The following is a 144,179-nucleotide window of genomic DNA, read 5'->3' on the forward strand; positions in this document are numbered from 1 at the left end:
CTAGGTGGCGACCTTGGTCCGGTGCGGCTCGCTTACCTCGGACTTGCCTGAAGCCGAACTACAAGCAGGATCAGCACAGTGAGAGTGCTGCGAGCGCGCAGGACTGAGACTGACGCAGTGCATTGCACTCCCATGCTGGAGAGTTCAGGAGCGCTTTCTGCAGTTAGTTAAGGTGTTGCTTTTTCTAAACCCCAAACACACACACACACACACACACACACACACACACAGATTGTATCTTGTAGCTCAGAGTCACTGTGAGTTGGACAAATGTGCGCTATGATCCCCAGTCTCATGCGTCTGAACTGTAGTGACCACTGTTTGGTGTGTGCAGAGGTGTGTGAGTGTGTGTGTGTTGGGGGGCTAGTTAATGATTATTTGCCCCCCTCGCTTCTCTCCCCACCCCCAGTTCTTCTCGTTTCCTATATGGATTGACGGAGTCCGCGTCAGAGCGCACGGAGTGGACCCGCCTCCTGGCTGTGGAGCGCTCGGTGCGTTTCTCTTCCCCCTCTGTCCGCTTCAGACCCATATTCCACTGGGAGAGAGAGAGGAGAGAGAGCGAGGGAGTGAGTGAGAGTGTGTGTGTGTGTGTGAGAGAGAGAGAGACAGCAGGACCTGGGAGAAGAGCACCGAAAGAAAAAGAGGAGAGGGGAAAAAACGCAGCACCGACACAAATGGCACTCATGGCAGGGATTTTGTTCACGGCCACTTTTCTTATTTCTGGGATTTCTACATCTGTTTCTTCGACACGGATATATCCCCCAAATGAAGGTAAGGTCGCTGGGAGGAAAATGAACTGCGGCGGGACTTCATCCCCGCTCCCCCGCGTCTGTGCGGCTTTTGCGCCGCTTAGGCTCACTTCGCCGAGCCTCAGTAGTTGCGAGTGCGTGGAGCCGCGACGAGTTGGGTCACCTTTACGCACTCAGCGGCTTCTGCAGAGCTTTTATGCGAGCGAAACTGGAATGAGAAGTGCCTGACCGAGCGCGCATCGGTTGTTTTGGAGTCGGACTTGGATCGTGCCAGCTGCGGAAAGCCTGGGAGTACTGATACTTTTGCCCCCCCTCCCCTCCACCAATACGTGCTGTTTTCTGTAGGACAGTGAAGGAGACATCTGCCTCCCCCCCCCCAAAAAAAAATTAATAAATAAAATTTAAGAAAAGCACTTCGAGCAAACGTGTGTCGAAAAAGAGAAACGAAATGAATATACGAGTCAGTTTGGAGACTCGCAAACCACACATCCGACTGACAAAGCAGCTCTTAATCCATCATTTTCAGAAGCATCCGCAGCGATGTCCCCTGCTGTCACTTCGTCATTTAGGGAAGAAAAATCCGAATAAATTCTAAAAGTTTAGCTTTCCTGCCTGGCGCATCGCATTGACGCCGACACAACAAAACATTTATCGTCGATTCATTCAAGATTTTTTGCAAGTGTTAAAATGGGAACTATTTAAATGAAGTGTGGTGTATCACATACAAAACATGCGCTGAGGTTTTCGGGGCTGGAGCCTGCTCGGGTCCCGGAGCGCAGCGTGTTAGGTCCGCTACAGATGAGGCTCTAACCCACTTTCTACTGTAAACACTAATAAAATCAATACTTTATTTTATTAAAGACGAGCACATTAGTTGCACGTCTGTCCTCTGTCGGGCTGTTTGGTGTGCGTCTGTCCTGCTCGGCAGAGCAAAGCTGTCCGACACAACAAGTCCACAGTTAGAAACCCCGAGCGCCGTTTAGTTGGGACTTAAAGAACAAATTAAAATTTAAAATCAGTCTTCAGTGTGCACAATCATTTATTTCATGTGCTTACGTTCTCGGATTTTTATTTATTTATTTATTTACATTACATGCAGCTGATTAAGCTTTTTCCCCTCAATGAGAATTTAAAAGAACCGCAAATATAATGTCAATTTGATCTCTTTAAATTATAAATATATGCGTGAATTTTTCTTGTGCGTGATGTTTTACTTTTTTGGAGAAAATATTGTGTTCGGTTTTTTGTCTGTCACTGTGTTTCCCCCCCTTTTATAAAATGCTTTTATTTTCGACAAAGTTTACGCACGAGGATTCAGTCAAACACGCGTAAAGACGACGGTGAACAACCGATAAAATCACGATGTGAAAGGCTCCGGGGGAAACGCGTTTGTCGTTGATAGAAGATCCCTTTGCTTAACGAAAATCAATCAAACGACGTCCCCTAGGCACAGCCGGGAATTACGCAGAACAAAGCCTTCACATGTACATCTTTTGTAACACTTGCTGGCCCACAGTTTTTACTCCTGAACCATCATCATGAGAAGATTTCCTCGACAACATAAATCGCTTTAAAGCTTTGTGTGTGTGTTTGCTTTAATCATGAAAAAAATAGGAAGCCATTTCTCTTCCTCAGAGTGTAAGGCCTAATTGGATTATATGCCAGTGCTGATGTTGTATGGACAGTCTGAGGCTGCATGCTCACTTCTTTCATTCTTGTTTTCCAGTCACGTTATTGGACTCCAGAGCTGTACAGGGGGAGCTGGGATGGGTCTCCAACCCGACAGAAGGAGGGGTAAGTGCTGCAAAGAAGTGTTCCCTTGTTAGGACGCATGGTCCCCTATTGGGAAAAAATAGAGAGATGATATCCATTGTTGGCAGGAGCTGTGGAGTGATCCGCCAAATAGATACACAGCCCCCTTTGATAAGATTCTGTCCTGGAGAGCATTTTATGGGAATATCTTTGTTGTTGTATTGTGTGTGGGTGTTTGTGTTCATCAGCGCTCAGGATTAGATCATTTCACAAAAAATTGAATAAATTCACATTTTTATCTTATATAGAGGCCACCTGTAACCCACCTCGAGACCCACATCAGGTTCAGGAAGCCGCTTTGAGAACCATGGGGTGTGTAAGCACCCCAATAACCTCGCAAGCCCCGTTCCTTTTTCTCCTCTGTTCCCCTCCTCTCCAACCACTCTGTAATGGTCAGATGCGGGGACCGATACTCCAGCGGGCGTCGGGTTTCCTGAATAGACCGTGGATTGAATCGGCCTTTGTGGAGAAACTTTATATCCCTTTCCACCATTGAGTCGAAGCGAAAGCGAGAGGGAGAGGGAGAGGAACTTGGCAGCTGAGAGAGGGTCCTCTGGAATGGATGAATGAGGGGGGAAAGTGCAGTGGGGTTCAGCTCTTGCCTGCAGTATGACCAGCTACAAAGCAACGGGGAATAGGATCGGCAAAATGTGTGATCTCTGGTGGTTCTAATTGGGCTACAGTGGCTCTGGTACGAGAAAGAACAGGGGCCACAGAGGGCCCCACGATGGCCACAAGTGTTAGATTTTAGTTAAACGTAAGGCACATGCAGTGCCTTAACCGAAATGTGACTGTATAATAACAGGTAAACATGTATTCAGATGCATGCTGGGAACTAACCCTCACCCTAACTGGCCTTTCATAAATGAAAAAGTAGGTTTTGATATTTTAGATAAAATATTCATTTTTTGTCCTCTGATTGTGCAAACTTGGGAAAAAAAACATTTTCAAAGGCCAATAAATAAATAAATTTTAAAATCACAAATTGTCAAAGCTTAGAGGTCAGGGTCACTCAAACGACAGAGGGTTAATGATCGTCAGCCAGAAGTCAGTTCTTCCAGTTGTCCTGCTTGCACAAATGTGATGAAGACCACAATTAAGCCTTTTAATGTTTTATGAAAATGAATACAAATTAGCAACCGCCATGTCAGCTAATGAATATGAACCCAGGGGAGCAGGATCTCATCTTGTGCATCTGTTGCGGGCTCTGTTGTCGGCCTCTCTAAATGAACTTGATCGGTGCTGCGCTCCGGTCCTCCCCTCAGCCATTTTATCACAAACAAGTGATTGACAGGGTCCCAGCAGCCGCGCAAAGCCTGCATTCACCCTCTCATTATGACCAATTGGCCTTATTCTCCCTCTTTCTTGCTATCGGCGGGGGGAAAGGTGCGGCGTTATCTCAGCAGTGCTTGATTTCCACAACAAAAGGGGGGCTGAAGCCAGAGAGCAGGAGGGAAATGATAGACATTTTTCTAAATCCTACAGCCACAGCTATGTTTAGCATTATCCCACCACTCTGCTTTGGGGAAATAAGGCTTTAATCTAGATTGTTTATGATAAGGCATCAAGTAAAATCTGGCAGCCTGACTCACATGTTTCACTTTGACTGTTATGTTTTTTTCTTTTTTGTGCAGTTTTCTAAATGGCTGAAACGACAGCGGCCAAAAGCTTGTCTGCTCTTGTTTACAGCTCAGCTCAGTCAAAGGCTCTATTTAAAACACACGGTGGAAAAAAAAAAATAACAGAGGCAGTGGGTTGCTCCGAGGCTCTCGAGAAATACTTGCGTTTCCTCAACGGTGCCGTGTCGAGAGAGGAACTTTATCACGAGTTAAACAAACATTCTCCCTGGGTAAAAAATAAGCCAGACCACACCGGGTAATCTGTGCACCCCACGCGCAAGCTCATACTGACATCAGTGCCAATCATGTATGCAGATGTAAAGCAGGCGCACATTCGATCATTAGCAATCTTCTAATGCCTAGGTGTGTGTTTGTGTGTGTGAGATGAAGATTTTGTATACAGCTCACCAAGTAATTGAACTGTAGGCATTGCTGAGCCAAAGACCTAATCACATATTTCCTTCATAGTGGAGGAGAAGCAATAAATATTAATATCTTTGCACAACTCTATTAGGTGTCATTCATAAAATATGCATTAATTTAAGCCATCGATGAACTGCTCTGCTTGGCTAAACTAACAAAATGCTCTTTTGCGCTATATTGCTTGGCATAAACTGGCACCGTGTAATATGTACTTAGTTGCATAATTAGGTACATACTGCAGATTGGCAGTTAGGAGAGCTTTTATGTCTGCCATTTTCTAGATGTTCTTAATGTTGAACAAATTTTCTTTACAGGTTCCTTTTAGCTGCTGTTTGGAAAATACCATTTTCACAAGCAGATTTAAAGTTTAAACTCTCAACATCCACCCAGTCATCAGGGAACCACTTAGGGTTAGGTTGCTGAACAAGCACAGTTTAAACTGGAAGATATAACTTTTCCAATTAGCTCTTCAATGCATTTGGTCCTCTGCTGAACACTTTTCATTTGGGAAAGCTGCATACAGGAAAATTCCATATAAAGGGGTAGATGTGAAACCAGCCCCAAACCAGTCACTGGTGACCTGGTGGAGACGAATAAAGTTTAAGAATTTCCCTCTGGGATTAATAAAGTCTCTCTGATTCTCTGATTCTGATTTTAACATTTTATTATTTGTTTCCTTTCCCCAGTGGGAGGAAGTGAGTATTATGGATGAAAAGAACATCCCCATTCGGACGTACCAGGTGTGCAATGTCATGGAACCCAATCAAAACAACTGGCTCCGCACTGACTGGATCCCCAGAGGAGGTGCCCAGCGAGTCTACATTGAGATTAAGTTCACTCTGCGAGACTGCAATAGTCTCCCGGGTGTCATGGGAACCTGCAAGGAAACCTTCAACCTTTACTACTATGAGTCCAACAACGACAAAGAGCGCTACATCCGAGAGAACCAGTTCGGCAAGATCGATACCATCGCCGCAGATGAGAGCTTCACTCAGGTGGACATTGGCGATCGTATCATGAAGTTGAATACAGAAGTCCGGGATGTGGGAGCCCTGACCCGCAAGGGTTTCTATTTGGCTTTCCAGGATGTTGGGGCTTGCATTGCGCTTGTTTCTGTCAGGGTCTTCTATAAGAAATGTCCTTTAGCCGTGCGCAATTTGGCCCAGTTTCCAGATACTATCACTGGAGCTGATACTTCTTCGCTTGTGGAAGTTCGTGGTTCATGCGTGGATAACTCGGAGGAGAAGGAGGTGCCCAAGATGTACTGCGGGGCAGACGGCGAGTGGTTGGTGCCCATTGGGAACTGTCTGTGCAACCCTGGATACGAGGAGCGCAATTCAGAATGTCAAGGTAAGCAACTGATATTCGTCTATGGCATTTTTTTTGGCTCCTTTCTCGATTTATAGACCACCGTCCCCCCCTCTCCTCCAGTCCGGCCCACCCTTACAATATCCTGTCTCTGTCTCTTTGTCTTTATCTCGTGTGTTTTGTTCTCTTTGTTCTTCTCTCTCCGTTGGATGTTTTTATCTCCTTGCTCCCCAGCTCTCTACAGCCTTCTCTCCAGTGTTTAGTTGGGTGATAGAAGCGGAGATGACTGTAAATGGAGTAATTAGTGGGCCCACTGGGAGGTGTTGTGCAGTGGGATGCATCCCAGGAGAATTGGTGACACGGAGAGAGGAGACTAGTGCCCCAACTGGTTTGCACTAACGCTGTGTCTTTCACCCCCCCTAACTGTTCTTTCTCTTATTCCCAATAGAGCCCCAAGCTGTGGAAAAGAGATAGACAGCTTTAGAGGAAGAGAAGGAGAGAGAAAAGGGTTTATAATTCCAAGCAGGTATGAGAGGAGTAAAAATACACAGCTGGGAGATGGGGCTGAAATAGTTCTATTTGGTAGGAGAGGAATAGCCCTTTGTGGACAATTATTCTACTCTTGGCTTGCCGTGATCCTATACCAGGCAGTTTGATGAGGTTTTAAGGTCAGCGCAGAGTGCCTCCCCCTTCAGACTTTTTAAAATCACAATCATGATAGAGCTTGAAGCCTGTTGGTGAATTTAAAATGATCCTAGGAATGCCAATCAAAAACCCGCCAATAGATCCTTTCAAATTTCTGTCGTTTTCCAAGCTCTTCATAAATGGCATTTTTGATTGCCTCTGACCCACTTTAACTCTCTTGTTTCATAGCACCAGTGGTCTGTGGCGTATGGTATACAGTACTGTGAGGTTAATAACATCTAGTAGGATTCAGCAGCTGTTTTGCTGATCAGTCTTTTGCCAAGCTGGGGGCACACTTGTAAGCTGGCCAGATGAGCGGATGCCAGTTCTGCCATGAAAGTTTATTGGTAAACCCCGGTCGTCACCACCCACCAACATCACACAGAAAGCAGTGGGCCACAGCAGTGAGGGGTCAGAGGCTGGGCACGGGTGATTAACAGGGGGACGGACTACTACACCTCTCCTAATTTACGAGGCAGCCTTTATCTCGGAGGACTAATTGCATGACAAACAGGTCTGGTGATTTAGGGCTACCACTGGCTGCTCGGGGGTGGGGGAAAGGCAAAGGGGTTCAAGTAGTCACAGATGGAGGTTTGTGTGTGTAGTTCAGAGTTTATTTGTTGAGCGCACTGTATGATCAGTAAGAATTCTCCTGGAGTGTTGCCACCTCCTCTGGGTTCAGATGGCTCCAGCCAGGTTTCTATATCCAGAGTCAGTTTTAGAAAAGCAGAGAGAGAGAAATCTGCAATCAGTTTACCACAACAACCTCTTATGACTCAGTATGAGAAACCTGATCTCATATTGTATACCATAACTTCCATTTTGTTGCATCATTGGAAATGACTTCTTATATCTTCCCTTTAATTCTCGTTGAGATAAATAGCTGTTATAGTCATCATAGAAGGCAATAAAGGACTTGGAAGCTTTGATTTTATGTGACTAATGCAGTATTGTAGTGTTTGCCAGCTTGGCACCGGCACTGTTGCTCAAGCCAATATATCCATTTAGTCCCCATATCACTGCATCTGCTTGAGCTTGTTTAAGTTTACAGTGCCAGTACGCCTACTCCATTCACTTTTAGCTACAGTTCTACTCTCTTTCTAAATCTCACTTTCAGCTGGATAACATGTGTTGGCTTTATTTTGAGTGTGGGTCAGGGACTCGTGGGTTAAAAGGTGCTGGTCCTCAAGTGCACAGATGAGCTGGTTAATATTTCCCCATGTGACAGGCTCTGGGGGGGAGGGCCTCCGCTTTTCTATGCCCGTGTTGACAATCAGACTTAGGCAGAGGTTTGGGGTTTCTTTGGGGGTTTCTTTGTGGTGAGGGTGAATATAATGGAAACATGAGTTTAGGTGTGATTTTTTTTTTTTCAGTATTGTTTTGCTGTATTGAAAACATGTATGAGAGTGTCAGCCTATGAGGTGGTTTGATAAAGTTCAAACTGTTTTTCTTTAAAAGGTTTTCTTTGGTGCAGTTGTGTGAGTGGTGTGTGTGTGTGTGCTTGTCCTGTGTACGTGCAGGGTTACAAGGGCACCCTGGCCCCTGGTTCCCAGCCCAGGATGAATGGGCTCCCCTCCATCATTGTTTGGGGCAGCAGCGGAGCCGTCTGAGACTGGTGATGTTTGAGGGGGAGAAGGATTTAGAGGGGGAGCTGACAGGGGATGTAGGACTTGTATTCTCTACCCCTGGCAGAGGTCAGAGGTCATCCCCTTCCGCATCCATCTTACTGCAGTGTATGACAGGGTTGGGGATCCAGGATTGATTAAGATGTCAGGGTTTTGACAGCTGTGCTAGGGGGAGTGTGTATGGGTGTCTGTGCCTTAGGTGGACCTAGGGTGACTAGGGTGTATAGCCAGGGCCAAGGCAAGAGGGACAACCGGGGCACTGTGGGCCAAGGGGCCCCCTGATCTAAGGAGAGGGGACTGTCTGTTTGTGTTTGGGATCTCGTTCCCTGTTAACCACCTCGCCTACTCTGTGGGTAGGGCACGGGGGTCAGCTTGTTGTCTCACTCTTCATCTGGTGAGGGGGTCCCTGCTGTTGGAAGTGCGGGAGTGCCTCTGAGGTAATGCAAGGAAGAGATTGCATTACTTCATGCATTACCGCATTACCATGTATATCATTATGGGGAAATGATAATTGCCCGCTTTTTTCTTGGTTAGAAGATTGATCGAAATAAAGTTTTTGGAAGCAGGTTTTTCATGACTTTTTCCTGACAATCAAATTTTAAGTTGCTTCTGTTGGCATGAGTGTTTGTTGGGGATGAGTAGCTTGTTTGAGGTGTGAAGTTGACAGATGCTTCTGACACTGCAGAATGCTTGCACATAGTTAAGCTGTGAAGCGGTCACACGTAACCGCCTCTAATCACACCCTTTATTTTTTGTATTTAGGTTTAAATACAAAAATTTAATACCGCCCCAAAATCCTGCTTGGACGCACCTTGCATGTGACATCACACGGAGCCAAAAGTAGGAAAAACTGTCTGAAACAGAGAGTTTCAAGCAGCCTAAAGTCTGAGCTTTTTGCTCATGAGGATTACTTGTTCTTACACTGATCTCATTATTTAGTATTACTATAGGGTCTTTACCATACAACATAAAGCAACTTGAGGCAATTGCTGTGGTGATTTTGCGCTATGTAAATCAAATTGAATTGGATCAAATTGAATAATCGAAACTTGTGCCATGTTTAATATGAGCATCCACTTATGTAACGGTATATAAAAGACAGAAAATAAGCAAATGCATTGTAAAGTCCACTTTAAATTCCATCTGTGCATTTGTGTTCTCTTTAAATCCCGCTTGTGCACATGTGTGTGTGTTCAGGACCCGATTGTGATGTCAGTGTGCGATCAGTGCATTTTTGCCTCAGCAGTCTTTGCTGAGCTGGAAACTCTCATTGGTATTGGATTAAGAGGTTTTACGGATGAAGTTTCTCTCCTGTGCTCCATTCATTATATGTGTGTGTGTGTGTGTGTGTGTGTGTGTGTGTGTGTGTATCTAGGTCTCCCATTCTCTCCCTTCCTCTGTTGACAGTGTTAAATATGCGCTTGGGAGCATCATTCTAAATTCACCACGTAATTCTATTTAGCCCGCCGGTCCCCGATGGCTTTAAATCCACAAACTCAGTCCCTTGTTCCCTCCCCCCACCACCACTCCTCCAACCCCTGTTTTGCTCCCTTTCTTCCTTCTCTTCTACATATACACAAATTAAGCATTTGCATCTTCCTTTTGGTTGTCTTTTTTTTTTTCTGTTCCATGTCTTCTGTCTCTTCAGATTTCCTGTTGCTTCACCGGCTATTCACAAGCGTTCCTCCTCTTTTCATATGTCTCTTTCTCCTTTCATAGCCCTCCATTTTTACTGCCGAGTTTCTGTAAGCAATTTTCACCCATTCACGCTGTCTTTTTTTCCTCCTTTTCTCTTCTTCTTTTACCCCCCCCTTTCTTCTCTCTGCTCCGGCCGTCGGGGTGGTTAGTGTTTGTCAGCCTGTCTCTGGTGGCAGCAGCAGGAAGTGGGCTGAATAATGAGATTACCTTCGCTGTGGGGAGGGAGGCGGCACACCAAATATCATCACCCGTCACTCTCCCAGTGAACACACATGCGCGAGTGACACCCGAGAGCGTGCGCACAAAACCCAGTCATCTACATCTTGGGATAAACATTTGCCACACGTATGCTCGTGCAAACAAACTCTATATATCCAGGCAAATGCATGGAAATAGATGAAGCGGTGAGACGCATGCACACGCGCACTCACAATCTTTAGTTTTGCTTTCGTGCGCACACAGACCCGCACTCCGAGCAGAGTGCAGCAGAATGGAGGTGAATGTACTCATCACTCTCGCTGCCACCAGAGAGGCTCATTTTGTGCCGCTGAATAGAGACGAGGAACGGAGGCTATTACCAACGGAGAGCAGCAAAGAACAACAGATACAGAAAGAGAGGACAAAATGTCTCACGGGGAATCCTCCACCTCCTCCTCCCTCCTTCCTCGTTCCTGCTGAAATAATTGCTTAAAGGATTTTTAAATATTCTGCTGTTGTTTTCTTCTGATTAAAAAAAAGAAAAAAAAGAAGCAGTCCTCTCAGCTCACACAAATCTTCCCTCGACTTGAATGGGAAGGAGAGGAGGGAGGTGGGGAGGGGATGCTGGTGGTAATACAGCCATCATTAGTCGAGGTGCTGAAATGCTTTTCCTGCTCAGGCGGCCGTCCTGCCTCTGTGTTTGTTCCCTTCATGGCTTGACACTCATCACCCTTCTCTGTTTCTTCTCATCGTGCCCTGTTTAAGGCGGGAAGCCACCGGTGATCGAGCATGACCCGGGCTGATAGCTGCAGTACTCCCACAGTGCCAGCTACACCTCAGGGTGTATGACTATGCTGCTACAAGTATCCATGTTTATCCATGTTTTTCCTTCTTTTTTTTTTCTTTTTCTATGAAACTTAAGCTCCTCTGTCACAATTTACAGTTGGGCCTCATTTCTGTTTCTAACACCGGCTGAAAGAGAGATCTAGTAACTGTATTTAAAATGAGCTAAAGGACTCAATAAATCACCAAGACTGTTTTCTGAAAAAATTATTTAAAGACGTACTAAATATTGTTGTCATTGGAATCAGATTGATATAAGTGTTTTGAATAGATTTAAATCGAGCGCATCACTAGGTCAAGCAATTCAAACTCCATTCAGTTTTATTTATATAGTACCAAATCAAAACAACACTTACCTCAAGGGCTTTATACTATAAGTATCGACCCTACAATTATACAGAGAAAACCCCAACAATCAGTTGAGTCCCTTTGAGCAAGCACTTGGTGACAGTGGGAGGGAAAAACTCCCTTTTAACAGGAAGAAATCTCCCACCAGAAACAGGCTCAGAAAGTGGTGGACTTCTGCTGCGACCACGTGAGTGTGAGGGGAGGGAGACAGGACAAAGACACACTGTGGAAGAGAGCCAGAGATTAATAATAACTAATGATCAAATGCAGAGCGGTGTATAAATACTAAGGTGAAAAAAGTTGAGAGAAGAAGAAACACTCAGTGCATTATGGGAAGCCCCCAGGAGTCTATTACTAAGGGAGGATTCAGGGTCACCTGATCCAGCCCCAACTATAAGTTTTATCAAAAGGAAAGTAGCTAACGGGGGGCAGATCTGCTGATCTCAGTGCTAACCCACATCAGCTGATTGCTCAATACATTCTACACATATCTTTGGCCAGACTCTTTACCACTCTTTATCCTGCTTTAGCCTCCTGCTGCACATCTGCAAGCAGATTCACAATCCACTTCTTCCTGTCATGCTGCTTCAATCAGTGTCATATCTGTTATCGTCAGGGCTCGCTCTGTTCTGTGCTTTTTGTCTTGCTGCCGCTCTCCCATGACAGAGCAATCCTGCCAAAGACAAGTTACTACAGATGGAAATCTTTCTTTGATTACAGTGGGTCTGAGTGAAAAAGCAACAAGTGTCAAATCAGTTCCATTCGATGCTTTGTTTAGGTTTTTCATTAGGTAGTTTAGCCATACTGAAAAAAGATGACAGGTGTTGTTTTAGCTAAATTAGTTAGGGAAATTTGGAGACTTCTGTTTTTGGTTGGACACTGTGGTACAAGGTGGCAACGAATGATCCACAGAGTACAGAATATACCATTGCTTCCCTATTAAGGCCACAAATCTCTAACACTGTACAGCAACTGTTGATGAACTTGGACCTGCTTTAAACTTTTTAATAATCCTTTTTTTGTAATGATCTGCTTTTTCAACCTATAACGGAGCATTTAAGCCTTCAGCTCATTTTAATGTCATTGAATTACATTGGATATTGTGAAGACACTACTTTTCTTAAGTACACTATGTTTGTAACAGCGCAGCTTACATGGTTGTCAGCTGGCATTAGCAACATATGGGCCATGAGGATGATAACATTTCTCCTCTCCTCTCCTCTCCTCTCCTCTCCTCTCCTCTTTGAAAAGCATCCTCTCTTTGAAGCCCGCGATGGGAAGAGGGAGCGATTAAAGCAGTCAGCAAGCAAATTAGCATGTCAAAAGGCCCTGAATCAATACCCCAGCTCTCTACCAACACAACCCTGCAGTCCTTTCACCCCCACCCCTCCACCCCCCCATGCATCTCTGCCATTCCCCCATTCCTCAGGCTGTTCCCCTTCTTCTCCCTCCTTTTTTCCTGCACACTCTCCCTCTTGCTCCTTTGCCCTTTTCTTTCTCCTTCGCTCACTTTTCAGATTTTCCTTCCCCCCCCCAAAAAAAAAGCCCTGTTCTCTCCCCGAGCTGGCAGGCAGACGGAGAGAAGAGGCGGCGTTTGTGGAGGGAGATGGACGGATGTATAGGCAGAGAAAGGCCGACGGAGAGGGAGAAGTGGACAGCCATCAAGTGGGCATGGGTGAACTGTTTTGGAGAGAGAGTGAGAGAGAGAGAGAGAGAGAGTGGTTATGAAAGAGAACGAGGGCCTCTGCCACCTTCTTTGTGCTTGAAAGAGAGGCAGAGCGGACCTCACTCGCCAAGAACAGCAGAGGAGATCCGAGATGAGGAGACAGGGAGGGAGAAAAGGAGGCAAAAAACACGGGAGGGAGTGAAGTGGAAAGAGATTTAGTTCCAGTCTGGCAACCTTGCCTTTCTTTTTTTTCTTTTTCTTTTTTTTGCACTTCATCTGTCGGTTCACCATCGCACAGAAATCTCTTTGATCTGGGGCAGTGTGTTAGTGATCACCAGCGCAGACGGATGCGGAGTAAATGTGTGTGTGTCTGAACCGTTATCTGGCCCGTGTTTATTCAGTGCATCTGTCTCAGCGGGCGTATCACATGCTGTATCAGAAACTTCTATTAACATCCCGAATCGCAGCGCGCGATCTCTGCATGCAGACAAAGCAGCTCAGCAGCCCCTCAGATGGACGGCCGGCTCTCCTTCAGTATCTGACAATGGGAGGCTGATTGCAAACACCTTGAAATGTTTTATCTCTCCCTCTCTCTTTCTCCTGCTGATTTCCATCTTAAGATCCCCCCTTTCCCCCCACACACACAATCCAGCACCATCCAATAGTATCTAGGTGGTCTTTTTCTTCTCTTTCGTCATCATCCTTTTTTTTTCCTCAGAGGGCAAAGAGTTCAGTGGCCAAATCAAAGGCAGCTCCGTAGCAATCAGTTAGGGGTTATGACAAAAAGCCTTGCAATAAAGGGCCGCTGTGTAATCTGATGGGCCCTGAGACTGGATGCAGTGCCCATTCTAATGAGCCGAGATCCCCCTTTTCTAATCACAGCGTAGGAGGAAGTGGCACAGTGCTTCATTCTCCCTGGAAAAACACACACACACACACTTAGAATGTGTGATTAGAATAAAAGACTACATGCAGATTGTTGCAAGGAAAACAGATTAAAGATGTGAAGTGGGAGGAAGTATTCTGGGCATCCAAAGCCTCCTTCATCTTAGACAATGGAAGATGAGTTTGGAGATCTTCAAAAGCCTAAACTGACATTACGCTCGCCTGCGTGTGAATCGGCGCTTCAGCGGAGGAGTCGGTGCATTAGGGTATGGCTTGTTTTTTGATAAAGAGAAAGTTTAAACAGAGAAGCTGGTTACAACTTACAGGTTGCATTTACAACACAGGCTTAAGTGCAGAAATTAAGACATGTAGGGCCAACAATAAGTAGTAAAGTTTATTTTTTAAAAACTTAAAACCGACAGTTCTAACAGAATTCAGCTCTAGCATGTTGTTTTCCTGCCTGTTAAAACCATAGTAAATGTAAAACTGCTCTGTTGAGTACCGCCTCTGTTCTAATAATGGTTGAAGCTCATATGTAGTGCCATATTTAGAGCTATCCACATTGCCACACCAATGGACCGTAGCTACATCTGTACTGTAGATGATGAACAAGGAGAGTATTCTCTTTGCCTTTACACTGCAGTCAGTCCCTGCAAGGTCTGCGGCTGAAAAATGAAGAAATACACAAGTGTCAAATACTTGTAATGGCACTCAAGGCTGGCTAAAAATGCAAGTCATTGTTGGAAGCTTCCCATCTTTACACCGGAAATGAACATGTTTTCAACTCAGTACAAAAATAAGAAGGCTTAAAAGTTATGCAAGATTAATGGTGGTGACATAAGTAGCTGTGAGCTCTCTGCTATACCTCACGTTTACTAGTTTGAGTAACTGAACAGAATCTTTGTGCTGCTGGTGCTTTTTGGTGCATGTGTTGTAATAGTTATTATATGGGGTATGGGATAATAACCAAAAACTATGTGGTTATTTGTGTAAACAGGCTGTCTATGAAGTCAGATTTTTTTTTGTGGGAAAATTCGGAATATATATGTTTCTGTTAGCAGGTGACTGTGTCTGTGCAGCCTATGGATGTCCTCTTTTTTAACAGAGATCAGCATGATTGGTCTCCTCTTTCCCCCTCCTTGATCCTGGTTGTGTTGAATGTTTCTTCCTGTTAAAAAGGAGTTTTCCCTTCCCACTGTTTGCAAGTGTTTCCTCATAGGGGGTCATCTGGCCATCTTATTGGGGTTTTCTCTGTATTTCTCTGTAAGGCTTTACCTTACAATATAGACCAAATATAGACCATTGACCAAATACCAAACTTTCAGATTGTTAGTCCACAAACCAGTCGGTCATGTCCACGCCCATTATTTTTGTACAGTTGATGCTTCTGGTGAAAAAACAGCCCACTACAATAGCCCCTGTGCTGTGTCCTCAAGGTCTGCACAGCTTACTGTCTGTTAGCTGTAGCTTTATATTTCTATTCAATGTGTGACAAAGATTTCTCAAAAGAAAAGCAAAGCTCTCTTTCTTACCTTTGTTAACACGTTTGTTGCAGTCTATTTGCTGATTTCACCCCCAGAATTTTGAGAACAGGTGGCTGACCCATTGCTGAGATGGGTATGCACACAAAAAAGGCAACGTACATGTGTATCAAACACACCATGGGGTTGCCTCTGAGGTGTAACCTCTGTGCAGGAGAGCTGAAATGTAATTTGGGGATGTGGAACTCTCGCTGCGCCGGTGGACCCAAAGTTGCTGATCTCCAGCCAGAGGCGGAGGTATGTCCGTGGCAGGGCACATCTCTGGGATTAGAAACCTTGATCCTTCCTGATATGTGGCGAGTTTTCAAATACTGCTAGAAGGGGAAAGAAAAAAAAGTGACATGTTCCCTTGAAGACTTGTATCACGGGGGTATGGGTGAGGAAGAAAAAAAGAGGAAGGGAGAGAAAACGAGACAGACAGATAGGATCAAGCTTAAGAGAAAAGACAGCGATTGAAATCAAACGAGGGCACCAAAAAAGTGACTTTGTTTGACAGAATGAATGTGTGTGTGTGTAAGACAATAAAAGAAAAAGCAAGATAAATTGATTCCTGTCTAGTGGCCTGATAAATGGCTGGAGATGCGAAAGGTGAAGTGGGGAGGGGGTATGGGTGGTGATCACTCTTTGAACAAGCGTAGTGTAGTCATGTCATGACCTCTGGCAGCTGCGGTAGATATTACAGTCAATATCAGCTATGTCTATTGTAGAGTTGATTCACCTGATCTTGAACCGTTTTCATTGGGCCTACAGGGAGCATGAGTGGACTGACCCTTTAAAGAGTGCATTGAGATGGAAAGACACCAGAGCTATCCTCCTCGTTAAAGAAAACCAGCTTCTACTGTGTTTAAAAAAAAAAGAAAGAAAAAAAATTAAAACCAAAGCTATATGTCCTGATATGTTGTTTTTACATTAGTATTGGGTTTTAGTGTGCTGAAATCATAGACTGTATATAGTAAGAGACAGATCGAGCCACCAAGGCATTTCTTCATTTTTGGATTCTGCTTTTGAAGCCTCAGCTTAAGCATTTCGGCTGCCACCATGGTGGGATTTTCTTTTCGAGCATTCTTCCATTGGCGCCTGTGAGGATTGGTTCAGTTTAGGAACCAGCCTCAAGTGGCCACATTAGGAATTGCAGGTTTTGGCACGTACAGTTCTTGGCTTGAATTTTCAGGCCTGGAGGTTGGAGCTTGATTATTGACCGCATTAAGTGGGAGAATAAAGGAGGTTATGAGCGCTTTTCTTTGCTTTCACAATCAGCAAAGCTGGTAAGTGCAGAACGTCAACTTAAGAGGTGATAAATCGCAACGATAAGAAGAGATAAGGAAAGGCAGAGAGAGCTGTAGATATGCTTGTGTTGGAAGAATGTAAAGAGTTAGAGGAATGCGAAAAACAAGACACAGAAACTCGACTGCGGTGGTGCCCACACACTTACTTCAAAGCACGCTGTGCATTTTACCTCATATCCCTTTGTTTGCCCCCCCCAATATCATCATTGTGCATGTGTGTCTGCTGTCACATCAAAGCTAAAGGCTAAAACACATTAGCAGAGTAACCTTGTCAGAGCAGCAGCCATTAACCCGAGGCTCCTGTTACAGACCCTGCACACCCTTCACCCCACACACACCCTCTCCACTCTGCCCACAAGGCTAGGTTTAAATAGTCTGGGGTTAAGCAAGGTAGCGTATGCATCCAGCTGTTGGACACACATATACGCTGCCAGCTTAGGAGTGTGCACACATCATGTCAAGGCATGCAGCATGAACAGGAGTCAACACAGTTTCAAACTGGGGAGAGGCTCAAGATGGGAGGTGTCATTTCTATGATGGCAGTGACCTCGTTTCTGTTTCGAGAGGAGAGAGAGACAGAGAGAGGGGGAAAGTGGTCTGGAGCGGGTGAAGCCTGAGTGACTCCAGGCGAGGTCAAAGGGCAGGGCAGGGACAGTCGCGGTGGAGACCAGCAGGCCGTCACTGGGCTGACATGAGCTGTTGAAGAGCGAGTGACCCGGAACAGTTTTTATGTAACCTGCGTGTGTGTGCGTGTATGCGTGCACTCACAAATACACACACATCCAGAGCATAAAATCGCATCGAAAACGTGTCCCCCAGTGCAGAGACACAATGGCAGCGCAGCATTCCCAGGGATACACACACACACACCTCATGTGCACACACATGCACAATAGAAGGTGTTTTGAGGCCCCAGACAGCCTGTCGTCTGGGAGCTACAAGTAGATTACCTAAACAAACAACCTAAAAATACCTCCCTTTTTCACCCATAAGTCGACCCTTTGCAACCTCTGCACCGAGCTGCTTCTGAGAAGCCGTCAAGGTTGATGTTAAACTCGCCCCCGAGACCGCAGACAACGAAGCAATTTAAGTTTTTGCATGTGCGAGCTTAAGCGCTGACAGATGTGCGCGCACTTTCATTTGACAAACTGTACGTCCCGTGTGCGTGTGGTGGAGCGTGTTTGATTTACGACAGGGTCGTGGTGGAGTCATCTAAACTTACATGTAAGCTCGGTGTAAATATTTTACGCGGTGAATTTGTCACTATGGAGTCGTTTTTAATGATCCAAGTGTAAGTTGGAGCCCTTTTTCTTCCGCTGTAACTAAAGATTAAATAAACCATGTGTTCCATTTGAAAAGACAACTAAAATTAATGTTGAAAATCCCCAGCTACAGGCAGTGGTTTAGCCATTCTGCTTTCGTGTTTATCTGGATATCAGAATACATGTGATGGAGGTTAAGGTTTATTTTTGCTTTGAGCTATCTGCAGAAATGTGGCAATTACATCATATTTGAACAATTTTCCAGCTGCAATGTTTCCACCTGAGGTCACACACCTGTGGAAACCAGGTCAGAGAGGGGGGATTTATGGGCTTTTTTTGAAAAAAACTTTAATTAATTTAATTTAAGCTTTGTTTAACCTGGATATAAGATGTTTAAGTTTCCCAGCAAAAGTGCCATGGACATGAGAGTGAACAGCGGTTACAGAACAACAACCACAAGAAGACATACACATTAGTCTTACACACATACATAAAACAAACAGTGCTCATCCAAATCCACATCACCTTAAATTCATTTATTGAGACCAGCTGCTTAAAGTTAGTTTCTTGTGCAGCTGGTTCCACACCGAGTTAGCAGATAGAGGGAACATTTAGAGATGCAAAATGATCAAAAACTAGTGCATTATTATATTAGTTAAAAATTACTCATATCTAGATCTTGAAGCACCTTTTAATAATTACTAAGGCTCTTGTGAATACCTTTTCTTTCTGCAACAGAACAACGGAAATAGTAAAAACACACAAAAGTTGACCCAACACAAAAGTGTTTTTAGGGTGACAGACCAGCCGCCGCATGTGAGAAGCTAACAGGAAAAGGTTAATAGCAAACATGTAGCTACAGTATTAGATGAATGATGCAATTAAAACACACATTACCTTACATCTCCCTCACAGCACCGGTGAATCCTCCAGCAGTTCGTCACATGTTTTGGTTTCTGTCGCTTCTGTCACAGCTGGTCTGTCACGTTAATGTGTCCCCAGAAACACTTCTGTTTTTTTCTTTTGTTTATTAATTTTTTTGTGCTTTTGCAACATTTTTTCTATATGTTGGTGTTTTCTTATGTGTCAGGGGCCACCCTACTACCCAGCAGTTGTTATAGTTTTGTATATTGTAATTAGTTTTTGGTTGTTTCATTTTGACTTTTTGCTTTTAATTTAGGCTAGTTTCAGTGAGTTACCAGAGTAGTTTTTTTTTGTTTGAGTTGAGTGTTTATTGTTTGAAAATGTTTAGTTTTAGTTTAGTTTTTATTAGTTTCAATCTTAGCTTTAGTCTTTATTAATTAATAATGTATGGAGGGCATGTGTCAGGGACAAGATTTAGGAAAATGATTCCAGGTATTAGAATAAAAACACAGAACCATTTGAAAAGAGCGGATTCACAGTCTTATAGTAATCCAGAGTCTCAATAAACACCACCATAAGAGCCTCAGCAGGCAGCTTTTAATATGTCTGTGGATTTATTTACTTATTTTTTTGGCAAAGTAGCAAACACTAGAAATTATGATATTTTTTCTATGCTTTCATTTAATTTAATTTTTTTTTAAATTCACAAAATTGTTTCAGTTAGTTTTCCTTTTTTGGTGAAAGTCTAATTTTTTATTATTATTTTAAATAACCAGCTAACTAACGAAAATGTTTTTTTCACATCTAGTTTTAGTTTTTAGTTTAGCTTTTGTTAATCGTGCTTCCCAGCCTCTGTGGTAATCAGCAGCAAGCAGTCAGTGTTACGAGAGAAAATGCATTAATCACAAAGGCACATTTTAAGTTTGTTATTGCATTAATCTTACCAAGTTTGCTTCGTAGTATGTGATGTATATATTTAGCTGACGCATAGCTAGATTATCCTTTGTTTAGCTGTCGTGATATTTTCTCCCATTTTGCGCAGAAAGCTCGTGATGTTGATGTATTTCCCAGTTTCAGAACGTATGTGTGACGTATTGTGCACTGTGCAAGAAAAAATGGATATGCGAGGGAACAAGCTGTGCATTGAGCATGTGTCACCTTGAGGCTGTGCAGTGATTTGTTGTGTATTTGTACTGCAATGTCACAAGTGGTTTACACTTGTTTACAGAATTGGCTACGAGGCCCCATTGAGACCGCTTCCCTATCGCTTCCTCTTCCTCTTCACCTATTCTTAGTGTGTGTTCTCCTCACACATACTCCCTTTTCCTGCCTCATTCTCCTTGACTCACCGCGAGCAGAATAGTTAAACTCCCCCAATTGTTTAGCAGCGTGTGCGCCCCTACGAGTGTCCCCTCACACAACAACATTAGCATACCCCCCCAACTCCCACCTATCTACCTATTTTTTTTTTTTTGTCATAACTGAATTGAAATGCAGCTCTTTTCATTGTAAACAATGTCAGGAAAGTGTGCTAAACACACACACATGCAGACACACACATATCCAACATGAGACACTAACCCCCCCCAGAGAACCTGAGGAAATTGGACCAAAACAATGCCATGATTGTGTTTGTTTACCTCCCCTGGTCCCTGCTGTGCTGCCGTACCGTGCTTAACCTGCTTACACAAAGCCTATTCAGCTGATATGTGCATCTTTGTGTGTATTTGCATGCATGCATGGCTCTGCAAAGTGAATCTGCATAGTCTAGAGGGCGTTTGAAGGGCTTTTGTATTCATACCTGAGGGTCTGCAGGTGCACAGAAGTTTGCACGCCTCTGTTTGTGTATGTTTCACTTGTCTTGTTTGCCTTGAATTATAGCCCGTTACCCACCTGCTGTGTGAATCTCAGGTCACAAAAGGTCCTTAGTCAGTTGGCATGATGCCCGGCTTTGGGTGGTGCCACCCTTGCCGACCTGGCATGGCCGCAAATGTGGAATCTGAGTGGCTCCCACCTAACGCAGCCAAGTCAAATAGTGTTTCACCAGACAAAGATGGATCTGTTTGCCTGCACCTCTTCCTCGTCTTTCCATCCTGTAGCTGTAGCTCTTCTCCATTCGCTTCAAAGTCCTAACAATTTCTGCTCTCCACCCTCCCCTCTTGAGGTGTTTTTTTTTTTGGAAGTGCCTCATTCTTTTCCTTACATGTACCTTCAGGACTCTCATTCTTTAAGCAATTGTATTGTACGTGAAGTTGGCTGGGTGGAATACTTTAGATTTCTGCGATATGACCATTGTACTAATATTCCTTCTTAAGGTGAACTTAGAGGAATTAGGGAGGAAGTTAGGGCCTACGTGTCAATATGAACGCTGAGACCCTGGTCTGCAGGAAGTCCTCAGAACAATATTGCAATTTCTTTTTACAATATGGCACCACACTGCGCTTTTAGCAAAAACGGCTCCATAATGAAGCAGGAAACTGTTCGTTAGTCTCTTGTAATATTTGAGCAGCAACCCCTTGGGATGAAAAATGAAGACAACATGTCACCACTTGAGCTTGGCTTCAAAAGCTGTGTTCACAACTGGTTTAGTTTCTTCCTTCATATCCACTATACATCATTTAACTGATGGATACCTCATTCAGTTAAATGCTGTTAAGACCCTTCCTGTCTGACATATGCACACAGTGAGCTGTTGTTGGTTGCTAGGCCTAACCTGTGGTACACGACCATCCAAGTAGTTTGTGCTTCTGTTCTGGTGAGTGATAAACTTAAACTAATTGTATTTTATTACTCTGTTATTTAGCACTGATTAGCAGACCAAAGCTAGCAGGAATTGGTAACTTAGCACTCCATGTGCTCCAAATTTCATGACTTTTGGCTCCAAAAAAACCAAACTCACCAAGGCTTCACTGGTTTTGCGGAGTCCAAAACCAATAGGTGGCGTCACTGTGGCTGCGTCCATATTTCATATCCAGTCTGCGGTATAGTCTATATTTGGGTGAACAGGGCTGTCAAAGGTCTTTTACAGTGTCTGCAAAAATTTAGTACTGACTTGTGTGGCTGCAGGTTAGAACATTTCAGATCTGATGTTGAATTTGGATGAAAGGCCAAGGCATCAGCACGAGGGAACAGTTTGTTTTATGGGCATAACCTCGGTTCTTGAGGCCTTCTTTTGTTATAATTCTCCTTTTTTACAACACGCTTTGCTCATCTGGTTCGTTGGCCAGTGCTCCTATATGTCAGGTACAGACATTTTAATTAGGGCAGCGTCTTGGGTGGTTCTTGGGTGATGGATTGGTGCGGCTGAAAATACAGTTATAAATCATCTGGCCTTTGACAGACAAACTGCTGGCAACCCTTGCGCTTGCTGGCACCGGCCGCCGGTAGCGAAGCGGCGGTGATTGTCAGCAAGGTTGGCTCGAGTCTTATTAACGTTGTTAGCCTCGATGGCTTTTGTTTGAAGCCTTCATTAACACCAGTGAGGATGTCGGCCCAGATGTCACTCCCAGACTTTTTCACTTTTGCATCTTAAAGGATGCTACAGCTAATATAGGACCTTTTTCCCCCTGCCAGGTCAAGGTCAAGATGTGTGTCGAGTGTATGTCATCAATCATGGTGATCAGTTTCGGTGGCCGTGTGTCCCTCATCCATCACGCTGATGTGTTTCGCTGGCCGTGTGGCTCTGCGTCGCTGTCAGGGCTGGAGGTAATTAATAACCCGGAGTGACAGAATTAATGAGTTAACCTGCTCCACTCTCCTGCTGTTCCAGTGACAGACGCTAACGGTCAGCAGCTAGTTAGCCCTGATAATATGCCACTGGCTCAGGTGTGTCGATATGGAGGCTATTTTGTTCTATACGTTCATGTTCATGTGGGGAATATACGTTCAGCTTGTGAGTGTATATTCCATAGCTAGGGGCCTAAAGAGAAACATTATTGGAATCGTAATCTTTTTTAGAAGGAGTCTCACCTGAACAACTTGCCTTCCACAGAGAGGATAAAAAAAGAGATTGAAAACACACAAAGGCAGGGGGATAAGGCAGAAAGGCAGTCTGAATAGAGATCGTTGGCTCCTCAAGGTGCAGGAGAAGGCGAGACTCTCCTTGCCCTCAGGTCCCGAAAGCCGATCGCTTGGTTTTTTGAAAGAGCGGCTTTGTGAGGATGCCTCCGACCGCTCCTCTGAAGAGCGCTCACTGTCTGTTATGACTAAAAAAGAGTGACCGAGTTTTCATCACCCATAGAAGATAAAGCACGGCTTTGAAAGCAGGGGGAAAGGCAGCAGTTTGAACTTAATTCTCCCTTTTTTTGATTACAAGAGAGGCAATTGTTCTGCCTGGGCAGGCCTGGTTATTGTGCGCCGTGCGCTGGGTGTTACATTCCCGGGGTTTTCGGATGCTTATTGTAGTGCAAGTTCGCTCTCATGCTTTCATTCCCTAGTGTATTGGTTACTTTGTTGTGTAGGCTGCAGAATAGCTTGCCTATCAGGCTTAGCATGCAGGTCACTCAAGGTGGGCTGTAGTAGGTGGGTGTGTGGGTAGATGTGGATTTATTTGGCGGCATCTATCGCTGTTCAAAGCCTGGTGTGTGGGTTGCTGCCACTCGGAGGAAAACTTAGCTGGGTTTTTTTGTAGTTGGCTCGCCTGTGGGTAGCTATCATTGTATCGTTAGCTTTTTCTGTGCTCCTATTTTTTACAGATGGACGCATCGATGGTCCCATTTCCCCCCCTCTCCATTAAACTAAATCAGCCAGCAGAGTCCCCGACTGCACAGACAAAACTACTCATTAACTCTTGCAACTCACTCCACTCTCCTTTTCTCCAAACGTGCTTTAGCTCAGAGACAACAGGGATGGGGCAGGGGAAAGAGTGACAAAGGGGGAAAAAAAGACTAAAGCTAGAGAGAAGGATTGAATGAGTGAAAGAGCTGCTGGGGTAGAAAAGGGGAAGAATGTGATGTCCCCGGTCTATGAGGGATTCCATTTTTTGCCTTTCTAGAATAGAACAGTAAGTCACCAGTCTCTTTGTCTGTCTTTGATCTCTCAGCTCAGGGATTTGGCACCTGACAAACCCCTCTCTGTCTCTGAAAGGAGGCTTGCTGAGAGAAAGCCTCCGAGAGCGGGAGACAGAAAGAGTAAAAAAAATTAAGGGAAAAAAGAGTTAGAGAGCATCGGGAGCGAAAAAAGAGACATATAAAAAAGATGGTGTGGGGGGAAAAATTGGGTTAGACTTTTGAGGGCTGCATGAGAGGATATGACGAGGGCGTCTCAGCTCAGATCCCATTAAAACTCAATACACATGTGTTCCTGTGCGCCTCTATTTGCGTCTGTATAGGTTTGCCACGGCTGGTCCGGACAGTGATAAATCCAGCAAGTCTTAAGGGAGATTCCTCTCTGAAGCCACGGTCTCTTGGACCACCCACTATTGTGGTCTCTTTCCTCACACACACACACACACACACACACACACACACACACACACACACACACACACACACGAAAGCTCCTAATAGGAAGCAAATTCCCCCAGCTTTACTTGGATATCAACCCCTCTTTTCTTCCAGTCATTCCCTTTGCAGGGCAGTCACTGCTATAAACAAGCCCTGATATGTTGACATCACATTTTCAAACACAAGTTCTGAAATCCTGAGTTTCAAACCACAGATGAAGATGCCAGAGCCTGTCTACGGCAAAACGGGGGGATTTGGAGTTCTGCAAAGAATTCTGGGACAGCCTGTGAGGGTCAGCTTGGGACAGCTTAATAATTGACGGGCAAAAAAAAAAAAACCCTCATCAACCGTGCACAGTTTGAGGTAGGCTGCTCTTAGACTGTCTTTAGACTTTTAAGAGGCTCAGACCCAAAGGCTGTGAAGCATGGGACTCAATTAACTCTCCCACCAGCTTTTAGCATTCGGGGGTTGGGTGGGGGGTACCTTCTCAAACAGCTGCTTGACCCCGCTCTCAGCTCCGGACACTTTCCTGGTCAGCGCACATGTACAAACCCTGACTTTGTGTTTTGTCACCTGAAGCGGTCACAACCTCTCGAACAAAACCCACAAACCCCAGTGTCCTGTTTCTAATGATGACACCGGGTGCTGAAAGGTTCCTTTAGAGACAGGGAGATAAGACAAAGTACCCCCCTACTAATCTCCTCACTTTTTTTTTTTTTGCTACTGTGAAGAAAAAGAAATGGAGGCTTCACGCACCCCTGCGGGCTACAGTCAATGAGGCCCTTAGCTTAGTGCTAGCGAGCAAAGTGACAGGGATTTAGAGCTGATTGAGGGAATGGGACTGGGCAAAGAATGGCTCAGCAGGTAGCAGCTAGCCTTGGCTCTGTTAACGCCACGCTATGCTAATCCAGCAGCTAGGGAGGAGAGTCTGCAGGCTAAATAGCCTGACTTTATTGCGCCTCCAAGACAGGGATTTCCCAGTATTTTAGAGGGTTTGTGGATTTCCTCTGCTGTTTGTGTGTGCAAGTGTGTCGGCCGGGTGGCGGAATATGTGTTTTCGTTGGAAGACCCGGCTTCCCTCTTGGTGCGGTGAACGTGGACAGGCTCTGATTTGATTTCTGGTGTGGGGAACTCAAGCAAAAGTTTGTTTATTCGACTATATGCAGGTTTCCTTGATGTATTTATGACTGTGCTGTTGAAATCCATATGCCTTTCAAAACGTACTTTGAGATCCGGGTTGTGCGTGAGCTTTTGAAGAAAAGGGGAGATTGCTTTACCCCTGCAGACTGTGAGTGTGTAATTATCTGACTTATATTGGGTATGAGTTTACCCATCTGTCTTCATTGGGGTTCTTTTTTTTAACACCATAACAATATAGACAGACACTCAAGTATTTCATTCTAACAAAACCCAAACCACAGCCCTCTGGCCTCCATACCATTTGTTGACCCACTGCCAAGCACACGGCTGTCTCACTGACTGACAGGTTATTCGGTCCAATCGGTGTTGCGACTGTCTGCGCCGCACCTCTCGGAGAATTGTTCTATTGTCCTCGTCTTTCTGGTTCAGTGCTCAGGGGCTGAAACGTAACCCTGCTAGGTTTCTCCGACCATTACAGAAATGGATAGAGGAAGGAGAAACTCCTTGAAAGACGAGCCCTCCAATCAAACTGTCACTCAAAGGAAAGGCGAGCAATGTCGCCAAAAGTAGGAAAAGTGTCACTTAGGTTACCATTTCAGGCTGTGAGGTGTGTGTGTGTGTGTGTCTGTGTGTGTGTCTGTGTTAGGCCCGGGCTCACAGCCTTGTGAGAGTGACAGAGCTCCCGGTGTGCCAAGTGTGGTGGCATTTGTTTGTTAAATGGTCTGAAATGCCATCGGCTCTGGTTTCATTGCAGCTCCACATCTTGCCAGCAGAGCATAGCCTAAATTTGTGAGAGAGACAAGAGGTAGTTATTTGATCTTCTCCTCTTTTTTTTTTTTTTGTGGTCGGAGGAAATAGCACTCTTTCCTCCAGCTCTGTTGTTTCTGGTAATGGAACGCAGGCTTATGAGAAAGGTGAAAAGGGAGAAAGCGCTGAAGTAGAAAAATTAAGACAAAGAGAGAGAGGAGGGGGGGATTGGTGAAAGGAGCAGGGGCCTCTCGGCAACATGTTGTTCTCTGTTGCTAATTGGGGGGAATTGGTGAAGCCCACAGCGCTCTGTTCTTCTCTTCAGAGGGATAAAATACAGGTAAATTTCAAGTTCAGTGATTAGATAATAATCCTTATTACTGAAACTTGTGTTGAGGAACCCACCGGCGAGTCTACTGATTTAGCCTTTGGGAACAAGAGGCTATTTTTATGGGCTTTAAATGTATCCAAGTGATATCTAGTAGTCCATTCATCGTTTATGAATATACAGATAAACCTGACATAATTTTAAAAGAGCTACACAGAGAGATGTTGCTGATGTTTTTAAGATTGCATTTCAGCAAATTCAATTCCTTTTTGGCACACACACTAAAAAAAGGTTGTTCAGCCTCAATAAATGTGACGCAATAATTTTGAGTAAGTTCCAACCGAAATATCTCAAATCAAATAATTAATCACTAAGGAAGATGTGCTTCAATCAAGTATATTTCATTTGGCTAGATTCCATTAGATTTTACAGTTAAAATTTTACACTGTACTTATGTAACAAAATTACATGGAAAAGTGGCACGTAATTAAATTAGTTAAAGTCAGCATTTCGGGCAGAGTGCAGACTGTTTACTTGCATGCATCCAAAGCCTTTTCAAGTGTGATCAAAAACTACAAAGTAGCTACACAACCAGAAACCCTCCAGTTCTAAAAATCGTGACCACTGCCTTCAGATTCTCCACATTTGTTTCCAGTTTACAGAGAGTACAAACCCCAGGCGACTGCATATATTAACTGTGGGTGTTTCTGCTTTGTTCACCCTCTTTGGTTTGGACTAAAATGTCTCAGTAACTATTGGATGTCTTGCCATAGCATTTGCTGCAATGTATTTGGTCCATTGCAGTCCATACAGTGGGTAAAGATTTTTTGGACTGTTGTAATAACTTTAGTCTTTCGCTGACTTTTAATCTTAATCTATAGATCTATAGATCGTAATCAGATCTAAATTTCTGTTCCATACTTTGATTTGTGAGCAAAAACCCTCCAATGACATTCCAATGAGTTTTAGCTGCAATTTCTGTGTGCAAGGACAGAAGCATACAGCTAAAACCACCACTAATTTATTAGTGGGCTGCTTTGGAGCCACAGCCTTCCTGCTTCTTCCAGAACTCTCCCCTCTAGTACAAAAGCATTTGAGTCATAAACATGTATTTCATATTGTCCAGATTTGCAATCCTAACCCGACTTCCTCTCTGTGTTTTTGCTATCTTTCAGCTTGTAAGATTGGTTACTACCGTGCTCTGGCCACCGATGGCGCCTGTTCCAAGTGTCCTCTTCACAGTTACTCTGTCAGAGAAGGCTCCACCTCCTGTGCCTGCGACAAGGGATACTTCCGCTCCGAAACAGACCCAGCATCCATGCCCTGCACCCGTAAGTACACCCACATGTAGCATAACGATACACAGCACTCAGTTATGTTACCAGTAGGCCGTGACAGGCTGTGGTTTGCAGTGATTTTCTAAACAGCCAAAGATAGCTGTAACCGAACACTGTTTTGGAAAGGAACCCCGACACACACACTGAGAGCGACCGCCTCCACCGAAACACGGGCATTGATTCTGGCTGTCGCTCGCTAAAACATGCATTGCCAGGCCCTCACACCCACACACACATGTACACGTACACGTATACACACACTGACAGATAATCATGCAAATCGTGCAAACATAAAGAAGGCGCCTGTTGGTTTAATAGGCGTCTTTTGATCTCAGGTGGTACTTAGTCATCGGTCACAGTGACATAGAACTAATGAGGGTAAAAACCGCTGCATCCCAGATTCAGTCTTCCAGACTGTGAACAGGAATCAAACTGTTTGGGGGAGGTGATGAAAAAGGAAAACAAGAGCAAGACGTATGTAAAATAAAGCGATGGGGAACAGGGGGATAAAGGGAAGAAAGCTAGAAGACAGCAATGAATCAAGCTACAGGAAGGTGTTCAGTGGTAAATTCATCTGTGTGTGTCTTCACTTTCCTCCTTCCGGTTGTATGAGTGAACTCCTAGTGAATCTGGTCCTTCCAAGCCTACCCCACTGACTCACCACGTCTGTGATAACAAATATTGCCAACAATCCTGCTGCCTAATGATACCTCTTGCCTTTTTTTAGACCTCGTTCCCACTCTGAGTCACAGAACTGGGAGTTCATAGTGGCAGAAATGCACACCAACATGGAGAAAACAGAAAAAGCCACATAACACCCGAATCCCTGCACTCCCATCTTACGGGAAAATAATAAGATTGATACGTTCGTTTGAGAGCCGTTTGTGTTATGAATGAGTAATTTTAGTGTCATGAAGTAATTTTAACAACGAAAACATCTGTTAAGGTGCTTAGCTCATAGTTGGCTCGCCTTTCTGTCAAGTTCCTGAGGAGTCATCACTCAGCAAATCAGCTCACTGAATCAGAGTGGATGAAGTACCCCCCCCCCCCCCCCCCCCCCCCCCCCCCAAACTAATTATTTCCCTCTAGCATAGTATCTATACAGGATCCAAAGCAATACTCCACTGTGAGCAATTTGTAAAATTGGAAATGTTCGACTTTGCTGCAAAGTGCTACAGAGTTTACACGTATTTTCCAACTGTCATTAAACATGAAAGCAGGAAAGTATTTACTCAGAGCAGCGAGTACAAAAGCTTTTATGCAGTGGCTGGATGTGTCACATAAAGTGGCAATAGAAAGGAGTGAAATGGGTATTTTATTTGAAGGACAGACAACAATGTAGAGCTTTAACAAAAAACTCCATTAAAGGGGACCTATTATGCCTTTCCTCTTTTTCTGAAGTACACGTACTGTTATAATGGTGGATGCTCATTAAACATGACCGAGGTTTCAAATAATCGGCTCGCCGTGTAAACACATAAATCCCTTGAGCCAAACCTCAGGCTTCAGACTGCTCCAAAAGGTCCGTGTGATGTCTCATAAGCAGATATCCCTAATATGGCTGTCAGCACAGAAGCTCCGCCCACCTGCCATGCTAATTTTTGATTCTGAGAAGCAGCCAATCAGAAGAAAGACACCTTAATGCTAGCACTTTCTAAATACACACATTAAGGATAAGTGTGCAAATTCTGACATGCAGTACACACATATGGAGTTACAAGCATTTGCAACAGCTTCTTTCAAACAGAGAATGAAGTGCACCAAAGCCCCCAGTATAAGAGAAATGACGGTTATTTTGAAATGTGAATGATACAAGGCTGTTCTAGTAAAGTCTAAATGTCTACTGGACATGTAAAATTTGTGCAAATATTTCATGCGTTAAAAATATTTTTCGGACTCATCTACTGTTAGTGACGTCATCCACGACCGTGGAATTCTGCTGGACAAGTTCGCTGCTTTTTTTTTTTTTCAGATCAAGCTCAATTTTTCCGGGGTTTTTTCCCCCCTCCCTTTTCTTGGGCAAAACATCAGTACCAGCTCGTCGTCGCATAATGTCGACTTTATTTTTTTCATAGTGAGGATAAATTACTCGCAAAAAACATAACACCTACAGTGTGTATATACGTTACATGAGAAATTGGCATCAAAAAAATTCTGAATTTCATTTCTTTTTTTGGCAATGAGCTTGATGCATAAAGGCCTTAAGGAAAATAAATACATTTTTTAAATCTTATGCTGTAGGCTGCTTTAGGCTGTTTGAGAGATTGATATTCGAGCAGGAATTGTGCTTGGATGCTTTTCATGCTGCAGGAGGACATGTAATGTTTTCACCAAACAAGCTCCACCTGGGTGTTCAGCTTCCTGTAATAGAAATTAAAGTTGAAAACAAGAAGAAGAAAAACAAGTGCAGTGCTGCTGATTATGAATCACTGAAAAAAACAAGATGGTTCAAAAACAAAGAATCTGTGCTGCAAAACATACTTTTGAAAAAAAACCCCAGCATTCCCTGCTGTTTATTCTTTAATACACTTACACCTGATTTGAATTCTTTTTCAATTGCAGTACTAAATATTGATAAATCCCCAAGTATTCATAAATGAAAATAACTGACTGCTAATCCACCCTCCCATCGCCTCACTGTTCAGCAACATCTCATATAAACTGCATTACTAGCCGTCTTTTAATGGACGAGCAGGGAGGTCATCCCCATTGTCTCGTTAGTCAGTACGGCATTTCACAACGGCTGCTGCAAGTAACAGCTGTCGAAGCTCATTACTCGACTGATTTTATAGGACCCTGCTTTGTCATTCCAGCTACATTCCTAACTTGGCGGTTAGGAACTGAACATTAGCCCGACTCTCTCAGGGACCTTTGCCCTGCCTCGTCAGCCGGTCAACATTTGATCTTTGAACTCTCACCCTGTCTGTCGACTGCTGTTTTCCTTCCCTGTACATTTTTTTTTTGTTTTTTGCACATCTCACCCACATGTTAGAGCTCTGTAATTACAGCTGTCACTCATACATCCCTACTCATCCACATTTTGTTTTCACTCTCTCCCTCTCTCTGTTTCTCTAAAAACCCACTCAGAGTCACGAACAGAGCGAATGAAGAAAAAAAAAGCCTCTTAAATTCATTTCCCAGTTTGCTTTGCTGAAGGTCAGGCTGGGAACGAGCCAGCATCTCTGGTAATTGGGGAGCATGTCTGTGTGTGTGTGTGTGTGTGTGTGCGCGTGTATGGGTTATTGAAAACACTTTTCCTCTCTCTTAGTTTGCAGTGTAGCAAAGCAACATTATGATTAAAACTGGATGTTGTAGTTTCATCACTTGCACGACTCCAGCTGTATTCTAGCTCTCAGTGCGCGCACCTTTTTCATTGGGCTGTTCTTTTGGTCAGCCATTAATGCACGCTGCATGTGAATGGAAACGTTGGTTACTAGTCCGATAGTCATCTTAGGAGATTTTATTTGCTGTAACATTTTTTTAGTCTTTTTCATAGTTTGTGATGCAGGTTTTAGCCGTGATTACTTTTTTTTACATTTTTATTTTTACAGAGATTTTTACAGAGATTTTTATGTTCTCAGCAGGGGTGCAACCAAGGTTTTGCCAGAGGGGGGACACTGGCCACTACTATGGCCACCTTAATGATGAATATTTTAAAACCGTAATGCCAAGTTTATCATGTTTGATACATGAGTTTTTGTGAGCTTTTGAGACCTCTTTATCATTAGTTAGATTTTGGGGGGGGTGATAAAACCTAAATTATTGCACAAAAATGCCAGATGTTGGCAAAAGTGATATAAACTAAAACTGATATATGCAAATTGATTAATTTATTTATTTATTTAAAAAAACAACTCCAGCTTCAAATAAGCAGAATTTTCTGGCAATTATTTCATGGTTCAGGCTTTACAGCCTTAAACAAGAATAATAATTTAATGGCATTATATTATATAATAATATATAGAGATATGTAGCACTCATGCCTTCATAAATAAATGATAAAAGAGATCAAAGTGACCAAAAAATTGATTATTTGGACCTCAGTTTTTGTACCACCCCAATCTATGTAATGGTGTCTAATAGTCTCAGCCTGGCCACCTCTATAAAAATGATCTTGCTCTGCAGCTGGAGCACTGAGATCCATACACACATACACTTCATTATTTTTTTAATAAAGTAATCAGGTAGAAAATATCACCGAACACAATTTAGTGTACAATATTAAAACTAGGTAAAATACCCATGTGAGTGGGTATAAATACACCCACACACAAAGCAGTAATGAGGACCAGCGACAGACACCCGTGGGAGCTGCTTGCTCTGCTTGTGTTCAGGTTATAAGGAGGGGTTGTTCTCCATTTTGGGGTTTCTGTTGGCCCTTGATGTGTTTTTCAGATTTTTCCCCAGTTTTCTTAGCGGTGGTTTTGTGGAGGAAGAAGGAGGGACGGAGTAAGGAATGAACGCAGACTGTGGAGGACTCAAGGGGGGCATTGAATGAATCCCAGTCGGATGGTAATAGCGGGGTCATTGCTCTGGCCAATTTAGCCCGGCTCTCTAACTCGGTCCTGCGCTACACTAGGCTAACAATTACTGATAGAAAGAGACAGACAGAGATAGGGGTGGAGAGGGTGGGAGCTTGCTGTGGGGAAAGATGGAGAATGGGAGTGGAGTAAAAATGAGAAAGACAGATTAAGGTGGGGAGGGGGGGAGTATGGAAGTGAAGGAGCAGCAGGAAATAAAGAAGTAATGCTCTGAGCAAATTGCTAGGCCATAAACGAACAGAAAGGGAGGGAAAAGAAATCACCAACTTTCTTTAGGAGAAACTTTCCAAGTGTCCCCCTGGATTCCTCCCATAAGGAGTGTGAATTTTGAGGCCATGTTGAGCTAACGTTGTATGAAGGTTGTGCGAGCGTTGAGCTCCCGTCTCCCCCTGCCGTTCTTTCTCCCAGGATTAATTACCGGGTGTCAGTCACAGCCGACGGCTCTCCCACGCTCCCTTGTTCCCAATGGTGCCTTCTGGGAGAGCGACAGGTACAGGCAAATGTAGTTTGCGTGCGTGTGTGTGTGTTTGTGTAGAATGCAAGGAAGAATACTGACATGGTGTTTAAGATTTAGATTTTATTTTTATATAAAAGCAAAGCTACATAGTGCAGTTGTTAGGTTTGTATTAGCAGAACAAAAAATTCTTTCTGGGATGATTATACACATTCCCTTGTCAATGGACATCCTGCCTCCTAAAGACCTTTACACACCAAGCTCACTGCGAAAAATTGCTACTTTTAGAAAAATCGAAATTCCAAACTTTTTGGATGCAAGCTTGTTTTATAACGTACACACCAAAATAACTGCATTTTTTCAAAAACTTTGTCCTACAAAAATGCACTACGAAAAAAATTGAGTTGACGTCAAGCAATGATGAGCTGGTACTGATGTTTCTACACAAGAAAAGAAAGAAACAGAGGTTCTGGCTTCATCCAATTCTCCCACGCAAACAGCAGCAGGGAGAATTTTATTGTTTGATCCAGGAGTTGAAACTGTATCCCGACTGCTTTTGTACACATATCGGGATGTCAGTGGGACAGTTTGAGCTCTTGCTGGCAGAGTTGGGACCACATCTGAGGAGACAGAGTAATCATTTCAGAGAGTCGATTGACCCGGAACAGCGTCTAATTGTGTGTCTGAGGTAAACCGGATTATTTTAATATTTGGATATTCAATGCTGCGAGTGCGCTTGTTGCTAAATGCAGTGGTCTGATTGGTCAGATCTGTTTGTTTGCATTCAAAAATCTGAAAAATCCAGCTTGGTTAGAAAAAAATAAATGCCACAAATTTGTTTAAAAAAGCAAAGTAAATACAAATGAGTTTGGATAATAAGATGATGTATATTTCTCAGTTTGTACATTTTTACCAGGGAGCTGATGTTGGGGTTTGAATCATGTTTGATGGATTAGTTCTGTCTAACACCCTTTCATCAGCGCAGTATATGTAATTGTTCAATACATACACAAGGGAAATATTTTTCCTTGCGAGTTTTTTTTAGCTGCCTCTTATATGAAAAGCTAAAGAAAACTCGGCTAAGATAAGGATGTCTAGTTTTATAGTAAGTGTTGAGGAAATAGAACTGCGTCTGCGTTTCCGTAACATTTCAATTATTAGTTTGACAGCTTAGCACTGCTGTACAAATGATCAGCCACCTTTGTACTGTTACGTTTATGACACCTGAAGTCGAGATAAGAGCCCAGTATCTCAGATAGCGTGTCAAGAATTGGTGTAAAGGTAGTAGGTGTGAGTTAAACCTAGCTCACTGACAAAGGCGGTATTGTAATAACACTTTGGGTGGGCACCTTAAATTAGAAATCCCATCTGTAACTTGTTCCCATTGTCTGGGCAGCAGACGTGGGGAATAAGGTGAAAGACCAAATGAGGAAAAGTGGGCGAGGAGATGAAAAGGCAGGGGCAAAGGAGGGTGGATGAGTCCTTTATCATGATTTTTAATGGGAATTTATTAATAGATTTTCGTGGAGGGCTACACTTGGTAAGGGAAGGCTGAGCGGTGGTGCTATTAGCGCAGTCCATTCTGCATCCTTTCATCTCAAAGCTCGTGTACTGTGCAGTTAAACAGATACCTCTCCTCACCAGCCATGCTCATTATTTGCCCTCCCTCCTTGTATCCAACCCTCCAGACCTGCTCCTTCCATACTAATCAGTTTTTTTCTTTTGCTTTCTGGGTGAACAGACGGTGTTTGTCTTCTCCATCTCCGTCCTCTCAGCCTCTGCCTCCTCTCAGCATTTGCGAATTTACCGCTATCTGCCAGAATAACGCTGGAGTCGTGTCCATACACGCGCAGCCAAGCGCCTGCCTAGCGCACAGTTACTCGTCTCCATTAATACGCCGACACTCAGAGCCCGCTTCTTCCTCCTCGGGCGACCGTGCGTGCACAGCCCCACACGCGGTCCTCCCTCCGCTGCTCTTGGTGTCTCTGTGAAATCATTCATTGCCATTCTCCTCCTCCAAAAATAACACTGATAATTAATTTCCGTTGTGAAATGATTCGTCTGCGGACTGACTAGCTTTCATATTTCACCCTGCATCGATCCCCCCAGCCAGCTCGCGTGCGCTTCATTAGTCAGAGGAAGAGAGAGAGTGGAGAGCAGTGAGACAGGGAAAACAGAGACATGGGGAGAGAGAAAGTGAGAGTTAAGTCAATTACCGCCGCTTATGTTTGAAAGCAACGCAAAAAAACACATTAATTACAATGGAGCTGACATGTAAATTGGGATTGATGTGCCGGGAAGTTTGTCACGTAGCTGCAGAGCTGCTTCCATATAAAACTACAGCGTGTGGCTTTTTATATCAAAGCAGGGACTAAATAACAGGCTACAAAGCAAACTTTGTTTAAAGTTATTCACTGGCTGCCATAAAGTCCCACTGTTAGCAGTGGGCTCAGGCATCCCACCACTTTCCAGCTGATTCGACAGGAATCTGAAAGAAAGTCTGTTGGCCTATTGGATTTCTGTTAGCATTCTGAATTAACTGAGGTGAAACTGGATCCTCCCATTCTGTAATGGACAGGACATTAAAAGGTAACTCAAGAAGCCTCAGCTCCCAATAAACGGAGAACACAGTCAATTACAAATTCACAACTTATGTATAGAAAGGATTAATTGCCACAGGTATTCATGAGGTTTGTGACAACTCTCAGCAGATCAGCAGTTAATTTCAGACCTTGATGTTTTTTTGCGGTGGGGTGAATATGATGACAGCCTGTTCCTTTAACGTGCTATTTTTACTGAAGTAAAACCTTGCAAGTTAAGTTTCACCTATTGTGCATTGTGTGTAGCTTAAATCTGTAGGCTTAGTCTGACTTATTAACTCAAGTTAATTCGTCATGTTTTACCAGTTGGCATAATTATAACATAAGATAATTAAGTTGTTCCAAGAATTCTTTTTTGTAGTGTTGTGAACATTAGTGGATGGATGCTGAACAGGCCTGTTTATATGTGTAAAAACAAAAAATGGTTAACGGGAACACTAGCTGAATGTGCTACGTTAAGCTCATTTAACAGTCTTTAAAAAGAGTCAGTAGTGGGGGTGGGGGTTGGGTTTGAGATTGTGTCCAACTTGCAATACATTGGCAGTAACCCTGCTGCTTTAAACCATACTAACCACCGCTGCTTTACATAGCTTATTAGCATAAGCAACATGAGCACACGGCTAATTAGCTTATAATTACTTACACACATTACTGAAGCTGTTTCTTAAACCTACAGATTGCTGTTTAAACCATTACAAAAATATGTTCTAAATAAAAGCTGGCTAAACTCAAGCTCAATTAAACTGCATATTTCACCACAAAGCACCGCTAACATATGAGTAGCTAACAGCTTAGCGGCTCAGTTACTGTAAAAGTGATAAGACAGAATCGTGAAAACGTGGCTGCTTGTATTATGGATTTCTTCTCAATTTCAGTAACCACAAGTCAATGTTATTGCAACTGTGTGCTTTTTTTAGCATTTGGCATGCTGCTTTTTACAACGCCAGTTCTCCTTCCTCTGCAGGCCCTCCGTCGGCGCCTGTGCATCTCATCTCCAATGTGAACGAAACCTCCGTAAACCTGGAGTGGAGCCCACCCCGGAGCTCTGGGGGTCGCCAGGACTTGACATACAACGTAGTGTGTAAGCGCTGCGGTTCTGATGGCCGGCGCTGTCAACCCTGTGGAAATGGAATCCACTTCAGCCCACAGCAGCTGAGCCTGAAGGGAACCAGGGTGTCCATCAACGAGCTACAGGCCCACACCAACTACACCTTCGAGGTGTGGGCGGTGAATGGAGTCTCACCTCAGAGCCCGGGGCCGGAGCAGGCCACGTCAGTGACCGTCACCACCAACCAGGCCGGTAAGATGATGGGAGGTGATTCAGCTGATTCTAACATGGTTTCCTGTGACCCCATAATCATTAAACATCTGTTTAATCACTTATTACCATATATTCCAAACCCTCCTTACACTAGCTTACTTTAGAGTGTTCAGAGGGGTCTTCTGGTTTTGCAGGAGATCACAAAACATACACTCTCACACTGTGTGAGAGTTTAGGTTACCAGAGACTGTGCTGGCTCATGTATGATACAGACGGGTTCATTTGACTGAATGCTTGAAAGTACTTTTTGGGGGACATGTCAAAAACATGTTTATTAAAGTTGTGAATAATTGGGGGGAAGGTTGGGTGATTACTGAGGAGGATGATGATGGATTTTCGGCAGAGGGAAATGATTTTATGCAATATTTCACTGGAGTTTTGCATAATTAGGCATAAGAAGCCAGGGCTGACGATGGGGGCACCGTGCTATATTTAGCACCCAAACTAATAAATTAGATGAGTGGTATTGATCTGGGGAGGATTCATTACAAATTCTGCTGGATTACATGTGCCTGGGTGCCTGTGTGTGTAATTATTGTCATAGAATACAACCACAGCCTCCCCTTCAGACCAGGAGAAGAGCCCTCCAGCCTCCATGCTGTATTCAAAGCCTCCCGTTGTTTCGTCATTTAGCCATTTTGTGACCAGTTGTTCTGCAAATGGATTTTACGACCCGGGTCTTTTCTCTTCATCCCTCCGTCTATACTCCGCTCATAGACGATCATTACCTTGGTCTGGTTTACTGCTCTGCTCTTGGGTGGCAAGCTAAGTGCCTTTTTGTGTCTTCTTTTATCGCTAATTTCCATCCCTGGGAAAAGCGAATATCTTCAATAGGGCTTGGACTGGCAATTTAAGGACACAGTGGCTTGATTTATCAGCCGGGGTCAGGAAGATAGAGATGAATGGATGTACTGCCTGTGGGAGAGCTGCGAGTACTGCCAGAAAGGCCTATGTGGGAGCTGTAATGCAGCACACCCTGGAGTCCGGGCTGAAGGCTCATAATAGCATGTCAGCGTGACCATGCTGATGCACAGTTGCACAAAAAATGCAGATTTTTTTTTTTTTTTACAGAGATGCAGTCCCAAACACACACACACACACACACACACACACACACACACACACACACACACACACAGAGCCCCCTAAGGTTGCTGGAGGCTAATGTGCTGACTTGAAGTTGTAAGATATAGATGATGTTGCCTTTGGCTCGTCACTGGTGCATGTTTCACAAATGTTCGCCAGGATTAGTTATATGAAGCTGCAGCTGGAAGCTCTATTATAGTGTGTGTGTGTGTGTGTGTGTGTGTGTGTGTGTGTGTGTGTGTATTTGCACATGTGCAGCACTAACTGCATGCATGGTGAGAAGTAAGAAAATGTTTTGCAGAGATGCTTGCATGAACGCAGATGATCAACATTTGCTTCTTAAACAATGTCCTCTGTGTGTCTGTGCGTGTATCTATGTGTGTGCGTGTCTCTTATAATTTGTGTGTGTGTGTGTGTTAAAAGAGAATAGCTCCAGACTGATTGGATTTCTTCCTGCTAATGCTCGGTAGGGGCTTTAGAAGCTCTGGTTTCAGCCGCTGGTAATCCAGCCAGTCATCTGTGGCTGTCCTTCTCTCTGTATCGCCTCCCCTCATCCAGACACAGAGGATTACACATTTATTATGATAGATTTATTAGGATTTATAAGTGCTGTGGAAAAGACACCCCCACCACCTCCCCGCCCCATAAAAGTTCAAATTTCGGCTAGGGAGGAAGAAGTGAGGTAGGCAGGTTGGAAAGGATCTGGATTTTTTTTTTTGTTCGGCACGAGAGGAAAGTGTAGGAAGGTGCAGTGGAGAAAAATGAATGCCGTCAGATAAAAATGAGCAGTCCCGCTTAATGTGCGTGTGTGTGTCTGTGACCAGGCATGTATTTATGCGCGTACAAGAAGGTCAGATTCCATGTGTCGCCACGAACAATTCCACTATCGTAAATCAGGCGGGGTGTAACCCTTTCACCCGGGCTACAGGAGGAAAGCGAGGGGAAACGGGGATGGGGAGGGTGAGATGTCCAAGCTTTGAACTGACCCCTGGCTGTAAATGGATGTTGTCTTCCCCTTTTATGAGATCAAGCACTCTATATGTCTATGTGTGATTGTGTGTGAGAGAGGGAGGGGGTTGGGGTCATTTATGTCTTGATACAAAATACTTCAGGTGGCTAAAAGTGAATTCATGCATAAGGATTGCGTGTGTGTGTGTGTGTGTGTGTGTGTGTGTGTGTGTGTGGGCACTTCCATCAGTGCATGTGTGTGAGTTTCCATCGCTCTGGCAACAAACCGGCCAGCATACATGTGGAAATGTGTTCTCGGGAGGTGGAGGCTGACTCTAGATAGGTGGAGGGGGCGAGGAGGGAATCATGTAAGCAGGAGCCATTTTCTCCCAACACCCTGAAAAATGGCTCCCTCCTCGACTATTTCTCCTTGGCGGCGAAGGCAAAGAAAAAAAAGAAAAGAAAAAAAGAGTGACTCAAATCTGGCAACCAGGCTCCAATCTGGCAACCACATGTGCAGCCCCTGTCTATTTTAATGTCAAACTGTAATCGGCCGCGTATTCGCGCAAATGCTCCACCGCAGATCCTCCTCGCTGTACAAATACTCCGTGATGAGCACGCACGCTCAACGAGCTGGAAAAGGAGAAAGAAGAAAATAAAAAATAAAAATCCGCTATTCTGCCGGGAAGGTTATTTTTCAAACCAAACCCTGAACTCTGTGTGCCTCTGCCAGGTTTTTACCGATTATAATTTATGCATGTGCGCAGTGATTGAGTTTTTTTTTTTTTTTGCTGTCTGAGCTGTGTGAGATAATGGGGCTAGGTGTGTGTTTTTCTATGTGAATTTCTATCTTTCTGTTTGTATAATGAGTTCCTTTGTGTTGCCGGGATGTGTATGTCTGTGTGTGTGTGTCTGTGTGTGTTGCAAAGCAGTTTTTTTCTGAGAGAGCACAATTCTGAAATAAGATCTGAATATTCATTGCGTCTAACACTTATTATTCCACCGGCGTGTTTAGCCCACGCGTTCAGAGGGGGGCGGTAAGAAATTACAGATCTGTCCCACATATTTAAATTCATCTACAGAGGTGCCAGCAAGTCTAGCACGCTGTGCCTCAGGTGAATGTTTCAATTTTAGGATCTCAAGTTTAGCTGTGCACGATTTGTCTGCACGCATTTGTGCACAGTTTTGTTTTGTTTTTTATTTTACCAGTTGTTTTTTGTTTTTTTGTTTTTTAAAGAGACCTAAATGGATCACTTCTTCTGCGTCTGAGCCGAGCTGCCTGGTGATGTCCATTAGAAGGGATCACTCAGAAAATCTGTCATCTTTATCCTCACATTAGTCGAGAGGAAAATAAAAACGCAACAGGAGCAGCAGAACACGATTAAATCGCCATATCTGTCATCTTCGGAGGGGAAGATGGATGTGTGGATTACCTCCAAGGAATGAAGGCCCGTGACCTCCTCGGGGGTTTTCCTTTCGGAGTCAGAGCATCCTCAGTCGGCCCCAGGAGGGCCTTCAAATTGGCTCTTGCTGCCGGCTAAGATTGATCGGAGGGCTACAAATGGCCGCCGTGTAATTGTTTAAGGGAGACGCAACACATTAGGCCAACAGGATGACACAACCTTGGGTTAATCTATTTACTAAGACATGTCTGCAATCCCATCCCTCTCCATCTCAGTCGACCCCCACCAGTCGCAAGCCCTCTGCCTCAACCCCCCCTCCCCATCTCCCCCTGTCGCTTCTTCACCCCAATGAAACTCAATCCCTTGGCTGGTGCTTGAATTCCAGGCCCGTTTGAACTCAATCCCCCAGCTAAAAGTGGGGTTTTGTTAGCATTAGCTTGTGGGCTAGGCTCCCTGGAGCCCCTGGTCAAAGTGATGAGAATGTATATAATGTCATAGATAATCCAATCATAATCGGTGGACTGTGAACCCCTCATTAATCATCCCCACTGTAATTTTTTAAAAGGCAGATGGTCTGGAACGAGTAAGGTTACAGTAATCAGCGAGGGGCAGAGGTCAAAGATCTGCTCCGTGTGGAGTCGTAAGAGCAGATGCCATAAAAAACACTGTGTTACCTGGGCGTTAGTGGGAATGTTTGTCTATGGTAGTGCTTTTGTTCTGGCTCTGTGGGCGAGGTTGTTGGGAGAATTATTTAACCCTCTGTGGTCTCGGTGCCCTGAGTCCTAACCCCAACGCCGTGCTATCAGAATATGTGACTTTTGGCTTTTGCAATCAGGGGCCAAAACCAAAATCAAGCATTTTAACTGACACAAATATCACAAAGTATTTGCATTTTTTCCCTCTACTTTACAGGAACTTTGCTGATGATAAATCTCTTTATTTTGGTCTTTTTGTCTGTGTTTATCTGTGGAGCTTTATTCTATCAGCTCGTGACTGAACTGCCATATCTCCCAAAACTCAGTCCTTACACGAGTTGTTCCTCTGTTTACAACCCTATCTCTCCTACACCTATGGATTTTCTCTTCGTAAAGTCGCGAGCGTGTATGACCCAATTTACGTGTTGTCACACTCCCCGGAGATAGAGGTTTGATTTGTGCAGCGGCGACACACTTGGAGGGAGGGGGCGAGCGTAAGCCATTATCTGTGCTTTAACCTTCACGTGTTAAAGGCGTCTGAACACAGATAGCACAGCTGCTTGAAATATGGCCTCATTATCAGCTGCTGCAGAAAAGGCTCGAGATAAGATCACTCTCTGGAGCTTTAATGAAAACCAATTGATTTGCTCTCTTAAAGACAAAAAAAATGCAAAGGTGTCGAGCCCATTTGATGTTATTCATATACTTTGCGGTTGAGAAAAGTGCCTGAGACGCTTGTGTCACGGGAGAGCTTGTATCGGTTTTATAGACGCCGACATTTAGTTCACGCTCCTTCTGTTAAATCAGCTGTGTGGCCGCACGGTTTCGCAAGACCCCTGATTCTGAATGAGAGCCAAGTTCAAAGAGAAGTGGAAGCGATTGCCTCGTGGCTTGTTTGACTTTCTCAGCAGGAGCAGGAGAAAGTGTGGGACAGAACAGACTCAACGTCTCCAAGGGTGAAAACAACAGCTAAACATTTTTTTTCTCTTCTGTTTCCTCTTTCTTTGATCGTCTCACCAGCTCCCTCTCCAGTGACTTCAATTCAGGCCAAGGATATCACAAGACACACCATTTCCCTGGCCTGGCAGCCACCGGAAAAAGCCAACGGGGTCATCCTGGAGTATGAGGTCAAGTACTATGAGAAGGTGAGGGACGGTGCGAGAGATTTCGTTTCTGCTGAACCGTCAAAGCAAAAGCAGCCTCTGAATAAGTTGTATTGTGTTCTTTTTTTCCCCCTGTCCCGCTGTAGGACCAGAATGAAAGAAGCTACCGCATCATAAAAACCTCATCAAGGAGCACCGACATCAAGGGCCTCACCCCCCTCACCTCCTATGTTTTCCATGTGCGGGCTCGCACAGCGGCCGGCTACGGAGAATTCAGCGGCCCGTTTGAGTTCATGACAAACTCGGGTGAGTTAAGTCACACTGCCTGTTCATCTTCGTCTTCTTCTCCCTGCAGAGCCGGGAGACGCCTGATTCCAGCTCCGCCACGGCAGTTTCTGAAAAATTCCTACAATGATAGCATCTCTTACGAGTTTGTCTCTTTCATTGGAGAGTCATTAATCAAAATTGCTGTTGTCTATAAAAGATAAATGATATTGTCCTCCGGCACCTGACTGGCAACTTGAATATCTTCCATTATTCACGTCTGAGTATCAGCCTCAGTAGACGTGCCAGCTGACGTTTAAACTGTATGAAGCTTTGAAGAATGGCACCATTTGTGGCGTTTTCAGTCAGAAGCTGCTGCTAGATACTTCTCACTGCTCGCCAGAACTCTTTAATTGAATCAGTTTCAAGCCAAAATAAATGTATTCATTTCTCTGCCAGAGTCTAAGGCACACAAACCCTGTGATAACTGCAGCAACAGCGCCTGTGTAGGTGGACTCTGATCACAATTTTCAGATTAGCCTCTCAAACCTCACTAACCCACTAGTGGGTTACTTACTACAGTGATACAGAGTGCAGCCAAAACTTGTTCAGACCCCGAGAAGTTTATTTGAAATTCTAGTGGAGATCCCACAGTTTCCAAAGATTTCCATTTGATACTGAGTAGCGACAAAAAAAAAAAAAACTTGGGAAAAGCTGTTACAAAATAAATCAAATTCTATAAGACAGAGTGGAATAACATGACCTTATAAAGCTCCTTTGAGGGGAAATGAATGAGGAAAACTGTGCAAGATGTAAATGAAAGTCTGTTTTTTCAGGAAGAATTTTACAAAGCAAAACAAAAAGAGATAAACTTTTCTCCATCCAGTGTTTCCTACTGACTAATGCCTGACTTGTGCTTCAACTGGAAATCTGCATAACCAGGAACCCCTCTTAACCCTGAGGCCACAACGTTCTACGTAACCTGACATGCAACTACACGAAACCTGCCTGCAACGACTCTCATTGGCGTGGAAGGTTTTGGTGCAGGGTTAAGAGGGGTCTCCAATCTCCAGTAACGATGCAGATTTCTCACTGAAGCGAAAATTTGGCATCAGACTGCATTTGTGGTGGTGAAAGGGGCACGAGTTGGGCACGTCTCTAACAATACATATCGTACATACTTTGTGACGATAAATAACTGAGTAGTAATCTCTCCAGTCTAACAGCACGGTACATAAACCAGCCGTCCACCTGCTAGAGCTTCTGTTTATGGTGGACTTGGCCTCTAAGATGATGGTCTGTGTGCCCAACGGGTGACACACAAAACAGTTGTTATGCACCCGAGTAGCTTGTAAGTAGTGGTAAACAGCACCATCACTCCAATAATAATATGTGGCCTATTATCTAATCTCAGCTTTCTGTATTTTCTTAGCATTCAGCTTTTGGTCCAGTGAATATATTTCCACATAATGTTTCCCGTTACTGATGACACAGAGGGCTAGAGAGATCCACTAGAAGCCCAGGTGTCCCTTTTGTAATGCAGATAGAGACAGCAGCGCATGATAATGACACGGTCAAGCACACATCCTAATGGGCTGTCATTGTCTCCCAATGAAGCATGCGAAACAGTGGACTTTATGATCAGAATAGTAAAATGGAGGGAGGGCGAGCAAACACTGCGTGGGGACAGGAGGAGGCGGAGGGATGAGAGGTATCGAGTTACTTTGACTTTGCTCTTTTTTTGTTGTTTCTCTCCAACCTTTTTTCTCTCCTCTCTCCAATAGTCCCAGCTCCCATTATCGGCGACGGGGCCAACTCCACGGTGTTGCTGGTGTCAGTGGTGGGCAGCGTGGTTCTCCTCATCATCCTCATCAGTGCTTTCGTCATCAGCCGACGGTGAGCTTCACCACCCGCCCCCGCCCTTCCATCTAACTCTGTCCCTTCTGCTTTCTGTCTATCTCTCTTTCTCGGCACACAGATGAGGGATGTCTTACTTAGTGCCGGGAAAAGTAGCTGTCAGGAAATGGAAGTCACTCAAAAGAGCACACACATACACACACACTAACACTCCCAGACAGCTAGTGCAACTCGCTCACGTCGGATGAGTGATGACTCGCCACACCGGAGATGTGATTGACAGCTCCGACAGCTGAAGAGATGCAATCAGCGACCCCTCGCTCCCTGTCCTCTGCATCCAGCCCGCTCCCTTCGCATAGTCCCACCCGCCTCCACTCCACCCCGTCCCTCTCCCACTATCTCTCAGCTAGTGGCTGTAATCCTGCCCGCTAGTTATTTTCTCCTGCTGCACCTTGCTGACCGCCGCGACAAGAATGAGAGAGCGAGAGGGAGAGCGACGGGAGGGTGGACAATGAGATAAGCGGGAAAAAGCGGGAGATAGAATAGAGCGAGGACGAGACAGAGAGGCATCAGGTGGATTTGCAGTGACCCAATCTCAGGGTGTTAACCAGCGAGCAGGACAAAGCACCGTCACACAGATGGGATTACATGCAGATGGGGCTGCCTCACCTCAGGGTGTAAAACCACACGCACTCTCTGCATGTGTGTGTTTGTGTGCGCTTCCATATGTGTTAGGGGTGCGAGTGCATACATCCTGTGGAAAAAAAATAAAGTTTTGTGTGTGTGTGGTGTGGCAGTGGGGGGAGGGGGGTGTCAATGGCTTGTGTGTTGATTCTTGAATTGACCAAATCACTGTTTGCATGTGTGTATTGGTGCTGTGAATGATAGGGAGTGAAGGGGGCTGTTGATTGTGTGTGTGTGTGTGTGTGTGTGTGTGTGTGTGTGCTCTCTTTTCCATGTGATTGCCTCTCTGCAGCCAAGCAGGTGGTTGTCTCAGGCTTTTTTATATGCATGTGACGGCCACTGTCATTGTGCTGCCGCGTTCATCCTGTGATTGTGGGGAGGGACTGTAATCACGTAGCCGTTTACCATCATTACACAGCCGTAGAAGAGGACAATGTCTCGCACATCTGGTCATTTCCACCACTGACCTTAACACGTCAATATAAGCACAGGTGTCAGGCAGCCTGAGGGATTCGCAGGGATTTAAGTGCATCTTCTCTAGAATTGATTTATAGCTTTTATATTCGTCCAGCTTCTCTGCTCCATGTTGTTATTATACGCTCGGTGCCCTTCAGAAAGCTTCGATGTTGGAAGATTTCTCACTTGAGTTTGATGCAAAAAATATATCAAAGTAAAACTGTTATCAGCAAACATCTAAACCAAAGTTCTATATTATTTATTTGGATTATTACCATTATTGTTGCACTGATACGTATTTTATGAAGTAATCATTTAGTTTTTGCATAAAAACAACTCAGAACTGTAATTATCTTTTGTAATTAAGACTGTATTATTACACAGTCTTAAAGGGTATCTGTACATATTTTTGCTATATTTACTTCTACAGGTGTGGATTATCATCTTTAAGCATAGTCAAAATCTCAGGTAACAGGGTCAGCAAATGAAAAAAGTAGTCCACGTGTGCAATATGTACCTAAAGATTAGGGTTTGGTTTCCAGCATTGTTTTTGTCCTACTCCTGTGCTAATCTGATGTCATTACGTCACCTCACGAGGATTTCTTTAGTAACTAGTCATCTGGAACCCTTCCTTTAATGGGGACACATGTTCATGGTGGCTGCATAGATTTATTCTGAAAGCTATAGATGAATTTCCCTGAAATATGGAGGAAGAGCTAAGATGTAACATCTTTTGTTTGAGGAAGCCTGGTGAGGGGCAGCCAATAAAACACACACACGCCCCTTTTTCCAGCCAACTGGGGGCAAAATATTTACTTTACAGACATACATGTGCCACGTGTAGGCAAGAAAATGAGCTTGCAAAAGGTTTTAACTATTTTTAAAGGTTTTATCATAACATGATATTTTAAATGATCTTTCTTGAGAGCTTGAAAAAAGAAGGCAAGTGGACTTGGGGAAAAAGACACATGAACTGGATGATTGAGAACCCACAGACAATTAAAATCTTTGTGATGAACATTGTTTAATTATATTAAAAAAGGAATATCCATATCTCATCTTATATATAAGATATAATTGTGTTCTAACTTTATGAGATTTGAAGCTTGATTCCCTGCCATGAGTGACCATTCTGCTTTTTTTGCCCCCTAGAAGGAGTAAATACAGCAAAGCCAAGCAGGACTCTGATGAAGAGAAGCACTTACATCAAGGTAACTCATAGTTAACACTCCGCCTACAGACCTTATAATTGTAAAACATTATTGCTGTCAGGTATGCTCGTGTGCATGGGCTCTAAACCACAAATGAAGCCCATAAAATGGGAGGAAAAACAAACTGTTTTGAAGTTAATGTACTTGCAACCCAACATGCTCCAAACGCCTCATTATCAAGTCATCAGCATTGTTATTTGTGTGCCACAAAAATTTCAAGTTAATGAGCTCCATCTTCATCGGAGGCAGCCATAGTGACATGAAAAGCGCTGGAGTCAGTGTGTGAAGCGAGGTATGGAGAGGAGGAGGAGAGGATCCATAGAGGAAGGCAGCGTAGCCTGCAGCACGATGGAAATAAAGAACAGATGGAGAGTAGTAGTCGGAATAAATTAACCTTCGCTTTTTTTTTTAACTTCCTTCTTTCTTTGCTTCCCTTTTTTGCAAACTTCTTTACCCAGGAGTGAGAATATATGTTGACCCCTTTACCTATGAGGACCCCAACCAGGCCGTCCGTGAGTTCGCCAAAGAGATTGATGCCTCCTGTATCAAGATTGAGAAAGTGATTGGTATTGGTGAGGAAAATTTTTTTTCTTACATTACATGCATGAAAACTAATTGGAAAAAGATGATATTTTGCATTTGTTTCATACAAACACACCTTTCTCTGTGATTTGTGGCCTCTTTGAGATTAAAATCCATTGTTTTCCCGGACTTTAACATGTGGCTTCTGGCTCTAGAGAGGTCAACAAGTTAAAAAAAAAATCAACAATGGCTAAATATGTTGTCCATGCTATTCCTTGGGCCAGAGAAAAGTCATCCAATGACAAAATAATAAAGAGAAAGAATCAATATCCATTTCCCCCTCTCTCTGCTCCAGTGGGTGAAGGGAGGAGGGGGAGTAAAGGATTAGAGACCCTGATCAATGTTTAAAGTGGAACCTTTCTAACCTACAGACACACACACACACATACAGACGTGTAGGCACACACTCTTTTTGATTTGATTTATAGTCTGTGGATCAGAGTGCTCGTGTATCAGTGCTTCACATTTTCATCTGTGGGTTTTTTTTGTTGTTGTTGCTGTTGTTTCAGGGGAATTTGGAGAGGTCTGCAGTGGACGCCTAAAGATGCCCGGCAAGAGGGAGATCTGCGTGGCCATAAAGACTCTGAAGGCCGGCTATACGGACAAGCAGAGGAGGGACTTCCTGTCTGAGGCCAGCATCATGGGCCAGTTCGACCACCCCAACATCATTCACCTGGAGGGCGTGGTCACCAAATGTATGTCAAGGTTTCATTTTTACAGAATGTGTTTCAAATGAGGGGAGGAAAGTGTTTTGCGCAGGTGAAATTGCTCTAGGAAATTGCAATAATGCTTAGCTCACACACATACAATTACTATTATATTCTAAAAGGGCAGTCATTTCTGCTGTCTCCCTCGAAAAATGTAACAATAAATCATCACAAACTGCAGTTCTGGGTGACTTTGGAGAAAGGTGAGCGTAGGGACAAGCCTGTTTTTACTCGCACGCCTGCGCAGTAGTGCGTATCTTAATGCTTCTGTGCAGACATTTTATAAAGATTTCACAATATTCTCAGATAAATGCATATTTTTGAGCAACGTCCGGACGTCCCATCCTGGCTTATCCCCAGGTGGGTTTCTGTCCAGATGGAAGGGGTCCAGCATTGCCGTGGAGGGGGAGGTGGTTGTAGAGGTAGCTGGGCAGTTGGGAGAGGGGTGGGTGGGGGAGTCTAATGGGCCCAGGAACAGGCCCTGTAGCACGGCACCAGACTCATTAATCATGGTGTCAGCTGTAAATGTGTTTGGGGTTAGGGAGTGATACCCTATCCCTCCTCTATCTGCTGCTGCATGGCCACAAAACACTGGCCAAATCTCCCTCCTCCTGCCCTCGGCGCTCTCTCCGTTTCTCCCCCTCTTTTACACCTTCCCCTGATGTTATTTGTTCGGCTATAGGTATGTGTGTGTGTGGGTGTGGGTGTGTGCTGTGTGTGTGGGTGTCTTGTCAGCACATGCCAACATCCGGTACCTTTGATTGCATGCATGTGTGCCTGAGTGTTACCATGTAGCCTCTGCTGGGGTTGGATGGATGAAGTGCCTTAATGTGTCGTGATACTGCTCAGCTCTATCTGTGCTAGATAAAACTGCCATTCTCACTGTAGTATACACTGCTTTTACACACACACACACTTATATATGTATATATATACCCACACACAAACATGCAGCCCAGCCGGGGCTGAAAGTGAACAGCAGCACAGGCAGAATTGCTTATCACCTATCACACCTCACACGGCGGGGAATGACCTCTCAGACCTCGCAGCGGCGGCGCGAGAACGACAGAGAAAAAAGGCGGACAGATGGACAGATGGAGGAAGGAAGAGAAACCAGAGACGAGCTGCTGCCAGGGAAGGTGCAAATAGAGATGCCGGACAGTTAGGAGCTGATGGATGAGAGGAAAGACAGGGCGACGCAGAGAGAGGGAAAGCAGAGGGTGCTCGAGCTACTCAACCGGAGTCTGAAAACAAAAAGACGGGGGGGAGGAATGAGCGACGCGGCGGTGACAAGAGAGCTGGCGTGAAAGGACGACGAACCAAACGCAAGAAGGGCGTCGGAAAACTCCCACTCCACCTCCTTCCACTCTTACTTTTGAGAGCTTGACACGAGGTTTGGGCAAATTAGTCCTTCACACTTGAGTGTGTCAGTGGAATCTATTAAAAATCCATTATTTGAATTGCGCCCCACTCTCCATTACAATCAAGTTAAAAGGAATTCTCAATCTGGCCTCAGTTTGCTGGCATGTCCAACAGAGCCAATTAAGGCTTATTAATTATGGAGGAACTCCAAATAGGGACTAAAATACATAAATGTGCAAAAATCTCTCGCTGAAGACTTGCTGGCTGTGGTCCACCATCTTGAAGGCTATATTTAATGTTTCTATCGCGTTGGTGTGTAATTAAAAATCGAGCATCCATTAAAGCTTGAAATCAGACGTGATGTGCTTAATGGGTGATTTACATGAAGTAAGAGCATGCTGATTTTTTTAAAAAAAGGTCCGCTTTTAAAACCCAGATCTTTGTTTGCTGCGAACGCCAGGGCCTCCGGAGGACATTTGCCCAACGTTCCCCCAATATTGTCCCCCCGACGCGTTTTTTTCCCCCTCTGCCATCTCCCTGTTTTGTTGGCAGGTGATAATCGGCCCACTGGTGGGTTTCTCGCCCAGAGTTCATTGCCAAAGGCGGCTGGGCGTATTCAGTAAACAAGGAATTAGCATGCAAATGGACTGGAAGGAAGAGGGCGGGGCTGGGAAGGCGAGAGTTTAAGGTCGCAGGTCAGACTCTCCTCAGACTTGATTGCAGAGCTGTCAATCACCAGCGGCCCTGGGGCAGAGGCACGCAACAAAGGGAACAAAGATGGCTGACAAAGACGGCCCCCTCTGCTCTCACACAACTTTAGCCGAACTTCCTCTTTTTAGGGCATTGCTGGAGTGCCCCGTAATTAATGGAGTGCCAATCACGCAGCGGGTAAGGCAGTGACTGACGGCCTCTTGGCACGGCCAGAGACCCGCAGCAGAGCAGAGGAACTTCACCTTCTCAGCGGGCTTCGGCAGCTCTCGGCATTCTGCTGGAGCACTCGAGAGGCTTCATACAAGCTCCCCTTAAGGCGGAGGCTTTAAGTCAGCAGTTTTCTATAAGGCTGTAAGCTTTTAAGTCCACCTTAACTGTGCCACTCAAAATGGAACACAAAGAGCGACGCTGTTCTAGGAGGCGAATGTGTGGCAGCACTTTTCAGCATGTGTTGTTGCCGTGGCTGGTTAGGCACCAGCTTGCTGCAGTTTTGGGACAAAAACAAGCGGGTCGCCCTTCCTTTCCCTTTTTTATCTCTCTTCTCCTCTGATATGCCCCTCCCTCCCTCCATCCTAAGAGACAAAGACAGACAGACAGAGACCCACCAGGGAATGTCCACCCTCCCCGCCGCCTGCCCCGGCTCAGATAAAGACGCAGACGCTCCCCCAAGAGAGACGGAGAGGGATGGGGTGAAAAAAGGCCAGAGAGGATTGGCAGGGTTCACGGAGGATAAAAACGAGGAGAGGGAATGAGCGGGGGAGGAGTGGGGGAAAAAAGAGAGCAACAGAGATGAGCTAGCAGGAGAGTGACAGATGCGTCGAAAGTTGGCAGAGGAGAAAGAGGGCAAAGGGACAGTGAGTGACAGAAATAGCGAGTTAGGGGGATTCTGGGTGGGTGACTGTGATGAGACTTTGGATAATACGCCCAGAGTCAGATCATATTTGCATAAACACAAGATGGTGTGTGTGTGTCTGTGTGTGTGTGTGGTGTTTTGTTTCAGTGGAGATGCCTTTGCACATTAAGGGAAAGAATGGGAACGTAAGGGCAACGGTAACACACAGCTAATTAAATCACTATGGGACAGAGATGGATGGCCTCACAGACACATACACACATGCATTTTCCCTGGAGAACCCCCTCCTGCTGCGTTGAGCTGTGATGTGCGTCGTTTACTTCTATAATCATCTGCCTTTCCTTCTCTCACTCTCCTTTCCACTCTCTCTCTCTCTCTTTCTAGGTAAACCGGTGATGATTATCACAGAGTACATGGAAAATGGATCCCTGGATGCGTTCCTGAGGGTCAGTCATGCGTTTCTGTCTCCACACACACACACACGTGTTCATGCGTGTTTGTGCATCGACGCTGATCCCATCTTATCTCTGTAAAGTCATCCACCAAATTTACAAGTGTCGGTTCACAAACATTCGCACTTTGTCCTTCCCATTTATCAGCTCACTTACAATGAGGTTGGAACAGGTGAAACTTTGTGTTTCTCAGGTTCACAGCACTACAGGTCCACTATACATCTTAACCAGCACAGTGCTAGTTAAAGGGAGATGTGAAATGGAGTGGACTTTTTATAGGTCTTTTCTAATCTTACCGATCTTTACGCTATAAAGTTAAACCTTAAGACTATTACTTATCACTATACCCTATGAGCTATTAGGAGTGACCCTTCAGAAGTGTCCCTATATTTACTTAGCAGAGGTTTTAGTCACAGTGTGGACATTTAACAGTAATAAGGATGATTTCTTTTTCTCCGCAGAAGAACGACGGTCGGTTCACTGTCATCCAGCTGGTTGGCATTCTGCGTGGCATCGCTTCTGGCATGAAGTACCTGTCAGACATGAGCTACGTCCACCGTGACCTGGCCGCTCGCAACATCCTGGTTAACAGCAACCTGGTGTGCAAGGTGTCCGACTTCGGCATGTCCCGAGTCCTGGAGGACGACCCCGAGGCCGCATACACTACCAGGGTGAGTGCAAGCGTGTTTGTGTGTTGGAGAGCATCTGTCTGACTGAGTCAGCGGGCTGTCTGTACCCTCACTTGTCGGCTTTCATTAATCAGCCCAGCTTTCAATTACAGGGAGGAAAGATCCCCATCCGCTGGACGGCCCCAGAGGCCATCGCTTATAGGAAGTTCACCTCGGCCAGTGACGTGTGGAGCTACGGCATCGTCATGTGGGAGGTGATGTCATACGGCGAGCGGCCATACTGGGACATGAGCAACCAAGATGTAAGTCAGAAGCAACGTAATCATATGCAGATAGTCATGAATAATGCACAGGGTGAATTAGTGTGAGATATTAAGGCTGGGTAATGTCAAACAACTTTATAAGAATGCTTCATCATTTTAACGTAGTTATACAATTACCTGCAGCTGTGATGAAACACCAGCAGAGTGTTCCTCTTCCTTATTGCACAGTGAGCTCACATGTGTGGTTCCACTAATTATGAAAAAGAAAAAAAAAAAGATAATGTATTGTGTAGGTGCGTAAAGTACAGTAATTAAGAAAAAAGTTATAAAAATGACAAAGTAATCAAACTGCCTGAAGTTTTTATAACACTTCTGCTCAGTCATAAAGTCTTACAGCCACATTTATCTGCTATCCAGGTGATCAAGGCCATTGATGAGGGCTATCGGCTGCCCCCGCCCATGGACTGCCCTGTGGCACTCCACCAACTCATGCTAGACTGCTGGCAGAGAGAGAGGGCCGACCGGCCAAAGTTTGGGCAAATAGTCAACATGTTGGACAAACTGATCCGCAACCCCAATACCCTGAAGAGGACCGGGGGAGAGACCACCGTCAGGTGAGACGGAGGAGAATGACGCAAGGGGCTGAAAAGAGGAAGAGGTTTCAGTTCTGTTTGTGCTTTGGAAAATGAACAATGACAGGAAATATCATAAGGTGATGGTTGATTTTAGGGATGAGTGTGTTTTCAGAGGATATTTTAATCTTAGCAATGAGCAGTCCCAATATTGGTCACACAGTCTCTGGCTTAAACAGTATCAGTCCATATGCATGAAAGCAGGAGAGTGAAAATAAAATAAAATAATAAGCAACATCCTAAAACAGTTTTCTTTGTCAGACTTCTAAGATTGCTCTGATTGCGTAATAGGAATTAATTATTAATAATCAGCTTGCTGCCTCATGGCTGTTAAGGTAAGATTGCTCTGGAATCCACTGAATGAGCTAATTAACATTATCAGGGAATATGACAATTATATAGGTTTATTACACTTAATTTAAAATAAATTGGCAATTGTGTTGTAGGAATTTCCCATTTAGTTTAATTAAACAGCCTGGAAATGTGCTAGTCACACATCCACTGCCACATTTGCAAAGTACAGCAAATTGTATAAAAGTAATACAAATACTGTGTGGATACTTCAATGGGTTATTTTCTGTTTGGGCTCTATGATGGTTCTCGAGGACCGGCCAGCTGCAGGAAAATGAGAGACGTATTTTGAGAGTGGGCCTGAGACAAGTTAGGATGCTCTGTGTGAGAGCAGAGTCCGAGAGTGAGGTGACTGCCTGCTGTAACACGTGCGTTCACCTGTCAACCTCGATATCACGTTGACATTCATAATTAATGCATCTGTATTTTATACTCTTCATCATCTGCGTCTCGTCTACATACAGTTCTGTATGAGAGCATCAAAATTTCCATAACACATAGTATTTGAGAAGCCACACCAACGTACTGACACGCACACACACAGCGTCCCACTCTGTCACCGCTATTTACATTCACTATTAAACATTATCTGCCAGCACCGTGTGGCTCTTTACAACGCAAACAACCTCCATAATGGCTTTCTCTGCAAACTAGCTTTAATGGTGCTTTACACACAGGAATCTAGGCGCTCTAACAGGGGGAGGAATTACAACGTTACACAGAGTTAAAAACAAACACGACCCTACATCTCCGACACCATTACTCTTGAGCAGCCAAACGTGTTAAGGATGACCTTTGTGTGTTTACAGACTCGACGCAGGCCGACGGGAGTCTGTTTGAGTTTAACGAGTGTGCGAGCGCACGCGAGCGGGTTGCGCGATCGCACACAGACGCACACTCCTAATAGGATACAGCGAGTGCAAGCGTGGAGTCTGTGTAGAGTAATTAGCAGAGCTGAATCCTATAACTGCAGCTCTACGGTTACAAAAAGGAAAGAAGAGTGTGTGTGTGTGTGTGTGTGTGTGTGTGTGTGTGTGTGGGAAGGTATCCCTGTGCATAATCTTTTCCACCTACTTAGAAGTGACGACTTAATAAAGAGCCTGACATCCAGTTCTCACAGCTCTACTCGACATCCTTTTTAAAAAGAAGAGAACGATAAAGAGGCAGAGAGTGCAAGACTCACCCAAGCGGGACAAGTGTGACTCAGACTCACCGGCCTCGTGTAAATGTTTCACGGCTGCTGCCACAGAAAGGGAGAAAGGCAGGGAAAAAAGAGGGAGGAAAAATATGCTGATGAATATCTGAATGTGAAGAGGGACTCCAAGCACACTGTAAAATTCACCGAAGTGTGCCCAGGTTGTGTGTTTTCCGTGAAATAAGGATTAACTAACTGTATCGGTGACACCAGAGGAGGAGCTGTGTTTGACTTGGCTCAGTTTTTGGGTGCAGCCTACAAAATAGGGACACCAAAAAATACAAAATTGCTAAGCTGACACATTTGCTGGTTCAATCAGGGAGGACAAGCTAGGGAGAAGTGTAGCTCGGTGCTTTTTACAGCTTGTAATTGTCACACATTTTTGACACTACGGCACAGAAGCATAGTTAAGAATTATGGAATAACTCCCGCAGTGTGGCCGTTGCTACAGTTGAGGTGAATCGGAGGTAATCAAAGATGGAGATGATTATACTTCAAGTCAAAAGCACTTAAACAACTGACTTTATCGTCTACATGCAAACAGCTGCATACACCCAGGATTTTGGCTATGAGCTGGATTGAAGTGCAACAGCTTTAAACACAACGAGATGTTTGATTTCATGAAATAACCTCGTCACTTTTCTCCACCTATTACAGGCCCACTACCACCCTGCTTGAGCCAGGGAGTCCCGAGGTGTCCGCGGCTGTGGGCACAGTGGAGGACTGGCTGCAGGCCATCGGCATGGAGAGATACTGCGACAACTTCACGGCCGCCGGCTACACAACTCCAGAGGCCGTGGTCCACATGACGCAAGAGTAAGCACTTTGTCCAAAATCATACTTTTACCATGCTCCAAGTGATTTTGAAGGACGAGAAGAATGAAATAGAAACTAAAGGAAATACCAAGCAGCGAAATAGGAAGGTTTTTGTAAAAGTAGGCAATTTTATGAATCATTTTTTTACTTTACAGATAACTTGACAGTTATACTATTATTCAGTTTATAATAGCTCACACAAACCATTAAAAAAAATCAGATGTTTCAAACTACGAATTTACAAAGAGGGTGCTGCACCACCTCCTTGTGATTGTTTTGGTTACTGGTGGGTCACAGGTCGCTCTTAGTTTCCATGGCAGATGGTGACTTGTTTGCAAACACCCACTAATCTACCACAGAGCAGTAGAAAAACCTGAAAAAGTGCAACGCAAACCGGAAACAGAGTAAGTTAAAGTTGTTTAAAAAGATGAAACATCTACTTTTAAGGTGAATGGTCTCCTCTTTCAGTTTGTGTCAGTTTGCCGACCAGTTTGCAAGTAGTTGGTGAGAATTTGCAGGCAAGTTGTTGATTTCCACACAAACTACCCATGACCGCAGGAATATCCTCACAACCAAAACAACTGCGAAGAGGTTTTAGGGCAGCGTTACAAAGCTGTTGGGGATAACAACAATTGCCAACTGGCTGTGGGAACTCGTGACACTGGGATCCTATTTACTAGAGATCTTAGGAGACATTATTAGTAACACCTGTGTTTATCTATTATTTTATAGCAAAACAGTGAAATCAGATTTTCTCATTAAACATTTTCAAAGAGAAATAAATTAAAACACCTTCATAAAGCTAAGCTTATAAAGCTAAGTTGAGCATAAGACGTGAAAACAAATAAAAAACAGCCAACCTGCTGTTTCCAAATGTAACAGCTTAGAAACATGTTGTATTCATACACAAACACTTGGTTTTACATCAGGCAAAAATAAGCTGATTCCCTGAAATAATTCTGGCAAACTCTGCTTTAAGAATTTACGCTAAAATAAGCTAAGCTAGTTTTCTAAAATAATTCAAGGAATTTAGCTACTATGTTTCCTCTGCTTCAGTTATATATGAACTAAAATAAACTAAATTAATCTAATCCAGTCACCTCAAATAATGTGAGCACACTGCTAGCGACTTAACTTTGCTTCAGATGTCAAGGATAAGTTAAGTTATGCTAAGCTAGTTACCTCAAATAATTGGAGCATGTTTTTGGCTGTTTCCCTCTGCTTAGGTTTTTAGTCAAGTTAAGCGGTTTCCCCAGTGTCTCTGCTTCATTTTTAGCACACAGTTTTTCTTATCCCCTTATTAAGGTATTCTGTGACACATTTAGAAAGGAAAACATGAGTTAAATTTGTCACTTCTTTATAATATCCACATTTTTCTTCTGCTAAGATTACACGATTAGAGTTGCCGTGTTGGCAAGTGAAATTCCTTATACAGCAGTTAAACTGTCAGACCAGTTTCCACTGGTAGGCTGTAAAATTCATCATGTGGATCAGGCCTCCGTGTGCGTGTTATTGTTGTCCTCGGTCCTAAAAGGCCTCTTCTCCCAATCCTTTTCAGGGACATGGCGCGCATCGGCATCTCCTCCGCAGCGCACCAGAACAAGATCCTGACCAGCGTCCAGGGAATGCTATCCCAAATGCAACAGATGCAAGGCAGAATGGTTCCCGTCTGAGAAGATTAAAACAAAGAAAAAAGGAAGCAAAACGACTTTGTTTCTTATGAAAAAAAAAACAAATAACAAAAAAGATTAAATATAAAAAAAAGAGACAAATCAACTATGAAGAAATAGTTTACCTCATCCATGCACTTTAAATTGGATCTAAAAGAAAAGAAGACATTGATGAAGAAGAGAAAAAGTGTTGCAAATCGCACTTTTTTTCAAAAATCATACCTTTACCTTGCCCTTTTAGTTGTTTTTGGAGAATGGGACACTTCTGTCTGCAGCATTTATGGATAGATGGAGGGGACGGCTGGAAAAGTGCTTCCGAGAGGCCAATCTGGAGTGCCTTTAATGGTCTGGAATGAAAAGCGGGGGAGGGGGATCGTACCTTTTCTTCCTCCTTTTGCAGAGAGTGTTATTTCTGGAACTTTCTCTCTGGAATAATCCACAGAGCATTTTTTTTTTTGATTTTCTGTGACTGTGTTTATTGTACATGAATTGTTTCTGTGGGACTCAGAGGCTGCCCCGGCCACCATTGTTCTCTCTCTCAGCTGGAACTGTTTGATATCTTCCAGAAAAAATGGACAATCCTAGCCGTCAGATATAAACAGTGAATCTCTGACAGGCTGGGGGTTGGATTCTTGGGGGGGGGGTGGGGTCAAGATGGCTGTGCAGGGAGGGCTTATTTTAAGGAGCTATTTGTGTTGCGTTTTTTTTGTTTTTTGCTCTGTTCTGGCCTGTTTTTTTCTCCCACAACGCTGTATTATGTTGCCCTCAGGACATTTCTGAGAATGTCTTTGATCTTCCAGAGGAGCCTTCCCACTCCCCTGTCTTCCCAAAAAAACAAAAACAAAAACAAAAAAAAACAGTCAAAAAAAAAATAAAAATCCCACCCTCCTACATCTTCGATAAACACAGTTTGGATTCTCCCATCCATCTCCCCATGCGGATCGAAGTCCCATCCCCATCACTACTGCAGGACCAACCAACTCTTCCACACCACTTTTGACGGACGCCCGTTTGGACCACATGAGTTGTTTTTTATAAGCGGAATGTGAGATGAAGAAATTTGCCAAGACGTTATCGGACACGGGGGGCAACAGGGATGCAGAAAGAGTCATCAGCATCAAGAAATATTCAAACAAAGAAAAAGAAAACGATGGAGGATCAAGGTGAGAGTTGACAGTCTTTTGTTTTCATTCTGTTACCAAAACTTTGCAAAGAAACAACTCTATTAAAGAAAAGAAAATATAGACATTGGATTAAAGCTCCCTTTATTATCGAAGTGTGCTTCTAATATAACCACAGAGTGCCTGTGAGAGTCATTAGATCCCCCTATCACTGGCCCCTCAGCTCTAGAAGCGGTGTTAATTAACAAGCAGGTTGCTCCACCTCAGGCAGCAAGAGCGGATCAATAGCCACTGGTCTGTGATCAGTCTGCGGGCCTGATGCCTCTGGCATATTAATGAGAAAAATTTATCAGCGGCTGACTCCCATTGAGCCTGACAGAGCCCAGCAGAGCTCCAAGGCACTTTCCAAGAGCGAAGAGAGGCGCTCTGGGGTGTTAACTTTCTTCTGAGCCAACACACCAGCACGTTGTCACGGTACCAGAGGGTCCTAATACAGGGTCTTAATTAATTTTGGCATATCAGATGCTACGTACTGCTCTCTTGTTGGTTAACCCTTGGCCAGACTTTTTTTTTTTAATAATTTGAGCGTCATAATTTATGCGCATAAATTAGCACTTGCCCACAAGGTAATAAAGCGAAGGTTAAGCTTACACAGTTCAAGGCTTAGTTTCATTTATTCAACACTGATTTATTGGACACAGCTACCACTTTAGTACTTGTAAAGCAGTATGGATGTGAAACAGCTGACTATCCTCATTGACAAGAGAGAAACTAGATGCCAAAAGTAATTGTTCATATTTTATGTAGGTATAGTGCCAGTTAAACCCCCAGATGCAAACCCCCGTCTGGTTCTGTGATGGAAGGTTGTTAACACAGTGGAAAGTAAGATGAACCAGATCTAGAAAATGAATGTTTACATGTAGGCGGTGTTAATATAAACTGGAATATAACTGCTCGAGTGGAGTAAAAAGTCCCTACTTTCTGAAAAAAGCCCAACTATCTAACGCTCTGTGCACTATTATGGAAATCCTAAACTTCTCAGTGTTATTTAAGTATACATTCAACTCAATTCAGTTCTATTTATGTATCACCTCAAGACACTTTGTATTGTGAGGCAAAGACCCTACAATAATTCCAATAAAGAGACATGTAATAAATATCTTTGTAGAGAATGTTTCAGTTGTCAGATTGGCTCAGTTAGGAGTGTTTTCATACTTGAGGCAAATCGATCAGTTTTAACATGCAAAAGATCCCCAGTTTGAGATTGTGAGGAGACAAGGATCCCTGGGAGGGTTGAGTCAGGAAGGGAATCTGGTGTAAACATCTGATTTATCTGCTGTGGTGACTCCTTGCAAACAAGTGAGCAGCAGAACCCTCACCAGCATTCTCTCAAAAACCCTGTTATTAAAAGTCGAGTGTTGGAACGTTTCGTTAATTCTCGCTGTGTTTTAATTAATTTTTGAATTTTTGTCTATGCAGGATTAGCCAAAGCTCAAGCCGGTGTAGTCGCATTGCTTGTTTTGTCTTAGCAACACACCAGAAGTGTATTTCTGGTTTTGTTACTGTATACGTGTCACTATATACGTGTTTTGTTACACAGGCAGTTGTTTTAAATTATAAGTGTTTCTTATTATATCAGCGTCTATCAGTTGTTATTAAAGCCCGTTAAAAAAAATAAAAAAAGATCTTTTTGAAATTGTGGTTAATGGTAAACGATCAATCACTTCTTGCCTGTGAAATGTTGACAACTTTACAAAGGAATTAAATCGTTGAGTTCTTGACGTGCGCCAATAAGTTGAGGGCATGTTTCATATATTGTGTGCGCAGAGTAACATGTGGCACGCAGAAGTTCGTACACTTCTTGCCTGGAAATCCATATTTCGCCCCCTCGGGCCGGCAGCTCGCAGACTCTGGACGCTCTGGCTTTGGCGCTCGGTTTTTGTTTAGCAGATGAGTCGAATGTTCCATGGAGCTGGAGCCGGAGAGCAGGGTTGTTGGTCAGAACTGGATGCCAAGCAGAAATTGTTTATGTTCTAAACCACCGTGACTGATGCAGCCTCTCATTCCCCCTCCTCCTTTTTTTTTTTTTCCTCTCTTCTCCCCAGCTGCTGCCGTCCATCACAAACAGGATCCCGTCCTCGCTCGCTCCCTCGCCACAACTGGATTTCTTCCCCGCTGTTCCTTCTTCGTCTTCCTCCTCCTGGCTACCCTTCCACTCCTCACCGACACAGAGATGACAAATGTATCCCCCCTCGAGCGTCCGGGACGTCCGCTGTCCGTCACAACATGTCAACTTGACAAACTCATGGCCGTCCATCGTCCGGCCCAGCGCTGGAATTACTCTGAATGAATTTAACAGCATCAAAAAGAGAACAAAGGAAGAATGTAAAATAATGGAGAAGCCCCTCTCCGGCTGATGATGATGATGATGATTATTTTTTCCTGAAAGTTTGGTTTTATTTTGTGATTTTTTGGTTTAATTATTGTTTCATTCTGTTTGCATGTAAAGTAACAAGAGTTTTATTTGAGCGAATGTGATGACGAGTGTGCACGTGGGTGTGTGCGTCTCTGTGAGTGGCAGCGTCTTTGAAGTACTATCAGTAAATGTGTCTGTTTTCATGCCACTGTGCAGGAGGAGGAGATAACAGAGTTGTATAGTTTTTGATATTAAAAAAAAACACAAAAAAGACTTCTTTTTTTTTGCTTTTTTGTGTTGTCTAAAAAGAAAAAAAAAAAGGAAAAACATTGTAAGGTGTGTCGGTCATGTTGTGCAAACTCTACTCAGCAACAGCATTTGTTAAAACAACTTTCATGGAATCCGACCCATTCCTGCTCCGGCAGCGACGACGGCTTGTGAATGGACACATGGAGACTACAGAGCTGCACGTGACTAACGGTCTCCCGGTGCGTACAATCGCATCAATCTGGAGCTCAGACTACCGCGAGCCCGTGACGAGTCGAGGAGGAAACGTTGGCACCGTCTTCTCGACGTGGATGTGGGGTGGGAGGGGAGGACAGATTCTAAATGACACACCTTTAAAGAAGCAAGTGACGTGAGGAATATGGTGTCTAAGGAGGGAGAACTGTTGATGTTTTTTTGTTTTGTTTTTTTTATTTTGTTGTTGCTTTTTTTTTTTTATATTCAGACCACACCATACAGTTACAGGTTTAATGATGGACTATATTTTGCTCATTTATCTCTTTAAACTATACTTATGTGAATGTTTTGAACTCGTAAGTGATGCTTCATGTAATACAAAAGAAACGCCTCCATCCTTAATACAGCTCTACTGTTTCCTTTTTTTTTTTTTAAGCAGTGTGTTTTCGGATGTTGGGGTTATCTGTGGACAAAAGGACCTGTTTGGAAATATGCAAGACATGCTGGGAAAGAGAAGGAAACTAGAATGTACTGTAAAATACTTTTTTCCTTTACTTAAATGTCAGATGATTTAAAAAGGAAAAAACCAACAAAAAAAAAAATCAACAACAAAAAGCAAGAGTTAATGTTTGTCATTGTATGCCTTCCGATGCCATATGATCTAGCCATGTAGATCTAACATTCTCTCAATCTTTTTTTGTACTTGTTTTTGGGAGGGAGGGAGGGGGGGCATGGTCATGATTTTTTTCAGTTTTTTTTCTTTTGCTTTGTTTTTGTTTTGGTCAATGAACTCTAGGTACATGTAACTTATGTCATTTATTTATGTCCTTTTATATCTAGTTTGTAAAATAATAGCCTAAAGTGAAGAAAAATAATGGGGTGCCAAAGTGCATTCTTATTAAAGTAGAAAGTACATGATGATCGTTGTGCCTCTCATTTATGTGTCCACGTACATGGCGTTCCCTTCATCTGTTGTTGGAGCTATTATGCCTGTAAAGGAGAGCTGATAACCTAGCTATCACACACGGAGCACCGCATTACATGATTGCGTGTAATAGATGGCTTATGTAACTGAAGGAACGGGCCAAGGTAGCACATCAAGCAGATTCTTAGCTGTGGCTCGTCTGTTGGCAGTTTGTTCGCTCTTCAGCACACGCTCAGCAGATATCATGACTCTGGACAACTCCTCTCGGGCCCAGAGGCAGCAGCAGGGGCTGCTCACTTGGCATACAGTATGTCTATTAATGTGTGTGTGTATGTGTGTTTAATCAGAACAACATCTGCTTCCTGCACTCATTTCCAGCAGCGATAAACCACTGATTGTCCTCAGTCTTTGATAAGGGTTGAGGGTGGTGGTGGGTACAGTTTCAGAAACGGAGCTTGTGTGAACGTCGAGCCAAATGGCGTTTTACACGTTCCTTGAGCCATCACCAGCGCAAGGCATGCGTACATTAAAGCCCTGAAGTTTGCAGTGGGAGATGGTTATCGGCCTCAAAGGGGAAAGTATGCCTCCTTTGGAGATTGTTGGCAAGCTTAAAGGGGGAACACGAAAGAAGATTAGTCAGACTTGGGTTGATAAATTTTCCCTGAAGCTCAGAATTCTTTTTTTCCTTTTTGATTTTGCATGTGTAAAGCATGCATTTAAACACTGGGAATATTTTTTGCATGTTAAGAGAAAGTCAGGTTTATCTATGTCATGGGAATTGACAGTAGATTCTTTTCTGGGAAACGGAGACCTGTACAAAATTCTAGGCCAGTGGATCCATGGAGATGTCAAACTATTTCACTGAAAGTCATTTTGAGAAATCCACAAGGGAACCTGAATATCTGTAGCAAATTTCATGGCAAGTTGTAAAACAGTTGTCAGGCTTCTGTGCTCGAAGTCAGAGGTATATGCCTGAGATGACCATATTAGGATATTCCTTCATGTTGACGTCAATGAGTAGAGAAGAGAAAAACAAGCTTTCAGAGCAGTTAGAAACCTGAGATTTTACCCCAAAAAGATTCCTTTTATGTACAAAACTTTGGTTTTGTATCTACCATTATAACAGTATATGTCAGAAAACAAGGAAAGGCATAAAAGGTTTACTTTAAGATTCACCATCAGGGGAGCGTGAATGTCTAACATTGTTGTCTAACATCTAACATTGTTGGCAAATTTCGGTCTGGATCAAAGTGATAAATCAGCTTAACTAAAATCAAGAAGGTGTGAAGCTAAAAAAAAACAAACCCAAACCCCCAAAAGGCAGGAAGTAAAACTAAGAAAACTTCTTGATGCAGCCCTAATTGAAAGAAAAAAAGGAGAACGGAGCAGAAGAAACTGAGTAACTGAGACACTGGGAGTGCAGAAATACTTGGCCGACTGCTGGAGTTGGCTAACCAAAGTCAGTTAAAAGTTCAGGTAATGGCCATTATTCAGCTGGAGTGCTGCCTTCCTCTTAACAAAATCAGTGCAATCCAACACCTCTGTCAGTAAAGATTCTCTTTTAGGGCCAGTTTCTCAGGGAGATACTGAAAAAGAGGTCTCCCAGGTACTTTAGCATGTAGCCCTTTTTATGGGTAGAAATAAAACACAGATGTTGGGGGGAAAAAAGACAATCCGATATTTGGGTCACTGTTGACTTTATCTACCAAATAATGAGAAGCTTTCCATCTCTAACAAATCTCTAAAGATTACTTGTAATGTGGGTTTCACAGGCTTGTTGGTTGGAATTTTCATCTTTTACTCCCAGTGTCAGTGCAGAAAACAATGTTTCTTTTAGTGAATAAGAACATGAATTAACAATCTTTCACCAGGGACATCTATACATCTATTATTCCCAAGAAACATTGTTTCAGGGGTAACATCCAGGGGCGTGGCATCAGAGGGCTCCCTAGTTAACAGACTTGGTATGGTGGTGCAATGGTGGTGCAGTGGTTATCACTATAACAAGGTTCTGTATGGATTGCAACCTTTCTGTGACTTACCGTGGGTTTCCTCTGGGTACTCCAGTTTCCTCCCACAGTTCAAAACAAGCATGCAAGTGGCAATTCTGTGTTGGCCGTGGGTGTGAGGTAGTTGAAGTGTGCAAAGCACTGGGTATGGCTTGCAGTCTAAAGCACTTTTTTAGTAAGACTAAAAAAGCCAATTCATTTCCATTGCAATATGTAAACTGTTATATCCAGACCTTCCAATTCTGCCTGTTGCTGGGTGCGTTGGTATAATATTTAATAATATATAATTGGGACGATTGTGGATCATGTGGTGAAGCTGGTTATCTACCAATTGAAAGGTTGGTGGATCAATCCCTGACTCGTCCAGCCTGCACACTCAAGTATCCTTGGAGCAAGTTGCCCCCGATGCTTGCATCAGGTGCTTTATGATCATGTGTGTGACTCAGTAAATGAGAATTGACATACAAAGCAAGAATTACAGTACAAAGTGCCTTCAGTGCTCAGTTGAGTAGAGTAAAACCAATCCATTTACCATTTAATAAAATTAATTTATAGCTCTTGCGCTAATTATAAATACAGAACATAGACTTCTAATTCATATGCCTACTATTCTCTAACCTACAGACAACTGACCAAGTATTAACCTCCTTAGCTGAAATATAAGGCCAGTGCGGAGGTGGAGCAGTTCCTCTAGTGACCACTTGAGGCTGGCTTCAAAATCAAATTCCTATAAGGTTCCCATGTTAAAATTCCCAAACAGACAGCATCTAGGCAGCTATAAGGTCTCACCTCCATTATTTTGATTTACAAAACTAGATCTTTTCACTTTGCATTATTGGTGCCTTGAACATTTCTAATAGATTATCTGACTACTAGCTTGATGTTTGGTACAGACCATGGTGGTAAGTAAAATTCTTCTATTTGATTTGTCCATTAGGGCAAATTATTTAATATATGAGTTGAATGAATGCTGCTTACTAACTAAGCTACTTTGTGTTAGCTGATAACTTAGCATAAGGTAACTTCTGGCTCTAACTAACATGGTGAGACCTAAAGCTTTAAGTCTTCATAATGTGACTTCCAAGGGTAGGGTAGGCCCTAGTCATTCTGTGCCAGCAGGTTACCCAGGTCTCCAGTAATTTGCACAGAAGACGTAGACTTGTTTGGAAACATTTGCCAACAATTTGCCAAAGGGATATGAAACTGTGAAAAAAGTAACACAAACCAGAACATGGGATAAATTGCCTTTAAATTTGAAGTTATCCCTTTTCAAATGTGTTGGTTGCAGCGGTAATGCAACCAGCTCTTAGTATGAAGACAAACGGTCTCTGTTTCCAGTTTACGCTGTGAGTAAATGGTGAGTGTTTATAGAGAAGTTGACTCTTTCATGCTAACTACAGGCAACCACAGTAATCTGTTAACACCCAAAGCAAGCACAAAGAGGTTTTTGATGCAACAAGTTAGTATGTCACCCTGGAAACAAATGTTGTCTATCCCTGCCGTAACCCCCTTATTTAATTTATCCCGAACACGACAGGAAAGTTAAGGTGAACATAAATTAAAGTTTATGGGAGATTTTTTTTTTTTTTTTATCTCTTCCTTCCTTCAACCTCTAGCTGAATCTGGTGCCTGAGGTGAGACGTTGACATTACATCTCCTAATGTTTATGTAGCTACTGTGGCTCTCTAGAACTCGCTAAATTTGTAACCAATTTTTAGGTAAATGTTTTGGGGTTTTTTTTACCCGACCATGCACATTCCTTCCCCGGCAAAGTGCCTCTGGCTACATCTCAATCAAGCCTCTCTTCAGTAACCCCTCTCACATGTATACCTGACAAAGGAGTCTAAAATGATGACCAAGTCAAGACATAACAAGCCTACCACTTCAGCCCTTCTTTTAGACACACACACACAATGCTACAAGCCTGAGAGCTTTTGTCATCCAATCTAATTAAGAAAGCCTTAGGTGAAGTGGCAGCCCTCAAACAGGCTTAACCCCCACTGTCACTGCAACCCCTTTTCATCGGTCACTTTGCTTCATAATTCAATTTTCTGATCTAAAAGATGAAACCCCTCCAGGCCCGTCCTCTAAGCCGCTCACAACGGGGCGCAACACACTGACAATATTACTCTGTCTTTTGTGTTGTCATTCTAAAGTGCATCCTTAGGTCTGAACAATATTATAATCCATAATCCAAACACTTCAATGTTAATCCCCAGCTGTGTCTGACTCAAGAGTTTTCTTTTCTTAACTTTCCAAGTGATCGTTTTTGTTTTTGTGAAGGGCGAATGAAGAGGCAAACCGAGTGTTTCTTTTATGGAGAGAGAAAAGAAACAAAACGAAACAGAAAAGCTGGGTGAAGAAAACAACAAGAACTGAAAGCTTCAGTGGGAAAATAGCCAGGCAGAGCCTCTCAAACGTCTGAGCATATTGATTGAGAGGCTTCCGGCACAGAGTTGACCTTGCGTCTGGTCCGCGAGATTTTACATCTCCGGGCTTTCGATGGACAACACACATGTAGCATTAGCTGTGAAGGGCCAAAAAATGTCTGTGCTGGAACAGAACATGAGCAAATTCTGGCAGCAGGACAGAGCGTATCTTAATTTAGCTACATTTGAAATCACTCTGTTCACAGTCAAATGTTGTGTGTGTGTGTGTGTGTGTGTGCGTATCCGTCAAACGTGGCTTTGGTTCGGAGAGACAGAAACTATCGCAGACAAACACCCGAGAACATGAAAAAGCACTTACGGGAGAAGCACCGTCTTTTCGTTGCAACCCCGCCTAAAGGCAGCGTTTTTTTCCTTTTCCTCCTGCAGAGCCTCCTGTGAGTAATGGAAATGAATGAGAGACGACTAAGAATCACAGAACAAAAACAAACACAAGAAAACAGAGCTTTGAGTTGGTATAACAAAAGAAACAGAGAGAAAAAGAAGATAAAGGGAAAAGTGAGCGAAGATTGATTGGTGACAACTTCGGGACAAAGCTAAGAAGACTGAGTCGAGAACTTTACAAGTAATTGGCAGCAGATCTCAGAACACTGATTCAAGGATGCTTGAAAACAATAAAAATAAATATCTAACAGATGTTAAATGTTCATTGAAGATTTTTCAAGGCAAATACAAGAGAAACTTCTGGTTTTTGTTGTAAGAGCAACTTAAAGAAACAAAAGGGTGGAATAAAAATGCATCGCTGAACCTATATCTCCAAATTTTACATATTTAGCTGTACTGATATCTATTTGGGTTCTTCTGGTGGCTTTGTCAGAGTGATGGATCGATGGTGGACCAGTCCTCAACTGCAGCTCAAAGTGAAATATCACACAGAGGTTCAACACTTACCTTTAGTGCCAACTGAAGACACACAATTGCCAGTACATCTATGAGATGTATTGGCGAAAAATGTGATGCCGGTGTTAACTGTTTCCATATGATGTCCAGTGACTTTAGTGATCCCCTGACAATTCCAGTGAAATCAAAAGCTTGAACTTTTGAGCTCAGAGTGAAATGTTTTCCCAATTATGGGAATGGATTTCCATGAACTGATCCACAGACTTTCCTTCTGGCATCAATAATCTTTTTTTTTCTTTTCTTTAACTGAAATATTATCACGACTGTTGAATGGATTGCGGAAAACTGTAGCGCAGAAATCAAAAATCCCTGGAAATGATTTTTAAAAATAAGCTTTGAAGACTTCCTGACCTTTCGTCTAGGTCTAGTTCCAGCATCAGGTGTAAATTTACTTAGTATTTTGGTTTATGACCAAAAAGCTCAAAATAGAGCTGCGCTTGGGCACAGACACTCTAGAATTGAACATCCACCAGATCGCCCTTGGTGTTGGAATGTAGCTGTTGGGGTAAGATTTAGTTGATTTCCACCCCTTTTTATACAGTTTTCTCCTTTTTGGAACACACAAAGGGGAAAGCATTTAGTAGAAGAACTACACTATCAAAATAAATGTTTTTCTGAGAATTTGTTAAAAAGGTGTACTCTAATAGTTTCTAAGAGTTTGGTAATTTAGTATGATGCTGAAAAAAAAACTGCTAATCACAGAATCACACAGCAAGATGAACTTGTCTTGATCTTGGTACCGTCCCTCTTTGCACTGCCAGTGACTAAACTAGCAGTTTATCCCTGCAGGACACAGAGGGACGGAAAGGAGATTTTGGGAAAAGGTGAATGAAGACTTTCGGAGGCTTCCACAGTTTAGGAACTCACTATTTATCACCTCATAAAGCATGGCTGTTTTCAGAAATGTCATGGCCCTGAACATCTGTCTGAGGGCGAAGACGTCAACACTGGAAGACACATTTGTATCAAAGCCAAACTATTTGCAAGTTGAAAAGGTGACCAGTCAACGACTGCACCTTCTTTTCTGGGAAAACAAAAGCTACGAGGCTACAGACGGTGAAGCAATAACATGAAGAGCCATTAAGTATGGAGCCTTTTCATCTTTCCCCACCTGCTTATTGTGGAACCCGTTTCTCTCCAGGAGCATAATCCTCACTGATTGTTGGTCTTCTGGGAGAACGAGAAGCTTTATCAGCCCCACCAGACTAATCTCACCTCCAGGCCAGAGGTTGCTGGAGGGTGGCTTGTTCCCAAATGAAGCCAGAGGAAGGTCACCTACTTGACCACCGAGTGGCTTCTTATCCAGAGCTGCTGGCCACACGGATAGACTGACCCCACCTGATAGGCTAACCTTTGACCTCCCTGAACGCACACATGCACAACACAACCAAATATACAAACATGCTAATCTTAAAAGCAAAATACTTTCTCTTAGCACCAAGTCTCTTATGTGGGGCCTTCTCAGCATGCAAGCTGGATGACGGATAATCAAGTTAGCCCTTGCACTCTTCTTCATCCTCCCCCTCTGGGTCTGGATGGAAGCCTGATGAAGGTCCAGCAGGCTATCAGCTCAAGCAGAAACCTGATTATCACGGTGAAAGCAATGTTCAAAATCCCCTTGATAACTGTCTGATAGACTGAGATGGACAGACAGCTATGTATATATAAAAAGACAGAGGGGGAAAATTGGAAAAGAGGAGTGAAAAGAGAACTGTTGATGAAAGGAGAACTTGGGAGACAGCCGAGTGATTCAATTCAAACTCCCAACAATTGCCCCTCAAACTAGTTTTTTAACCTTATTTTATTTAAAAAGTTGGGGGGAAAAAAAGGTAAGAAGAGCGAGAAAGCGATAGAGTGAAGGGGAAAAGGGACCATGTGACACAGCAGCCATCCATCATCTGCTGTTTTGATTCTCATGCTGAGAAAAAGGAGTCTAGATTAAAAGAGACAGAGAGCTCAGTAATGCTGCTGAGAGTCGGGCTGTGGGATTTTCTCTGTTCAGCACAGCTTTGGCCTTTGGACTGTTGACAGCAATAAGATTCCTATCACTGCTCACATGTGGGCTACAACACATGCAACCCAACACACACTCACACAAACATATGGACACATGATCTGTACAATTTTAATCCTTAGTTTTCAGCAGGTTGGGGAATGGAATTAAAATAGCACTCATGCCAGGGAATAGTGATACAACATTCTATGATAAGATCATGAGAAATATAGTATGCAACAGCTTAGCTCATTTGTGTGTAAGCATTTCTTTCATGTCTGGCTGCTTTTTGTTAAATTGGGATATGCACGGTTGTGATACAAAAGATAAAGTGGTTTAATATTTCACATTAAAAATGTACTACAACTTCTACAGCTATGCTAAATACCAACATGGGAATGGTTTGGCTTATAATATACACAACGTTCCTGCTAAAGCATTTTCAAAACAAAGAAAAAATATTTATGGGATATGGAAGAATATACAAAAGATCATTGCCCAGTAATGTAATGTACATTGGTAGTCTCTATCAGTAGATAGCATCGATAGCTAAAGTATAATCAATAAACTCTCACTCTCAGCATCACCTTCGGGTAGTATGTGTGTCATCTATCTATCCTCAGTATTATAGACGCAGTGTTGGATCACATTAGAGAACAAAACAAAAGGCAGCCAACATCCAATTAAAAGGTTTTATTGTCCTTGAAGAAACCTGGAGAACTATCTCTCCAGGTTTACTTAATTAAAGAAATGATTAAAAAAAAAAGCTTGCCTAAGAGAGTTACTGAAGAATAGGTGGTCATACCAAATATTAACTTATATGATGTAATCTCTTTTGTTGGTTTGTATTACTGTTTCCATGGTCACAGATGTTCCAATGAACAAGCTGCACCTATTCCTAATTTTGCTGGAAAAGCTAAACAGTACTGAATCGGTCAAGACGACCCACTGAAGTTTAAACCAAGCATCAGAATAATGCTTGGTTTAAATGCCGGTTGATTTAAATGCCGGTTGAAATATTTCAGAAACTGTTGATTTACTTGGAATTTCCCACACAAACATCTGTGAAGGTTTACAGAGAATGGTAGGAAAAAGAGAAAATATCCAATGAGCAGCAGTTCTCTGGTTGAAAATACCTTGTAGAGGCAACAGTAAGCACTAATTACAACCAAGGTACGTAGCATTGCCGAACCCGGTAGCCAATGGGCTACAACAGCAGAAAACCACATCAGGTGCTGCTCCTGTCAGATAAGAACAGGAAACTCAGACAAAAATTCATATGGGCTCACTGAAATTGGACAATAGCATATTGTGAAAATGTTGTTCTGACAACTATCCACCGCTGCTGTGATATTTGGACACTAGGCTCAGATTTGGTGTAAACAACATAAAACCATGGAGTCATCCTGCATTGTATCAACAATTCATATTGCTGCTGCTAATCAAATGATGTGAGGGACATTTTCTTGGCACAGTCTGCGCCAACAGTACCAACTGAACATCATTTAAACAACAGTGTGACTATCTTCTAGTGGCTGTTTCAAGCAGGATAATCCACCGTGTGACAAAAGTTCCAATCATCTCAAACTGGTTTCTTGAACATAACACTGAACTCACTGCAGTCACAGCCACCAGATCTCAATCCAAAGGAGCACCTTTGGTATGTGGTGGAACGAGATTCACATCATGGATGTGCAGCCAACAAATCTACAGCAACCATGTGACGCTGTCATCTCAGTGTGGACTATAAAGGTGACATAATGACACAATGTGCTGTGGCTGCAGTGATGCGGATGCTGCACTGGCCTGTTGTGGTGAAGAGAGAACTGAGTGTAAAAGCAAAGCTCTCAATTTACCGGTCGATTTACGTCCCTGCCCTCACCTATGGTCATGAGCTGTGGGTTGTGGCCCTGGATAAGCGGAAGAAGATGGATGGATGGATGGATGGATGGACAATGGAAGACAACAATGGTACTTAGCAATGAGCTATTTGTCGTATCTCTCCTATGACAACCTGAATCCTCGCAACAAAAAAGCACTGCCTGTCCACGCAATGAACAAACATGTTACAAACTGTGAAAAATGTGCAGCTAAAATGAAAATGCAACGGTGTAACTAACTATTTTCTCAGTGATGACTAGGAGCAACAGTTCATTACGGATTCTCCTTCATTACATAACCCCCTTATCCTCTGCTGCCTGCTAACAGCCCACTTGGGGAGTTCTAATAACAGATGCGATGTTTGATCCTTAGCAGGGAGCACAACTCAGGCTTTCGCTCTGCCTCTCTAAGCACCTCTTTGAATTGCCTTTGTGTACAAACTGCTATATCCAAAGAAAAGCTTGCCTTTCCACACTAGGTTAAGCCTTCCCACATATTAATTAGGGGGCAATGACAAATCAATTAAATTGACTTTTTTGGCTCCCTGTTTGAAATAAGACTTAGGTGCAGCTATCGGGCCTCGAGCAAAAAGTTTTACCTGAGGGATTGCGATGTCTTGATTGAATCATTACCAACAAATCTCTTAATGGAGCACTCACAGTGTGGGTACTCCTTCATGTTTCTGGATTCTTGATTGATTCCCCAATCACAGAACAAGAAGGTCAGCTCAACAACAGGCTCTCAGTAGGCTGTGGGTACAGTATGTTTTTGTATGAAAAATATCCTGATGCGTGCTGGCATGGGCTCCAGTCCCTCTGTGATCCCGAATGAGAAATTATTGAAAATTAATGACTCACTGAAGTTTTTTTCCTTAAGATCAGGCATCACCAAAAGCAGCTGAGCTAAGCTCTGACAGAGTGATATAATCTGATGTGAGGCAGGAGGAGTGCGCCTTTCCGAAATAACAAAGCTCAGCTGGGCAGTGAAAATGGAGTGCTTAATAAAGTCGTATAATAAGCAGCGCCGGTAGTGTGCCGACATATTTATTTACAATTCTTTCACCCACCCTCACTCAGCTTGTGTCCTTACATCCTGTTGAAGACATCATTCAATCTGTGATCTCCAACCCCTGCTGTCCTGGCTCCTGCACCCCCCTCAGAGTGAGGGATTCTGGGACCGGTCTGGGTTCTTCACCCATGCACGACCCCATCGACTGAGCTGCTCTACACCGCCTAAATGATTGATTCTAGGCTTTGCTAACTAGACTCCTGAGTCCAAAAACAACTAAGGCTGACCGGCCAGTCGGTTGCAGCATGTGTGTGTGTGCATGCATAATAAGCCCAGGAGACCCAGTAAAAATAAATGTGCAGCAATGAGCCAGAGTGTGTTTCTATATGTTTGTGAGAAAATGTGCTTATGGGGATAAAAGTTTAAGATAGCAAGCCTTTTTAGGTAATTACGGTGTGTATACTGGAGGAGTGTGTGTTTGTGTAATTTTTTAGTGAGCGTGCGCTTGTATAAAATGTATCAAAATAGCTATATTTCACAAAAGTATCTGCAGATTTCTTTATTGTTTGTCTCTTTGTTGTGGGACCTGTTTTTTTTTTTTGCCTGTAAATCTGATGAGTTGACTTTAGTTCAGGGGGACCACACAGCATCTACTGATGGAGACGGGCTGTGTCATAATAAGATTACAGCCAGGCTAATTGAATGAAGTGGCTCGTGCTTTGGTTCACCGGTTAGCCTGCTAGCGCTTTTTGAACCCATGACACTGATCGTATAGTCCATTAAGTACCAATAAAGGGCCAACAGTAAGCGTGGCATGGACCCTTCCCAAAGAAGAGGGGCTTTACGTGGAAGTTTAAGGGCAGAAATCATTACAAAGTGACAGCAATATGAAGCACGAAGAAAGCCACTGCTCAATGAAGGGTTCAGTTTTGGTTATCAGGACGTAACCTTTATTTTCAGCTCAGCTCTGTATCCTGTATCTATTAATAACTATAATTGCCGTATCTATACCATCATTACTGCAGGTCAGTGGAGCTATCAAGGGAACTTATGGCTAGACTATCACCATGGAAACCAAACCCTTATTAATTGGCAATTAAACTAGGTCAAGAAACTTGTCTTAACAAATCACAGAGGTTCAACAACTTTAAATGTCCTCCTCGTCCACGAGCATGTGTGATATTACTAAAACAACAGTGAACAGCTAACCAGTGAAGCATGAAGGCGAGGTTTGCATGTTAGCAGGTACACGGGCAAGAGCAGGAAGTAGATACATGATTAATGTGGACTTGTTAATCTTTTCTTACTTGTGTCATATTAAATGTGGCCAAAGTTTCAAATAAGGAGGTCAGCATATGTGGACCGCTAATCCCTGTGAGACAAAGGCTCAGGCAGCAGGCTTTAAACACTTACATATTTTTCTTCTCGTGGATTTATAGTGATGTCAGTGAGAGGGGACATCCCTTATAGTATAGCTGTCTCAGGCACACAGCTCTGACTGTGAGCAAAGAAACCCCCACCTACTATTCAAATATTTTCCCTGAGAGGGGCAGAGTCCGGAAAAAGCTGGCTTAAAGGGAGAAGCGAGCAGAAACGACTTGTTTCAGCTTGAGGATTAACTGGGGAGCATGCACTAAAGCCCAGAGAAAAACAAATAAGGACTGCTTTGATTTGTGAATCATGCTAAGCAACTCTTGTGGAGCCCAGCAATAAATATATAGAGCACGAAATGAACATAATAGGACCTCTTTTACATTTTTCAGGAGTTTTCTTTTCTCCAATCAGAATTCATAGTTAATTATAAGTGTAGAGTGGATTTCATTTTTCTTCTTTGAGATGTTTTTAAAATGTTTAAATATTGGGAACTTAATAGGATGAAACTTAAAAATAGTCAAGATTAGAGAAACTGTTGTTCCTCATGTAAACATCACACACACTGCAGTGTTGAGGTCATTACTCAGAAAACAGCATCAGTCATTACTTAGTAGTGCAGTATGTTACTTAATTGTGCACCAGAGTAAGTAATTTGTTACACTACTCCATAAAATCCATCCATTCTCTTGTGCTTATAGAGCGAGAAGTGGGGTACAACCTGGACATGTCAGCAGACAGAGAACATGTAAACTCCACACAGAAAGGCCCCAGCCAAATGGTGGATTTGAACTCAGGAGCTTGCTGTGAGGGAACAGTGCTGACCACCATGTTGCCCTGGCCTGAAACCCACTGTCACAAAATTATAGGTTAGCAATAAAAATCTGACTCTACTTGATGTAATGTAACAAAAACCAACAACAAGAACCGAAACCAGCCCAAAGACACTTCAAAGCAAAGTGATTCTCTACCAGAAATATGAACTAGTAGAAAGTGATGCTGCAACCTGATGATTGTTAAGGCTCTGGCTGCTTGGCTGGGTCTGCATGCACTCTGCTTTAACATCACTCTGGGTTCTTAGTGTTAGCATGCTGTCTGTGCAGATGTTTGCTGAAGTTGTGTTAGCAGCATAAAGTAATTGTAATTTTATGTCATGTGTCACCCTCCCCTGACCCTCATCCTGACCGTGACATTTTAAGGTGAAGATCCACAAGAGAGCAATCGTAAGGAGGTTTTCGGTACAGCGCTCACTTTGTGACCAATTTCATTTAGCAACAGCTGGCAACCAGCAACTACTTGCTAACTGTTCGGGCAACACACATTTGTCCATAGAGGTTGCTAAGTGGTCACTGACCAGTCTAAGTGACTGAGACCTAAGTAAATGTAATTTCTCAATCATAATTAAGTATGAGTCAGTAATGTTTCTATGCCATTTTGTCAGAAAGATGTAAAGGGTTACTGTGCATTATGATTGTGTAACGCCTGCTTCTCTCTTATTTGAATAGGCAAATTAAAGTTCAACGGTTGATGTCTGATCAAAGGTGTTCAGCCTTGTAACAGTTGCTGCTGATTTTCAGGTTCTTAGGTGTTTCTGCTGCAGGCCACAAACAGTCATGAATATTTTCATAATTTATGCTGGATAATTATGCTACATGATTGTGAGATTGTTTTTAAGTACCTCGTAAATTCTATTAACAGTCTCCTATAACATCAACCCCTCAACTTTCTCTCGCTTTCTCATCTAAATGAAGTTTCTGCTGGGCTAATTCAAGCCTTGAAACAGAGGAGATTAAATATCCATTGCAGACAATAGTGAAGAGTGCAGGTAAAAGAAGCAGGAAGTGTGATCACTGCGTGAATTCAGTTTGCTTAAAACTAGATTTCTGTTTTTTTTCTTGATGCAGTTTATGTTTGAGGGGTACAAAAGATGCACTTCTGCATCTTAACCACAGACTGTATATAAAAGATCAATGCAGCCACCCTGACATCACCCATAGGTGGACTATAGCATTGGAACCTTAAGTTTAGCACCCACAATTACATGTGATATTAAATGGAATTACTATGTTTGACTAGTAAAAAAACAGGTTTGAAGACATTACTGAAAAATCTGAAGGGTTTCGTTTGAGTTTTGAGTTGGTGCTGCAACATAACTGAGCACGGCACATTAAAAATGCATAAATACCACTAGTGTTAATATGTCCAACCAGAGCGTGGTGGTTGATGTTTAAGTGATTATCTTCTTGTCTTTTATTTTTATGTGTGCCACATGTAGTGGTACATTTCTCATGACATGCCATCTCTTTCTAATGTATTCCCGTCATCCTCTTAAACTAAAGATTTAAGTAAAATTCATATACTGAAAATGTGTGAAAAAGCAGTTTATTTTTTGATCTATATTGGTTATGCATTAATCAGAGAATTTTTGATGTGTAATGTTATCATAGGTACCTGCAGCCCAAGTGAGAACATCATTATACACATGATTTTAAACCAACAGTCAAAACCTGAAAATAAATTCAATTTTTTGAGTCTTTTTTTTTTTTTTTTTTTTAAATAGGGTGTTTAAGTAACTGGACTATATGAAATATATGGGGTCTTTTTAGGAGAGAGAAAAAAATATTACCATATGATTTATCTTTTCACAATCCATTTATTAATGAGCCAACTTTATATATCTACCAGCTACTTTCCTTTTTTTCCTCAAAAAAATCTTACATTTACATGAGAATTTGTCACTAAAACTGCCAAATAAATGTAAAGTACAATCATTTTCCTTCGGTAATGTGGTGGAGTATAAAGTTGCATGAACTAGGAGGGAGGATAGGGTGAAGGAGAGATGTTTCCTTCAAGCCAAACCATCCCAGCCATCCAAAAAAAATCAAATAGGCGGCCTGACAGACAATCCTCCAATTTCTTTAGCTCACAGCATGCTACTGGAGGAAGGCAAGGCTAAAATGGAAACTCAGTGACTGACCTTTAATGTAATACGGCGCCGATGGCTCACCAAAGAAAGGCTCTGGAGTAACGGCCATTGTACGACTGTGTATGCGTGTGTGAGAAAGTGTGTATGTGTGTGATGAGTTATGACCGGCTCTCATGGCGGCATTTGGAAAGTTGAGAGGCAAAGCCAGGTGGATTAAGACAACTCGCCTCTGTGAGCACGCTGAAAGCGGGTGTGTGTGGGTGTGCGTGTAAGAGAACTGAAATGTATAACAGAGGCATAAAAATGCCGCCCTAAACAAAAGAAAACAAAATAAAGAAGGCAAACCACGGGCACTACATTAAATGAAACAAAATAAAATGTGACTCAAATAAAATGTGCACTGAAAACCTAACCAGACAACATAAACAGTGGTTGTGTGGGCTCTGAGTTGGTTGGAAACTCTAAAGTCAAGAATATGTACTTCCCCTGCCTCTTCACTTGTAGGCCATGACCTTTCTGACCTCTAAAACAGGTGTGTCAGTGGGTCCTCACAGAGGCTCTTTCTAAGAAACACTGCTTCAGTCTCAAAAACAACAACAGGAGATGGATGGCAGTGAAGTGGAAAAAACTCAGAGGAGGAGCGATTGGCCTGAGAACGTTCAAGAAGAAACACACAGAGGAGGACTACATTCTCATTAAAGATATATTTGAAATACATTTACTTTATTTAAATCAGTGACATTTATTTCCTGTTGCTGAAACATTAACATCAAGGTTTTTAAGCTAGATGTCACAAACTATGAGTGATTCTGACTAAGGATGGGCGTACAAGCTACAAACATGTCAAAAACAAGCACAGTCTAAAACAGATGTAGGATACATAGATAGGCTTTTTAGGCTATTTTATTCAAATCATAAACTTAATGTATTATTGAAGAAAACTTCAAGATATTGAGTCTATATTAGAGTTATTTTTTTGTAAACATTCAATTCAATTCAATTCAGTTTTATTTATATAGTGCCAAATCACAACAACAGTCACCTCAAGGCGCTTTATAGTGCACAGTAGATCATACAATAATAGATACAGAGAAAAACCCAACAATCATATGACCCCCTATGAGCAAGCACTTTGGCGACAGTGGGAAGGAAAAACTCCCTTTTAACAGGAAGAAACCTCCGGCAGAACCAGGCTCAGGGAGGGGCGGACATCTGCTGCGACCAGTTGGGGTGAGAGAAGGAAGACAGGATAGAAGACATGCTGTGGAAGAGAGACAGAGATTAATAACAGGTATGAATCAATGCAGAGAGGTCTGCAAACATCTTTACAATCATATTAATTTTAGGCAACCTGATATGTGGCCCATCTTGGCATTCTGTATTTGCTTTAATTTTCAGAAGCCAGAGCTATGTTTTTCTTTATTCTTTTATTTTTGCTGCTATTTAACATAACAGCCTACTAGCCAATTTGCTATATGCAAGAAAGCTAGCTAATTTGGTCGCTAACAGGACTATAGCTCAAAACATTTTGTTCAGAATATGTATTTGCTTCCGCCTGCTATAGGGAAACCACAGTGTACAAATTCTTTAGTGAAAAAACAGTATAGGAAATGTCTAATAAATCATAAATCGAGTGTGTTTATGTTTTCATGTACGTCTAGAAAATATCAACTACTGGCACTTAGCAACTAGCATGCTATTGCTCTAGTTGCTAAGTGCCAGGAGACTACTGAAATGAGTCACGGTGAAAAAAAGAGTACATGCTCTTTAAATTCGAAAGGTGTTATATATTATAACATAAAAATAATTGGGTCCATTTCAGGTCTTAAAATTTGATAAATGCAGCCTCAAATAAAGTACAAAACGTGACATATTAAATTGTTAAATAAATGTTATATAGTTGCATAAATAATGGCACAATGTTATTTTTCATGTGTTTTCATGTTTCAATTCCGTTTGTATTTAAATAGTATTTAACCCTAGTAAGGACTAGAGGATTGTCTCTGAGGTAAGGACAGATTTTCATTATGTCCTGATATATAATATCTTAGTTTTTTGTTTTTTTACTGTACTTATATCTGTCTGCTAAACTAAACATCACAGTGAACATTTCTTCACTTAATAACAATATTCAAACTGTTAAAGCTGATAAAATGACCTTTAATTTTGATTTCGTAGCTCTCTATTCCTTAAAAGAGAAAAAGAGTAGCTGTTTTACGCAGTTACTAGGCCCTAAATCATAAAGTTGATTCTGAAAGATTTGCAACCTGTCCTGCATGTGCAGACCACTGAGCTGGATAGCAGTAGCAGTAACAGTAGTAAAACTCTCGGAAAAATATCAAATGGGAGAAGCAACTGTAAAAAGTATCACATAAATGATAACAGAGTTACATACATAACACTGATGCCATAGGAATAAGAACTGAGTGAAAACAGGCCCGGTAGCAGAATTAGACGTGTAATCTATAGTCAAAATCTAATGTAATACAAATGCTCAGTGGAACGTTTAATGCTGGCAAAGACTATGCAGAAACTGAACTCAGCACTCCCACTGATGGATGAGAAAAAAGGTAGAGGCAGACGGCAGCGCAAGGCAACTGTCACCTCCTGCACCTTGACTGCAACAACTTTCATGGAGAATGCATAATTTCTATCTATCTATCTGGACGGGATGAAGGATGAGACTCCAGGGCCCATCAAAAATAATAGAGTTTGACAAGTATGAAAAAAGAAATATTTCTAGAATATTTCTTTCATGTGAATATCATATCATGTGAATGATAACAGTAATTAGCACCTAAATTACACCTTTTTATCCCGTTCTGTAATCCAGAGATCGTACTGTTATTACATTTCATTACATCAGTTTCTCCCCTTTCAGACGAGACGCATTCTCTGAAAGAAAGAAAGAGCAGCTCCAATCACTGCTTGTCGTCCCCCTGTCTCCTTTCAGGCAATGAATAGCATTTACTTATTCATCTGTTTATCCGTTTCGAGCGACGCATCAATGCATTCATCAAAGCTACCCTAATCCCGTGTTTTGCTCACATGTGTTTTTGTAAGTGCGAGTGATGTCGGCTTGGTAAACATTATTATCCCGGGACGAGGTGTAAAATGACAGCGAGACACAGAGAAAGAGAGAGGCAGATGAGGGAGCTGCTTAGGGGAGATATCATTTGTGTCAGTGGAAGTGAACACCTATCGATTTACATCCAGAGCTCCTCCGCGCCACAATGAGAACTCATGTATAATTCATGCGGGACCTGTGAGAGAGCCATAAATACAGTCGCTCCGCTCGTCAGCATGGCACCCTCTCAGCACTTATGGTCACCCAAACCCCGGCTAGTTAGCAGGAGAAGTCAGGGAGAGTTAGGGATGAAGACGAGAATATGATGATTTAATGTTTTTGCTGCTGAGCTGGTTGTACAGTCACACGTTTCCATTGTAACAAACCTATGGTTTGGAGGGGGGTGGGTGGGGGTGGGGGGGTGTAGTCCTTCATGATTTTTGAGAAAGGCCGACATCTTTTGTTTGGAGTTGTACCCCAGAGTCATAGGGGCCTTCTTCAGCCCCTCCGCTTTGACGACCTGCACGATTTACATCCCTCACTCCGTCGTAAAAACAGTTGCTCGCCTTTCATTCCCTCCACCCTGCCTTTACAATCTGGAGGGGAAAGGGTGGCTGAGTTATGGGTTTTGTTTGGGACAGAAGAAAAATAAAAATGCTATACGGCCCTGCTGTGTCAGAGATGTCAAGGAAGATTGTCTGCTTCACATGTGTGGAGAATTTAAAAGGGGGAGGGGGACGTGTCGTGCACGTAACTCTTTGTGCATGCTTGCTGCGGGTGCGGTTGCATCAAATTGTCATTACATCCCATTAGATAGAAGAATAAATCAACTGAATGCAACACATGCAACAGTGTTGTGATAATATTTGATCACCAGGTTTGCATGAGATGCAAATTCAAAATACAAAGCTGAAAAAGAAAGGGCACTAGCACTCTCCTTTTCAATACAGTACACACTTTGTTTGCCTCTGCCGCAGTGGAACCAGTGCTGGCTAATCACCTGATCTACACGCTGGTCCATTTCTCAAAACAGTGCGTTGCCCTACACTAAATCTCCACACCACCGAGGTCATCACCTCACAATGTCTCGCCATCCATCTCCTCAGGCTTTGCGAGACCCTCATAACCTCCCAGTTTCCTCCCCTGGAGTGCATTTTTTCCCCTCGCAAACACCGAGTAGAACAAACCTTTGTTTCATCTCCTCTCCACCGTAAAGCATCGAACGACTGCTCCGTCCTTGAACGTAAAAGTATTAGGGAGACAGACAAGGTGGAGGATGCAGAGGAGGAGGAGGAGAGAAAGTCAGAGAAGGAAAACAAGGAAAAAGAAAGGGCTTTTTCATAATGACAGTCAGCTTAATGAAATAGCAGTTAGGGCTCATATATCTGCCGGCCCCAAGGTTCAGCCTTCCCATCCTCCCCTCGGTAAGAGCTGCTCGGCTGAGGCGAGTCCGATTTGAATGAGCAGAGCAGAGCCGAGCCAGGCTGGTGAGGGTCAACAAAGGCTGGGGAGGGTCAGGTTGAGCTAATGGGAGCTGAGCCAGGGCTAAGGGAGGGTCAGGGAGGGGCAGAGCCGGCCTTGAGAGCACAGCAGTCGAGCACATCAATCCACACAGGCAAGACAGGAAGGACGGAACATCAGTCACCAGAGCTGCAAACCGCAGAATGCAGCGCACCACATCCAAAGTTACACACACTGTGAAGCTCAAACACGTACACATGGCCGTGCACACAAACACAAATACTCCATTTGTCTTTCTTGCTTTGTAGCTTCAGATCTCTGCCAGTTTTACTCCCCCTAACACTCGGCTCTTCCAGTAACTGATGCAGTGCAGGGTAAAACACACACGGCTTAATTAGCAGCAACCGAAAGCATCAAAGAAGTCACCTGCGGTGCGCACTGCACACGTACAAGCTGTAAGCCTCTGTGTTTTGAGCACTGCTGCAGTGTGACTTCGCAGCGTGATTTGTGGGGCTTTTTGCACGCCACCGGGTGAACGATGCAGCCATTAATGCTCAACAGCACGTGAAACGTGCCTACATGGCTGCCATATTGACGTGCATGTGATGAGCTGCAGATGAACTGGGCCAAGGGTATCTGCTACAGTCAGATGAAAAGCCATCCTGTACACAAGGGAGCCTCTATCCACAGAAGAGCGCCCTCATTTCTAGGCCAAGAAAGTTGTATGCAAGGGAAACTGAGACGGGAGGAAGCCTTAGCGTGCAAGCGCGAAGCCATTCGGTAATGAGGAGTTAGACAGGATTTTAAATCAATAAAGTGTGTGTTTGTGCAGGACTGGAAGGGCTTAATGTGTGGTTTTAGGCGTAATTAGCTCATGCAACAGCCAGTCAAAACAAATAATGCAGTATATCAGAATGTGCGTTTCTTCTCTTTGGCCTTCAAACTCCAAGTCTTGGACATAATATATCATGGTAGAAAACCTCAACCGAGGAAAGACAAGGCTATGCTATGCTAGAGCTAACATTCAACGAACTCTGAATCATGGTGTGATCATTAATGTAAATTATACAATGGTATAGCTTGAAACAAGCGAAGAAGGTGTTTTTTTCCCGTAGCCTTGAATAGAGCTATTTATCAAAAGCATACAATTTGAAGGCAGCAAAAAATAAAAAATAAAATAACAGGAGAAAAGTGAAAGGTCCCTGACAGGTATGCCAGGAATGCCTGAATCTAAATCAACTCTCTTTAAAACAACTATTTGTCCTTCATTCTCAACAGCTCACATTCAGAGTCATTCTTTTAGGTTCTCTGAGGGGTCACTGAACACAAATTATTAAACAAAAAAGAAACAATTTCTCACTGATAACTTTATGCAGTCCACGTCTAAAGATTATCTTGGTGTTACTTGGAGTTAGACATACCTTTAACAAAATGCACTTTTAATCAGTACGCTGAATTGCATATGTGAAAGCACTGAAAATGTTTTACTGCAAAAGGCTTTTCAGATTTACCAGGTCCTCACCAACTATTGCGTCCTGCTTTGGGTTTGTGCCATTTTGTTGCGTAAAGCTTCTAGGTTCCAGCTGGGTATGGTTCTGGTTATTTTCACTTATATGTCATTTATTAAGATATTTCTCCTTTCTGCCTTTATGTTTGTCATGTGTTGTAAGTCGATCTACAATGCCCAGTGGGGAGTAAGAGATCAGGACAGAGCATGGCAAATGTGTTGCATGAGCCTGGCATGGTAACAGTCAGTCATGATGAAGTAAACGAAAAATATAGCCTCCAGTCTCAGTCTGGGTTTCTTTTTTTTCAGATTTGGCAGGAACGGGGAGATTGTTGTAGCAAGTCATTCCGACAAAAGCCCTACAACAACATGTGTTTACTTTCAAGATACAGGCGGCCATGACTAATGAGTCATGTCAGCGATGAGCAAGAGTGGAAACAGTGTAAAATTGTTATCGAGTCAGGAAGTCAGGAGACGTAGGAGGCTGGGGTTGTCGGAAGGGTCAACAAAACATCAAACTTTCAGTGGGAAACCATTGTTTGCTTCCTTTTTTCTGCAGTTAATGTTGGTTTCCTTTGACCATGGCACCGCCAATAAAGAATTGTCTTGCTCAAGTCTTGATGACTATAATTTTAAGTCAAAATTTAATTTCAGCCACTTTGTTTACACAAGTATACTGGTTATGGCCAGGGTTTATGAGCATGGACATGGATATCCTTCCTGGACTACAAACCAGTATATTATGGCCTGTTAAACAAAGAGCCCTTATCAAGTTTTCTCAACATTCAAGAAGGCTGAGACGTGAGAGGTGAAGGCCTACTAAATATAATCAATATCAGGATTAAAAATAGGGGCAGCAGTTGACATGCAAACACACTTTGTATACACTAAGAGACCAGTGAGCGATCATGAAAGGCAGGTATTTGTAGGTGCTTTCAACGTCAGCAATTGTTTTACGTGAGCCAAGCAGGCATTTTCACCCAAACAATGATCGTTACCATATTTCTTTTCTTCCCTTTTGCTTAAACAAAACTTGAACCTCAGTGGTTCATTTTTTATACTTAATGAAACACACAGACAAATGATGTCTGCACATTTCTTTGTTTAATTTGGAGGAGAACCACTCAAATTTGCAGGGGCGGTCATTACTCTGAACGAGCCACACAATAATCTGTCAGCATTTTTTATAGGATTTTTTTGTAGTGTTGTACTATAGTTCAGAAAGACTTTGAAGAAACATCTAAATATCTGAGACCAATAAATAAATAAATAAACCTAACACACATGACTTGGCGAGCTACCGCTTACTGAAAGACAAAATGCACTTTGATTATTTGGTTTAAAGGGATCCTTTGGATTTATGCCGCTGCTTTTCTCTCTTTTCTCCGTCTGCTGTGTTTCTTTGCTTCTGTTTATGTGCAGGGGAACGCCAGCAATGAGTTTTCCATTCATTCTCCTGCATAGCAGCCCATTTAATAAACACTGAATTTCAGGCCGGCCTTTTTGCCCCATATGTGAGTTATGAAAATGTAGGAGTGTAATAATATGTAAGTGTGCAATAATAAACACTGAGTACATGTGTGGGTTTACGCTCTGCCGCTGACCCCGAAACCTGAATGTGTGATAAGACGTAATGAATTTCTCTGGCTTGACATAAAACATAGCATTGACTTTGTGTTTACCCTGCAGAGGAATGCCAGATACACAGACCTGCTTCTCTCCCTGAGGCTTTACATATCGGATGACCGCCATCTCACACTGACGCACACACCTATAAGACTTTTAAATTCATCACATTTTTATTTGTAATTTTTACAACGCTGTTAAAATGAGGACAAGGTGTCTGGGCGTCTGTGTGTGTGTATGTGTGTGCGTACGACGGTGCTTTTGCCTCTGACTTTGGTTCCGACTGTGGAAATATTTCTTTCAACCTTTATCTTTATTGTCTCAAAATCTATTTGTCTGTGAGTCGACCTTCAGAGCTAACTGTATGTACTTTTCCCCCCGGTGCCAGGATTGATAACTGGATTATAGGCTCAATATTAAGTACACAATGGCCGTCTTTGATAAAGGAAACGCAGTCAGAGCAGGAGGCTGGGAGGAGAAACTGCGCTTCGCCGAAACCACTGTGGATTACTAAATAAAAGAGCCATAAAACACAGCCCTTTGGCTCTACCGGAGGAAAGCTTATGCTAACACACAGCGGTAATGATTTTAATATCTGCATTTAGAGCAAGAGACCACACGCTGTAAATTTCCAATGCACCTAGTGCTGTGAAATACACCCCTCCACTGCTCTCACTCCCTTTTTTAGTCTCGGCCTTGCGCTGCATTTTTTCCTCCCAGCGCTCTCCTGGTGGGCCTTTCCCTTCCTTTTTTGAGACATATGAGAAATATGCAGAATCAGCTCCTGTATTTCCCCATATTTACACAGAAACAGATGGTCTTTTTAAAAATTATTATTAATCATTCTTTTTCTAGTCCTCAGAGCAAAATATGGATTTCTTTAACTCAAAAACATCTAACCTTTTGTTTGGTTTTTTAAAGCCTTAAAATTAATTTTATGTGTTTATATTAATAATATCTGCATGAAACCTGTTTTGTCTTTCTTCTCTTATCAGGAGCAGGTTGAGGAGAGTTTGAGGAGGTTTTTTTCTTCAGAAGATTCTGACAATCCCCCCATAAGCCAACTCCACTGAACCTTAAAATGCTAAATGATGCTGATGCTTTAGCCACGTTGTCTCTGTGCAGAGTTAACAAAACAATGGTGATGAGCACGTTCACGGTTCCACACAAGCCATTTTAGTCAATGGGCCACATGCAGCCCAAAATGAGCCAAGGTGGGTCTGACCAGTAAAGTGACCACATAAAAACCCATCTTTCTTTAGTGTAAAGTAATGTAAATTTTTTTGCTTTGTTTTAATGAACCAGCCCCTTAAAAACTAGATGCCAAGCTGTACGCTTTCAGCGAAATGAATTATTATTCCAGCCCAGGAGGTTGAGTTTTGGTTGGTAGCATTTGCGCACGTCTCATCATTCTGTCTAAAACCCCGACAGCTCAAAAGGTTTTGAATTAATTCTGCTAAATCCTTGTTGGGGTGTACAGTGGGGTCATGTCAACAGTCCATTAAAATTTGGCTCACATCCACCAAGGTTTTTAAGATCAGCTTCATGATTTATTGGCCCCAAATTGACAAAATGCCTTATAACTATGATTCTTATATGTCAACATATATTAAAGAACTGTATAAAGATTTAAAATATCATGTAATGTCATAGTTTAAAAATTACAGTTTTGATTGCTTGGCTCATGTGTGACCTTCAAATGAATATCCACTATTTCTCACTGAATGAGGCATTCACAGGAAATGCAAATCCAAGTGCCATGAGTTGTCCTTTGGACCGTACCAATATCAGACTGCTAAACAAACAAAATGTGTGATAATGGACACCTGATAGTGAGTGCTGTATTGTCTTATTGTTTTATTTATAATAACTGTCCTGTTTATGGCCATCACATCTTTTTAAACTTTTTCTTGCTTATTTCTTTTAATTATATCTGCAACTCTGGACAAAACAAAATTTGTGTATAATGTACAAGCTAATGGTAAAAAAAAATGTAAGAAAATCCACTGATTTCTGTCAAATTTAAGGCAATACAAACTCATTTCCTTTACTGTATTTACTGGTCATGCTTACTATGTCAGCTAAGAAAAACGATGGAGTGAATCTATTTATTTTTGAACACACAAGCAGAAGAGATTTTATCAAACCTTTGAAATTTTGAGCTTTCTTTGAACCTATTCAGGCATCTGGAAAGTCATATCAAACCAACTTCACAAAGTCCAAATATTTTGTTCCAAGTAGTTTTCCATTAGCCTACAATTTTGCAAGAATATGATAAGAAGTGCAATTACAAATGTTAAGAACCATGCATTTACTTTCTGTTCTTTCTCCTCTATCTCTGCATCTGTTCAGTGTTAGCGAGATAAAGATATCAGCATGTAGTCCGCTGCTTTATCCTGAAATTCTTAGCTAATGTTGCTTATGCACATAGAAGCATCAGTCAGTAAGCGCTGCAAAAATATTATTCTTTCTTTGTCAGGAGATGTTGGGAGTTAATGACTTCTACATATCTGCACACACACTCCTATGCAAACCTAGCTTTCACTCAAATCACACATATAATTTGTAATGTTAGTGTAACTACCTTCTTCTTGTTTTTCTATTTTTCCAAAAATCAAAACTCCATCTCTTAATGAAGACCATGGAGTAATACTTGAAGTAATTCCGAAAATAATAACTGTATAATAACAATTTTTTAATTTTTTTTTGAAACACGTCAAAGCGCTGGAAGGAAACACTATAAAAGAAAATGTTAACCCTAAACTACACTGCAGATTCCAAGCCTAGTCTTTAGTGGTCGGCATTGTGAAATTGTATTTATTTGTTCTTTGACTCCAGGAAATGAGTCCAAAATGACATTGCTAGATAAATCTGCATAATCATCATAAAGTATTTTGGGTTTCCAACATCTGAGCTAGATTATGTGACATTTAACTAAAGATTTTATGTATTTACTGTATGAAAATGCTCAAAATTTCATCCATTGTTATAATTTTTTGCCAGTCAGTCTTTTGTAATGCAGTATAATCAGTTAAAACTGACTAAAATGTTATAAAACGATCTGGAAAAGGGAGTCTGTCCTGCAGATATTGGTCCCTAGGTCATAAGTGCAAGCTGTTAAACATTTTAAAGTCCTCTGTTAACCTCTTCTGTCATGTGTTGAGCATGTGCTGGTGTAGTCACAGTTATATGGGGTGGAACTCAGCACACTGGTGCCCAGAAAATGGAGCTTATCATGATATTTCTATAGTCTAGCCAAATGTGACTAAACCTATCCAAACAGCAGGTGAAAACGAATGTAATCAGTGACTGAAAGTGCCCCAGGAGTCAGCCTCTGATGGTTGAAAGAGGGTGTGTTTGTGCCATACATGAGTTTTGTGGCTCAGTACCTCCTTACAGAGGTCATTTCAGAACAGAAATCATCTCTACATTCACTTTTTTGGAGGACTTGATGGGAAAACGTTGGTAAGAATACACTGTGTACTATTTCCAAGGTCAGAAAATGAATTTTCACATACAGCATAGATCCTAATTTGGGCAAACACTCATGACAGCTTTTATGTGCCTTTAAGTCATGAGACTTGACCATATTATTTATGTTCCATACTTTCTCACTGCCCATCGCATTGCATTCACACACTGAAACACATGAGTCCCTCCTCCACCTCATACACGCAAATGCAATGCAATACACCACACACACACACACACACACACACACACACACAGTGTGGCTGTCCTCTGGCTATATCTGTCGGTATTGGTTTATAGAGGGAGCCAGGCACCTCATTAGTGGACAGCTGCTGCTGCATCTCCTTCCATACTTCACATCCTCCATCTCTCCATCCTCTCCCTCTTTACGCTGCCCTCACCCTGAACCTGTCCTGAGGGGGAAGATAGGGAATGAGGGACGAGGAATGGGATACGGAAGAAAGAGGACAGGAGTGATATAGCCAGAACTCTTTCTTCATGGTCAGTTCATTTTGTCTGGATCAAAAGAATGAATGTTTGGGTACTTGTGTGTGTGTGTGTGTGTGTGTGTGTGTGTGTGTGTGTGTGTGTGTGTTGGTAGGGGAGGATACTCCTTTTTTACTGGTCCATGTGGGTCAAGGTCTGCTGATGATAAAGTGTGTATTCACACTATGCCGATCACAGAGTGAATTAGATGAGTCAAAGTGAGACTTATGACAAAGCTGTGATTCCTTCAGACCTGTTAACGCCTTTGTGAGTCACCTGCTTTTACACACTTGCACAAGAGAACCAAAGGAAAAATATATGAAACGTGTAAGATGGCCACAGAGAAAGAAATAAACATGAACTTTCTGATCTGAAACATTATATCAGTCAAGTATCGTGTTTTCAGCAACATCCATCTGACAAAACACTTATCTGTCCCATCTTGCGTATCTTTTTCACCACTGGAATAAATCCAAGCTGTTCTGCTCTGAGAACCTTTCACCAAAATCCTCCCCTGAAGGGCCGGCATCAGTCCCAGCTCCTCTTTCATGTCTAATCGACTTTTACAAGCCTCGTCCCTCATAGGCCGACTTTTACGGTTTCTGCTCCTGATTGGCAGGATGACTGAGTGTGCCGAGTGGCACAGGTGCAAAACATTACTCCCTTAATAAGAGCCAATTACAAACAGGTGTGTCTGCGGCGCAGGCAGGGAAGGTGACTCTCTTTCGGAAAAGGGAGGGCGCAGCTTCTGAGGCAGGGGAATCATTACATGACTGAGCACGGCGCTGCTTCGTGAAGCAAAGCGACTCGTTTTAATAAGGGGTGGACGCCAGTTCAATTACAACTGTAACTTCTGCCTTCATGCGACTGTGGTCAGGGGCACGTTTGAGGTGGCTGAGCCTCGGTGAGTCAGTGGTTCTGCTGCACATCAACGCCGTGAATGACGAGTCGGTCCCGATCATTTAAAGAACGATTAGCGTTCTTTATCTTCAGCATGTTTCAATCCCTGTTTAAAGCTTGCTCCATGTCATTGGATAAAATTGTTATTTTTTTTGGTGTTGGCCATGTTCCTTATGTTTTGTTATAGTAAATAAGAGATTTTTTTTTTAAAAAGAAGTATGATAGAATATTCTATCACAAACTGAGTCACTGAGGGATTCTAAAACCTTTTAATTCATGCATTTTTTTTTTTTTTAGCACTCACCACTTATAAAAGTGTCCAGACCATCTGAACTGAGCCTGGCTCCTTTAATTGTCTGGGTCTGAGTGCTACGACTGATATATTAATCAGAGTCTAATCAGAGTCTGTGTCCATAAGAGTAATGGCATGGATTTCCATCTACATCATCTTTGACTATCAGTTGCCTCATAATGATTCCTACACTGGCTGGCAACATGCTGGCAGCTTCCAGTTGCTAGGGAAAAATGTGCATTACCTGAAAGGTTGGCCAGTGGTTGCTGGACGTTGTTTGCTGTCACCAGGTGAAATTGGTTGCAAAAATGAGCATTGAATCAAAACCTCTGTCTGATTGTTTTAGTCACTAGCAGACTTGCCACGATTGCCCGTAGTTTGCATAAAAGATGCTGGTTTGTCTGAAAAAACACTCTCCAATTATTCCCCGAGGCACAAAGCAGAAACAGAAAACATTCAGAGCAAAAGCTGTGCCTTACTATCGCAACCAACGCATTTCAAAACTTGCAACTTTTACTTTGAAGGCAAAGGTTTCCGATGCTTCACAGTTTCGCAACATCTTACCAAGCAAAGCTGGAAGTGTTTGCAGACAAGCATCTTCTGATGTCCTACATCCTACAATGTCCTATGTCTACTAATTAGCCTATAGGAATGCAGCATCATTTCCAAAATGGCATAAATGGAAGTGAAAGACAGGAATCATAATGTTTGGGATTCTAACAAAGATCTTCCTGGGCTGTGCCAGCAGAAGACTTAGTTGGATCACACATTGTCCTGCTGTTACCATGACCAAGTCCTAGCATGTAAGAATAAGTATAAAATAAAAATTTAGATCTTGAGACAAAGCGGTCATGTAGAGATTTAGGTTTAACGATCAATGTGCTCATCATGTTTGAACGTTAACCGATTACTTATCCAGTATGTAAAATGGATTGAGAATGACTATATCAGTCAGAATCTAAAACAGCATCCGCTTCATTGATAACTTTATTTTGTTATAAAGTTCGACAGTGCTGACTCTGTCAGTGTGTTAAACTGGGACTGCTCCAGGTGATTATAAAGTCGTTTGCAGGATATTCTTGGAGAAATCCTTGCAGCTGGCACAAACGAGCACAGAAAATATAGGCTGCCACTGTTGGTCAGACTGCGGTAAACAAATCTCCTCAACATCTTCAAACTGACTGCTTCATGGTGTTTCATTGTAAATACAACCGATTTTCTGTGTATATATGAGATGAAGGCTGACATTATAAAATTATTACAGCAATCTTCTACCACTGCTCCCTTATATTAGTCTGACAGCATACAATTAAGACTTGTACAGAACTTGAAATGACAACACATCACACTGATGTCATGACCACATGCCTGAAAGGAGGTTAATGCAATAGGCTTTTGTCTCTGCAGTTAGTTTGACTAGTTATACTGTAGCAGAAAAAGCTCTAATACCATTAACAATAGCTCAGTTAAGCAACTAATCCAAAGCAATGAAGCTGTAATGGTATTAGTTAGACATAGATTTCAGAGACAATAATACAAAAAAATCTTGAATTGAAATATTCATACATTCATTTCCTATTTATCCAGGTCACATGGGCAGCAGTCTTAGCAGGCCTCCCTCTCCCAGGTGCCTCCTGCTGCTCTTTTGGGGGATATTGAGGTTTTCATAATTGCACAATGTCCAGTATCTTTCCTGGGCAGATGCAGGACATTGTCCAATTCTGAAAACCAGTAGGAAGAAACTATTTAGGCTCTGACCACCATCCCAGGTGATACAGGAGCCTCCTCTTGAAACAAGGCCTGGGCAGGCTCTCACATGGTACCTGAGCTGGCTCAGTCAATGATTTTGGAGAGCTGAAATCCAAAATGTTCCTGGTTTCAAATGTACGTATAAGTTATCCAGCTCAGACTTCAAGCTTCCCTAAATGCTCCAGTTTTTCTGCTCTTGAATCTCTTTGATGGTAAAGAGAAAGGAATGTCCTTAAACAGACTATGAGCTTGGCAGCTCTATCTACCTGCCTTTTCCACCACTCTGTGTAGGAGTACTCTGTAAGTGATTCAAGGATGATAAGAATGTCTGCTGTAAAAAAGAGATTTTTCACTTGTAAAGGAAAGTTACATTTTTGGGGCTTTTCTAACAAAAAGAGCACAAGCACAGTGGATATATTATTTTTAATCCTGGGCTGTTTTATCTGTAAAGTACATTGTTGAGGAGTCAGAAGAGTAAGCTGGAACATAACAACCCTGAAATATTTGTCTTTTATTGATATTTGTGATTCATTGATTGGTAACGGCCATATTTACAAAGTATCTACGCTGCTCTTTATTGTTCTGCTAACTCTTGCAAGATGTTTTTACATGTATAAAAGGGTAAGGAGAGACAAGAGAATCACTTACTAATAGCAGAACAACAGTTTTGCTGCTATGATACCATTAAGGTTTTACTTCAGTCAGCATTTTAGCACATTTCCCTCAAGTACACCTATTATATATGCAGTGTGTGTTTGTCTGTGTGTATACACATATATTTAGAACAGCCCCAATTCTTTGTGGCAACATCATGTAGGCTGTCATGTTTAAATGAAGCCGGGTTGTTACTATCATTCTCCTCTGTCCTCTCACATGTTTCTGCAATACATTTTGTTGCTGCAAAAGTTCATAATATCTACTCTATGTTGGATTTTTGGGATCAGATACAATCTGGATAACATAAGATAGGATTTAAATACAGAAAAAACAAATTATATTCAATCAGATGACGGTTTGTTTGAATGAGGGTGGCATTGAGGAATGGGAACTAAAGCAGCTTCTTTCAGAAAATGGATCAACAGTGCATGCATCAAGATCAATTGCTTTTGAACTGTTAAACATGTAAAGCTCCAAGAATAAGAATATCGAGCTGTAAACTTTCATCAAGCTTTTTCTAAGCCTCCAATAAGATTTATAATGGCTCTGGCCACAGATTTCTTCTTTTTTTGTAACATTTTTAAATACTGTATCTAATAGACAAAGCAGGTAAAAGCCACTGGGTTCACTCTAAATATTTCAATCCAATATGTTGTTTATACACTTGGTTCCAAATATTCAGTTGCATTGTCTTTGTGTCACGGCCAACTCATCACTAAAAATGATGTTCATGTTACTTTGAGCACTAGGAACAAGAGATTTACTGCCGAGGAGCGGGGGAACTGTTTATTTCAAACTAAAAGACAAACATGACATAAAATCCAGCCGTAAATTTATTCAACATCATCTGAACAAAAGCAAACACTGAAGTGACCTTTGTTACATTTGGTGTTAAATGGAAATAATCTTTGTTTTGTGAATCAACCAAGTGACGGGAAGTTTAGTAAGTAAAACATCATGGTCTCTAATGGATCGCCAGGATAAGGCGGCAATCGAGACAAGGTGTTTACTGGCACTTTTACAATGAGTAAATATTAAGAGAAGGAAAGACAGACATAATCTGCGTTTTGGCAAAGGAAAGAAAAATCCAATTTGAGTATGTTGCTGGCCGATTTGAATGTCAGGTGAAAATGTAATTCAGCTTATTGAGACATTATCCAGATGTAGCACAAAAGCTGCGTTCTTGCCAGATTTCTCAGGAAGAAACCTCAAGTGTTCTCAGTCAGGAGCAAAAGTTCAGTCAGCAGAGACAGATGAAGGCAATGGTTTCATAGCCACCAAACAGACCAACCACAATGTGGAAGTTCTTTAAGAAAGGGCTAAGTCTCATAAGTCTCATCTATCAGGCTAAGTAATTAGCAGCGCTTTTTGGAGCCAAAGACAACCTTAAAAACACATTCTTTGTGGAATACAAGCCATATGTTATGTTCTCTCTATATAGAGAGAAGCAACATCATTAACCAAAACTATGGCAATAAACAATTGATTTCCTTTTTTTTTCTACATTAAGTACATAATTTAAAGGGAGCCATGCTCTCAGGTTTCTGGAGCCACAGTTTCATGATACCATGGCTTTACTATAAGTATGTCCTCTCAACTGTACACGTTCGCTGCTGGCAACTGTTGGTTGCTTGACCAGCCTCATGGATGGGCTGATTTTCCCACCAGACTTAAGATTTTATCATAAACAAACATGTGAACAAGGGGATGCTCAAGCAACACATTACCCTACATTTATTTTTGATCACAGTATATGTTTCTCTGTTCCCTAACGCCTCCTAGATGCGTTAATCAACAGCAACATTACGTGTACGCTGTTTTTTGTAAATGCATTTTGCTAAACAATTTTTAGTGCACTGGCACTTTGGGGTCACTGCAATGTGTTGTCGTATTTCTAAATAAGTTTTCATCGAACAGTGACCCTGTTACTGCTTGCCCCGTCTTACACAATGACCATGTAGCTTGACGTGAAGCTAGTGCCAGCTAAGGCAAAATAAAGCAATGGGAAAACCAAATCTCATTATTTCTATTCAATATAAAACATCAATATTAATTGGCATGACACTAAGTTTTTACAATTACATCAGTTGGAGTTACTGAAGACTAAAATGTATTAATCACATCAGGATATCATAGAAACAAAACTATATGTATGTGAAACTAATTTTTCAGTAGCTGTTGTAGTGCGTTATTGTGTTACTCTGCTTTTTTCAGGACATCGTGCAACATAAATACTTTTATGTGACTACTACTCACTAAAATGGAGACAAGGACATGTTATGGTCCTAAAGGTCAAAAGGAACAATAGTAGTAGGTCTGGACTTCTCTAAACCAAAATGAGACAGCAGTGTCAGTGAGAGGAAGAATCAATCCCACAGCCAAGTTTGATTGGCAGGTTTGTATGTAGAGCCAGCCTCAAGGCAAGACACAGAAACCACACGGTCGCCGTCTTTGTCGAAATCAATATGTTTTGTTTTTCTTGAAGAACAGAGTGGAATGCAACAGGGTAAAGAACAAGAGAGAAAATAATTTAGCCATGCAAATAATTTTAAGGAGCACTTCATTGGAAACGCTGTGCTGATACTGGGTAGGGCCTCGCTTTGCTCTCAAACATCCTCAGTTCTTGGATTCCACATGATGTTGGACACTCTCCTTTGAGATTCTCCCTCCTTCTAGATTCATCAGCTACACGCCCATGCTGCAAATCTCCGGTATCCCATAAGGTCTACTCTTGGCATGACGTGGTGATGGAAAACAGAAATAATAACATGGTATATCATAGCAACGAACGAGATGCGTGCGGTCAACAACAATACTCTGCACTGGATGCACGTGCTGTTTTTTTCACACATTTCTGAGTAAACTCTGAGTAACTGGTTAGTTAGTGTTGTGGTGAAAATCCCAGGAGGCTCAAACCGACCCATCTGACACCACAAAAATGATCACTGTCAACGCCCTTCCTCCTGCCGCTGCTGCCACATGTGGCTGGCTGATGGAATAACTGTATGAATAAGCAATGTAGGCATGCCTGATGAACTGCTTGGTCAGTGTAAGCTAGACCTGACTTAAGAAGCTGTTCTCTCTCTTTCGCTCTTTTTTTGAGGGGGCATTCATGATTTGATTAATATAAATGTTTTTCAACTTAATATAAAGCACTATTTACCAACCTTTTCCACTGAAAGAACTCTGATAATGCGACCATTACTTAATTAGTTCGAGAATTTATTGTGTAGCTGATGCTAAATTGTTTTCAGTCTCTTGGTTGAAGCTCGCTTGGATTCAAACAAACGGCAGCGTGATTCATTTGCTGACTGAGGCCTGCGGCTGAGTGAAGCATAAGCAGTTTTACAAGACTGATTAATTTTAATTCCCTCACCCTGATCCGACTGGCTTTTAACTCAGGTTTTACAGCAGATCCTTATAATAGTGAATGATGTGAAAATGAAAGCTGCAGAGGAGTGTGCAAGCCTGTGTGTGTGTGTATGCTGCTGTTTGAAAGACCAGTGGAGGACTAAAGGCTTTACACAGAGTCCAAGCCTGAAACTTGTGTAAACAGAGCAGTGGCCACAATGACTCCCCTGCCAAACGCTGGATTTCTCATCAACCTCAACTAAACCACGCACAAACACACAAATACACAGGGACAGCAAGACAAAGTGAGAAAGCAATGCAAACATGGCTGTAAATGTATGAAAAAAATACAGGCACACTAAAAGATAAACACAAAAAAGAAGTGCACACGATGTGAAACAGACAAACACATACACATGAGCTAGCAAACTGACCTTGTGGCTCACATCCCATTACATTACAACAGTGTGAGATGTAGCAGGAGCCAAGCAAATCACTGTCAGCCTGGATCCAAACTAAACATGAAACCACATTTGCCTCTGACCTTCTGGAGAGCCGTTCGACAAAAACAACAACAGCACATAAATATATACAGATCCAAAATGTCAAAAGGATCCAATCCATCCTCCGTTTTCCACATATTGATTCAGACAAAATATACCACGAACGCCGCAACCTTAACAGGAGAGAGCAGGTCAGATCGAGAGGTGGAGGGATTTCCCACGTGTGAAGAAGAGAAATACGAGGTTGGAGTGAGGGAGGCAGAGAAAAGGAGGATGAGGAAAAGGGAGCTGTTTGTGGGATATCCATCCAGAAAAGTTCCTGGGACAGGATTGTGGAGCAGGGAGCTGGAGGGTGGCCGTTTTCCATCTTGACATCCATCCAACTGCATGGTGTAAAAGATCAGAGAGAAATGCAAGGTTGAAGGCCCGCAGGCAAAGACTTGGGAGTTTCCGGAGTACGTGTGGCCAATGTTTGGCTTTTCCCTCTGGGCCCGACATTTGGGAACAGTGAAGCTGTTTCGAGGTGGGGGTGACAATATTTTATTATCTGAGGTTCACAAGGCATGTGAACACTTTTGGCATGGGAATAGTAAAACAATAGCTGTTGAACTTGCTCCTAAATGATAAAAATGATGAATGATAACTTGGGTCATTTCACAGTCATATCGACACATCACTCCATGTTGCTATCACAGATGTATGTGCTTTCTAGACTCAGTCTTCTAGAGCTTTAGTGTTCCCTTTGTTGGTGATTGGGAGTTAGATGTCTCAATATTTTGATACAGATTCATAAGGTAATCAGTAAAGTAGACTGGTATAAGAGAGTGAAGAAAGAGAGGGGAGATAAGGGGTTAGCTCTGGAGAGCTGGTAAGAGGAGCTGCGGCAAATACTTTTTGACATCTAAAATGAAGATAACACTGTGTATATTGTTTGTTTGGTTTTTTTTACCTTTATGCTTTGTATAAACAACTATAGTGTGTTGCTTATGAAATCCATGAAGTGCTATGGACAAAATTAAATTTTATTTATGTAATGAACACATTGTCAACCCTTAAAAAATAATAACTAAAAATAAGGTCAACCAGTTGAAGGTGTCTTTTAAATGAATTAAAAAGCTGAACTTAAATGATCCATGTAGCAAAAGAAAAACAGTGAGCCGTAATCCTTATATCGCCTTCTGGGCTTCCCGGAGCGGAGCCTTGACCAGAATTAAAAAAATAATTGGAAAAAAGCACTATGCTCCTAAAAAATTAAAAATAAATATTTTCAACATATCTGCATAATATTTATTTTTAATGTGCTTCGCGGGGCGTGGCCCGCAGTGACGCTGCAGGAGAGGCAGACGTACCTGAGTGGCATCCGCAATCACACCTCACCGGCTTGCTCTCTCTGCTGTTGTTTGTATGTGTAGGGCTGTGCGCTGGAAAGCTACAGCCGGCTGTGTGTGTGAAAAGTGGGCATTAAAGAGATGCTGAAGAGCATGTTCATGTAAACATCGTCGGTTCTGCCGTGATGTGTTTACAATCAGACTTCTGCTCCTGAACCTCTGCGCACAGCGTCTGCTGTACGAAGTCACTTTCATCTTTACGCAGGACTGTAAGCTGTCGTCTGTGAGGCGTGTGCGGTGTTTGTTTTTACCATAGTTCATGGTGGAGAATAGATGCTCACATACATATGTGGATCCGAAGATCGACACTCCACAAATTAGACATACTGGTAGGCCACTCTCGTCAGTAGTAAATACAAATGACTCTGCCCAGGCATCGTTAAATGTTGTATTTTCTTCAGATATTTTTCTTTTCTTACAGTTCTCCATACTAGGCCTACCTGGGGCTGAAAGTCTCGGTAAATGCATGTCGTTTCGGCGGGTATACCGGCTTCAAAGAGTGTGACGCTTATTTTGAAAAACGAAAATAATAAAATATAACTTTATTTTTATTATTCAAGATCGCAATAATCTTCCAATTTAGAACTACAAGTTTTAAAAAAGAACTAACACAAATAAAAAACACTTCAGTTAAATACTTATAATTTATTTTTCCAAACCATGCAGAGCCCCAATATAAGGACTAAAGAGCCGCATGTTGCCGACCCCTGTTCTAGGGTTAACTTTAAACTGTGCATGTTAGGGGATTAATGCCACTACAGCTACATTAAAGCAGACACTGGCCAGGCAGTAGCAGTATTTTCTTTTTTGTATCTGTAGCCAGGCTGTTTCCATGTAACCTGAAGAGTCCACAGAGTGTTCAGCTTAAACTCGTGAGAGACACTGGTGCATTTGAAAATATGAGGACCAGTGTGGATACTGTACAAAGCAAAAGCCTGAAAATGTCTTCAGTGTTTATGGCTTGCAATAAAGGCATGACATAGTTAGGACAAAGGGTACTCATTAAAGATATAAAGAATTTTTGGACTGGGTGTAAGAGGAAACCGTGACTAGCTTAATGTTTTCTTTCCGTAAGACTAAAATGTTACAAAAATTAAGGTTATACAGTCTGAAAAACAGCATTGCAGTATATTGTAAGAGTTCCTGGCAAAATACGATTACTGCCTCTTTTCCACTAGCACCTTATTGGCTTGACTCGACTCTACTTGGTTTGTGTCATTTTACATTACAGTTGAGTACCACCTCGGTGTGGGTGGGTTCGTGATGGCAAGGCGGCCCAAAAGTCCCATGACGTCTGAGAAAAATGTAACAATGGAAGACATCAAGGCGATGGCATACCAGCTGCTAAACTCATGGTAAATGTAGGAACTCGTCGTTGGATTACGGTGTCAGTTTGTGTGTATAGTTTGTGTGTAGCTATGCCATGCTGGGTTTCAAAAATGTTGGGTTTATTTCTTGTGAAGGAGTCGCTCTTATGACGTGGCATGCAGTCTGTTGTCGCGTTTTTGGCTCATGTCATTTTGCTTGGACTCCCGGATGAGCAGGTACTAAAAAACACCTGGTACTGCCACCTAATGGAAAACCCTAAAAACCGAGTCAAGTAGGTAATAATTAAAGCTTAACATCCAATTATTACAACATTTAAATTACTTTATGGTTCAGTTTAAACATATCCCTTGTTGTTAGTTTGTACAGTTGGTCATTGATACGAATGAAGTGTACTTTTTAGGGTGCTGTGGTCGTCTCCTTCATGTTAGTGCTCATCAAAATCTTGCAAGTTTGTGACGTGAAATAGAAATTTATCCAGTAAGCTGTTCTTCCTCGTTCCCCCGGCGAGCGCTGCGCTGGGCTCTCTCCCTGTCTTTCTCTTTCACTTTGAGCAGTCACAGGCCGCTCTCATTGGAAATGATGCAGTCCATCTGGGGTGGTCGTTAACATGCTCAGCGGAGAGCGAGCGATTGGCAGGGGACACATGAAAACATCTTATATACTGAATCCACAGCAGAACCCAGGGGTGCTTTATAATGGAGGAAAATCAGTTTGGTGGGGAAAATGTCTGGAAACACAACAAAGCTGTGGGAAATGTTACCGAGACAACCGCAACGCCACTTTATTTTCTTCTGGTTATTTTCAGCAATCCGAGTTGGAATTGCTCACGGGGAAAATCGGATCATTCATAAAGAATCATTCCTTCATGTCTTTGCTTCTTCTGTGAAAATAAGTGGTTTAGATGTTTACTTGTGCCTTTTCCTCCGCCAGCTCCCTCAGTCCACTTAAACTCTGCGACAGATGCACTCAGCGTGACTTTTGGGTACGGTAGCACTATGTCACCGGGCTGCAATGAAACGCCTACAGACTTCTAACACCATCCCACTCCGGCATTCAAGATCAAGTGACATAATGATGACCGGTTATATTAAACTGACAATCACAGAGGCACACATAATGTCATTCAGCTGACTAAAACCCAGTCAGATGCTCCTGGAAAAGTGATGAGGTCATGCAAGTTTAAGTTTCCTTTAATTCGTATGCAGATTTATGCTTATTAAATGGGGCTTCGTCTAAATAATGAGCTCAGCAGTGTGTCATGCTGTGTGCCAGTATCTGCCATCATAAATCTAGCGCTGGTCTTTAATGATAAAGCACAATGTGACACTGCTTTCATGAGAGGTGATGTAATGCAAACTGCGCATCAGGATGCAGTTTCAGAGGTATTTTTAAAAAAGTTTTTGGTCACTTTCTCGCAGACAGCACAGACTGTGTATAAAAGATAGATTGGACTTCTGGGTGTGAAAAGGGAAATCAGTGCAGGCACTTTCTTTCTGATGGTCAGCAGTGGGGGACTCCTGTAGTTGCCAAAAGAAGACAGATTGTAGATAAATCAGTGAGAAAATGACCCCACTTCTCACTCAATTTCTTACCTCAGTAAAGAACTACTAATTAGGTTAGAGTCTCAACCATGACTTAACAAGTACTATTTAATAAGGATCTCCAGTTTGTAATGTAATATGACCCAAATTAGAGTATAAAATAAAGTATAAAGCAAGATAGAATTTAGTGCACCAACCACATAAGCATGCAATGTCCTTTGTGAAATCTACTCTTCGTTTTTGAAGTCTCATTTCATACATGGCCAGAATGCCAAACTCAAGGTTCATTGTTTATTTGCTGTCTATTGAAAAGGGAAACAGGTGGAAAAATAGATATCAGTGTTAACATATTATTAAATCTGTGGATGGTACAGTGAATCCAAAAAGAGTTGCACAGGCTTTCTGTATAATCGTAAAAAAACACACCTTTACAATTTGGAATTAGAGCCAATTAAAGAACCGGACACAACACACAAATATCTTGTCAGGCAATCACACGGCAGCAACTCAGTGAATTTAGGCATGTAGACATCGTCATGGTGAATTTCAAACCGAAGTTCAAACCCAGCATCAGAACAGAAAAGAAAGATGAATTCATAGCTTTGAATGTATCACGGTTGTTGGTGCCAGATGGGCTGGACTGAGTATTTTAGAAACTGCTGATCTACTGGGATTTTCCAGTACAGCCACCTCTAGAGATTCACATCAAGCATGTGCAGCAACTGTGTGATATCAATATGGACCAAAGTCTCTGAGGACTATTTCCAGCACCTTGGTTAATCTGTGCCACAAAGAACTAAGAACTAAGGCAGCTCTGAAGGAAAAAGAGGGTCCAACGCTTCATACTCACTGATGTAAAGTATCCAGTGAGTGTATAATATGTTCATGAGCTTCTTGTTGTTATTTCTAGACAAATAACATGCTATTTGTTTCCACATGCTAAGCTAATCAGTTTATTCTGTCTTTCTGGTAACAGAGCAGGTGTGGTAGCTGAAAAATATCTATTCTCTGCAAATATGAACATTTACATTTATGTGTAAATAGACTTTGGACCGTTTTCATGTTTTGTATTTTTATTGTTTCTTTTTCTGCTTTCTTTACCGGCAACTGGATTTTTTCCCAAAACATCCAGCACATGCTGAGGAATGGAGCTAAATGACGCTTGATTGGTAACACTTCACATTTAATACCGGAGGATAAGGGCCCTTATGTGCTTTCATATGGTAGGTTAAAAAAAACGGGGTAAATGATGTGTATTAAAATGTAAAACAGGCTGGAATATCTATTTATATGGGCTAAAGCAGCTGTAACTGCTAGCTAAGTGATTCATTAGTAACAGCACTTTCTTAGCCCAGGGGACAGCAGTAAAATAACATAAGCAAGTCTGTGTATGCACACTAAGCGGCATCAACACATACACACCCACATCCCCATTCCACAGGAGACACATTTGGAGGTGTACAAATTAACCTCAAACTATCATTAGTCACAAGCAGCACATTTGTGCGATGCTACAGAAAGCACAAGCTGATTAATTTGTTCCTTCCGTCAGAGTAAAATATATAGGTAAACACTAAAGAGCGAGAACGTGGGCGGCAGCGCTGGTAGAACAAGAAGAATCATCGTCTATACTGTGTATTCCCCGAGGAATCTGGTTGTGGCTAACCTTAATGGGTCAAGTTATCAGTGTCTGCTCAAGTCTAACACTGCTACTGCCGAAGCTGTTAAGAGACAATAGTCACACATGTGCACTGGGGTTAAAGTGGAATTTGGCAGGTCCTTAAGAGGCTGTAGCAAAAAGTCACAAAGATTTTTCTTTGTGTAAGGACTATGATGAGCTGACCTGTACTGCTACCATGATATTCACTGATCCTTGTGGGTTTAGCCGCAGTCAGGTTTTAACGAGATACAAGCAGATGCTATATGGCTGATTTCTAGACACCACAAAGCGAGTTTGAGTGGTAGAATTCAGTGAGTGATTCTGATCAGCATCATCACTTCAAATAGAAATTTAGTTAAGCTTCCTCCGATGTAACCAGTGTAACATAGCGGGTTGGTGTAAACAACTTTTATCTCAATACATAGGCATGCATTGGGGTAAATATATGCCTATGCTTATGTATTGGGCCCTGAAGTGCCTGGTTTGTGTAGGTCCAGTATCTGATTTAAAAACTCTAAAGTCCTAAAGCACGGCAAGCACATCTGTAGCATGAACACATAAAAGATGTAAGCGAGTAATAGGATGTCATTATTTTAATATTAAGCAAGTATCTCCATGCTAGAACCAAAGCCAGGCTGCATCATGCAAACTGTTACCTCATTCAATAGCAACCTGCATTAACCTGCCTATAAGATTTAATTACTCATTCATTGAAGGTACTGCTAAACCGGATCATTCCAGCCCACTATAACTTCTACATATGTAGCGAGTCTTGGAATTTGATTTGGAAATGGAACAAAACCAGGTGCAGGTCCTGGATTTATCCAGTGTTAGTACCTTAGGGCAACATTGTGAAGTGGGCGCCACCGACCATCGCCCCTCATCTTTTCTCCTACTGTCTGACCGCACAACTAAAGTTGGAGGCATATCTCAGAGCTTAGTGCTAACCTGGTACCTAAGGCGAGCAGCTGATGTATGCCTCATAAAAAATGTAACTAAATATCAAGGTTATAACACTGAAGAGGATAGCATGTGGGAACTGCAAGATCTGTGATCATTTAGCACAGGCTGTTTGTAGACTTCTGATGCTACAGGAGATCGGTGAAAATCAAGGAATGATTTGGGAAGGGAGGAAAAATTCTCCTTTGACTTCTTCTCTCTCTATTATTTATCTAGCACTGAGCTGACCCTGCAAACGTACTCACAATTGAATGTACATGTTTGGTGGTGAAATTAGACTTCAAACATATTCCGGGATGGATGATAATATGATGGTGAAATAAAGTTTATTTTATTTGCTTTTTGAAACCCTGTATAAGACAGAATGTCAGGTTTGGGGAATAATGATGCAGGATTTGCCATAAAGGCTGAGAAAACCTGTTTTTCCAATCATCCGCATACCCTGAGTAATTTGGTCCAGCATGAACACATGATTTTCTGCCACAGTTCAAACCATTTCAGTTGCTTCATTACCAAAACTGCCTACCGAAGCTCTTCTCGCTGGTTTGAAGTGGGTCGGGCTGGGTTGAACAAAGTTAACGACTTACATTCTGTAATCATAATTTGGAAACATCTGAATTGTGATCTTGCAGTTGCTTATTTTCCAGAGCCAATGTCAGATAATTACGTGAAGAAATGCTTACATTTTCCAGCGGTTCAGTTCAGGGTCATTTTTATAGAAAGAGAGTGACATAAAATAGCATTTTATCCAATGCTCATATTGTTTCTGTTTATTATTGTATTATTGTATTACTTTTGCATGTTGTTATAGACTGTACATAAAAGACTGTTGTAGTCTCCAGATCTGAGATGTGACCCCAATGTGGAAGTAGAGCAGCACAGGGCGACTCTCTGACTTCCTTGATCTGTGATCTGTGATCACATCATCATCTGTGATATGTCACTAGTTGTAAATCTTATTGAATGCAACATAATGTTTATTTTGTAAATAAACTACTCTTCAGCTATTTACCATAGAGGGTAGGTCCCAAAGGCGTTTGGATCTCCTCCCAGGATCAAACCAAAGATCTGAGAATTCCACATGTGCCCAATGCTCTGATATTTAGATGGGACTTCACTAACACTGGTTAACATGGCGGTTACCTCCATCTGTTATATACAGTTAATGCATGTTACTAAACATCTATGCAGTTACTCTGATTACGACAAATTAATATAGACACAGTGAATCCGTTAGGCCCTCAAAGCAAATTGTCTGCTTTTTTGTTGGTAATCATAAAAGACTTAAAAAGAAATTCATATTAAAGCTATTACATACTCTGTCAGACTAACAGCATAGCTCCAAAGTTTTAGTTAGTTAGTTAGTTTAGAGGTGCCTTTATTTTCAGCCGGGACTGACATACTGGAGGAGAAAATTCTCTTCTGTTCCTTTGGTTTATACTGTCCTGTTCACTTTTCTTCTTTCTTTTTTCCCTCAACATCAGACGCAGCATCTGTTTCACACACTGGCTTTAAGGCAAGAAACTGAGAGGAAAAAACTTCAACCTTAATTTGCCACTTAGCCCATGTAACACACCCTCGGCCAAATCCTTGAGCCTCGGCCTTCTTTTGCGTTGCACCAGCGTCCACTCCCTGCATTCTCCCCAAATGGCTCAGCATCAATTTATAAATCCATATTAAAGCTAGAATTAGTTTGTTTCCATTTCAAGCGGGAACATGACAATTTGAATTAAATCATTGCTGAGCCTCCTCCCATTCTGACTCCTTTTCCCCCAAAACATCTTTTCTCTCTCTATTTAGGAGTTTCTGCACACACACACATACACACACACACACACACACACACACACACATACCCCAGCCCCCACCATCTTCTCTCTGAGTTCAATAATCTGCTTAAAAACCTCTGGGCTGTGCTGTCTATGCAGCGCGATCAGCCATGGCCAAACGCACGGAGACAAGGGAGAAGGGGGCGAGGAGAGACTAACGGGGGCGTCTGAAATGAATCTGGATTTGTGCAAGGGAGGAGGAAGGGGGAGAGGGCGGGGGTGAGGATAGATTTCCATTTAAATACATCTCACTCACAGGAATTGTCAGGTTGTTCCCATGGCAACAGTGGCCCATCTTTGGGTCGTGTGTGCGCACGTCTTATTGTATGTGTATGCGAGTCATGACCTCTTAGCTCGACACCTTTAGCCGGTTAGTTTCGCCGCAGAGGCCGGGGCCGGCCAGTCTCTCTCGTTTTTAGAGATCTTGCTGCTGCTCTCTTCCCCGACATTAAATATTACTTCTCCTCCGTAGAGCTCTGAGGTCGCCTCTGAAATACTTAGACTGCAGTCAGAGTACCCACTGCTCTCAGTGCTGCTCATTTTTTTCCCCAAACAAAGCAAAAAGATGAAGGCGTCGCTGGCAGGTTTCTGTCACAGGAAAAGAGCTGAGCGTTTCAGCTGGTTAAGGTTTATTAAACCCTGAATCTTTATGTGTGAGCAGCAGTTACTGTGCACAGTGTATGCACTGAATGCTCATGTTCAGTTCACAATTAACAATTCAAATTCACATCCATTTCTTACATTATTATGACCTGCTGTAAACTTCCCATTTGGCCCAAATCTGCACCACTTCCCAAACTATGTGGATTAGTATACTCTAATAAATCACACACCAGCTGAAGTACATTTAAACAGTGTGCAATCATTAAGCAGGCTCACTGATGGTGGGTCAATTTACAAGTGTTTTTTACTTTTATAGGAAGTTTTACCTGTGATGACTTCCTGTTATGATCAATCCCACACATAAATCTCTCCCTCTTAGATATTTCCCAGGACTGGCCAGATACTTTGATTTGATGTGAAGTTTCAGATTTGCCTGTGCACCCCGATCTCATCTACTCTTGGAAGCTTTGGAGAGTCAGGCCTGGTTGGTACTTGGATGGGGCCCGTCTGTGAATACCAGGTGCTACAAGCTTGGGGTGGCTATAGTTCAGGATTGAGAGCAGGTCATCTACTAAACAGACGGTTGGTGGTTTATGTCCAATGTCTTTGTGCAAGATACTGACCCCAAGTTCCTCTCCAATGCATCCATCAGAGTCACATGGTAGATAGAAATACTTAAGCACAAGAAAATTGCAGCATGTTGTATAGAGTAGAGAAGTGGAATATAAGAACCAGTCCATATACACGATTGTTTGACAATGCGGCACAGTCTGTCACGGTCTGAGCTGATTTGCTCAGGAAACTCCATCACTAGTACAAGAAACCATGCCTACCAGTTAGCTGTTTACACTGCATTACATGCACCTTCACTTCACCTGCTCATTTTATAGTAGCAAACCTAAGCTTTGCATTTTACCATTAAGTGAAAGCATGTTCATTTTAATGTTCAACTTTGAGGTTTATATTCGATTTCCAGGCTTGTCATGAGGAATGCGCTGGTAGGACGCTGCTTAGTGTATGTGCACGTAAGGTCAGGCTTTATGTTGCTCTAAATGTTCAGTTTTAGACCAGGTTTTTCTCTCATGGCTCTGACACTGACAGTAGATATCCTTCATATGGGCAAACCTATCAGTTTGCAAGGTGCAGCCAATCAGAAAAAGAGAAATAAATATTTTGAACTTTGAATCATCCAAAACTGCTCTAGAAGAGTCCAAGAAGGAAAATACACAGGTGGAAGTGAACACAGTAGGTGTACTTTAAGAGCTTTTCTGTAATGTTTTCCTAACCTTGACCGAGTGCTTTGCATCTTAACCAAAACTGCAGAAAACCAGAATAACAGTGATATGAGATATGAGTACAGCTTTTGGAGGGTGGATGTTGAAATGATGGAGAAAACACACTTTTGAAAGATAATGACCAATGACTATCATACTGTTCGGTACATTTGTTTTTTATCTATAAATGGGAACAACAGTCCCTAATTTGAATAGCATATTTGGAGTGGATTATTCTCAGTCCAAGAACAGCCGTCCAATGTAGCAGATGTTGGAGCGTGGAACAGAGTCTGACCTGGCTTATTCACGAGTCTGACTGAAAAGACGAAGCCAGCCGTGCGCCGATCAGTTCAGCCCCAATGCTTCTGAAATCCACGGCTGCAGCATCATGAGACGCAACAAGGAGGGCAGGCGCTAAGGACGGGCGTGGGGGGTGGGGGTTAAAGCACCAAAATGGAGGCCGCGTGCACAAGCTAAATGGATTACTTCCCCTTAAATTGAGAGATCATTGTGTGTCAGGAAACTGGGACCCCATGCTGGTTTTCATGCCAGGGGTGCATTGAGGGTTTGGGGGGTGCGAGCGAGCGGTTGGATTCACTCATTTGCAGGCGGAGCGGCGAAGACTGACGAAGCAGGATCTGACAGACAGCGGGAAGGCAGGGCTGGGAGGGAGCAACCTGACAGAATATCTCAAACAGAGGAGAAGCTCGTAGAGCTGGTGCTGATTGAAAAATCTACAGACCCCCTCCCTCCTGCTGTGTGGGTGCAGCTGTGGTGTCGCATGTTAAAAGACTGGCAAAGAATTGGGGTTTTGGATGGGGGTGAGTTTAGGTGTCAAAGAGAATGTGAGACGAATGTGAACGTCTGTGTGTGTGCATGTGTGTGTCTGCTGCCTGAGCACCAGTGTTGCATAGTAGAGGCCTGAGCAGCCCATAGCAGTATTATCAGGACTTTCCTTAGTGATAATAGTTTTATTATCAGTGTCAGTCACTGCATAAGTTTAAGATGTGAAAAATGAGTTATGACTTTGGCTATTATTGGCTGAAAATCCTAAACCAGAGTTATTTAACCAAAAAATCTAAATCTCTAATTTTTGTAAAATGAGTCATACTGCCACTGACAGTGCTGGATTTATGTAATAAATCCTTAACATCTAAATGAATGTTTTTCCCAGAGAATGACACTTAAAGCTTCACACGCCCAACACTTCTGCCAGAGCACGAGCGCCTGTAAATTACTCAGCTCATTAGGTACCGGGAGACTTCTGCATTAGCCAACTCAGCCCCAGCATGTTATCTAAGCTCACAGTTCCCACTGCCCCAAAAGAGCATGAATCATGTGCAGTGTTGGGTGTAACACTGTAATCATACTATGTTCTCCAGCAATGCAGTAAAGCAGCGGTCCCCAACCCTTTTTGTGCCATGTACCAGTTTAATGTCAGACAATATTTTCACGGACTTTAAGGTGTCGCAGATAAATACAACAAAATAAAATGATACAGCCAAGACAAAAACTGTGGCATTTTGTAAATATAATAATAAACACAAATTCACTGTGTAATTTTGTAACTTTATTAGCAGCGTCCTCCTGAAATGCACCAACAACATTGAGAGTAACATCCTCCTCTCTGCCCCTTAATGCTCTCTGGTTGCTATGATAACGTGTAAATATTTCTTTCAAAATAAGACACACAGCTACAACATGGGAAAAGACCCAGGGAAACCAAGTTAACGCTAAAAACCCCGAAAACCATAAATTTCACGCACGAGCCTCAACTCTCGCGGCCCGGTACCGGTCCCTGGCCTGGGGGTTGGGGACCACTGCAGTAATGTAACGTTTCAGTACAAATTCAGTAATTGCAGGTACAGTTATGCCATTACTGGTGATACAAAGGTCCTTCAGTTATCTGCATGTCAGGTGGACACAAAGAAAAAATGGTTCAGCAAACATGTTTTTTGCTTCCTGCGCACTCCTGCTATTGCCAGCTAATTCTAGTTTGTGTGGAGGAGGAAAACAGTGGAGCAGTCAGCAGGGATATGGGCAGTGTTTTTAATGCTATTGCACAAAAGAATAAAGAGTGCGATGGTGAACTACATCCAGGACAGGAATAACTGCATTAGGCTACGAAGACAACTTTGGCTTTTTGCAACCACCTGCACAGACAGCATGCTAACACTAAGCTAGCCAAGTACCTAGAGTGACCCCTGCCACGGCCTCAACTTCAGAAGGTGACAAAAGCAGTGATGAGCAGCCAGCTTCCATTTTTACCTGTGCATGTTTCTAAAGTAGAAGCACTGTGGCGATCGCTTTGTAGCCTCTCTGGGCTGGGTTTCATCTTTGCCTTGTTCTGTCAGCTTTGTGTTTATACAAAACCAGCAAAAGGAAGATCATACGTGTTAACATAGGGATTTATGTCGGTGTAACGACAAAGTAATGTGATGAGTAGGGTAGCTTAAATACTTTCTTGGCAAGTAATTACTGCATTACTATGACGCCAACACTGACCTGACCATATGTTGTGCAGTCATGTTTTGAGTCAACGCACCTTCCCACACAGCCAGCTAATGTGCCAACTTAACAGTCCAGGGCACATTTTAAAGAAAAGCTAAAAAATAAATAAATAAATAAAGGGAACTCGCAAATTCATTTGCAATTTAAATGTAATCTTAATATCAACTATTATGAAAAGTTCATTTTTATTTCCCCTGTGCCTGTCTGTAATCTGTGTAAAACACAATGTGTGTGCTTATAACTTTATCTGTCTGACCTTTTACAGTTTACTCGGGTCTGCTGCACACTTGCTTCTGCTTATCCCAAGATCAAGACTGAAGCCCAAGGGGAAATCATGCCTTTGTAGCTGTGGCCCCTCACCTCTGGAATGAGTTACATTTTAGGCTAGGCTGGTACCTAACACTGTCTGCTCAGGCTATTCTCAACCCAGTAACATCAAGTAGAGCAGTTCGCACCAGAGCTGTGTCTACGTTCTCTTTGGTGCTGGCTGGTGACACACTAGTTTAGGTAATTGGCTCTGAGCACTCTGAACTTTTCTTTTTCCCCCCAGTGAGCAGGCTTGTCAAGGGATCTATTTTAAGCCTAACCACGACCTTTTCCTAAAACTAACCAAGTGATCTTTAGTGTATAAACCTAACCACGTGCCCATTAATGCCTACTCCCAAACAAGCACCTCTTAGTGGCTAAACCAAACCAACATGTGAAACTTATTTTCAGTTGGTCCCTTATTCACAAGAGGTCGCCACAGTGGGTAGCTCTGCATTTTTGATTTGGTGGATTTTTATGCCAGATGCTCTTCTTGACTCAATCCTCAAGGGATTTGTGTCTCCTCCAGGGATCAAACTCGTGAGCTTTGGTTTGTTAGGCAAATGTGGAAACCACACATGAAAGCAAAAGGAGGGGGAAAAAAGTAAAGTTCAAAACAATCCAAACTGGATAGGAGCCAGTGTTCCTGTCCAATTTGAACAGCCACAAGATTAAAACCTCTGACTTCACCTGTCAGTAGTTTTAATGTTGCGGCTGACGAGTGCATACAGTGTACAGTGTGGCCAGAGGTCTTTGTTTGTCTTTTCAACGTTTCCTTTTTCCCATAGATTACATCATCTGACCTGAGAGCAGACCTCTATTACTCAATCCCCTCCACCTCAGATGATTGACAAATGTGGGTATTGTGGGAAACAATAAGGCTTCAGATAAACTGTGCGTGTCCTCAGAGGTCAAGGGGTCACACGGAGGGCCACCTGTGCAGTGCTGTTAGCGCTCAGCCACGACGGAGACACGCACATGCAGCGGCGCTGAATGACATGGTTCTCTTCCTCCCTGGAATGGCAGCAGACAACGGTAAATTAAAAAGCTCTTTTCCTAATAATTAGCCCCTCGGCGGGGGCAACCTTTGTGCCTCCCTCAGCAGGAGAAGCACACAGGTAATTAATGCCCCCCCTCAGCCCCACCCTACCCTCCTCATCCTCACACACACAGACACACTGATACCGTGCCCTGTGGGGCGAGGGCTGCACGGCCCAGTGGGTCTCCTGTGAAAATGATAGCCTGTCCTCTGTGCCCCCTTTAGGGCATCCTACCTGGGCATCCATGGGCAATGGCAAGGAAATTGTATGTGTGCGTATTTGTGTGTGCTTCTTTGTGTGCGCAAATTGTGTTGTGGGCTATTTTTTTGCGAGAGAGAGAAACACAAAGATTACTTGCATGAGGGGGTTATTTTAAAAATGACTGTGGTTTGGAAAGGAGAACACGGTGTCTGCTATTACTGAGTGTGCTTTTGCGAAAGTGTGCGCATGCACTTGTGCGTGCCAGTGTGGGCGTCCATGCTCGTTCATGCGTGCGTCCACATGGGTTGTGTATGCATATAGAAAATGTCTGTGTATATTCTGAGCAAATCTACTCAAGCATGTGTGTCCATATGGGTTGTGTGTTAGTCTATATGCTTGTGTGGTGTGCGCCTGTGTGTGTATGTGTGTGTGATGGTGGGTTTTAGGCTGTCAGAATAGCAGTGTAATGGTGCGTGGTCCCTTTTGATAAGTCCTACAGTTGTGACCGTGGCCCCGTCTTCTTATCTCCAGAGGACAATGTTGCACTCAGAGCAGCTGCCACCACCAGCACAACACACACCAGCTCACACACTCCTGCCGCTTCATGGCTTCCCATTCATCTCTCTGCACGCTCAACTTCACACAGACATGCAGATACACAGACGCACACAAGCGCATGCACGCAGATTTTTACAATCACCGAAAACTGCACACACAGACACACACTCAGTGACAATGCACAACCCAGCGCTCCACTGCAACAAAAAAAAAATTCCCAAAACGCTCACATATGCACTCGATCAAACCAACTTCACAGACTAAACAACTTAGTTCTTATCGCTCCAACTCTTTCTGACTTCTGGCACGCACCTCCTTAAACGGTAATAATTGATAAAATGAGATTGATTAAGCATGCTATTAGTGCAGGATAATTGGCTTGATAATGAGCAGATTGCCTGCTAATTGCTGAACAGATAATAAGGCTCAAATTTGCCCCGGGCGAAAACAGTGAAATACCGTAGCAGATACGCACTCGCTGAAAACGAACAAACCGCAGGGAAAAAAACGTGGCCTGATACTCGCTATAGATTACCCCTCTGCCTTCCAGCCACCCAGTTCAGTGGAGCCACCATGACTCCATTACAAGCTGAAGTGCATGTGAGGAAACCAATGGCCAGCACAGTTTGGTCAGACATATGATCTTTAAACTGCCTGCTTCCTTGGACAAAGTCTGTGTGATGTCTGATTATGTCCATGTAAGAACAGCACGACTAATTGTCCTGTGCATTCCCAGTGAGTGGACGTCATTGCTTCCTTCCTCGTGCACACTTTCCTTACAGTCCCAGAAAATAAGTGCCTTATTGTACCTTTAATGGCTTGTCAATGAGGCATAACCCTCCTAGGTACTGCCATTGTACCCTTGAAAGTACCAGGCTTGTGGTTTGTACCTCAGGACCAGTCTTGAACCTCATGTGAGAATTTTCTGTAATGGTACAAAAACAGACCTTTAAAAAAAGCAGTTTGGGGGATACTGAAGTAATCATGAATTTATTTTGTATTTGCCTGGAAATGAAATGAAATGGTTTCAACACAATGCTTGTGTAGTCTTACTTGACCATTCAAGTTAAGCCCTACCAGTGGTAAGGGTAGAATCACTTATCAGCTGGTTTTTAGTTTTACTGTACTCGTTTTCGTACGGAGTGTGTGAACATTTCGTACTCCTTTTTCTGTCCTTTGAGAAAAGCCAACTTCAGACGACGTCCAGACCTGATTTTTCCAGCACTGTCTGGAATTCATGTGTGAAAACCTCTACAGTTTCATTCACTTCAAGCATTTCATTGAATCACTCACATGAGGAAACCTTTGGGTAATTCACAATTTCTGCTCTACTGATTGTGCCCTGGAAAATCTCAGTATCCGTTTGCTTAAAGCAGGTAAGTTTTCATGACCTTTACAGGGAAAACAATGAGCAAGCCTTCGTCTTTATGATGTCAGCATGAACCCTTTCGACATTAACTCTGACTGAAATAGATCTTGTTCAGTTTTGGTTCAAGGTTAAAAAGTTCTTACACCACTATCAGTGTGTGACATCAGCGCCGTCTGAAAATGAGGCTTTTGTTTAAGTGAATTCCCCAAAAGACAAATATAGGCTAATTTAACTTGTCTTATGACACAACCTAATCTGACACTGACCGGAAAAGACTCGTGGGTGCAAACAAATATGTGAAACTCACATTTTGAGTCATTTTTTTAAAGAACAAAACACTTTACCACTTTATTCCTCCACAGAAATACACAAAATTTGCTACAATCCAGTTGTAAATTTCACTAAAGTAGTCCCTTCTCACAAATGGTACCAGCGCTCACACATGACTGTCTCTCAGAAATTGCTTTCAGTCTTCCATTATAATTATTCATCAGTCCCAATTTCATTCTGATTAGCTGTATCACTATATATAATAAACCACAGTTTAGTTTTTGTCTTCCTAATAAGCCTTTAGGATCGCACTGCTGCTTCTCTGTGACAAAAGAAGCCAGTTGAGGTGTTTGGGAATCTGATCGTAATGCGTCCTCAGCTTTCCCTTTAGAGGTTTTCCAGACATGCCCAACTGGGAGGAGATCCCGGGTAAACCGGAACCTGCATTTTTGTCCTGGGACTGCCTTGGAAATGGTTCCTTGGGAGAAAAATGTCTGGAATAATCTTCTTAGCCAGCTGAGATTGCAGCTCAAATTGGGATAAGTGGGAGATAAAGGAGAGGTGGATATATGACCACAATAAATGAGTGCCAACTAGCTGTCTGCTAGGGCTTACCTTTGCTAATTTGAGACGATATGCAATATTCTCATCTATGTTTGTAGTGTTGGTGCTCTACAAACTTGTTTTAACAAAACTGTATACATTTATTCATGAACTCTGTGCTCCACTTTTGGTGTGTGAACTTAATACCAGTAAAGAGCCAACATTTTTAAGGACATCTTTATATGTGGTTTATATTAGCGACAAGTCAACACCAACTCAGCCTACCCTCAGAGTCTTTTATGTACAGGTAAAACAAGCTTTGTAGAAGCTGTCTGTATAAATTAAGATGGAGAAAAGCCTTAATGATTACTTGTACCTTTTCAAGTCTAATATCTTGTGGAGAAAAGAGAGACTGGAAGAAAAGAGAGACTGTGAGATTTAGTCTGGGTTGTGAGTCTTGATATGGCGCTTCTGCTTTCTCAAACCTGATCGCCACGTTAAACCCAGAAACATATGTTTGGACCTTCTGGTGGCATTAAAACGGTAACCTCAGGTGCCTTGCTTTAACATAGGATTTAGTGAATTGATTCCTCGCGCAGCTCATCTATTTCCCCACCATTTCTCTCTGTTCTTTTTCTTCCCGTCTATTGGAGGTGTCTTTCAGCATCCCTGTCAATACGTTGGCCATCAATGGCCCTCTGTCCTCCTGCCTGGGCCTCTGTTTGCCTTAGGGCTTCCCCCTCCCTGCTCTGAGCAGCCTCCCTTTGTGTGGGAGAATCAGAGGGAAAGAAAGCAAAGATGACAGAGAGTGGGGAACAGAGGGAGAGTTTTGGTAAACAGTAGCCTGTCACAGCTCAGCAGGAGATGCTATAGCCGCTGCCTCCTCCACCGCCACCGGGGAGATTTTTAATCGCCGGGGTGTCTTAAAGAGCCAATTAGACAAAGAGGGGTTTTGTGTTGTCACTGCAGAGAGTGCTGGACATTGACAAACAACTGTGTGAGAACTGAGGGGTGTTTGGGGAGATGTATAGGGTGTCTGTTATGGTCAAGAGCTGTCTGATTTATGCCGTCTTGTATACTGTACTGATGGATGGGGTGGGTAGTCTCAAGGAGCCTGCTGAGAGGGATCTGTGCAGAAGTCACCTATAGAAAATGAATATTTCAGGCTTGAGAGCGCACTGCACTCTATTTTGGTGTCAGTTGGGTAACAGTGAAAGGTATGTGAACTTGCACAAACTTTATGAAGCCTTGTTAGCCTCAACAATTTCAGCTTTACAAAGAAAATAGGGCTTTTAGAGGCATCTGTTCCAGATTCATCCGACTTAAAACAAGATAATAAAAGGTGGCTCATCAGCACATATAGCGAGAGGAAGAGGATGTCAGATGTCCTAGTCTGGATTCCAGGCGTGTTCCCAGACTCCAGGCCACTGTGGCCGACGCAAGTCTCCACTGTCATTAACCTACATCGCTCTAAATTACCTCGTATTCCCAATGAGGGGGGAAAGGGAAGTGTGTGGTGGCGCAGGAGAAAGAAAGAAAGAAAGAACGAAGAAAACAGAGGACAAAGGAGAAGGGAAAAGGAGGTAGAAATAACGTTGGCAGGAAATTCAGGGGGTGCAGGCAGGAGGAAGCAGAACACGATAGATGAGGACAGTGATGGAAGCTGACAAGGAAGGAAAAAAAGGAATGAATGTGAGAGGCGAGGCCCGAACCATTAGGAAATGAAAACCCAGCATAAAACTTTGTCATATTTTGTCACCGGATCCTGCATTAAATGTGAAAAGTGTGATTTATTAGTGTTGTGTTTTCAGCATGAAAATATAATTCATTGGATTGTAAATAGTGAGGCTGCCTGTGTGTGTGTGCGTTTCACTTTCATGACATTTGGGAGTTCTGGCTTTTAATTAAAATGCTGAAAAAGGAGAGACAGAGACGGCGTGTCCTTGTGTGGGTTTCCTTCCCCGTACATGAGTGCAGACGCTCTTTGCCGTGTTTTTATCTAAGTGTAAATAATGTGGCGTGCTCTATTGGTTCCTAATGCTCAAGCTGTGCGCTGTTTCACCATCGTGGCCGCACAATGCTCACACAATGCAAAAAAGGACAGAGAGACAGGCTGATGGAGTTGACTAGAGTGAAAAGAAAAGCACACTCACACACTCCACTGCCTCAATTACCAAGCAGAAAAGAACAGAAATGATTATTGAATTCCAAGACAATTGCAACTGAGGCAAACAGTAATAAGTGATGGGCATGTTGTGCAAATTGATTATGGGGGAGAAATGGGCATGAAATTGAAAAACAACAGTAATCAGAGAACATTAAAAGCTGGAACAAAAGGGGGCCTGTTTAAAAGGCAGAGAGGGGAGAGCAAAGGTGGAGATACTCAAGGGGCAGCAGGGGAGGCGACCCGCCGCTATTGACAAGGTGATTGGCAGGTAATGATAGGCTCATGCACCTGATGCCTCAGGGTGAGTGCAGGAGCAGCTCAGGTGACACAGTGAAGTGGTGGAAATTCCATCCATGACATAAGCCATTCACATACTGACCACACATGAGGGGTCGCAAATGTTCACACACTCCAGCGTCCCCATGCATGCACGCACACACCCCGCCCCACACACTCCACATGCTGACAAGCAGGCTTTCTTCTGCAGAGGTGATAGTAGACGGACTGGTGAACTGCAACTCTTATAATAATCAAATAATCTTAGGAATATATGTGTGAGAAGGTTTTTAGTTTTATTTAAAACTAAAAATTTGATTATTATTTAATGAAAAATAACAAACTGAATTCAAATTTACATACCCAAATTAGACCCGACAAACTGGACTTCAGTCAGAAAGTCAGAAATGAGTCAAGCATAACATTCAACCACTAAAACCAATTTTTCTGTTCAGGAATGCAAGTAAATAGCTGAATTTGGCATCTTAATCAAAAAATAATCATGTGTTTTAATATTTTTCTGCTTTTTTGTAAAACTCTAAATGTGAAAATTCATGAATAACAAAGATAATTATATTTTAGCATAAAAAAATATCATTTTGATTAAAGCGCTTGCATATTAACCATTACAGAAACCTAAAACAGTGATTTTAGTAATTACAAGTACTGTTAATTTAAGGCAGCTGTGGCATTAACCTTACACTGAGTGTTAGTTTAATAAATTTGTTAAGGACTGTATTTATAATATGAGCAGCTGAAAAAATAGAATATAAAGTTGTCTCCAGTTGAGTGTTTGGATTGTTTTCTTGCAAGCTTCAAATGTGCCTCCCAAAACGAGTGGGGAAACCATCTTCACTTCTCTTGATGTGCATGACAAACTGCTGAGATTTTGAAGGTGTGTGTGTGTGAGCACTTGGCTGCTAGCTCTCTGTGTAGGGCTCACATAGATTGTGTGTGTATTTCTGTTTTATTTTTGCATCTTTGGAGAACTTCCTGCAGACTTCCAGTTGATGCTCAGAGAGATCTCAGCTTATTGGTGAAGTTCTACCTAAAACTACAGTAAATATACAAGAACTAGATGAAACTGATTCAAGTGATGGTCAGACAGTAAATAAATGATAGATCTGCAAATAGGATTGCTTAATATGAAGATTTACTGATCCTGAATTACTTTAATTTCTACCAACTGAGTACAGTTGGTTTGCAGGTCAATAGAGGCCTAATTGAAGCATGGAGCAATCAATCAATCAATCAATCAATCAATCAAAGAACCTAATCCAAAAACAAGAGAAAGAAATATTTAAGAGAAGAATCTTCTCCTAAACATTTTTAGAAGGTTCCTTCATTAAGGAAATTTTTTTTGTTACAGAGCTCTATTAAAATATAAATGTGGGAAGGTAAAAAATTTTTAAAAAAAAATTGAATAATGAGTAAAAAATAAGGTGCAATGTGTTAAGTACTCCAACTTCAGCAATACTATGCACTAGGTAAAAATACACTGAGCTGTAAAGTTTGGTGGCCACACGTAGCACTGGTTTCCTGTGGAATGAGACTTCAGCTAAACACCCTCCTGTGAATGTCTAGCATGTCATGGGGAGTGTGTGAGGGATGTATTTGTGCTTTGGTAAATTTCAACTGGCGCTTCCTATGCAGCTGATCCTAGCCCCATTTTTCTCAGTCACAGAGAAGATTTTTTCTATTCAACAAATTAAAAAAAAAAAAAACAGAAAAAAAGAAAAGAGAGGCAACAAAAGATTGAATTTTTTTACCCAATAGTGAAAGAAAACAATAGAATTAGCTCAGTTTCACATTTGAATTGTGTTGCAAACACGAAGAAGTTAGCGTTTGAGAACAGATGTGACGTCTTTTGTTACTTCTCCTCGAGCGTGTCTTTTCTGCTCTGCCAGTTTGCGCTGTAATAGGATGGGAGTTACAAGCAAATGGATATAAGCATCTATCAGAACCGGATATGAGCAGCATGTTGAAGCGAACATGAAGGCCTGCTGTGTGAACACGGCTTCGGTACACATTTGAAAACACATGGGAAGGATTCCCTGACAGACTGCACCGAGACATAACACACATTTGCAAATGCAGATAGCAAATCAGACGCAGTCTGGAAACTTTTCGACTTAAGAAAATCTTACAGTTCTACACAAACGGCACCTCGCTCGCCTCTCCCCACCTGTTTAGCAGTCTGTGAGTGCTGTTGGACTTACTTCAACATGCTGCTAAATGTGCTATGAAGCACATGTCTATCGGTGCTTCAAGAGCCAAGGATGGCTACGAGCTAGCAAACACCCCTCTGGAGGATATCGCCATATCCTCACATCTCCCTCCCTCCAAACACCCAAACAACATCCTTCAAAACATCTCTTCATCTTTATCCTTCCCTTCTTCCCTTTCCTTTTCCGTCGCATCGTACTTCACTCAGTGATGCAAATGAAAAACAGTTCTAGGCCCGTTGCCGGTTCTAATGTTACACTGAAGTTCTTTCAACCTCCCCTGCCGGCATTTTGTTCCAGGCTAGCAAGGCAACTCAGCAGGACAACTTTTCTTACTAATGCTCAGTAGTTAGCTCATGCTGAGGGTTTAGGGAAAACTAATTTGCGTTTCGCTACGTGCAGCGGGCGAAGTTTGCGCTCGCGAGCAGTTTAAACAGAGGTCGAAATGCAAAGATAAACAAGAATCTACAGAGAGAGACTGATTTTGATTTGGCATTTTTGTGCACAGATGCACAAAAATCCTAATTTGGCCCCCTGTATCAGAATCAGAGAACGAGAACAAAGAACAGGCAGTCATTCTCTAGGCTGTACATATGAAATGAGGCGCCTGTGTCTCGTTATTACTCAAATATCCCACAGCATATGTTCACAAGAGGGCACCCCAGTGAACAAACATAACAACTTTAAAGGTTAACAGGATTTTTTTTCAAACAGGCCAGCGCATACACACACCCTCCAAGTGTCCTGAATCAGTCATATAAATGAGTATGTAAGATATTTGGCACAAAGTTTAAGGTACACATATGAGCACTGGATTGCAAGCTGTTATTTGGACTCTTCTTTTAAAAAGAGGGTCATTGGAGATGACAGCTGGGGTGTATAAAGAGTCCATAAGGAAATGAAGAGCTGGGAGGAGGGACTTCTCCTTGATAGGTGATTGTTAGGCAAACATACCTGCTGTAAAAGCAGTCATAAATCATGGCTGCAGGGGGACGCCTTGGCAGCACGCTGTACACACTATACCACCACAATGGGACTCACCTGGAGCTAAAGCATAAGGTGACGGGGACAAGTGCGAAGGGAGTGACAGGCAGGGTGAGATAGAAAGAGAGAGAATAAAGAGATAAAAGGAAGAGGAGGACAGACAGAAACATGAAGAAGTTTATGAGGAGTCTTAGAGGGCATAGACGGAGAAAAAAAAAGACGAGCGCTAGTTTGGCTGAGGAATGTGTCAGCAACAGGGTGAGAGAGAATTAAAGGAGTGAGAGGACAGGGGGTGATTGATGAAAACCCCCAGTTACAGGCCCTTGGAGGAGGGCGGGACACCTCACTTCATCACAATCACACACACGCACGCACACGTCTTTGTCGATGCTGAACTCCTGACAACATCCTTGACGCTCTTTGATCCCACACACCTTCAAAATCCCTCATCAGTCAGCCAGAGACATCCACGCTCATACATTTCTATTCAGTGACTGACCCCGGTCTAACCCCTCAATAGCCTCCTTGTCAAAACACTGAGGCATCATCAACGCCTTTTTGCTTACTGCTAAGGCTGTTTGCTTCTAAGCAGCACATCAGGGCTGCCGTCTGAAAGTCGATGCTTGGAAACATCAATGGAAACAAAATGAGCATTTGCTTATCCACATAGCTACAAGTGCTGTGGCCGTGGTTTACTGATGAGAGGCTGAAATTTGAGGTGGAGTGATACTCTTGAGCCTTTTCCTCCAAGGACCTGGTGTTCCTTGATGCTGGAATTTTGCGAAGTAGCTGCAGCCACTGTTGTGCAATCTGACATTGATTAGTTACTGTAATCAAACCTAGAGTGTCTAAATATGCGTGAGCTTTAGTATAACTGTTGTCCAGATGTTGTGCGCTGTATTTGCTGCCCATAAGAAATGAAATAAAGGTGTGGTTAATGCAGCAAAACTGGCTGCCACTCATCCCCGATTTGAACTATAAAGGTTACCAACGCACATGTGTTTCTCTTCAAATCACCCTCCGTATGCCAAAATTTTTAGTTCAAAATGTTTATGACATCAACAAGTAAAACTATGCCCTCTATGAAGTAGTGTAAACAGTTGCAACCCACCAGTTTCATGTACTTTGCAATCCTTGTTGTTAAATAGTTTAAGTTGAACTTTTTTACGTTATAAAACTGTCACCAGAGGTTCAAGGTTATCAAGCACTTGTCAAGGTTACAAGGCAGCACTTTAGAGTGTAGTGCTCGATGACAAGCGGTTGCACTTCCACAGTTAGACAGCCTCCCAACTTTTTCAGAATTAGGTTTGTGCAATAAGATACTTGAATATCTGAGATTGCAGTACATGGTGAGTGCAGGAAAGCTAGAGTTCCTTAAGATTTAAATGAATAAGACAATAGTTGGCCTGAGCGAACCAATGTATTCTTGTTTGTCTGACAACCATCACATATGTCTGTAAAAATATACAAGGTGTCTGAACTTACCTGATGACCCTACCCAACCATACAGCTCTTAAATTCTACGAGTGGTCCATATGCTTCAACTGAATTGCCATCCACCCATCCATTTTCTTGACGGGGGCTAGAAAGAGAGAGCATATTTCTCCCATACTGGCTCCCTGTTAAATCCCAGAATGGAATTTAAAATCCTCCTCTTCACATCAAAGGTCTTGAATACTAATAATAATAATAATAACAATAATAATCAGGCCCCATCTTATCTTGAAGACCTCATAGTACCATATCATCCCATCCCCAGCACTTCATTCTCAGACTGCAGGCTTACTTGTGGTTCCCAGGATATTTAAAGGAGAACGGGAGGGAGAGCCTTCAGTTTTTAGGCCCCTCTTCTGTGGAACCAGCTCCATGTTAGGATTTGTGACACAGGTACCGTCTTTACTTTGATTTAGCTTAAAACTTTCGATAAAGCATATAGTTAGGACTGGATCAGGTGACCTGGGTTCCCATGATCCACTGAGTGATTGTTCTTCACCTTTTTCATCCATTAGAGTGTTTATACACTACTCTGCATTAAATCATTAGTTATTAGCTCCCATCACCCCCAACCAGTCATGGCAGATAGCTGCCCCTCCCTGAGCCTGGTTCTGCTGCAAGTTTCTTCCTGGTAAAAGGCAGTTTTTTGTTTCCACTGTCACCAAGTGCTTATTCATAGGGCGGCATGTGATTGTTGGGGTTTTCTCTGTATTACTGTCAAGTTTATCCCAGCTGTCACTGTATAAGAGGTGGCGTACACCCTGGATTGGTCGTCATTCTGTCGAAGGGTTAACACAGCAGGAAGACAGCCATTCACACCTGAATCCGATTTAGAATAATCAGTTAACCTAACAAGGACCTTCCTGCGGTGAGGTGACGGTGCTAACTGTCACCTTACTACTTGAAGTAACTTCTGATATTAAAACTCACTTTCCAGAACCAACAGCCGGTTAGTCAAAACTGCCATATTTCCACAAATGCAGCTTGTAAGTACTGACTGCAGGTATTCATGCCACATTTCTCAGTTCAACCCATCAGCTAAAGCTGTTCATCAAACATAGTCAAGTTTCTGTCACTCTGCCTATCCACCCAATTGCTTTTCACCTTAGGTCATGTCCACACTAATACGTTTTCATTTGAAAACACATCTTTTTCTCTCCGTTTTGGCCTTCCGTCCACACTGAGACGGCGTTTTAAGTCAAGGAAAATGCAGCGTTTTGAAAACACTGTCCAAAGTGGATACATTTGAAAACGCCGTTTTCTCGTCGCAGTGTGGACAGTGAACCCGGAGCCTTTTCGAAAATGATGACACATTTTAGTCATGTGATGCAGTCATGTGACCAATTAAACTAAGATAGTGGAGGGCAGCAGTTGTTTTGTTTGCTCTCAATCTTGACAGCCCTATTAAAGATTAATATCAGTTTGTACATGTTCCAGATAGCTTTTCTTCAAATTCTGTAATTCTCACTCGCTTTTGCAACTTTGAACTTTTGTGTTACTCACAGCAACAACTCCAGCTCTATGTTAGTCCATTTAAAAAACTCTGTGCTTTTCCTCGACATTGTGCCGCGACGTTTCAAAGAGCCGGAAAGTAAATAAACGGCAGACAGAAATGAGGCAGGTCGAATCGTTTTACGTTTCACGCATGCGCAATACTGGAATGTAAGCGTTTTCGGCCGTTTCAATGTGGACACACAACTCTGTGAAAACGACCGGAAACACTAGTGTGGACACGGAGCGTTTTTTGACGAAACCGCCGTTTTCAAATTTATCCGGGCTAGTGTGGACGTAGCCTTATCCAGCAGCCAGTTCCCAAGTTCCATCTAGGTTTGCTCCACAACCCTAGATTAATCACTGATTTCCTTCACTTGCCATAAAGAGGTGCAGAGGTTATTGACAGTTTTCTCTATTGTTAGGCTAAGCTTAGAACAGCAGAATAAACATGATTATACTTCTAATCTTACTAATCTATGAATGTGTTTCCAGGAAATTTGTACAAACATTAACAGCCCCACCTCCTGACAGTTTACTTTGTGTGAAAAATTAATTCACGATGAACACGATGAACTTTCATGATCCCTTAATTGTTCATACATAACCATGTTCGATGCATAATTTGTCTTTGTCCAGTACTTTGCTTAATGAATAAAAACCTTCAAAACAAAAGACTTTGTCTCAGCTGCACTTAGTGTTTCTGTTCAAATTCAAAACCTTTTTTTTCTTTTTGTTTAGCTCACTCAAAGCCACAGTTACATAGTCACATAGGCGTTTCACAATAACATTTGACACATGATGCATTAGAGGTTCAGGGTATCACAGGGCTTTTTGGGTTCAGTATATTGTCTCAGGGCACTTTTGCATGCAGTGCGGATGAGCTGGAGATGGAAACAATGGACTGTCTGAACAGCGGATGACCAACTGTACCTCCTGAACTGTATATCTTGCCTGAACATAGTTTACCTCATAAAATCAGGGGCACATTCAACAGTCGGCACATTCACACACTTTTCATTTCAATCCAGTACAGTGACGTGGCGCATTCTTGCTGTTGCTATGTTTGTATCAGTGTTTACCCTCTAATTCAGATATTTCCAAAGGGCACCTGGAGGCAGTTTTTAATTGTTTGGCTGCCTGACACAATTTCAGCACAATGCACCGAGTTTATCTCTGTGTGCTATTTTAAAAATTCAGAATGTCCCACAGCAAAATTGGCAAGGAGTAGAAAGACGGATTTGTCACAGGTGATAAATTTATAACCCTGTTTGCCACACATGCACACACACCTGGAGCTGGCTGCCCAGTCTAATGCATGATCAAACAGCATTAGACATCCTCATCTTTTAAATTTCATGTAGCCTGCCTGCAGGTGGACTAATCCAGAGGGAAAATACACTACCTCTGTTTGGTGGTAATACTGATGTTGGCAGACAGAAATGATATAACATAAAATTCAGCCTGAAACATAAATCGTGATGGTTTGAGTTTCAGGCTGAGAACACCAGGTTTCCTCTGTCTCTCTTTCTCTCTCTGCCTTAATTGCATTACAAAGATACCCTTATACAGGTGTACTGCAAGTGTGGAAAATGCACTTGCAATGGTGACTTGTAGACTGATTTGCCTGTTAGACATGGACAATGCCACAATGTATTGATTCTAAGGCACACACTCACTGTTTGCTGACGCTCCACATCAAACGGCGTCTGCAGACAGGTAATGTGTGTGCAAAAAAACAAAAAAAAGCTCTAAAAAGGAGCGCAAGAGCACGAAGGAGAGAAAGCATCGGAGGTAAACAGTATGTGGGCTTTGATGTCGTTTGATGTCTGATGCATATTGCGCCATTCTCTTTATTAGAGGAGAGAGGGATGAAGGCAGAGATAGGGAGGGAGATGAAGAGACAGACAACATGAAAGCATCATTAGACAGCGGTGGATTTAACCTCTCACAAAAGGCATATCCACAAAACTCGAACCAATCCCTGCAGACGTGAATGCCACACACTATGGTACATTTGCTAATGGAAAAGATGCCTCAGTGCACTATGTGCATACTGTCTCCTACTGTCATCCTGAAACATCGGCGATACTCGTGGAGGATTTGGGGAATGTGCTCAAATGTAACTGTCACAGCAAGGTGACAAATTACTTTGCGGGTGTGTCTGGAAAGCTGCTGGAAAACAATATTGAATATTTTCTTAACCTTCACCTAGGAATCAGTCACAAACCATCTGTTGAAGCTGGGACCTCCCCCTTTTCACACACACTTCACACATCCTTCCCCTCCTCCATGCACACAAACACAGTGACCCAATCCCTCTGTCAATCCATCTGTTAACAGAGCCAGTTGACCTCCACCTGGCTGTTGATCCATACACAAGCTTGGAGATTCTCAAGCAAGCGACTTTCGCCCTCTGTCTCCCTCGAACATGCACAAATGCTCACATATGCTCACATACAGTACATGTAGGATTACAGGGGTGTTAGTGATGAAGAACATTCCTGACCTCTCTTCTAAAATAAGGGACTTTGTGGCCAGAGCGTAATCCATGACTTCTACTCGGGCTCTCTGGGCTTTAAGCTGCTAAGGTTTTGGCTAAACTGGCCGTATTGTACGGTTGTGGGAATCTGGTGGTATTACTGGTAATCCAAGTGCCATACTGATTCTGAAACAAGGGCCAAGGACATAATTAGAGCAGGGAAGTGTGGGCATACTGTGCAGACACACACACACATACACACAAAGCAGGCTTACATATCCTGACAATGAGCATATGAACATTATAGATATATCGGGCAAAGTAAAATAACAGCGCTACACTGCTTTAGCTATTATAGGAAACTGTTACATTAGCCAGGATAATACAGTGTTTCTACACATGCATATAGGCACAAATTGACCTCTTTTGTTGGTTACAGCTGCAATACCAGGGTCTGCAAAGCTTTGTGTAATGACTAGAACATATGCCAGCAGCTTTAGTCAAATCCAGAAAAAACGTCAGACCTGAAAAGCCCTGTTACTAACTATCACCAATTAAGTCTGAATTTTATATCTGCGATTTAATTGAAACACCACTTTTTGGATTAAAGCAGTTCGAGTATAGCTTTGTGACTCTGCGCTAATGTCTGAAAAAACACCCTGAAAATGCAGACACAGCCTGTAATTGACTGGTAAATATTTCAAAGCACACAAATGGAACAAATAAATTAGCACTAAGAAGTCAGTTGCGACTCAGTTTCATAATAAGATATTTAGTGGCGAAGATTCAAATCACTTTGGCCATAATTTGCTTCCACATGGATGCTTATTATCTGTGGAGCAGCACTACACTTCTGCACACACACACACATACACACCTCTTGACAGCCCCCCTGAGGCCAGCAAACTTTTCTCCTCCTCCTTATCAGCAGCAGATTATCAGTGCCTACTGTATTGTTGCGAATGGGCAACCCATTCCGGGCCTAATAGGCTGCCTAAGTGATTCTGTCTTTGTCCTTTTGTGTCCTTGCCTTTCAATCAACCCCCGCTGATTGCAATCTAGCCAACCAGGTGAGTGGATTCGTCAGGAGAGTGACAATTGAATGCCGAGATGGGGCAGATCCTTTATCTCAGTGGGACTTCCTGGATTAATTGAGACAGGTTAAGTGGAACAGGAGAGTGAAACATTACGGGGAGCTGACAACTGCAGAGTTAGAGGATGGTGCTGATACAGGAAAGGGTATGAAGGGGGAATGAGATATTTCAGCAGTTCTCAAATGGGGTCCTTGAAAGGCTTCTAGGACAAGGAAAAGTTTGCTTACATTATTTATTCCATTTAAATTCAATGCTATAATGTTTTGTGTGGCACACAGAATATATATGATTATATGCATAAATGCCTACTGATATCATATTTCCATGCAAAAAACCCCCAAAACAAAACTCTCATGTAGAAGAAAACTCTCACTGTCTGACGCAGCTGGGCTCTGGAGTTGTTAAGACAAGTTAAAAAAAAAAAACGCAGTTGTTTGGGAGTTTCAGTGTATCCATGCTAAAGGTCTTCATGGATCGAAAAAGGTTTCAAAACCGACGATTAGACTGTGTACCTAAAGGGACCTAATCTCAGCCAACCTTATCTAAATATAATTAACCTTAAAATGCAGCTCGACCTGCACAGACCAGCAGCATGATGATGCATGGTGATGAGTTAACAAGCAGCCGGGGTTCAAAAGAACTGGTGTATAACTGTAAAAATGCTAAAGGTGAATGTAAAGGCATGTTATATGTAAAGAGAAGAATTATCAGTGCTACTTTGTGCTCGGATGTACTTGGGTTTTTAATTAACTTTTTTTGTTTCCTGTTCTCATGCTGTCCTCCCATAGGAGCCCAGCATGAGTAGAGGTCTCTTTTTTTCCTCTTGTACTTTCCCATTGTAGTGTATATTTCAGTGTTTTTCTGTAACGCTACCGATCTCCGACCTGTATCCCCATGTGATGTCTGTGTTGTGTGTGTAAGGTCGGGGGGGGGTCCCATTTCACTGCAGGGCAACCTGCACGTGGCGAATAAAGCCTTGATTGATTGACTGATTGATTGATTGATTGATTGTAGACTAGAGATGTGTTGCAGCAAAAATTTCTGGCACAACTTCACCTACTTCCAAGGTGCATGGAGAGGATGAAAGAATTCACAAAGCAGGAACTCCAGCAACACTTGAGGGAAGATGAACAACTTTAATAATTGACCGATGCGTTTCGGCTTGTGGCCTTGACCCTGTGTAAGGCCACAAGCCGAAACGCGTCAGTCAATTATTAAAGTTGTTCATCTTCCCTCAAGTGTTGCTGGAGTTCCTGCTTTGTGAAGACTAGAGATGTGTGCCACTAAATTGAGGCCCTGCAATATCTGATGCCAGTATCCCAAAGGCACCTGGTACTGGATCAGGTCTTCTCGGTTCCTCAGAGCTGAGTACCTGTTGATGCTTTTCACTTTGCATCAGGGTGCTGTACAAGATGTGATCATAGTGTTCCACATATCAGCGCATAAAAATTTAAACCATACCCAACTTAAATGTTACTGCTCTCCTCTCCAGCAATGATTCAGGCTTGGCAGTCTTTTTTGAAAAACTCTCTGGAAGTCCCAGTCTGAAAGCTTGCACTTTTGCATCTCCTGAGTGGTGACCATAAACATCAAGTCATGTTGTTCCAATGTCTGTGTGGATTCCGGGTTCTCCGGGTTCCTCCCACTTTCAGTTACTTGGGTTAAGTTATCTGGTGATTCTAAACTGCCCATAGGTGTGAACGCAAGTATGAATGGTGAGTATAAATAAATTAGGACATAACCTACCTGACATGCTTTAAATTATCCGCTAATACTAGCAAGCTTAGTTATCAGGCAATGTGGAGTTGAGTATTTAAATGGTAGTCTACAGGTTGGTCTCAAGAGGCCACCCCAGGAACTGCACTTTTAGTGCAGCCCCAGGGGTTGCAGCTTGTACACACAACACTTATGCTCAGGTCACTTTGATGTGTTGTGTTTGTTTTTTTTAATGTTTTGATGAAAAGGATAAAACATAGATATTATTACCAGACTTCTCCTTTAAGTGCAGGTTACTAGAATTCAGTCACTGGTAGTTCAGTGTTAGAAATGCTTTGAAAGGAGGGCCTATTTGCAGATTTGTCACTTTAAAATGTCAGATGGTTGTCACATGATGTGTGTTTGCGTGTGTGCATGTGTGAGCGATTGGTTGTACCTAGAGAGTCGGGCGAGGAAGCAGCAGCAGAGGGTAGTGTGTTCTGAAATAGCGTGCAGAGAAAACATTTCTAAACCCTATGTGGCCTGTTTGCCCCGAGGCTCAGCATGGCCTGGCATTTACATACTGTTCAGCATGTACTCTGAGGCACAGTACCAGGTACAGAAATACACACCCAGTTTCAAGCATGCAACTGTCGGTACAGGCACGTCATACACATCTGCTGAAACCCAAACAAGGGATCTAAACAGACACCAGAGGTTAGCGACGGGATGACGACCCAGAGTGAATGGAGGAGAAAAGCGATCGTTCTGTGGTTTCCAGTGCTTCCCACTCTAAGTCATTCTTGACTTAAGATGAATGGTATGTCACAGGCCACAAGTTTGCACATGCAGTCTCGCCTTTGCAAACGTCTCACATAGATTCCCTCTGTGTCTCTTCACATTGCTCTTATCTTTATGTCACCTCTCTCTGCTTGTGCTTTTCTTTTTGCCTCTTCCTCTTTCCTTCACAAGCTTCTTCCACCTTGTTCCCTGACGCCCCCTAAACCCTGTAAAACCTTTGATACGTCAACAACACATCTCCAGATGACATGCAAAGTTAAATCATCTTCCCTCCGACACTGATGCAGTGTTTCCCCAGTGTTCCCTTAGCTCTAGTTAAATCCCCAGCCTGGCTTTTATGATGCCTTTCTGCTTGGCCTGTCATCACACTCTGTGCCCTATTGTGATCCACCTCGGCAGTTTAAAGACAAGACAGAAACCCTAAACCCTCTGCTTCTTTTTTCTGTTCATAGCCAAACCAGCTGTAGATCAATGCTGGATGCTTAGCTTATTGCCCCGGAAACACGGCTGCAGGCATACAATGTGATGCAGTGTGTTTATGGATGTGTGTGTCCTGCATGCCTTTTAGCCAGCCCCTACTGTGTGGCGCATGCTTTTGAAAGTAAACGTCACCCTTGAATCCCCTTAAATGATGTGTGACAGTCACGATTTCAGCATATTTCATTTTTCGGCAGACTGCTTGTCTCTGTCTCTCCTCCTTGACTCATCTCAAACTTCTGACCTCACACAAACAGAAATCATCGCTGACATGTGTTACACCGAGCCCATGACTCGGCGCTGGAAATTTTATGCAGTAAGGTTCAGGTACAAAAGACTGTAGTGAAGAACGAAGAAGTTATTGCTCACCACGGAGTCTTGAAATGTTCCCCATTCTTTTATGCAGTGAATGACCACAGATGATAACTCTTTACTCAAGCAGGAAACAGCCATAAAAGGTCTAATACAGGCTTCTGACATAAAACAGCCCCAGCACACAGTATAGAAACCTTATTATGAAGAAAAAACCAAGTTTACAACTATCGACTGAAAATAGACTAATGCTGCGATCACAGGAGATGTGCTGGATTCAAAGGACAGCAAAGAAGTGATTCAGAGTATAAACTGCTCATGAAATTCTTGGCAGAACTTGTGGTATAAATATGGTTCTGTCTTTCCTTTCTTTTCTTTTTACATGCTATCAGTCCCAAGAACAAAAAGTCAGCAGGACTTTGGCACAGAGATAATAGAAAGAAGCTCTAGGAGTTGTTACTACTGAATATTGCAAACATGTCAGCTGTTAGATCATCAGCAGCAGTAGTTCATCAGCCACAACATTAAAATCCCTGCCACTGATTATTTTATTAGAGTGCAAGCCTCTTCTGGGAAATCTTAGTAAATGTCATTATTGTGCACGCTCCTTTGACATGTATCACCCACCTTAACATCGTTGCAGACCATGAACCTCTCCCCATACCCCCAAAGGCACTTCTGTAGCTTGTGCCCGAAGGATAATATGTCCACCATGCAGGAAAAACTGCTTGTAAAGAAAATGACAAAGACAACAAAGAGTCAGAGGCTTTATTACAGCCTTCAGACTCCCCAGATCCCAAATCAACTACCTGCAGTGTCTGAACTCACCAGCGTTGGGATCATTATCAGAAAGAGTAATTTAGTACACATTACTTCTGACGTTACGTAATCACTTGCTGGAGGAAGAAATTATTTTCACTACTCTTTACATTACTATGTGAAATGACCTGAAACGCATTGTCTTATAATTAGCGGTTAACAACGTAAACCTATAGGCTACAGTCCCACACACTCACACAAATCCCCATCCTAATGAGGACACAATCTTTCTTGTACTGTTTAATTATGAAGTCGAAAACACAAAACAAAGTTGAAAACCAGCACAAAGAAACTTTAAACAGAGTGATTCTAATTTAGAAACATTAACCGGTAGAAATCCTCCCCAAAAGGTTGATTCTGTTCATCTGGAAGTAATGTTTTCAGTGGGAGAAACATTTTGTCACTCATCCAAGTGACTTCTTCAGTCACAGCTGACTGCAGGTTTCCACAGCCTCACAGACAGAACCTTTGCACAACGACTGAAAGTAGCACTATTGACGAACGCTGGGCTGTGAGGTCAGTGTCCTGATCATTAAGTAGATGGTAGAAATCCTGTTTCCTGTTAAAGTTCAGAGTCATGCTGCTGGGCTGAGGTCGGCATTCACTCAGCTTTAACATCACTCTGGGTTCTTGGTTTGCTTTGTATTAGCATGCTGTCTGTGCAGGTGCTTGCAATGAGCTGAAGTTCTGTTAGCAGTGTAATGCAGCTGTTTCTCTTCTGGATAGTTTCCACTTTACCGTCACACCTTTTTTTTTGTGTAATAAAATGAAAAGCAAAGTAGCATATTTGAATTTCTACCAGCAGAAAAAAAAATCTTTACAAAAACCTTGTGTGAAGATAACGTTTCACACCCTTGCAAAGAAGATGTTGGCCTTATTAAAGGATTAGAACTGTTCAATAACACATTAAGAGTTTATGAACTGTTATTGTCACTAAGAAACCGCTTCTGCACAGTTTGTGCCGTCTGAGATACACACAGGTCTACACATTGGCAACAGCGCCTGGTTCAAATCATTTCATAAAATCGTGGCAGGCGGACAAAGCAGCTTAGCATAACACGTTATTCATGGGGAGAACAATAGAACAAAATGTGCTTACACCGCGCCAGATTAACAGCGGGAGAGACAAAGGTAACGGAGCAGGCGGACCGGTCGACGCCAGCTCCAGCGCACCTGGTCCCTGCGACCTCTCACCTCAGCTCCAGACATCACAGCCAAAGCCGGGGAAACAGGAAGTGCAGAAGTTACGACTGGCAGGAGGAGGAAGACGATCAGAAGGAGCTGGAGCGACTGCACGCTGGGAAGGTGGGGGTTTCATTGGAGCAGGAAAAAAAAGCATAAAGAAGAAAAACGGTGTGTAAACTACAGCCACATGCTCACTCTGTATTTTGCTCTGTAATGTTTGTCAAATTTCTGCAAACCCTCACCGGGAGGGGTGACGAGGAAATGAGTGCAGCAACACATGTAAACAAATTTCAGCGCATTTAAGATGGGTGAGAAATCCTCCCTGAGTGCTAAGCCAACATGTGCTGCAGCTAAAACAAACATGCAACTCTAACGCAAACACACACACACACAGCAGCCCAGATTTATCACTGGTTAAGTCAATATAGAGCTAGATGACAGGAGCTGGGGAGGAAAGGTGGAAGAATGGAAGGCTAACAGGTGGAAGAAGTGTCCCTCCAGCTACTTTCAACACACAGAAACAGCCCTAGGTAAACAATGGCATCATGCCAAGGCACGAACCTGAGCACGTGCACAAACGCACACACACAAACACTCACACACTTGAACAAAAGCCAGGACGCACGCAGACATGCACACACACCGAGAGCCCACTGTAAAGCTGTCATATGCTCAGCTCTGCCGCAGTGCTGAACCCAGCAGCCCTCTCTTCTTTGGGCCCATCTGTCATTCTCTCCCTCTCTCCTTCACTCTCCATTCTCCTTGTAATACCTCTTAACCTTTTCTCACGTTCTTCTTTGCTTTTCTCTGTCCTTTCCCTTTTCTCCGTCATCTTCTCTTTTCTCGCTCTCGTATCACTGAAGCAAGGATCCAAACCCCAGATGAAAGAGACGCTGGGGAGAGTGGGAGGAAGGAGGGAGCGATAGAGAGTCTCGGAGCTCGTGTCAAACACTGAGATTTAGAACTACTGTCGGAAAAGAAGCCCAAAATCTGACACTCTCGACATCAGACGCGCAGACGCTCTCATGCATACGCACTGGGAATACTCTTGTGTGGAAGGGGACTGACTGGGAACTAAGTGTGCTGTGCCTTATAGCACTATAATCCCGCTTTTGATTTCAGTCGTGGTGTTTTGTGCTGCATGTCATAAGCTGTCATGAAAGGGTGGCCAGCACAGCAAGGCTTCTTTTTGTGATATTTTTGATGATGGAACCTGATTTTCTGTATATCTTTGTCTCTGTAGTCATGTTGGCTCGCTGCTTGGAAAAGCAGTATGACTCCTCTTGCATTTGCCATGAACTGCAGACTTAAAAGAACCATCACTAATGACTAATGGAAAGGTTGTAATGGACTGGGTATGACTCCATTCCATGGTTGTCTTAAGTAATTGTAATTAAAAGGAGAGGACATTCACATATCTTTATCTATAAAAGGTGCACAACACTGAAAAATGACCAGTTTCCTCTTTAATACATTTAATGTTTTAAAGCACAATATTAACATTTTAGCGAGGACTGCTTTACAGCTTCATAGAACACAGCTAAGAGGACAGGAGGCATCGGTGACAACGGATATGTTTTTGTTTATCCAGGAACAGCCAAGGTGGAGGTGGAGGTGGGTTGCAAAGTGGCTTGTACATGCTAGATACATGCAACACCAAATCTGATTACATCTTAATTTATAGCACATTAGAAACCATTAATTGTATTTTTATATAGTCACCAGATAATTTTACCAGATTGGGCCCACTTTTTGCCTTCAGAACTCGATTCAGCTCAGTCCTGGAAACATTCCTCGGAGATTTTGGTCCATAACTCCAACCAAGTTAAAGCTATGGACCAAATTAAATTAAAATGAAATGTTGTTACATTTTATTTTTATAGCACCAAATCACACAAATCACAACAACTGTTGAATCTGCTTTATATTGTAAGTTAAAGACGCTACAATAATACAAAGCAAACCCCAATAATCATATGACCCCCTGTGAGCAAGCATTTGGCGACAGTGGGAAGGAAAAACTCCCTTTTAACAAGAAGAGCCATGCAGCGGACCCCGTCCTGGGAAGATGCTAGGAGAGAGATTGTTGTCTTCCTGAAAGCTTGATGAAATCTGTCCCTCCTCTGACCTCTGGCATCAACAAGGTATTTTCAGTTAAAGTGCTATTATTGTATTGATGTAAATATATACTAATATGTGTTGCTTATGTTTGAGAAATGAATTGTAAGGAATTTAAAAAATAATGGAGGAATTTTAGGTAAAATGCAACACAAAGATATTATAACAATGGTTTATTTATTTAAGTAATTAATAATTAAGGAAAATATGCTGGGTATAAACTGGATGTGACATTTAAGTCAATTTCATCTGATCAGATTCCAATAAACTGAACATTTTACACTGTCTATATGTAACTAAATAAAATGGAAAACTTTCATATAATCAAATTACTTAAAGTCAGAATCTTGGGCATAAATACCTGAACAAGTTTCAAATACAGTGAGGAGGAAAATCAGTTCACAGTAAAAAAAAAAACACATTACAGTCTCTTGATGTCAAAGCAAAGGAAATAAAGAAGGAAGAAAAACTAGCAAACACAAAAGCCAGAATAACCTAACGTGGGCTTGGACTAAAGCCGTCTTTGTTAAATTATCCTTTTTTTTCTAATGAAAAAAAGTACTTTATACTGATTTTTCTAATGAGTGTGAAGTAATTTTATGAGAAAATTATGTTTAATTTTTCGTTAAAGGTTCTCCAGCTCACATGACCTTCCATTCTTGACTCACATCCCATCACAGCCATATTCCAGATCTTACTGTTTTAAAGTAATTAAAACGATAGATCTGTAGTAATGTACTATGAAAGCCAATGCGATGACACCTGAAGAAGCGAGATTTACTCTTTAAGCCAATAAACATCTTAAATGGACCCATTAATTTAATGGCGCTGCTCTTTTAGCGTTACTGCAGGTTAAAGGTGTGCAACACTTTATTTGTTATTTCCCATTAATTCCCATACCTCAATAACCCCTTTGCCTTGTGGCACCTTTAAAGTATGCAATGCCTAGTGCCAGCCCCTAATTTCAGGTCATGGCTTCCTCCAAACATTAGCTGTCAGTGATTTTTCCTTCACAGATGGTGTAATTTAAAGGAATTTAAGGTGCCTAAAGTGAAGCCAGCTTTTAGGTGGCAAATCTAACAAAAAGGATAAATATTTGAAGGTAAATTGATTGACATAATTGGACTATATGTGTCGAAACATCTTGAGCTCTATGCCATTTGAAGTATTGACACTCACCCCAGTGCATCAGCCGTTGAAATCCTCATCTAAATACCCTACGTGTATGGCAATATTTCTTATAGATTGCATTATAAGACTGCGAAGCAGGTAATGATGCAATATTGCATCAGCTGCTGCTTTCAGCTATATAAACGCGCTCTGCAAGATTTGTTGTTAGTGATCCCACCTGATGAACTTTGCATTTAAAAAAATAAATCCAAATAAAAGAGGATTTATGATAGCATATACAAACAAAACAGCTGTATTAAAATTGTAAATTCTTATTATTGAATATCCTTTTGATAGCAAATGTCAAATGTAAGTAAGCTTGCAATTAACTTTGAATAAATCTCTTTTGCATGTTCAGTATTTAAATTGTTTTTGACATTCATTAATGAGCAGTTTAACACAAACAGGTGGTTAAAAATGGGCAAACCTTTGGTGATACTTTTTCGTTATTCCACTTTGATGTATGACTGTGAGAAGTGAATTTTTATGGTGTTGGAAACCTTTCTCTAAAACCCAAAGTCAAACGCTGTTGGGAATGTAAGCCCTTGAAGTGAGGAGCAAAACTAATCTTTCTCACCTTTCTACCCTACGAGGATGCTTTGCCCTTTTAAAGAGAGAAATATACAAACACACATACACTTCACCTCCCTGCCAGCTACAGTATCTTAGATAAGCCATAAGGTACATGAGAGGGGGGAGTGACTGTCCATCTAGATAAAGTCTTGCTATTGATGACATGAGGAAGTCCCAGTGACAGGTCGCTGACAGGAGGGTCAATAAAGGAAGGAAGAGGAGGAGGAAGTGGGGAGGACATTGTCAATCATTAGGGTTAATGATAGAGGCGCACACACTGACGCATACACACATTAACATACTTACATACTGACTGACTGGGGAAAAAAAGAAAGCTGCAGGAAAATCAGAGGTTGAGCGAGGTTTTCTGAGTGGCTGGACGAATGAAGAGTTATTGATTGCTAGAAGAAGGAGGGAATGGTGTGGTTAAACACGAGGTCACATCGAAATAGGATCGTGTTGGAAAGCTACACACTCTACATCCTAGAAATATGTACAGTTTCTGTCTAAACCGAAATAAAACACATTTAAATTTAAATTAAATTTTAAAAAATTATGTCAAGGGCACTCTTTGCTGTTCTTTGAATTTCAGTATCACATGACATTTACAAAAAAGTAAAATAAAAAGACACTGTCTGCAAATACATGCATACTTGCAAATTATTTAATTATTTGGAGATGCATTTTGACTCCTTATTCTTATTGTTTCACATTTTCATGTAATTACATGGCTGTGCTGAAAATACAGTATTGCGTTCTGCATATGTAAATATTATGTCTTGTTTAGCCGCCCATCCATACATGGATTCATTTTCCTAACCCTTATCAGGTGACAGCTGGGGGGGCTGGAGCCTGTCCCAGCTGCCATAGGGTGAGAGGCGGGGTACACCCTGCTAGTCTATCATAAGGCTAACACAGAGTGGCAGACAACCTTTCACACTGACATCCACACCTACAGCTAATTTACAATCTTCAGTTAATCTAACATGCATGTTTTTGGACTGTGGGAGGAAGGCAGAGAACCATTTCACAGCACCAACACAGGCACAAGGAGAACACAGCGCACAGGCAAGCCTATCTAGCTATCTATCAGTTGCACCACGAGTTCCATGCTCAGCAAGCTTTGAAATAATGGCAGAAGATTGGTCCCAGCACTCCAAACTCAAGGATGAAAGTGTTAATAACTGCCTCATTGCACTTCCTTCTCACGCTAAGTTTAATGGACTCCAAGTAGAAAACCAGCACCATCTCGATGCAACCAACTTCTGTTACTTGCACACCTGTAGTGGATGTAATGTTCATTCATTTTCCTATTTGGTTTTAAATGGGTACTTTGTTCAAATGTGAAACATTTTTGGATGAAGACTCAACTAATGTTCTTCGTAAGGGTCAAGCATGTGCGGTGGTACTATCACATCTTTATCACCATCTTATCACTTTGTATGAGCATGTGAATGAAGGGTAGACCTTTGAAAGTCTCATCTGACTGCAGTTGTAGCTTAGCTTAGGCACTTAAAAAACACAATGTACTTGTGGTGTGGTGAAATAAAACTGCTAACAAGTGTCTTTTTAGTTACACCAAACACTGATAAAAGGAACCCCTTCTCACTCATTATACACTTTAGGCCTTGAAGGTACATTTATCTGAGTTTATTTATTAGAAAAAACAATGTTGCTCTCATAAATATATGCTGAGTAATTGTGTAAAGAAAGTGATACATTCACATAAACTTTGAAATAATTCATTAAAAATCATACGAACAAAAACAGGTTTGTGAAAGTCGCCATGATGCCCTGCCATCTTGAATACCAGCGGCTGAGATGTAAATTGCTGTTCTGCCTAACATTTTATGTTTTATGTATGTGGCTAGAGACCGGCCACATACATAGTACAGCAGAGGGGAAGAAAACTAGTATGTGTTTGCCTGCAGAACACAAATGTTTATGTTTGTACTTGCACACTCAATAGATAAAAGATCATGCCTATGTTGTCTCACCTCAAAAGTTGTCAATTTCACCAAAGAAGAGGAAATGCGAAAGAATGAGACACCTTGACCGGCATCTGGATAAAATGCCAACCTCTTCCTCAAGCCTCCAGAACTGAAGTCAAGGCTCTAGCACACAAAAATGTGCATAAACATGCTTATTTATTCTCAATATTATCACAATTACTTTTGCTTTTCACAATTATTAGCAGTTAGGTTTTCTCTGATAAACAGTTTCATTACATTCTCAGATGATATAGTGTCTGAGTCCAACGATGTGAGATCCACTTCAAAGAAAGTTTCACAGCAGCAACCAGCAGCAAAAATATGCCGACAGAAATTTTCAGAATACCCTCAACAACTCCTCTCAGAATAGTTATTCTTAGACAGAAGTGTCACTGACCCATCTACTCATTCACAAAATTTTACAGCCTCCTCTTGAGTAAACAGACGTGGATGCATATTGATGGTCTAAATTAACTACAGATAAACAGAAGTGTTTGTCTTACAGCAGTGGACTGTTAGCTAGGATTATACACTTGAATTGGGAGCAGTAGGAAAACAAAATTCAGCTGACTGCAATCTACTGACATCTAGTGGTGAGAGTTTACATACTGTAACTTTAATATACTTGAATTTATTTTGAATTACATTGTAAAAAAACACCACATGCATACCTGTCATGGAAAGGGACCTTAGTAAGTGGAGTGTAAAAAACTTTTGAATACCAAGTTTTAAACATTTATTTTTGCTCTTTTTGGACTCTGCCTCCAGTGGCCATTTTCGGAACTGCAGTCTTTTGGCACTTTTGTCTTGGCTTCATTTCTCAGTCTTGAAAGTTGTCCCTTGCGCAATCATTTACAATAGGTCCAACTTTTCCCACAGTGCAACCAGACAGGGGCTTTCATTAGATCCTCACTGACTGGTAAACACACTGACGTTTCAAACTTCAGACTAGAGCCAAGTTCACAAAGCTTCTCCAGAAATGTCAAAGATATTATGACAGTTGTTGTAAATTAAGCGACAAAAAACCCCTGATGAATCAAGTCTACACGACTCCCTTTTAGGTCCCAGATCTGGTGTAAGCTACTGTATCCCTCTCAAGAGTTGCTCAACAAGACATGGTGATGACACGATGTAAGTAAACAGATGTGATGATGAAGAAAAGACAAACATTAGGGAGACGGAGCCCATTATTTTCAGCAGGATGCAAAGAAAGATGCGCGAAGAAAGGACAGGTCTAACGGGACCAAAGAGAGGAAGGGTGCTGACAAGGTGAGATAAGAGGGGAAAGGACCTGGGACTGGGGAGGGAAAGAAAGAGGTGGAGAATTGGTCATGACAGCGAGGTGAAAAAGGACAGGACCGGAGAAAGCAGAGCCAGAAAGACGATGAGACGCTGGAGGTGAGGGAGAGAACTGTGTGGATAGAGTGACACGGAGAGAGGAAGAGGAGAAAACCCCCCAAATGTCAGCTGCGAAAGTATGACATTAATTGTGACAGGTAAGGAGAGGAAGTGCGTGTGCATATATGTGTGTGTGTCCACTGTTCTTGTGTTTGTGAGCCACCTTGTGTGTGTGTGTGTGTGTGTGTGTGTGCAAAGGTGTATATAGGCTTTAGATAGAGAGTGTGTGTGTAGTAAATTGGTGCTGACACGGCGAGCAGGTTGTGACATTAATTAGCAGGCCTCAGTGATGGCTGAAACCTAATCTCCCAGAGAAACGAGACACCGAGGAGGGGGAGGGGGGGACATACATCAAAACACACACTCACTGTTTATGTGTTGACCTCACTTCCTGCAAACGGGGACGAGGGGTTACTGTCTTAATGTGGACAAGATGTGTGTGTGTGTTTGTGCATCTGTATGTCTTTGCAGCTTTTGAAACTTGATTGATTTCAGTATTTTGGAGCAATATGTCAGATTTTTATGGATCTGTTTTCCTCCTTTCTTCATCTTTTTTTTTGTTTTCATTTTGCGTAGTCACTTCATATTAAAGTCATTCCATCTTTATTGTCCCTATGAGGTAAATTTATGAGACATTTATGAGTTAGATTTATCAAAATTTATAAGGGTGAAAAAAGAGGAAAGAACACTGAAATTACAGAGAGAAAACGAAGTGGAACACCCCCCCGCCTTAAAGTTAAAAATCTGCCTCCCCTCCCAGCTCAAACCACACATGGAGCAATAATAGTCAGTCTGGATTTGCTTAGTGATTGTTTAGGAAAAAGAACATAAAATGTGAATCTTATTTTCTCTGAGTTACAGGAAGTTCCAGTATTTGTAAACTTGGATTTAATCCTAATATCTTCTGACATTTTACTCACAAGCTCTCTTATTAAATGCATTTAGCATTTAGTCATAACTGCATTCTCCTTTTATTGAACACAGGAATTGTTTTCCGTTTGAGAACTTAGCTCTTCTACCAAGCTAACGAGTTAAATCGAGCTGCCACACAAATATAAAGGTTTGCAAACTAAAATGAAAACAATCTATCACAACCCTATCACTGCACAAGAATGCTGATATTGATTAATTCTTCAAAAGCCCAGATTATGTTCATAGCTAAAGCTTTTTTGTTGTTCAAATGTTTGTGAAATGAACTCTTTTATCTGCACATGGTTACCAGGCTGCTAGGGCGTAGTTTAGGGAAATTTCATGGTTCCGGTAAATAAACTGCAGTTAGAGTTATGGCTCATATCAAAATCTGAAGATAATGTGAAAATTTAAACGAGCTGCTCAAAATGGCAAGCGCAAGCTAAAACAGTCAGACTGACTTGAATCTGCAGCTGCGTCGGCTCTAAGGTCCTGCCATGCTAGTCCAATTCGCATCTACATGTTGTAGGTCACTAATCTTGAAAACAGCTGTACTATGGGCTCATCTTTGTGCCGTTGGCCTTTCTTTAGCTTAAGCCCTGCTGCAGAAAAGATAGACGTCACAACAGACAAAGAACTTCTTTGTTGTGACGTGAAACTGGAAAAAACTCTTCACCACACCCATTCTGCCGTTTAATCACAGATGCTTTCCATTTATTCTTTCTCAGTCTTCTGTGGATCATGCTTCAGTCATTTTAGCCAGCTTTTCAGCCAATCATATGAAAACGCTGAGAAGTCAACAGTGTTGGGTAAGTTACTTTAAATTAGTAACTTAATTACATTACTAGTTACTTCTATCAAAAGTAACTCAGTTACTTCAAGTTACTTATTACTTTCAAAATAACTAGTTACTAGGGAAAGTAACTTTGGTTTTACTCAGAATTCTCTTATTAATGTGTTGCTTCCCTAACTGAATGTGCATATTTCCACGAGAGAAATCCCACGTCTGGACCGTTGTCGACCGCCGCCATGATTCTAGCCTACGTCACAGCACCACGTGCGCTTTTTATGTCAAACACGGAAACTGCAGTTGTGGTGCTTTCGATTGTACTCAGAACACGGAAATTCTGCCTTCCGAGTAGGAAGATGTAGGTAACTCCAGACTGCAGATGAGCTGCATATGTGTTTAGTAGTAATTTGCTTTTGTAGAGGGCTAGCAAAAAAAACATTTTCGAGAGCGTTGCCATATTGGAATCCCGACTTCTCTGACGAAGCTAACCAGAACGCCGTTTACTCGAGTGTGACATCGTTCCCAGGTCCGTGTTCCGATGTCCGAGGTAAGTCGAACGCAACACACGAAGTAACGAATAACGACCCTATCTAAATCCCAGTAATGATAAACGCGTTCCTGATTTTGGCATAATAACTAGTTACCGTGCTCGTTACCACAATAATAACGTAGTTACTGTAACGCGTTACTTAATAACGCGTTAGTCCCTGGAAGTCGAACAAACTGTAACTTAAGAAAACGCCACCAAGTAGAAAAATTCTGCAAAAAAAGACGAAACACAACAGAAGTTGAATAAAATACAACAGAAATTTTAAAAAAGGGTCACAGAAAAAAACCCAAAATCCAAAACACAGCATAAGTGTTTTTGGGAAGACAATTACACAACACAACAGATGCGCAAGTGACAAGCTAAGAGTAAACGGCTATTCGCAAATGTATCTATAGTATTTTAGGAATAATGCAAAGAAAGCACTTCCTCACCACACTGAATAGTCCTCTGCTTCTTTTCTGTGCAGTCCTTCACATGTTTCTGTCACTTTCGCAGCTGCTCCCTCATGTTGATGTCTCCACAAAATGTCTAACACATTTTTTTTTCTACTACCTTTGTGTTTTGTAGCAATTTTTTGTGTTTTATAACTTTTTTAAAGTTGATCTTTCAGGGCAACTGTACAATCAGCATTCTATCATACACATTTCACACAGTCCCAAATCCCTGTTTCTGTGCAGGCAAAGACCTTTGCAGACAAAAACACAAGACAATAAATCACACATTTGGTAGCTATACAGAAAAGCTTTAAGCTAGCTTTCCGGACCTTAGCTCTGCTATTCTGGTAGCCAGTAACATAAGGTCATCTTTTAAGATGGTCTCAGATTAAGATAAGAAACATATAGTGCAACACCTGCTTAGCACCAAACAAGAGCTAAATTCAGTGGACAGCTGTGAACTCAAGAGTCATTTAACAGATGAAGATTCACACAATTGGTAGGGACCAGAAGTAGACCTCAAAGAGTGAATATTGCACTATCAGGTATCATTAGTTAATGGATAAAGAAAGACTGTTTCTACCTTTTTTCAACTGGAATCACAAACTTCATCTATTGCCATGAAAGTAATATACTTTTGCTTTTCGTTATATCTTAAATAAAGAGATTCTTTTGAATGCTGGGGGAAATGAGCAAGGTCAGACGTGATGGGAACACACACAGACATTCTTTGTGCTCAGCACATATAAAATCAACATCATTGGGCAAGTGTATAACCTTTGGCCTGCAAGTCTGACATTTACCTAAACACAAGAGCACGCGGCTCTGGCAGCCCATACAGTAAAGCGGGTCAAAGGGCAGGAAAGCGAGACAGGCGATACACAGGGACAGGCGTAGAAGGCGGCACGGAGATAGATGCAGCCTTTCATTCAGACTCTCACATACACAACCAGTTAGCTGTGTTTACAAAAGCCAGCAGCAGAACCAATGCAAACCATACGCAGCATAGAGATACTTGAGTGAGGAAGTCAGAGCGCGTGTGTTTGTGTGAGTGTGTGCGTGCTGTGCCAGAGCAGCGGGTCTTAATACAGCAGAAGTAAAAGAGAGCAGATGCAAGATCCCCTCCCCGGTTTGTTCTGCTTTCTCTCGTGAGCATGTCTGGCTTTGGTTGTCATCCATTCAGCTTTCCCGCGGGTCCAAAACCCTCTGCCACATTTCACAGAATCTGCTCCTGCTGCACTATAGGTAAAGCTGTTTTGAGTTACCTTTCATCACGTCGAAAGCAAATGCAGAACAAGACTGGATGGCGAAAAGTAGCAATGAAAAGAATCCTGGTGTTTAAGAGCTAAATATCATATGAGATGATGCAGGTGCGTTAAATTTATTCACAGTCAAACACAGTATCCATGCTCTTGGGAGCTGGTGTGGGTTGGAAGCAGCATATAGAGCAAGTTACAAAACACATTTTAAAAATTCAAGTCATTTGATTGTTGAATTTTAGTCTCCCTCAGATGATTGAGCTTTACTGCACAGAATGATGTATGCTCACAGTCTGACTGCAGAAAACCGTTGTCAGTTACCCAAAATATGATTTGAGGGCATGCACCTGCAAGAATGATTTGTTGCATTACTTGGATGAATGATGGACACTTTGGTTCACGCTATTAGGTCTCCCAGGAGGATAAGGTTCTGACAGAGAGGAAGAGGGCTGTGCAATAGCAGGTCTAAAAGGTAGAGTGACAGAATTATAATAACTAGAGCAGACCCTGTTTGGAGAGAGTGTAACCCTGGTTATTTTTCCTGCCTACAATTTACAGATGTCCCCTAAATGTGTCACATTCAGGAATCACACAGTTACTGTTTGGAATAGAGGGAAGCTACGCTCAATGAATGTACAGTGCCCCAAAGGTTTTACAACCCCTGTTGCAAAACCTTTGGGGCACTGTGTAAAAATGTAAATAAAAACAGAAAGCAACTTTTCCTTAATCTCATAAACCTATATTTTAATTATTTTAGAAAACATAACATTTTTTTAAAAGGAGAAGTTTTATTAATTCAGGAAAAATCTTATTATATAGCTCATTTAAATTTGTGATGGTAGCAACACGTCTGCGCTGCAAGTGGTGCTAAAAAGAAACATCTGTTGGAACATTTTGCAGCTACTTAGTTAAATTAGTAACAGGTCACTAACATGACTGGGAATTAAAGATGGGCAAAGGTTCAAGAATTTGCAAAAAGCTGGAGAAATCTCTGTGCGCACTGGACAAAGCTAAAAATCAGTATTGGATGCCTAGGCTAATACGCATAGAGGTTTCTCAAGCTATTATACTGATCACTGCGCAAAAGCACTGCATTAAAAACAGCCATGATTCTGGCTTGGAAATCAGCACATGGGCTCAGGAACGCCCCCAGAAACAAGTGTCTGTTAACACAGTTCACCATGCCATCAACAAATACAGGGAAACGTTCTGTCATGCAACGAAGAAGACATATATGGAACCATCTTCTCCGGCCAAAAATCCATAACAGCTCATCAGTGGTGGAAGTGACTAATAGTTGACTTTAATAGTTGGTCCTGGGGATCAAGCTGGACTTAAGTTATGTGGGGTAACTTAATTGTGATGGTTAAACCTAAGGATACGAGGCTTGAGAATGCATTAATGTGAATGCAGGTCCTAAAACAGAGAGCTAATAAAACTGCCAGCTTGTATACATGCTTGTGCCCCCCCCCCACCTACACACAGAGTGGAGCAGGCAGCAATTACACTGGTCACTTTTAGCCAATTTTAGCATGCATTATTCTGATACCCAGTGGTTTGGACAGGCAGATAGTCTTGACAAAGATTTCAGTTTATTTGTATGATATTGAATAAATGTTGGGATACTGACAAGGCAGGCAATAAAACAGCAGTAGGAGTAGTGCATATTCAGCCATAAAGGCTGAATATGCACTATGTGATGAAAAATCTCTTTCTTACTGATTTGTTGCTAGAATTAACATTCATAATTAATCTGCAAGTATAAATTGCAATGCGTGAAACTGAAGCCTGTTTGCACATATGTGATGTTCTGAAACTTGTGAAACACACTCGTTTAGGTAAAGGAGGCTGCTTTCTTTTGGCTTGTTTTTAAATCCTAAAAATTCATGATCCCATATGTAAAACAAGCCTCAGAAAGAATTTCAAGGGTGAAACATAAACTCTGTCCCAGATCACAACAGCAGAATCACACTGCATAGATGCTGCCTCTGGTACAATGACAGGAAATCAGCTTTGCTCAGCCTGCAGCTTTGACTTGGTCAAATTTCACGCTTCTCTTTTCTGGGGAGAGGAGAGCGGGACCTAATTCTAAAGTCTTTGGGAATGGCCTACATTGGGTGTAGCTGCCTGTTCAAAGGGAGGGCTGAATTCAGCTCAATTTCAGAAACTTATGTGTGTACGTGTCTGTGTGTGTGTTTTTTCTTTGCCCAGCAGTTCATTTCTGAGATACTTGGCACATGCTTTTTTTTGTTCTTTCAAACCCACTCCCATACCTTTCAGACCTGGCTTTTTCTGCTCTGTACCCTCTTGGCCTCTCTTACTCAAATTCCTCCACCCTCCCACCACTTTCACTGTCTCCTTCTCCCAACTCTTCTTGCTTACCTATTTCCCTGCCCCCCAAAACGTCTCCTCTTTCACTGCCTCTCAGCCTACATCGCTTTTTCACCCACTATCACTTTCAGCTCTCACTCTGTTTCGTTACCTTACCTTCCGTTGCGCTATATTCCCAGTGGATGGGGCCTATGGATAAGCAAGTGCGCGGTTCGTGTTTGTGTTTTCAGGTATGTGTGTGTAAGTTTGAAGAAAAGGAGAGAAAAAGGTAAAGGAAGAAGGGAGCGAGAATGAGAGTCCCTCAAGGCCGTGACGATGTGGAAGGACACTCAAGGGACCGAGACTGCTCTCCTAACGAGGAACAGAGGATAGTGCTGATGTCTGTCTGTTATTATGCATGCATGTAGATATGAAACAGTGGACGAGTGCATTGCATAAATGATCGCCATGTGTGTTTTTTTTCTTTTCTTATTACACGTAAATGAGCAACTGAACACACTCGGTTCATCCCTTAAGTTATATCCATGTGATACAGTGTGTATTTATGTGTTTGTCGTCTTGGCCCAGCAAGTCGTACATATGCTCCCTGC

At 42.4% G+C, this 144,179-nt stretch overlaps 1 protein-coding gene across 2 annotated transcripts; it reads left to right on the forward strand.

Moving 5' to 3' along the window:
* Positions 1 to 284: 284 nt before the first annotated feature.
* Positions 285 to 61,571, forward strand: epha4l (eph receptor A4, like). Of its 2 annotated transcripts, none has more exons than XM_019345212.2 (18): positions 285 to 771; positions 2,476 to 2,543; positions 5,290 to 5,953; positions 27,646 to 27,801; positions 36,367 to 36,702; positions 41,876 to 42,000; positions 42,105 to 42,264; positions 44,007 to 44,118; positions 46,375 to 46,430; positions 46,889 to 47,002; positions 47,522 to 47,707; positions 51,030 to 51,091; positions 51,559 to 51,768; positions 51,879 to 52,028; positions 52,407 to 52,603; positions 54,825 to 54,983; positions 56,542 to 57,816; positions 59,880 to 61,571. In XM_019345212.2, the coding sequence occupies exons 1-17, from the start codon at positions 675 to 677 to the stop codon at positions 56,654 to 56,656; spliced, it is 2,967 nt and encodes a 988-aa protein (XP_019200757.1). In that variant the 5' UTR covers positions 285 to 674; the 3' UTR covers positions 56,657 to 57,816; positions 59,880 to 61,571. The 2 variants fall into 2 exon arrangements, with proteins under 2 accessions (XP_019200757.1, XP_019200756.1); XM_019345211.2 differs by having other exon boundaries at positions 302 to 771; positions 46,372 to 46,430.
* The last annotated feature ends 82,608 nt before the right edge of the window (positions 61,572 to 144,179 follow it).

The sequence above is a fragment of the Oreochromis niloticus genome, linkage group LG14, assembly GCF_001858045.2.
Source record: "Oreochromis niloticus isolate F11D_XX linkage group LG14, O_niloticus_UMD_NMBU, whole genome shotgun sequence".
In the NCBI taxonomy this organism is placed as follows: domain Eukaryota; kingdom Metazoa; phylum Chordata; class Actinopteri; order Cichliformes; family Cichlidae; genus Oreochromis; species Oreochromis niloticus.

What these genes read in the sequence shown, in the direction of transcription:
- epha4l (XM_019345211.2), top strand. Translation starts at nt 675, where the DNA reads ATGGCACTCATGGCAGGGATTTTGTTCACGGCCACTTTTCTTATTTCT. An exon ending in CCCTGGATGCGTTCCTGAGG is followed by an intron (nt 51,092 to 51,558) that starts GTCAGTCATGCG and finishes TTTTCTCCGCAG; the next exon opens with AAGAACGACGGTCGGTTCAC. An exon ending in GGGACATGAGCAACCAAGAT is followed by an intron (nt 52,029 to 52,406) that starts GTAAGTCAGAAG and finishes TCTGCTATCCAG; the next exon opens with GTGATCAAGGCCATTGATGA.